Source organism: Argiope bruennichi, chromosome 1, assembly GCF_947563725.1.
Source record: "Argiope bruennichi chromosome 1, qqArgBrue1.1, whole genome shotgun sequence".
Classification (NCBI taxonomy): domain Eukaryota; kingdom Metazoa; phylum Arthropoda; class Arachnida; order Araneae; family Araneidae; genus Argiope; species Argiope bruennichi.
The window spans coordinates 129927288-130038729 of NC_079151.1; the positions used below are offsets into that span (position 1 = coordinate 129927288).

Sequence of the window (111442 nt, forward strand, 5' to 3'; positions counted from 1 at the left end):
TACGCACACTTACATGAGAAACATCTAGTTCATTTCAGATTCCGTCTACTGTTATGCGTATATTCTCAAGATTGTATTCATTCACGCGAGCAGCGAATTCAGGATTTGTCGCGGTTGATGGTCTCCTTTCGTGGTCAACATCAATCAACATCTGTACGTCCGTTCACAAACATGTTGCACCACTTCGGGATAGCTTATCATGATACTGCATTTTCACCATACACTTCATGCAACTGCCAATAAATTTCTGTGAGTTGAATCTCTTCGCCCACAAAAAACGAATCACCGCACTCATTTCCAATTTGAACGCCACTTGCAGCCGTCAGGACATGTTTACAACTGTTTACCAAAAAAATCTACAGTTGCCTCGTGTAAGCCGCTAAGAAATATTATAAAGAAAAAGGTCCGAAGTGTTGCCACGCAGTTTTATCAAAATAGCCTTTGTCCGAAAATTTTTACAATGTAGTAAATCAACTAACTTTCTGACTGACCTATGTACTTGGATTCGGTGACATAAATGTGTTTCCATTGTCAAATGCTTGTGCTTTAAGTGCATCTCGTGCACAAGTAAATTGTCACCTGAAAGTTATACAGTACATGCCAAATCGGCATAAGTGACTCTAAAAAAACAATAAAACTACATATTCTGTTTTGTACTGCCTCCTGTACAAAGTAAACAAATAAGAAAAGTTGTAATCGCCAAATAACTCGACTTTCAGCGAATCTCCACGTTTCAGATTTCCTTGTTCGAAAAACACAATTTTGAAATTATCTGTTTGTATATGAACAAGATAACTCAAAAGCTTTTCGAACTAAATGGAAGAAATTTGATGATCTTAACGCCAAATTCGTAAATTTATATCCAATATCAAAACTTTATATACAATCCATTGACAAAGGGAACGTCTTACTGTAGATCTTAAAGTAGATCTAAAAGCGATAACAACAAAACGCTAAGTGTTAGATAAATAATATTTGATACCAGTTTAGAATCTAAAATGTAAATATGTATTATAAAATTCTTAATTATCTATGATATGTACACATTTTTAAACAAATGCTTTTACGAATCGTCTGTCCGTCTATCTATATATTCATATGTTTGCAAAAAGGATAACTCAACTCAGTAAACTGAAATTTGATACAAGATTTTGGGACTGAATTTGTAGTTCTGTGCAAAACCTTATCATCAATAGTTTGATAAAACACCGTTAGAAAACATGCTAGGCTTTCTTCACAATATTGCAAAAAAGAAATGCTTATGTGCGGGACATAGAAAATTAAAAAACTGAGCGGCCATTCAAGGCCATCACGGCCTTGCTCAAGGTCCACAATTCTTCTGAGGCAGGATAGTTCCAACAAATTATTCTCAATATTTTTTTTTGACGAACTATTTTATTTCATGCCACCCCAAATCCGAAAAGCACATTTTTGGAGTTACGTCTATCATTAAGATAACACAAAAGCATTTTGAGATAAACAGATGAAATTTCGTAGATGGATTTTAGATGAAATTTGTATATTTCCATTAAATTTCTAACGAAATCCATTTAGAGGAAGTCTTTATGTCTGATAGTCCCAGTAAAAGTGGGGGCAGCGGTGGCCTGGCGATAAGGTCTCGGCTTCGGAACTGGAGGGTTTCAAGTTCGAGACCTGATTCCACTGAAGAACCGTCGTGTAAGGGGGTCAGTTGCACGTTAAATCCGTCATGACCAAACGTCCTCCCGCTGGTGTGGTGCGGTGTGGAGAGGGGGGTGCCAGCTCAAGTGTCGTCCTCGTCATCTGACCGCGGTTCAAAATGACGAGGTCGGTCCCAAAATAGCCCTAGTGTTGCTTCAAACGGGACGTTAATATAACTAAACTAAAACCCAGTAAAAGTGAATATAATAACAAGAAAATGTAAAACGTCAGATTGATAAAATTTGGTATGCAGTTTTAGCAGACAAAATGTAAATCCGTATCGAATTTGGAGCCAAATCTGTCAAAACATTGAACATTTATTGATCTGTCCTTTTGCCTGCATGTAAACACGTAATTCAAAAATATAACAATTTTGTCAAAGAAATTTGGTGAGATTATTAGCATTTAAAATATGGATTCTTATTAGGTTTTCAACTAAATCTGCCAGAGGTCTGACCATTTGTCAGGCTGTATTTTCGCTTGCATCTAAAAGCAATACCTCAAAAACACAATATACTTCTGAGAATATTATGAAATTTAAATTATATACATTCCTTTGGGTTTGCGGAATCATATGCGGTGAAATATTATAGACACTTCAACTTTTAAATGATGAAACCTTTTCAATCTTCTCTGACCAGATCTAACCGAGTTATGAAAATATGAATGTTACTAATTTAGGGTAATCAATAATATCATAATTTTACATTGATCAGACTTCGAAAATTCTGGGTGTGCTGATTGGCGTATTTTCTTTGAGACGGTCAGTGACATATTGTGGTTTAAAGTCGGGCATTTTTACAAGATAGTAATATTCAAATATATATAACTCAGTCAGTTTTAGTCGGAATAGAATTTTTTTAAATGTTAAGTAAAATATAAAATCCATTATAAATATTGTATAAAAATATAATATCTGTATAAAAGTATAAAATTCATTCATCAGAATATTATTATATTACATCATTATTATATCATTCATAAATCATTGGAACATTTATTGACTCAAACTGCATAAAATAAAATGCTTTATTTAGACTATTTTTTTCCTAAGATGTATATGCCTAATACTAACTTTTTTTACAAATTAAGCATTGGTGCCTGGATAGAATGGATTATTTCGTATAAATATAAACTATATTTGCCTTAAAAACTACATAATTATTAAATTAATGAATTTTTTTAAAAAAAATTCAAGGACACTTTATCTTGCATTTATTTTTCTAGAATATACCATGTTTAATGTTTATTTCATTATTTACAAATACTTGTTCAAAACTGTACTTTTGTAGGTTAAATTAAAATATACAAATTAATTTAATATTATTAAATATTATTAAGTTAACTTGATGTTTATTATGATATATAATTAAATTAATTTAATATTTAAATTCGAGCCCTTTTCAACTTTGCGGCAACACATAGATAAAAACTAATTTTATCGTGCATGCGTAATGCATGCGTGCAGATTAAATTTTATTTTTATTTTGAGTAAAATAAAATGATGGAAACCATTAATATTTTTAAAAAATAATTAAAAATAGAAACTTAATTTATATGTAAAACAATGATATTATTGAAAAGTTATTTTTTTGAATTTTGAGATGATGGAAAAATCATTTTTGTGCTGTTATATTTTCGAATGTTATCGCAGCACTTTGCTTAATTTTTAATTAATTAATATCCTAATTAAAATTTCAAAAAATCACTTCGTTATGTTCATTTTTACTCTTCAAAGTAAATATGGATCAAGTTTGGTAGTTTTAGATCAATCGATCTCCCCTGCAGAGAGCCAACATACGCAAACAAGCATTCATCACTATTATAAGTGAAGATTAAATATGAATTTCAATTAATTTTAAAATTAACATTATTTTAAAATCATTCAAATGTATTGGCTGATTCATAAAAATTAGAATTTATTTTTAAAACATCAACTTGCATTATTGTTTTTAAAAGAGCACACTTAATGTATTTTAATTAAACATGTAACAACAAAAAATTAAATTCCGAGATTTTCATTGCGTGAATTAATACTTTCTAGTTTCACGTGAGTTTTTTACTGAACTTCTTTTCCCATTTCAACCAAATTTGTAGTTTCTTCCGTTCTGTTAAGCATTGCATGATAACTGGACCATTTTTTGAGTTCGAAATGCGAGAAATAGTGCATATCCAAGCTGGTCAATGTGGTAATCAAATTGGAGCAAAGGTAATTAATACTATTTTTTTTTTATCTTCCTGTTCTTTTGTGAATGAATTCCACAAAATTTCAGACACTGGAATGGTATTATGCTGGACGCTGCTCATGAATTAGCTCTAATTTGTGATACAAGAAAATTGTGCATAAAATTTACATTAAGTTCAGGTGACTTTGTGCCTTTTATATATATATATATATATCTTTGGACTATTTGAATCTATAGAATTAATTTCATTTTAGTTTAAATTTTTCATTGTTTAAAAATAATATAGTTGGATCATAGTTTAGATTACCCCCAAGTTTGTCACCAATATGGTAACCAAAACAAAAAAGCGGATACATTTTCTCAGCAACTCTACTGCTAATTCGTTTACTATTTTTTTTTTTTTTCGCTTGTAGAGTTGTATGTCTACGACGACAAATTTGTAAAGGAATGAAAATTAAAAATAATCGACAAGTAATCATCAGTTCAAGAATTTAATTAAATGTGCATTACAAATGAAAGTGCTATTATTGCTAATAAAGCATTCTAGTGTTACTTTTAAAATGAGCTACGATCAGATAATATTTATGCTTTTACAATTATCAAGTTAACTCAGCACTACTTGTCATTGCTAACAACCTTGGCGAGATAAGAGATACATTAAATTAGAGCTTTACTTAAACCTTTTCGTTTGAGCTAGAAATAAAGATTTTTCATTTCATCAAATATGTTACTAGGTATTTCATTTCATTCCAAATGTATATTGTTATATGAGATCTAAAATACCATAGACATTTTAAGCAAATATTTTACAAAGTTATTTAGTTGTCACATATTTGAAAAATTAGGCGTATTTAGACTATGTATCTTCTGAAAATGAATTTTTGAAATATATCTATTATTTTTTCTTATTTTTCTGTTTCAGTTATTTCTGGCCAAAAGTTTTGTTTTAGCTTGTTTATTAATGAAGAAGACTTAAATCTGTGTATGCGTATTAATTAAGCAAATATTTTCATTGATTTTGCACAAGATATTTTTTATTTTCTTATATATGAGATATATAAAGAAATAGTATTATAATATCTAATAAATATAACTTTTAATTTTAGATTAATCTTCATGTTTTAGATCTCTCTGTATCCGAAAAAATATTTGGTTCTAGTGCAGATTTGGGTGGTTCTTGGATTGGCGACAAATTTCAGCGATGAAGCAATACATCTGGTTTCCATAATGAGTTAGCGACCGAAATTCCCCTTGGCGCCGATATTGGCGTCAAAAAAATCGCCAAAAGACCAAGGAGCACCCAATTGTAAACTTTCACCAAATATTTTTATAATTATATTTATTAATCTGTTTGTTAGCCTATAAACATGATAAAAACGTTACAAACCATATGGATGAAATTCAGTACGCGATCTTTATATCAAAACTATAATTATGGGGATAGTGAATTCATCTTAAGGGATTCATGTGCAAGGGAACATGATAAACAATTTAAAATACAATAAGTTAAATGGATAAAATTTAACAAAACCATTCACATAATGTCCATTCACGAAAGTTAAATGATTTAGGGGCAAGTTTTCGCAAAACGTAGCCTGATAATTTTTATTGCAACCCTAAAAATCGTATTCTACCACATCTTGTAGCCATCCAAACTGTAGTAGCTACCATATCTTATAGCCATTTTGGAGAGTTTTAGGAAGAATGACACGATTCTGCCACGATTGGCGAGAAAAAACTAAAATTTAGTGTATGGTTTTATTCCTAGAATTGTCGATAAGTATCAAATTTTGGAATAAGGCATCCAAAGGTTGTTTGTTTATCTGTTTTACTACATTCAACTGAATATGCTAGTTCATAGACAAAGTACAAACGCAAACGCTGAATAGATGAAGTTTACCACATGGTTTTATCTTCAAAATTTACAGTACAGTATGAGATTCTCACTGATCTCAATAAAATCATGTAAAATATGTAAAAGCACGAGTAATATCAATCATCAATAATTGAGTGATCACATTTAAGGACTATAACTTTTTAAAAAAATCCTCGAATTCGGAGATGGTATCGTGAAATATAGTTTAACTAAAGTTACAGGTACGTATCAAATTTAAAACTCATTTCAGACAGAAGATATTAGAAATGGATATTCAGTTTTTAGTCAGACATAAGAATTTTGTCTTTTTACCTAAGCTGATTTGTTTTGGAAAGGGGGGCGGGGCAATTTTTGGTCCAATATAATTTTAACAATTCTTTTTAATCGAACCTCTAAAAATACTACAGGAATGGATTTTCCTGTAGTCAGTCAAGATAGTAGATTTTTGGCGAGTTTCGGGATGGTTGGCATAATTTTATAGTTCTTTACGAGAAATCGAACACTAATATTAAATTTTTCTCGGTTGGCTTTCTTACACCACAAAAAAAATTAGCAAAACGTACTCTTGTTATATTTTCATGATCATTCATATTTTAATTTTATTTTTATGATAATTCATAAAATTGAAATCGAACATAGAAACATATGAAAATATTTATAAAATGTGTAGTGAAAGAAAAAACATCTTAAGTACTAATTGCATACTAGTAATTCATGGCAAGCTAACACGCTAATATAACTTAATATATACGCTAATAACTGGCTCTTTTATAACTTACGTTCATATGGTTGGTACTAAATCTTGCCAATTACAAGCAGGTAATACAAAAATATTTGATGAAGTTACTTGTGCATTAACGGCATGCATTTGACGAACTCCAGGATTAACTAATGTCATCGGTGAGCTTTAATATTAACCACATGCTTTGGTCAGCATTAGTTAGGAAACAGCGTACTAACGTGCAAACTTTGGCATTTTTTTTAAAGATTAATTATAGGATTGGAGTATTTTACACAAATACCTAAAATTTATTCCAAATTAGGAGTATAACATTCAAAAAGACATCTAAAATTTCTTCTGCATGTGCAATTTGAATTGTGTTTATAATAGCAATGTCTATATATCTAAAATAATTTGTATAGCCAACAATCATGTCTTCCAGTCTTATGCACTATGTCGATTTTGACAATTTTTATTTTATATGAAAACTTTTGATATGCAACGATTGTCGCCATCTCCTCGTCGCTTTTCGTTAATGAGAGATATCACAAAATAAAACTTTCAGAAACGGAATTCATTTCGTCAATTTGTGAATATTACGAAGCAGAATAAATACCCTGTGTTTACTGCATATCCTTGAAATATCAGTTCACCTATGTATGCTTTTTAATCCAGGATATATAATCATAGAAAAAAAAAACAGTACAAAAAATTTAGTTGATTAACTAATTTAATTCTTTGCACAAGAAATGTCTCCTCTGAGGCACCATTCGAACTGGGCCATTATTTTGATCTTTTATTATTTATTAAAAAAAAAAAAAAAAAAAAAAAACTTAGGTTGTTAAAAATACTTACCAAGTGGCTTGAAGTTCAAGATTTATTTTTCGAGGCAATTTAACTTAAAACAATTATATACATTCATTTTTTGGAGCATTAAACAAGTCCTTGTATTAGATGAATAATTATGCATCGAATGACATTTCTGAGCAAAGAGTTAAGCAAGTAAAAACAGAGCAAGCAAAGAGTTAAGCAAGTTAAGAGTTAAAACATGACCAGTATTACTGGCAAGCAATCAGAACTGGTTAATATATTATTGATTAAATATAAAGCTTTTCATTTCTCATCAAAAAAGAAGCTGCATTTAAAACTCAAAAATCATTCGAAATTACACCGTTTTGCTGGATGCAAATATTCGTGGCAATTTCAAAACATAATATTCGGCATTAAAGTAAGGAATGCATCCTTTTAAGTTAAAGGATATCACTGTGAACTACATCACGTAAATTGTTATTAAATTAAAGACTTATTAATTGACGGTGAAAGAGCCAAATCTCGCCAAATGTAGCCCCAAAACCAAATTGGCATTGCAACCCGATGAACGCGCTTCTAACTTACGAGAAGAAAACAGGCTGTTTATTCAAAGTTCACGGGAGGAGAATTGTATTTTTTTAGGAAATTTCATTTTGATCGATTGTTTGTTTGTTTCTGTTTCCGCTAATCGCCAATATTTCATTGTTAATTAATAAGTATCAGAATTATATCACCGTAAACATATAAAAAAATGTTTTTGTATGCAGTTTTGGAAAGTCATTTCAGATGAACATGGCATCGACCCAACCGGAACTTCGATGGAGATTCCGATCTTCAGTTGGAAAGAATAAATGCCTACTACAATGAGGCAACTGGTAATCATAATTTATTTTTCTAATAAATATAGGGTAAGAAGCAACTTTTTCGTCAGCACTGTACTAGTCATCGACAAGGTAAAAGACTGGAGTCAAATGTTGCCAAACATTATTTTGACATTAAATATTGGCATTGGCGAGTTATCTCTAATGTTGCGCTAACAGAGAATACCATCTTTTTGATTTTGTAATATTTTACTTCATAAGATCTTTTCAATTTAATATTTTTAAATACTTATTATTAAAAACGAATTCTGTACTTTTTATTGTAAAATATTTCAATGAAAACTCTGAAATGTCCTTGACATTTCAACAGATATTTCAGAACAGAAGTAGAGTAAATCTTTTAGGGAAAATAAAGTCACTAAAAGCTATTACAATTAGTCACACGAGATAAACGTGGAAACAATCTAAGTAGTTTAAGAAAGAAGCTAAAATAAATCAATATTATATATACATATATATTGCTTTTCGATCATTTTAACACACAATGAAAAAAATTGGAATCCACACGAGATTTGAGTTACTAAGTTATATATTTCTCTAAAACAGAATAAAAAAGTCTTTTCTGACGGCTTGTTTAAAAAAAAATAATAATAAATGCTCTCTTATAAATTTTAGAGATTCAGTAGGTATATTAAATTTTTATAATATTATTCGATATTAAATTTAGTATGCATTGTAAGACATCGCAGGAAGCAAATTCATGATATGTTGTCCATTAAAACCGACCACTTGCTTAGTAGAATTTATAATTCCTTAAAGTGAATAAATGAAATACACATTGAATTATCGTTTAACATTATTTCCTAAAAAAATATGTTTCAAAGATAAATACTTTTTCTTTAATTTTCAGGAGGCAAATATGTCCCCCTAATGAATATTCAAAAATCGCAATGAGTAACGAACATAAAAAATGGTAAGTAGCCTTTTCACAAAATTTGTAGAGTTCTATTTAATTTTAGACGGAAACTAAGGAAAATCTGTTTGTTCTAAGTGCATATGAACTCAGTAACTTAAAAACCTGAAATAGTTAGATGAACAAAATTTATCATATAGCTTTATCAGGTTGAGGTAAAAAAAAAATTATGCAATTTTTTAAATTTTATTTTCGTATGATAAATATATACGAAAACAGCAAAGCTAATGAAGATAGTAATCTCCGTTCAAATCTATAATCATCAGCCAACGTTTTGGAGACTTTTCAAGAACTGTGGTATGCGCGAATCCAGCAAAAGAGATTGATCTCCTTTATGGCTTCCTCTTTTGAATTATGGATGGCGACATCAAGATGCAGCTTCAGATATGAATAGATGTCCGAAAGGGCCATGTGTGGATTGTATGGTGGATGTTAAATCAAATCCCACTCCAACTTATAGAGCGTCCAGATATGCGGCTGGGCATTATCTTGATGAAAGATAACTATTTTCCTTTTGAACTCGTTTTTTCGTTTTATGCGAATGGCATCGCGAATTTTGATTACCATGTTGCTATAAATTGCAATACTGATCGTTTATTCGCAGTTCATGTACTCTTTGTAGATACGTCTGCGACAATCCCACTAGATACCGTCTAGCACCTTCTAGTTATTTCGGGCTCTTGCAATCGATCCTGCTGATTCCCTCCTTAAGTGCTGACTAAAGGGAGGGGGCTTTACGATTTGTTTTTTTTTGTAGTAAATCCATTCTTTATCGCATGCCACAATTCTGTACATAATTTTCTTTTTTCTTTAATTTCTGAGCAAAGACAAATAAACTGCTTTTCTCTTGTGCGCATGTCTTTTGCAGCCAAATCGTGAGGCATACAAATTAAGAACTTAAGCGTTAGATTTATGCTTTTCAGAGAGTTGACTATTGTCACTTGACAAACGTCAAGTCTTAATGCAATAATTCGTGGTGAAAAATTTATGTTTGATCAATGGAATTTCAATTTTAATTGCTCACAATCAACTTCAATAGGCGACCAGAACGTACTTCATCTTCAATGTCGATATTTTTAACTTTAAAACTTTTGTGTCATAAGAAACAGTGCTGATGCCTAAATTTTCTCACATTTTTTGATGATATACAGTCGTGCTGAATTTGTTATGGAACTCGTAGTACATAATCGTTCTGATCTGTTGAAGCGATAGCTCCATTTTAAACACTTTTTTTGACGCAAAAAATAATAAATTTTTAACAAACAAATTACATAGTCTTGTAATTCCCGTTTTCAGCTTTCGAACTATATAATTTGAATGCTAAATAAGGTATTCTAATTACTCCAATGTTGACCTTCTTAATAATTTTTTAAATATACAAAGATGAGAATTCATATTAAATTTCCCAAACTTTTCAAAAATTTTAAATTATTTCCTTAAATTGCATTCCAAAAATATTTCTACGAGTTGCACGCAATTTTAAATATGAATTTCTCTTTTAATTACCCTAATACTCCATAAATGCTTTATATTTATATAAAAATAAAAAAAAGCTTGATATCTATTAATTAATGAAACAACAGTTCATATGCTAGCTTCACAAATCAAAAAGCTACTATCAATATTTGGCTAAGTTTGCTAGGAATTTATTTTATTTCAGGTATCTGATGCTGTAGTCGAGCCTTATAACGTCACTCTTTCTGTGCATCAGTTGGTAGAAAATACAGATGAAACTTTTTGCATTGACAACGAAGCTCTTTATGACATCTACTTTAAGACTGACAACTCCAACTTACGGTGACCTGAATCATTTGATCTCGGCCACTATGTCTGGAGTAGCAACATCCCTCCGATTTCCTGGACAGCTGAATGCTGATTTACGGAACTTGGCAGTTAACATGGTTCCATTTCCACGGTTACACTTTTTCATCACAGGATTTACACCCCTGACGTCTAGAGGAAATCAAAAGTACCGAGCACTGACTGTTCCAGAACTTACGCAGCAAATGTTTGATGCCAAAAATATGATGGCCGCTTGTGATCCAAGGCATGGAAGATATTTGACGGCTGCAGCTGTCTTTCGCAGTCGTATGAGTATGAAAGAAGTGGATGAGCAGATGCTAAACAAGAATAGCAGCTACTTTGTGGAGTGGATTCCCAATAATGTAAAGACTGCCGTCTGCGATATCCCGCCAAGAGGTCTGAAGATGTCCTCCACATTCATCGGGAACAATACGGCCATAAAGGAATTGTTTAAGAGGATTTCGGAACAGTTTACAGGTGTGAAACATATTTCATTCTTTTCCACGTTTACTTTGAAAAACTCAAGTATTTCCGATGAATAAAATGTCCATTTCTAAACACGGAATTTCTGTCGGGTGCCATATAAGAAGTAAATGCAATTAAGTATAAGAATTATGTTTTCCAGATCTATTACTACTTTTAGAGGATTAAGATGCATTGCGATATGGATTTTTTAAATGCTAATGAATAGAAATAATGCATAATGTTTCGAATCTAAGAAAAAAAGATTATACCAGTTCGTTATTGTTTTGAAGAACAATTGAAGCACATCAAATTTTCTTTTGAAAATATATTTACTTTGTAGCCTACTAATATAAAGCTGATCTGATTTTAAAATATTTTTTAAGATTCTTTGTTCGCATGCTTCATACAGGCAAAAGAATAATCAAACTCGCCTATATTATAGCAGTTTCAAAATGTTTCCAAATTCTGTAGCTTGATGGGGAAGTTTAGAATTGAATTACAATTTTATTTCATCCTCAAAATCTGCATAGAAAATTCTTATGATGCTAACATTCTATCTGTATTATGAGAGATGCAGGAATACGCAGAAATCAAAGCATTCGCCGTAACTTGGTTTTTGTGCAATTAAATACCTGCTAATTGAAAAGTAGAGAGTCTTCTTAAGTTCCGTTTTCATCGTCTGATCTCAATTCTAGATTTCAAGCAGTTTTCCCTAATGGTATGTAACAAATATTCAAAACGAATATAAGAAAAAAACATTGATGGTCTTTTCAAATATTAGAGTTTAATGTTACAATCTAATTACTCCATTTTTAATGGTAATAAACAGTATAAAAAGTGGGTTCTTTTTTCGGTTAAAGCGAACATTCATAATTACTACCACGCCATCCCATTTTCATATCCATTTAGACGAGCAATTCAAGAGCGTTTCACGCCCGCTTCGCTTCAATCTTGGTGAACGCTTTGCAAGCGCACAACACAAATCACCTCCCACTATGCCTAGGCCTACGTTTCATGAATGCCTATTCCAAATAGAAATTCGGACGGTTTGGATATCTGGCCTTTTACTCCACACCCTGCTAAATGGTTAACAGCAGTTCTGACAGGTTTTTCGCTTTGACGATCGATTCTGGAGAATTACCACTCCCACTGCAGGACGCAGTATGATGATGAATGTGCGGTCATGGATATATAACAGTGTTCTCCAAGCATAAAACTAAATTTTTATTTTAGAGTGGCAGTTGCCAAAATTGGCATCGTGTTTATCAAGTACAGCTGTGCAAAACATATGTTTAGATACGCAATTTTTTTGAAGTTTCCGCATCTAGTGTTCATTTTAATTGCTGTTGTATCAACAATAACATGTTTAAAATTGAAATATACTTTAATTTACTTTCACTTATAAGTATTATGCCCCAAAAATTCTTGCAACATCTAATCAAAAGATGAATGCGAATGATTTAAAATTAATTCTAGAAATTCGACATCGGGATTTTCATGAATCTCCAGTTTCATAATGCTTCCTTGATGCATCTCCAATTGTTCTCAGGACATTAAAATGCCTTTCAAAATATAATTAAAAAAATAAAATACGGACTTATTTTGTTTATTTGTTTAGAAATTAAATTTCTGCATCATTCTGTAAAGCGAACATAAGTATCCCTTAATTTATAGAAAAAAGAGAATCTACTCCAATCTATATTCATTTCTATAATTTTGCCCTTAATCAGTTATTTATATGCAAATATGATTAAAGATTAAATTGATACTATAAGTTAATTGATTGTTAATCAACAGATAGGGATCACACGTAAAACATTATTGCGAAATTCGTAACTTCCTTTCCAGCCATGTTTCGGCGGAAGGCTTTCTTGCATTGGTACACTGGCGAAGGCATGGACGAAATGGAGTTCACCGAAGCCGAGTCAACATGAACGACCTCGTATCCGAATATCAACAATATCAAGAGGCGACAGCAGAAGAAGGCAAATTCGAGGAAGAGGAAGCTGCCTAGATTTTCATTTAGAAATAAATAATCTCATCATCTTTGATGCTATAATTTAGCAAATGAAACTTTTCAATTGGGGATATTCAGACGTGTTATTAACGCGTGTTTCTTTTATAATCGAAAATGTAACTTATTTGATTGTCTAAATTTAACATTAATCTACATCCATGAGAATGTTAGATTTCTATATAACATATTTGTTACTAAAATGGAAACATATTTATGTTAGTTACATAAACGATTGTATTTAAGTTCTTTTAAAAGAATAAAATATATTTCCTTCAATTCTTATCATTATGACTCTTATAATGTGATAGAAATTTGCTAATACAGTAAACAGATATAAAAAAATATATATATAAGTTTTGTAAAACTCATAAAAAATGAAATCAATACTACGCAACGCTTGATAACACTACTTTTCAGATTAATTAAATTGAAATTTCGTTTAACTGATGTTTTTCCCTCATATATTTTTTAAAGATTTTAAAATACGATTAAGCAAGATATAATAATACTAATGCTTTGTTAATTCGTTTTCTTTAAAACGAACATGCAAATGCAGTAAACAACGTCATCTGTCGACAACCTTTGAAACATTTGATTTTTAACTTTTTAAATAAATAAGCCAATGGTCTCATTCTTCTATTGATATTTGTTAAGGAGTTATTTAATTTTAAAATCAGAATGTCTTTTGTGGTACATTCTGTATAACATGTAAAAATTACTCAAATTAATCCAAGTGATATGCTTAAAAAATATATCGAATTTTTTAACTTTTTAATTTCTTAGATCAAACGAATAAATAACCAGAAGAAGCCGAGCAATTTATTACTTTTTCAGAAACGAGGCAAACAAAGAGAATGTATTACAATCATAAAAATCTAACCTCGAAATTTTGGATGAATCTTCCCATTTCAGAACGACGTTTCTGAGTTCAACCGAATCGTTTTTGAAATCACGTCAGTCTATCTGCCAGTAAGATAACTCAAAATGCAAAAAGTTAGATAATTGACATTTCGCAAGTATAGTCTTTACGTCAAAATTGTAGAATTCTTAAAAATATATCCCATTAACCTATAATCATAATATATAAATATTTTTTAAAATCATGTTTGTCAATTATTTTTTGTCTCAAGTAATTGACTGGAACATTCTACTTGAATTATTCGCCATTCTTACAACTTTCCTCTCAGCGAATTCAAATTAAATAAAATTTTTAATGAGTTCTAAGCAGACCTAGCATTAAAAAAAAAAATTATGCGCCGTTTTTATTATTTTAAAATTTGAATTTTAAATTTAAATGTAAATTATTAATTTACAACTGCTACATATAATAACATAGCTGTAAAGGGAAATTGAAAGATGCATATTTTTAAAAATTCGTAGAAAAATTCAAGGTATGTTTGAAAAATTTGCCCCTGTCTTCTTTAAATGCATGTAACCAAAATCATGGAATAAAATAGGGCTCGATATTTTTTCAAATTAAGCATTAAAATTTCATTTGCATTGTATTAAATATAATTTCTAAAACAAAAAAGTAATGATTCAGCTAATTACTCATATTATTGCATACATTTTACAATATTTCTGAAGTAATCATTTTTTTTTTTTAATTCTGACCCTAACCCAGAAGATACAGATTCATTTTGCCCACAGATAAAAGAACATTTTAAATCTTCCATTTAAATCCTTCCATCCTATTTTTAAGTGTTAGAATTATCGAATTTGGAAGAGAATGCAACTATGCGAGTTTTCGAAAGAACATAGACTAGAAAACTAGGAGATCCAAATCTCTAGTTAGAAACTACTTCTCATAACAAATTAAGGTTTTGTCTAACTTTATATAATTTTTTTTAACATTTAATATTAATTTTAGAAATGATAATATGCACATAAAGAATTTAATATAATTGCAACACATGCGTAAATGAAATAAAATATTTTTAAAAATTTAGAAAAATATTAATAGAAAAAACTAGTATCACTAAAAAGATGATAATTTAAATTTCAAAACAATATAAAATTGATTTATGTATAATAACATGCTCTGAAAAGTTTGTGATCATATGTATAAATTTCACACAATCAATCAACTTTAGATACATCTTGCTATTCATTAGGTGAAAAAACCGAACACATTTTGAAAGATGCAATGTTCCAATTTCAGAAGATGAGAATTTGATAAGCTCAATTTGGAATTTTAGCATAAATACTTTGCTATACCAAGTGGACATTGCAGCATTTTGTACTACACAGAAACATATTTTGAAATTCATAACTGAACTTGTTTAGAGAAATGCTCAGTTTTTGACAGGAAATTCTTTTTATCGCTTTTAAATTTTTCTCATTAATAAAAAAAAAAAAAAAAAAAAAAAATTGAATGTCACAAGAATTAGATATTATTCAGGATTTCCTCAATATCATTACATCAAACATTTTTCTTTTTTCTGAATAGACATTGAGACATTTGCAAATATCATTTTTTGATTAATTAAAAATAAAATTCATTCTAATTATTGAAATAATTTTTAGCGTCAAAAATGAAAATATAAATATTGTCAGCCTAGTTTTACAATTTTTTAAAATGAAATCACCAAATTATTATATATATTAAAAAATCAGTTCATTTTTCTGCTCTCCTGCAGGCTATTTGGCCTAAAGTGCTCATAGTAATTATAGTTTTGATTTCAGGCACAAGGGGGAAAAAAATTCTTTGCTATGGACCTCAGGAATGAGATTTAAAAAATCCAATCAATTGATTGGTCTTATTTGGAACCTATTATCTTCATTCTCATAAAAAACAGAGTGAAGTAATTAGGTAGATTACTGACTACCTAATGTAACGGTTCTCATGGCATGAATTGAGGAAAATTTCTGCAGATCTCCATTGATCAGGGTCCCTAAAATTCAAAACCATCCTTTGTTCTACAGTTATTTATACACAGAGAAGTATATATATTTTATATATAATGCTATGTCAATATTATCTTAACAAGATAATACAGTAATTTTGATTAGATTTTAACTGGCTTGGAATATGTTACAAGAAATGTTAAAACCTCAGACGAATTTACAGACTGGCCATTTAACTCAAAAAGAATGTAAATGGTGAAGGGTTGGGAATTTTTATTTAATTTAACTTCTTTACCCCGATTTAACTAACCCCTTTACCAACTTAATTAACCCCATTTTAACTTCTTTAAAATTGAAAATAGAAAAATGAATCATAATATCCAAATTCATATCCCATTAAAAAATAACCTTTGTATTTAAAGGTGTTTTTTTTTTATACCAGTAATTGTTTAGAAGTTAAGGAGCCAAAAAGTGATTTTCACACCCCCACCCCCCCTTTTAATATTTTTAACATCAGCAATTTATATTGCAGGTTTTGAAAAGAAAAATGAAATAAAACCTCCGCTTTTATTCCATTTCCATATTTTAAAATTGCTTAATTTCACATGCACTTAAGATTAAAAAGCTAATTAATTGCCAAAGATATCACATTAAGCTATTGACTATGTTGGTCAATGTCATGTGGTTGAGCCTGTCATGACAAGCAATTCATATTTAAGTACTGAAGTATATATATATTTTTAAAAATTAATGATACTTTTTATGCCAATGCCCTTTTATGCTAATTTACAGCTATAACTGAAATATTTAAAAGCCAACAAATAAAATATTTTTTTTTTTAAAGTAGATGAAATGAGAAATCAAACAATGAATTCCTACTTTTTATCATAAAACAGTATTCTTGGCATTTAATTGAAAGAATAATTGTAAACAATTAAACAAGTTAATTTCTCCAAGTATATTTAAAATGCAAAGATGAACTTTTAGTTCTTTCCTCTTATTTTTGCACTTGCTTAAAAACTTCAAAGATTTTCAATAAAATAAACTTTATAATAAGTTTATATTTGAATATAATTTTTATAATTGATACTTCAATATTTTGCAACAAATTCGTTATCTATGGTTACTTCAATTTGTAATATTTTCTTATTTGTGTCTATAGATTAAAAAAAATTTGAAAACTATAACTTAAGATAATAAGAAATCTACCTTTGCCTTCCAGCTTATCAAGAACTTTTTAAAAATTCAGTTTACACAGGCTAAATAATGTTTGCACCAAAATTAAATTTGAAAAAGCCAAAGAATTTATATTTTCATAAATCTGAAAATACCAATTTCATAAACTAAAAATTCTCAACATATCCAAACCACTATCATCCACTAATATATCTGTTTTCTTTGATAAATAATAAAAATCATTGCCACACAAACTGAATTATGAAACTGTAAAAATATTTATTTAAAATAATAAAAGTCTCAATAGAAGCATTCATGGACATTACAAAAATTTAAATTCTGAAAGTTCAAAGTTATAAGTTAGGTACGATAAATGAACAACAAGGATTATGTTTTATGATAAAATATCATACATGGAGATGCAGTAATACTTAAGTAATTGTAATATGGAAAAGTTTCTGAGTTTTCATCAATAATAACAGATAAAACAACACTATCATCAAAGAGCAACCATTTCGCCAAAGCAGTAGTCCTACTAAAATTAGAAATTTCTTCGGTTGAGCAACAATTTTCTGGTTCAAATGGGAACTGATTTGCAGGTTTCACCTTCGGCCTCATTGGTTTTTGATCACTATCTTCCTGTACATCCTCTTGAGATACATCCTTGATGAAAGAAACATAATGGCCTCCCTCAGTAGAGCGTCCAATGTGCAGGACTATAGCAAACAATTTGTAATTTTGGTCAGGACAACAAAACACCTCAGAATTATCAGATGTTTTTAATGTCATTGGAATCATTACTTTAACTGTCGACTTTTCTGCACTACTGATCTCTCTGCAAAAATAAATAAATAAAAATAAACTATCAATACATTGCATGGATTTTTAAAATTAATATCTGCTTACTTTTCCTTTAAGAGTCTATATTTAAAAAATAACCCACATTATTTAGATTAATTGGGATCAGATAGAAAACAGTTAATTGAATCTATTGATGATTGATGGGAAAGATGCAATTTGCTTATAACATATTAATTTAATTGTTAAAAAGAACTAGTTTACTTCAATTAGATACCCCACCCCTTTCAAGTAATCCAGTGATAACTGTGACAGTCAAGAATAAAGATAACTGGGAGTTCTCTTTACTATTACAAGTATACAGCATATCCAACACGCCACAAGAAAGATAGTGAACTTAGAAATTTTTAGAGCTTTACTATTTCAATCATTTTTTTAGTCTAGAAGTTGGTTTGAAAACTTAAATTGCAAATTAATTGTAATTTAAAACTGATAATTGAAATTTGTAATTTGATTACAAAGAATGTTTTCCAATGACTCAAAATTCTTATAATTGACAAAAAAAAAGTATGAGTTATTAACAAATGTTAAGTTTATCATACAGCTTTTAATCATTTATCCAAGAATTGTTATCCACTCAACCTCTCATTAAATTCATCAAAAACAACAAATGCATAATAGCAAACTTGATTTTAAAGTTATGAACATTAAATTATTTATTGCAATCTAAAATAATTCTTTAAATAATTCTCTTAATAATATTAAAATTAGATGTTAACTATATTCAGAAAGAGAAATAAATTTTTCTAGTAACAACAGATCTTATAAAATTTATTTATGGCTTGAAAAACCAAATGTCATTAAAAAAAAACTATGTAGTAATTTTCATGAGCTTCTGTTGAAAAATACAGCTCTGTGTATATCTTTGAATCAGAAACATAAGAGACCAATTTTTTACAATCATTCATAAAATAACTAATAATTTCAACTTTGTCACAATTTTTCTATATCTGGTCATGAAATAACAGCTAATATTTTGATGATCTTTATGAAGTATCTGATGAATTAGACGGCAAAATTTGACGATTGCAGATTTAGCAATCAAATGGCTTTCTATAATATAATAGTTACATTTTTTAAAATTCATCTCGCAAATTTTCAAATGAACTAAAACACAAAGATTGTGGGGCCAAATGAAAGCTCTTGTATAATCTAGTCCTTTCCTTACAAATATCTCTTGCAGGAATAAACATGTTATCCTGTTAACTGCAAAAAAAAAATATCAATATTTACTATTTTTTAGTAAAAAGGTTTGGTTTGGTTTAGTTATATTAACGTCCCGTTTGAAGCAACACTTGGGCTATTTTGGGACGGACCTCGTCATTTTGAACCGCGGTCAGATGACGAGGACGACACCTTAGCTGGCACCCCCCTCTCCACATCACACCAGCGGGATTTAGTAAAGAGGAATGATTCCAATATCTCTCCCTGCAACAGACACACGCAATCTCACAATCTGAGCAATTAGTGATTAATTACAATTAAAAGCTGTAGGCTACAATCCATTTTTTTAAATAAGCATATAATCACATCAGAAATGCCATTATTTTATGAATGCCATTTCAGTGTTTCAATCCTTCGCATTTATCTCAACGCACAAGACAAATATTTTACTTTCCCCAAACAATTTATTTAAACAAAAATTTGGATTTATATTTCCAGTTAAACTGAGAATACATCAATGATGAAAGAAGGGGGACAATAGAGTTCAATTCATTAATATTTAATTAATCCTTTTTTTTTTTTTTTTTTTTTTTGCAACCTCTCTATTTCACACTGTTTCTCTTTTCATTAAATGCACTCTTCTGTTTGAGGTTAAAAAAAAGTCAGTGATTAATTGATAGAGCCATGACATAAATAGAACAAAATACAACTACAACAACAAAAAGATAACATCTCTTTTTTGTGCTTACTGGCATACTTTTTAGTCAAATTTATAATTTTAAAATAATATATCAACAGGAAATTTCATATAAAAAAGCCAGTAGTTTATAAAAATAAACTATAATAACAGAAAAATGTATAAAATTCATTTTTTTATTAGAAATCATTCTGAATAAGGAGCAATTCAAAAAATTTCCAATTCCATATATATTGCTTTTACATGTAAAGAAAACAATAATTTCATTTTTCAAAAGGATCCAATACACAAATTTATATTTAAGAAAATTTAAAATTAATTATTACTTAGCCCTTGACCAACTGAAGTGAAGTAAAAGTATAGGAGGTGGATTTATAACTTCAGAACTCATTCTTGCTTCGTTATGATGCTGACAGTCTTCACAGAAATATTTGTTTTCACCACACAGAATTGTTGTTTGAGATAAGCAGTCACACAAATCAACAGTATCTGCAAAAATATTTGAAATATTTTTTAAAGATGAAAAATATTTAAAATGATATTAAAAAATTTTTTTAATATGGAGTAAAATATTCAAACTAAATAATGAAACAGAACTCTAAAATCTCTTTTCTCTCTGAAATACAGCTAAAAGCATTTACAGAGAGTAAAAAAGATAAGCAATATAAGTGCACATAAAAAGGTATTATCTTAAACATTTGTCTTTATAACGGCATCAAATCCATTCAAATTGTTCCTGAATTTTAGCAATTTCCTATACTGAATTTCATTGCTATAATAAAATGCAACTCATTTCTATTGTTTCATCAAATATTTAATAGCATGAATTTCTTCCACTGATGAAAGCTACGGAGGAAAGCTTTTGCTTTTTAACTGCACAGATTAGATATGGATCAGAAAGTGGCAATACATTACTTAAAATCACAATGTGCAATTTGAAACAGATTATCCAACAATTAAATTTTTTTGGCACTCTGATCTCATGGAACACAATTCCATTAGGAAGTTTTGTATACATCATAAAAAAGTGTACGGCTATCTTAATAACATAGCACTTTTATCTAACACAAACTGAACTTAAAAATACTTTGTTAATGGAATCAAATATTAAATCATGCATAATATATTTAAATGAAATTAAGTACAACTAATACTCTCAGCAAACCAGCTAATCACTAAAGGTAGATAGTTTTAAATTTTTTTAAAAAATAATGAGTTTAATAAATTTTACGTAATATTTTGTGATTTAACAAAAATGCATTTACACTATTTTCTTCAAGCAATATATTTTATAATGAATTCTTTATGACTTAAAAAAATAAGGAAGAGGATGAAATTATAATAAGCACTAATAATACATACCCAGAATTAAATCATTCTAAGTCTGCTTGAAAAACATTTCAGTTTACATTTTTTATATATATATAATAATTTTTAAAGTTTTTTTCATGGCACCTATTTAAACTTCAATCTGAATGTATTATTTCTTAATAAAAAATATTCTGTAATATTTTTAAAAATATTATTTTTATTTTAAAATTTTAATTTTTTAAAGTTTATTTAATTTTTTTTTCTGTACATGCTAAGTTTATCTGGTTATGCACTGAAATATAATCAATATAAATTTTTAAGTAAATAGTTAATAATTCTATTTTAAAAAGTACTCCTTTAAAAAAATTGTGAAGTAAGCAATTTTTGTTATTACTTAAAATGCACTACATAACCATAAAGTTTTTAAAAACTTTAAATTATGATTTGAAGAATTTAAAATTAAATTAATAACAATTATGCAATGAAGTTATAAAAGTTATGTGATATAAATATAATGATGATAGATTGAAATTTTGACAACTTTAATTCTATGGCTAAGAAAGCAGGGAAACTGTGTATGTGGAATAAAAATAGAATAAAATGTGGAATAAAAATAGAATTCTATGTCCTCTTTATCTCTTAAATATATATATAAACCTTTATTGATTTCTACAAAAGATCACAATTTCTCAAAGTATTTTTAATCATGCATAGAAAATAACAAAAATCAACAATCTAGAGATCATTACAACAATATCTTGAGAGAAAAAAATCTTACAAAATGGATTCCTTTCCTGCGATTGGAAAAAAAGAGTGTGATGATGGTACTTTCATAGGCAAAAAGAGGTTAAAATGAAATATACTGATAAAAAAACATGAGCTATAAAAAGATTAAGAGGAAAATAAAATCACTCTAAAATTAGCTGCAGTCAAGAGATGATTTTTTTTCCTAGAGATACCTACAGTATACTTATTCACATGAACATGTATTAAACTATCCAATTATCAATACCATAAAATTGCAGAATCTATTTTTTTAACAGTAACTTGGATAAACCAAGCAGCCAATTTGAATGAATGAATACCTCTTCAACAAACAAAAAGAAATAAGACAGTATAAAAGCTGAAATAATAAATATTGACATTATATCAATAAATAAGTAATTTACATCTAAAAGAACATATTCCAGCTCTTCAACTATTACAGCAAAAATTATACAAGTTTACCATTGTTTTTTTTTTTTTAACTTATAATCTATATCTCTCAATAGTCCAAATAGTATAGATACTCTATAGTATCATTATTCCTAGAACACGCAGTAGATGGTGGCTGGCTTTTGAATTTATGCAAATGAATGCATTTGCTGACAGGAAGAAAAGTATAAATCAGAGAGCAATTTAGGGACAAATAATATAGTTGCTCATACTTTCATTTCTTTTAGCAAATGCACTCATCAGCAAGAAGTCAAAGGTCAGGGATCTTCAACAGAGAATCAGGATATGCATACAATACTAACAAAATTAATTTTATTTATCAGTTATTTTTCAATGTTATTTGTAAAAAATTTAAAGTATCAATTGGAAACAACTATTATCTTAAAAATACTCATAAATTAATTAATATACAAATAAAATTATCATTTTCACAAAAATGGTCTTAATGAATACATGACTGAAACAGCCCAATAAAATTAAAATGATAAGCAACTGACATAGTTGAAAGCAAATAACATCCTAGTTTAAATGAAGAAAATTGTGATTACTATTTCAAAGTTGTTATATATATATATATATATATATATATATATATATATATATATATATATATATATATATATATATATATATATATATATATATATATATATATATCAATGCAGGGAAATTATTTTTTCTTTGAACTTTTATTTCTAGAAAGCCAGTAAATGATGTGAATGGTTATGTTATTAAAATGGAAGCATCACATAAAATTACTCACTGCAAATTAATGCAATTATAAGATTAGTAGATTGCACGCATGAAAATTATTCATATATGATATGTTAGTCTATTGGATATGCATAATAAAAACTTAATATAAATTCTATAATAAAATATTCATTAACTATAATAATACTGTATAAAAATACCAAAATATATATCAGATGTTTATTAAGAAAAGATCAATTGTTGTAATTAAATAGAAATAGTAATTTCAATTGTGCTTCTAACTAAAAGCAAAAAAGGACTGAAGTATAAATGCTTCACAATATACAGGAAGCGAACTGCATATTTATAGACAAAGAAAAACCAAATTATAATTATAATAATAATAAGTAACTTTTAATTAAATTTTAAATTAAAATTAATGAATTAATTTTTCTTTAATTACAAACAGTTACCACTAAAATTCTTCAACATGTACACACCAACATAATTCTAAATAGCTCCCCCAATTTTTGGAAAATTATAAATAACATTGTTATTTGCAATAGAGATACAAAAAGAATGTCACAAATATAAAAAAAATAACATTTTACATGTTAATTTAAATTTTGAAACAGGATGAAATCTACATTTATCAACTGGTTGTTTACAGAAGACTCATTTAATGTGAATGAAACATTACAAAAATATAGAAATTTCTGATACTAATGGAATGTCTGCAAATGGAAAAAAGGAAATGCTTTACAGAACAAAAATTCTTTTTAAATAAAGAAATGGAATTTTTGTTCTATAAAGCATGCTCATATTCCAGTGTCCAATATTTGTTCTATAAGAAACAAAAAAACTCACATAATTTCTTAAACATAATATAATATGCATCAAAATAAACAAAACATAATTTCACATAAAAAAACTGAGATGCAAACATTGAACTAATTGGGAATGAATCCACTTTATTTGGGGAAACAAATCCAAACACTGTTTTTAAAAAACTTTTTTTTTCTTATTATTTTTTAAATCAAACTTTTAAATAAGGTTCTTTATATCTGTAGTTTACTTGTCAATTTCAGTACAACTTTCAGTTTCTGATTTTATTTTCTTTCTTTCCTTTACGGATAACAATCAGCATCTATGTGATTCCACTTTTTCATGCATATTGCAAATCCTTATGTTGGTGTTTGTTCTCTTCTTCACACTATTTATTCATATAGAACTTTAGAGTTTAGTCCTTCCAAATTAAACTAAAATTGAAAATCAAAATATGCCTAAACAATTAGAAACATACCTGAATCTCTTGGTTCAGAGTCAGGATCTGAATCATCTGCAAAAAAAAAAAATTCAATATAATCTATATAACATAGAATCATAAGTTATTATTTAAATGTAATAGTTAAATTTCTAATAAACTTGTATTTTAAAATGCAGCAAGTTCTAAAGTTGTACATGGTAATATATTTTAATTAAAAATATACCTATTATAAAGATATAGTAGATTCTCAGTAATATGGCACTGTACCAATCTGAGCCCTCTTATAGTCTAATGTTTTCAATAAAATCAATGAAAAACATTAAAGTGAAATTCATTATATGTTGAAATCTGTAAACTTAAGGTGATGAACAATAAATGAAATCGATTATATACTAATGCCAGTAAACCGAAGGTAACATAAACAATAGGTTAGTACTCTTATTTTGAGTTATATTTTGCAATATTTATTATAAATTAAACAAGTTTTTGCAAAGTTTCATAAATTTTATCTAAGAGCACATGTTTTTTGCAATTAAAAATTATTATTATTTTTTAATGAATTGGATTCTGCCAAATTATTTAAAAGTCTACAGCATATTTGAATTCTAAAATTGCAACTAAGGTAAAATAATATTAAATCCACAATAATATTTGAAACTTACCTTCATTATCAACTGTCTCAGGAATATTTAATTCTAAATTAGCAAAACTTTCTTCACGTTCAAGTCTTTTCTCACATTCTAAACACTGAACAACATGACGAATTCTACCTTCGAAACCTAAATTTAAATTTTCAAACACAGAGTAGTCTAAGGAAACAATTTTAGGTCTGCGACGCTTTGAAGTTGAAGTCTGATTTTTTAACTCCTGACCTGCAGAAGTATCATAGTTAGTTGTTGTCTCTTTTTTTAAATCGGGTTTAGGACTGGATACACTTTTAATATCAGATTTGCTATTGGAATCTGGAATAGGACTGGATTCTTTAATAAATAAGTCAACTGCTTCTTTCTTAATATAGTTCTTTAAACTTTGGCATGCTGTAGAAAAAGCAGCTATGGTAGTAAGTAAAAGTTCATGGGCATCGTGCTGTTCACCTTCTTCAAATAAAAGTGAAACTTCCCTGCAAGAATTTTTTTCTTTTAAAAATCACAACAGTGAAACATTAATATAGAAAATTAACAAAAATAATATACACAATCAAGTATTTAAGCATTTCAAGACAGCACTCAATTCATAATAAAAACTATGCAACATTTATCTAAAAAAAATTTAAAATATAGAATTGAAGAATAAGGATAGCTGAATATATACAGTAGACTCCCGATTATCCGCGGGTGGGTTATCCGTGCTGCCACACTATGTTTTTTTTTTTTTTTGCTTCCAAACAAAGAGAAAATGCTTCCAAAGAAAGAAGCAAACACAAATGACTGATTTCTTCAAAAAGATGTATCTTTACAGTTATGCTTTTGTAATTACATAATACATTACAGTATTAAAACAGTACATATGTATTAATTTTTCTGTGTATCCTTGACGCCTCTCGTAAGTATAAAGCACTTTTCTGTTTTCATTAACAAAATGCATTTTAGGTTAGTTTTGAGTGATATACTAAAATATTAAGCGTTAGTTAAACATTTCCTGCTGTTTATTTTACGTTTTATTGTACATAGAATGATTTTTCAAAGTTGGAATGACTGTTTTCTCTTTTGCTATACTCGTTTTTAGCTTTTTTCGGATTAACCATGAGTTTTGTTACCCGCGGCGGCCGCACCACCCAATTCCGCGGATAATCGGGAGTGTACTGTACAAATCAAGTTATGTGTAAAAATGATAATTAGCCCCAGTTACAATGAATTTTCAAATTAAATTAACTTGCTGAAAACAGTAGCTCCAGGCTGAGTATAAATCAAAATACTTTAATATTTAACTGCTTATATATGTACTTTATAAATAAAAATTTCTTTTATTAATTAATTTTCTAATTGTGCTTCAAAGAACTGAAAATGGTTAAGATATGTTAAAAATTACAATAGTATGGCACATGATGTAAATATATATATCATACATAATTCACTTTTTTTGCACCAAAATGTATAAAGATTTGAAATCAAAGTATTAATTCTACTACATTATCAATAAAAGATCTATATTAGAGAATTAACAATATACTCAATTTGAAACAGCTTGATTAATCTAAAAAGTGACAAAACAGTTTCAAACTAAAAAACATTAATCAAAGATAATTTCCTGAAAAGGAATCTAAACAGAAGGACAAAAATAAAATTTAATGTGCAGTTTTATGCTCATGACCTTGTAATAGATATAAATTATTTGTGACAATATTTTCAAGCAAATACAACAATTATAAATTTAAATGCAGTGCATATTCCTTCTTTTATTTAATATTTTAATAATAATGCCTAAATATAAATTATACAAAAATATTTTTTAATAATTTTTTTAATTACTATAATTTTTTCATCATCATATCCTTATTCATACTGATCCCATTTGGTATTCATCCAATCAAAAGCTATTTAAAAAGTACATGACATTTTTATCTTATAAATTCATTAGCCAGCATTTTGTATTTTCTCATAATTTGATATTTTGCAGATAATGATCACATTTGAACTGATGATGATGCACTTTACATTACTTTTTTTTACTTTCTTGTATATGAAGTATATAAAAAGTATTACAATAGTCTAAAAAGAGATTCAACAAGAGTTTGATGAATATCGAGATTTCAGACCACCTGATATCGAAAACACATTTTTGACATTATGCCTGTCTGTGAACACAATTCCTCAAAAAAGATTCATAATTTGAACATTTCTTTCAAATTTGTAATGAAATTTATTCCAAGGAAGTCTGTCTATTGGCTGTTAAATTATAAATGAACTTAAAATGTAAAGAGCGAGATTAAAATTTAATGCATAAATTTAGCATCGAAAAATGTAGATTCTTAGCCAATTTTAAATCAATGGATTTACTGACTGTCGGTTTGCACTTTTGCATGCACGTAAATGTAATTACTTAAATCAATGAAATTCATAATGTGATCTTATGACAACAATTGAAATGTTGTGTCAAATTTTAATTACAATCAGCTGGGGAGAAAAAAAGCACATTCAAAATACATTTTTGCATGAGATTCATAAAAATGTTAGATTAACATCAAAGATCTATATTTTATTACTATTGTTCACCAATACCATGTAATGCACTTACAGCTTTATCCAAGTTTACAATTTTTTGATTGGAGGCAGAGTGAAAGATAAGACCTGTATTAGAGAGAAATTTATGTGAAAAAGTTTAGAGGAGAACACTGCTGCTGATTAAAAACTACTTTTGTGTGTTACATTTCATCCATATAACAACTATTTTAAAAATGGCACTTTATTTCAATTTAAAATAAATCCCGGAAAAATTTGTTTTTAGTAGTTTAAATTGTAATGTTCTGCTTTGTAGCATATAAATGCTATCATAAAGATCTTTCATCATAGTAATTTAGATAAGATTTCCATCAAACGAATATTTAGTAATCAACAGGAGCATTTAAACAAGCAAATTTAATAATAATAAATATTAGGATTGTAAGAAAATGTTTATTATAATATAAATAAGCAATATTACTTAAAAGAGTACTTTTACTATGTAAGGGATTTTACCTCAAACTATCGATGACTAACTTGACAGGTTTCAGTAAAAAAGTGGAATAATCTTTTTCGGTGTTAATTTTCATCAAAGCTTCTTTCCTTTTCATTGCTATATATAACTACAAGAAAATAAGAAAATAAAAATCATTGTGGAAACAGCTAAAAATCCTTTATACATAGTTAAACATCACATCCAAATATCTTTAAAATAAAGAAATAGAATTTTATAAAAATGAAATCATTTTTAAATAGAAGTTGCAACTGATGCAAGTTTATTAATTTATTTATTCCCTCATCTCAAAATACAGACAATTTTAATCCCTTAAACCTTATGCCCACTCCCCTCTCTCTCCAATGTAAGGAATATTTATATTTGATTTTATTCCAGATTATCTTGTTCAGTAATATAATGCTTTTGTAAATTTGATTATCTTGCTTGATTAGGGATGTTATTTTGTTCTCAGTTTTGCAAAAGTAGATGATGAAATGGGAATGAAGGCTTCAATACCATGTAAAATGTTCATCTAAATATTTTCACATTTAGGTGAATATTTGAATTTTCCTTTTGCATGAAGGATCATCTCAAATGACAAATACAAAAGCAATATCATTCATATGACTTTAGTCTATTTCAGCTTAAATTAAACACTATTTATATTACAGATACATAGATCAACAGGATATATATGTAATATAAGAAATGTTACATAAACATTTAAAAAAATGGTTTTATTTAGGTATATATTACCAACTTCTTTCTATAAAAAATGCAAAACCTTTTTGTTTCAAGTACTTAGAAGTACTTGAGATTTATAAATTCCCAAAACAGCTTTTTTTATTGCCTCGTAACTTTAAATTCTGAACATAGCATGAATTTAACTTTGATTTGATGATGCAAAAAAATTAAAAACATTGATTTAGTAAAGGATGAGGAATAAAAACTAAGTTACTTTGTCAATCCAAAAAAAAAAAAAAAATTGTTACACATATATAATAATTGGAATCAAAGTTGTACAGGTGACCATACTTAAAAAGGAGAAGGGGAGGGGAAATAGGACAATGATTCAAATTATACAGTACAGTGGAACTTTGCTTAATGAGTATTGTTTGTTTCTGAATTGTATTCATAATGTGAAGAAGCAACAATATAAGGTAGGATAATGCATTCTATTTTTTAAAATAATAATAATAATACTCAAATTAATTAGTAATAATGTAATTTATTATTTATAATCCATGTTTTTTTAAAAAGAAAATTATCAATAGAGTTGGGCTTTGCTTCAAAATTTGGCAAAAATGAGACACCATTATTATTAAATGACCTCATAGCATGCATACATACTACTGCATTAGAGTGATGTTTCTCAATATAAGACACATTAATTTCTATGCTGTTAGCATCTCCTTTATTTTATTGGAAACTTGTTATTTTCTCTTCTCTTACATAAATTGCCTCTTCAGATTTTTGATGCAACACAGAATGGAGATCTATAAATTCTTCAGTAACGCTGGGTAAGTTTTTTACCAACTCAACTAAGTCATCATTATCTCTCCCAAAATCTTGGCCAGAGACACAATCTCATTGATTAAGGTCCCACAAGCATTAGCTCAAACCTCTTAGGGCCATGTTCAACAATGGTATTGAGCCAAAGTCATCTGCCATGCACATAAAAGGGTTATCTTCAAATAGGCATCTGACATAGTCTGATATCTAAGATCCTCATCAGAAAAAGATGGCTCTTTATGAATCAATTCTTTACTTTTTATTTTGAAGCTAATCACTTGTTTTAAGAGGTACTCATTAAGAAAAGTTTGACTGAATTAATTTTTGGGTAATTAAAACTCATTAATTTTATTAAAAATTATTAACCATATTAAAAAATAATGCATTATTAACCTTATTAAAAATAATGCATTATTATCCATATTAAAAAATTAATGTACAAACCAGATGCAATTGTTTGAAGAAGATTAGTTCTTTTGTTTCAACATCTTCAGTGCAGATCTGTAAAACAATTTCAATGAAATCCCAATTTTATCAGAAAACATATTTATTACAAGCTAAAATATTTCATACAAAAAACTTAAAACTTTTTATTCAGACAAAAGTAATTTTTTTAAGTGTAATAACTTAAATATATTCAAGAATGCGTAGTACTAACTGGATATAAATTTTTTTATAATTTCACAAATATTTTCTTTCTTATCAAGGTATTTATTGTGTCAATAATATTACATTTTGGTTATAAGTTGCAGTCCTACTAATGTCCATTAATAAACAATGTATTTTGACAGCATATTTCTCCTATTTATGCCCGAAATTTCTTGATGATATGAAATGCATCTGGATAATAACTGTACATTACTAAAATATAAAATATTTCAATACTTTTTTAACATCATTTTCGAAAAAAATGTAAATAAACTAAAGTGAAAATTCCTCAAAGAAAAACAGAATGAAAACCATTATTCTTTTTGTCAAATTCCATCTTATAAAATAACTGCAATATTTAAACATACAATATAACTACAGCTTAACAGAAACATAAACATTACAGAATAATAATTTTTTAATCAATTCAAATTCTTTTAGATATTTTTAAAAAAAACATCTATGCAGGAATAAAGATGCCAAAAGCAATACAAATTTTGGCACTGTTTGACTGGCAGTATTATTTACAAGCAATCAGTAATAGTTACATGCAGGTAATTTCTGAAATTTTAAGTTAAATTGATACTATTTGAGAAACAATGTAAAATTTTCTCACAGAGAAGTAGAAATCTCTATTCCACTTATATAATGCCAAAGGAAAGTAAAATCTTTATAACAGAAATATAATTTTATTATGTAATTGTATTTATAAAGCCACTTTTTTTCCAGCAATATAAATGCATGAAGGTTAAAAATCTTTCAGTTCATGAATTCTAACAATCAATGCACATTGACAAATATAACAATTGCAAAATTTAGGCAACTAACTGCAAACGTAATAAACCGATTAACATGATATATTTGGGAATTAATCCCTGTTTGCAATAAAAATGTCCTTTTTAAGGATTAAATGCTGCTCTGTCATTATACAACTGAACTAAACTACAGGTGATTATCAAAATAATGGAAACTCTTTAGATTTATAAAGAATCCTTTATTAGTTTGGCGTAGAACAGTCTTTAGCATGCAATACAGCTTAGATTTGCCTAGGAATTGATTGCTGCAGTTGTTCGCTTTTTAGACATTACAATCTGCTTCAATACACGTCGGTCGCATTCACTGAGCTTCTATTTCCACCCACTATTTTGCTCTGCCAAGTTTAACTTGCCATGCTGTGTGTATGCTGTCAAGACTTTAGACACTGTACCTCTAGAAATGACTGAAAGTTGGGATGTTTCAGTCACACTTGCTCCAGCTAGATGGGCTCCTACAATTTGATCTCTGAAAATCTGAGAGGTCTGACATTTTACGCTTTTGAAAAAAATCCAGGATTTATAGAACTTTAATTAAGCTTACACATACTTTAGAAAAACTGGTGACTATTATTATATTTTAATGCTTACGAAGTGTATTAAAAAATATCACTTTTATTCACAGGTGTTTCCATTATTTTGATAACCACTAGTATTTAAGTAAACAAATTTCATTTGGCAGAAGACATTTTATAAACAGATGACTTTTAAATACAAAAACAAATTTCTATAGATAAATTCGATTTAGCAAAGAATAAATAAAATAAAATACTCTACTTCAGTTAGATTTACAGTATTAAAAAAAAAAAAAAAAATGTAGCTATCATTACATGAATGTGAGCAAGTATGAAAATAAGCAAGAATAGAATTTCACTCATAAGCAACTTGACTTACCTTTTAGACATTCAATTAATTTTCATTAAGTTTCAATGGATGAATTATTTGGATGCATGGTGCTTAATTCTTGAATTACAAGCTTTGAAACTGTAATACTGATCAATATTCAAAGTTCTAATGATTTGAAAGTGGGGAAACTGAATAATATTGTAAGCAAATGTATCAAGAGGGTATAATATTGCATACAAAAGTAGTGTTATTGCAAGAAAATATTTTTTACAAAATTGCACAATAATCAATATTTTTTAATGTGCATACTAAATTGCTTAAAAATGGTACAGACATTTAGAAGTTTAATACTTTAAGTAAATTAATTAAGTAGAAATAAAAATAGAAAAATGTAACAGCAAATAAATGAAATTGATAGTTATAAAAATATGCTTACCTTAGACAAATGATGATGTATTAGTAATAAGGAATGAAGTGAATTTAAAAAATCAGGAGTAAACCTTAAAACTTGTAAAATGCTATTTACAAAACAAGTATTTCCACAATTAGGCAAGCCTAATGTCCACACTTTGACTTGATTTTCTTCTTCAGTATCATGAGATGAGGCAGACTTTAATTCTAAAGAAGATATGCAGTTTGGTGATGTATTTTCATCCTGAGTTAAGTCAATCATTTCAACACTTGATTTATCAACACTCCCTCGTTGTTGTTTTTGTAATTCATTCTTAGCTTCAGTGCTATCATCTTCTTTATAGCAAGGCTTATGCAATAACTGAGTAGTTCTTCTAAGAGAAAGCCTACTTCGCTTAGGAGGTAGAGGTCCATTTAAATGAGGCAGATTTGACAAATCTGATGCAAAAACTGATTGATTCACTTCAGCTTTTGCCATCTAAATAACAACGACAAAATATAATTTATGATAAACTCAAGAGCAAAATATTGAAACTATAAAAATGTAACAAGGAAACAGTTTCAATTAACTGCATGTAAAAATTAAAATTTCAGACTAAAATAAAATTTTATCAGTATATTAAAAAATAAATATATGTATAAAAGAATAAACATACAATTTTCTAAAATTATATGAATATACTCCATTTTCACACTATTGTTATTATTGGAAATTTGATTCTACCTGTGCTTTATCAAAATATAAAGTCTGCAATACAAGATAAAAATTCTCCCAATAAAAAAATAAAAAAATGTATCTATTCCAATTTTTTTTCACAATAATTTCAATGTATCACAGGTGAAAATATTTTTTCATAAAGTTTATGAATTTTATGTACAATATATAAAAAATATTAGTCAAGAAGAATTAAAAATATTTTTACAATCTCAAATTTTTTAAGATCAATATATTATAAATTCAACATTAACCAATATAATAAACACTTTAATACATTTCTAAATTATCAGTATATTGAATTTATTATAAATATTTCAGATAATTTATACACAAATCCAAATATTAATTATAAAAATTCATTTTACTTATAAAATATTGTACATAAAATAATTTATTTTGTGTCAAAAGTTAAATTATAAATTTATTTAATAAAAAAATATTTAACTGAATATAATTATGATATTATAAAAACAATAGAATATTTATACAGTTTAAAAAGTGACAGAAAAATCAATTATGCAATATTAAAATTTTTAAAAAAATGTAAAACATATTAAATAAAAATAACAGTCAAAAATTTCCAAGATTCTCAAAACATGAACTTTTATAAATGAAATTAATTTTTAGCAATTTAAAATATTTTCAAAAATGAGTTTTAAATTTGCCATAACATAATAATAATAATTTTAAAAAAATCAAGAATTTTGCTTAACTTTCTCTAAACAATAAAACTGATGAATAAGATAATTAAGGTTAGATAATAATGTTTAAACTCAGCCTGGCCTTTTTTTCAAAAATTTTGAATTTATACAATATTTTGAATTACAAGGCAAGAGAGCATGTAATTTTAATGTGTAAAAATTGTATGCTTTTTTTGTTGCAAAATAACAGTTTTATATTCTATAGTATACATTTAAACTGGATTTTCAAAATGAAGCAATTGTGGATAATATTTTATATGATACTGATTAATATACATTCTGTATAATTTGACATAAATCTTTAAGAACATAAATGTTTAAAAAAATAGAAATGTAGAAAACAGAGAAGGGATGTATACTAATCTTAAATGGAATTTTTAAAAAATATCTAAATATTATGGTTTTGGTAGAGGAAAAGGAATCCTCAGTATTAAATGCACTCGCAAAATACTATAATTTGACAGGTCAGCATTTTCTAGAGAGATATATGATGAAGTTTAACTCAAGCATGGACTTTCAAACAATTAAGAAAATCAATGCTGAATGAATAAAAACGTGAACAACTAGAAAAAGGGGGGGGGGGGAAATTAACTCTGTCTATATTTATATGTTGCAATTCAAACAGGATCATCTCAACACTGCAATATTAATTATATTTTAAAATATAAATCAAAAGAAATATAAAATTAATTTCTGAGCATTATTAAAATAAAATTGGATTTCTTTTGTGTTTATTGCAAATTCAAGCAATAATCACAAAACATAAAAGACGAAAATAAACAAAGCAAGTAAACAATCTATAAATTTATCTGGTAACATACCATTTGATCTAATTTTAAATTTAAAAAAGACATATTCATAAAATATCAAAAAAATTAATTAAATTGACTATCTTTGCTAATTTTAAGAATAATATCAATAATACATTTTTTTTTCAATCGTTGTGAGCAAATTCACAACAAAAATAGTTTCCGATTTTAATATTGATTATGCATCAGAGTATGTTTAAAAATGCAATTCACTGTTATATATATGTATATAGCATGAACTAAGTCTTCTATCTGAATTAGATAACCCTTGCTCAATAAACGGGACAAAACAATGTCAATTTTGACAAAATATTCAGTAATTATAATAATTTATAAAAGAAAATATATATAGGAGGCCAAATTAAAACAAATAAGTAAAAATAACACTCACTTTTCATCAAACAACCTTCTGTCAACTATCTTCAAATTTAATAGCGCAAAAAATCATTTCTGTTGAACACGATACATCACTCAATAAATAGAGTAACTACTTTAGGAATAATTTTAAACATTCCATGATTAAAATAACAATCAGAAGACATTAAAAATACTTCAATTTTAATTGATTCAAAATCAATTAGCAACGGCCCATATGAATTTAAAACAGCGCGCGCAGATAAAATATATTGACTCAGAATCTAAATTTTTTTGCTAGAGTCCAGCCAGCCGTTTCTTCCCTCCGTCCCTACAAGCACGCACACACAAAAATAAATAGGAGTTAAAGTTGTAGTGAACTGCAGTGGGGGAGGGAACAATCAATTTAAATTTATTTTTTCTCCAGATTTTGTTGATAATGGATAGAAGTTATTATATTTAATTCATTTTAATATTTGACTGCGAGTTCTTTCAGAAAAAATGTAACACTTGAAATGATGACTCTACTGTATCATAGATTACTATAATATGAAGGTGTGCCTTAAATGCCCACAAACATTTCTTGAAGAAATCATGCTTGTATAAATATAGTGAAAGTGCTTATGCTATTTTCGAAACAAAAATTTTTTGTAGTTCTTTCATTTTCGTAAAGGCATAAATACAATGAAACGCTTATTGCGTAAAATCATTTAAGAGAGAAAAATATAAAAATATTTAGTATAACTTCCAAATATTAATTTATGAAAAAATATTAATAATTTTCTTTACAAAAAATACGTGATATGAATATTAGTTTTTTATTATTTTCTCATTGTTCTTTTATTCAGTTTCGTTTAAGATACTTTCTGCATAAACAAAGGTGTTCATAAATTAGTCGCATTTGGGCAAAATTTATTTACACTTCTATTTATTCTTCCTTCTTGAATTAATCCGTTTGATAGCAGAATAAGGTCTAATTTAAGTCGATATTTTTCAGAATTACAAATTCGCTCATTCTCATCGTTCCATTACATCTTTTTCAGAGTAACTTATCTATCACGATTAATTCCCTTATTTCTCTTTTTACAAAAGCCTTCCATAGAAACTACTGACTCGGTAATTCAAAAACTACGGCATTATGTACTAATGTGCAAATCAAGTTTGCACAGATGTCTCATTAAATTCAACACCTAACAACTTTTAAATAATGCAAAGAATGATATTACGTTTTAAAAGAATTGGTTACTGCGACCTAATTTTAACGAGATTTCAACAGCGTTTTTCGTCATCAGACAGACAATAAGAATTTTTTTAAAATGGATTATTCTCGAAAATTAGTGGGAATGTTAACTCTAAAACTTTGGCACTTACTCCCTATGAAAAGGCATTTAGAGAGGTTCACAATTTTCAGCTAATTGGTTTTAAATTCACTATCCTCCCCAGAGCATAAAAACTGTGGACCTTCAATACAGCCTTGCTCCGATTTTTATTTTCAGGACGCCGTAAATCAGCTTTTTATGTTTGTCAGTTTTGTGAAGAAAATCAAATATGCATTGTGAACGTTTCTTTTCTACTAATTGAAGTGAAGATTGGTCCAGAGTAACAATTATAGTATCAGGATCTATGTACCTAATTTTAGCTATATAAATTATTACCACCTCTACATACATGCAAGTACCAAATTTTGTAGTTATTGTGCACATTTGCACTTGATCGATAGTCAAACTTCTTGGGAATTGTTTAAAAAAAAAAACTCGACAGATATAGCTTATTTTATATTTCGTATACGAGAAAAAAATAAATTTTCGTATCAATTATGAATACAGAAAACAACTGATGTGCTGTTTGTTCAATGCTTGTATGTATTAGTTCACTTTCAAGAATACTAGTTTGATGTATGTGTGAGTAGAAGATGACAGATTCTAAATAGAATTATATATATATATATTCAAAATTGTATATATATTTCAATTTCTATAGCCGAATTCTTGCTTCAATTCTGAAAAGCCCTAAACAGAACGCTTTATTCAGTCTAAGAGCGGAATTAATGCCTTTTCGAAAAGAATTGAGAAATAATCACGGCAAAGGGCAACAGAATTCAAATTATGGTGGACCACTAATTCAGTGTGAATCTTGCACTAAAAATAGTCAAACAAAATAAAGAAACAAATATACGTAATTTAATAAAGAGTGAAATCAGAATAGATTAATTTTCCTGACATAAAATACAAAAATATTCTTCACAAATTCTTTTATTCCTCCCCCCCCCCCTTTTTTTTTCTTTATAACTTGCAACTAGGATTAATATTCCATGTGAAAAAAGATTACAAAAATTCTTGTAATGGGAAAACTTCGAAATTTTAAGAGATAAATATATAAGAATAAATGTATGAAAATTATTTTTATATTAAACATTAACTGGTTTCTTTTTAATTAAATTCACTTCATACTTAAAGTGACATAATTTGCATATGTCTAGTAACTGATTATTTTATCAATAGTTTCCTCTCAGTAATTTTCTCAGTCTTTATAAAAACAATTCGTAATTAAAAAATATCACTTAAGAATATTTTTATACAAGTGCTCTTAAAAATCAATTAATTTTGATTTCATTTTCCTTTATTAATTACTGTCTGCTTTATTTGATTCCTTGTTATCTGAAATTTCTTGTGAAATTATTTACTAGTGTGAATATAAAAATATTTACAATAACTTTACTCATCTGATTTTTACTTTCCCTATATGTATGTAATATACGCAAAAGAAAAGTACTCCAATAAAAAAAAATTGAACTCGAGATTTTGACGAATCTCCCCTTTTCAGATCCAACTACAAGCACATTTTTTCGAATTATAACTCAATAAGTTAAATTCGCTTTGATTTAACTGAAAATTAGACAGAATCTTTAGACAAAATTTGTAAATTTCTGTCATATTTTGAACACAATCTCTACAAAGAAAAAATTTCTGCCTCCCGAGTACACAGCAACTTCAAAGTTCAAAGAATTAAGTAGATAAAATTTTGGACACAATTTTAGCACCTAAAATGTCTTGCAAATTTTTATTCATTTTGAATTAAATCTGCCAAAGGGTTGCCTCTCTGTTGAAATATACTTCAATGTTTACAATAACTCAAAAATGCAATGACTCAGATAAACGGAATTTTTTATATGATCTTATTAAAATTGTCCTTATGCATCAAATTTTGTTTTCTGTTGATCAGAGAAAAAGCTTTAGAATGCATATGTGATTTTCTTTAACATACTATAAAGCCTTAAATATTGATGTATAGCACTCTGGAAACAAAAATCTAAGCACTTCATTGAAAATCTTCACATCTTCTTTGTCCAAGTAAGGATATTCATATCCTCATCCTTACATTGAGTAAGGATATTCATATCCTTACTCAGGATATCTTTATTAAAAAAGAATAGAGGAAGTATTAAGAAAGAGGAGGATATCTAAGAAATTTACTAGAAAATTTCATGGAAATCACTTCTACTAGTTTTTATTGAAAATGGATGGAGCATTTAAGGATTGGAATGCAGTTTTAAAAGTGTATCAATTCAAGCTTTTTATATTTTGAGTTCTAGTTTTTTTTTTAATTCCAAATCAGAATTGTATTTTGCATTTGAACATTTTATAAGGCATTACTTGGGAAATCATTTGTAGTGATTTGATTTGAAGCGTTAGGAAATAAACGTTCATAGATGGCGCCAGGCAACTAGTGCAAGTGTAATTTAAAGAGTGATGTCATTCGAATGTTGGCTCTTGGAGAAGGAGTTACTGAGCAGAGTAACTAGAACGAATCTACAATAAATTTGTTGTTAAGTTTTCTATTTGCCTATTTATTCAAAGCACTCACGAACCAGCCACAACATCATTAGAGAGCAGAATTTTATGTCATGTAAAACTTTATGTACTGGCAAAATATACACAAATTTGAATGCTTATACAATTGCCAATTGTTAAAAAGCAGATAACTGGTAATTTAGTTTTTTTTTTTTAAATTTTTTAAATATGAAAGAATTGTTCTCACTTTAGAAAACTTTCAGTTAAATAATGAAATATTCTTTCTTTCAATATACATATATATCATATTACCGTATTCCAGAGAAGTTGAGCATTTTTCCAAATGATTTTGTTAATTCAATTTAATTGAAATCATGCAACATTCCATTTCAGAAATTTTTATATGTAAAGTTTTTAGTATTAAATAATTTGATTAATTCATTTTTAGTATAAAATAATATTAAGCATGATTCAATAAGATGACACTGGCATATTTGTAATTTTTTTCAAAAAAAAAAAAAAAAAAATACTTACCAAAGCCACTATAAATACATTTTTTACAATACAAATTTACTTTTAATTAATACTCTATATTCAAATATTGATTAAAAAAAAGAAGAAAGTTGCTATACAATGAATTAAATTGGAATTCATCCAAAAATGGAAAAGTAACAAATTCTCTAATGGGCAATAAAATTTATTTTTAGAGTAATTTTTTTAAATTGAAAAGCAGGCATAAAATTCTGATAATGTAAAAATGATAAAAACTAATAGATGCCCATTATCTTTACTTCTTTTTAAATGTTGAACATTTGTTTCATTTTTGAGAAAATTTTAATTAAAAAGTGGTATAAAAATTTTAAAAAATACATATTTAATGGAAATGCATATGAAATATATACTTTTTTATTTACCAAATATTTATTACTGCTAGATTTTTATTAGTTGCTAATTTTATTAATACATAGTTATTATTTTATTTATTAACTTTTTTATTTAACAAATATCATTTTGCATGTTAGGTTTTATTAAAATGCTACATAGAAAAAATATTTTAAAAATAATACAAAAAGAACCAGATACTTCTAAGATGCCTTTGTTTTCTGTTAAAGAAATAACTAATGAGTAAAAAAAAATGATTAAAAAGGACCAAAAAATAATTATAATAAAAAAGAATATTTATTGGTCAACCACATAGTATCTCTATGCGTCAGAAATAGCAAATGATATCAACAAAACAGATTTGAACATGAAATAATAAAAAAAGATACTATAAAAATTCACATGAAGTCATAAAGTCTTAAATGTGATATGATTTAAAATTTATGTACAATAAAATGTATTTGTATTTTATACTCTTATAAATTAACACAAAACATTACAATATTCTCGATTTGCAGAGTATGAGCCAACATAACAAAGCCACAGATGCACTAGCAAATGTTATAACTCATTTACAGGATTCAGCAACAGAATGCATCTGTCTTTAGAATCATCTAAAATTTAAAAGAAATCAGTATCAGTAAATGGTAATAAGTAATACATAATACAGAAAAGAATTAAAATATTATAAGACCATTAATTACAGATATTAATTCAATAAAAATTTAAGATAAGAATACACACACATGTAGTTTATAGAATTTACAAAGTGGTTATGATGGTAAAACAATAGAATAAACGAAATTTGTTATTTTGAAAGTAGAAGAAAATAGAGAAACTGCATAATAGAAAAAAAATTTAATTATTTTATCATCTAATATGATCTTTATCTAACAGCAATTTAAGTTCAGTACTAAAGCAATCTTTCCATGAGAAACCAATAGCTCTCATTCACTCTCTTAATGGAGCTATTAAAGTTATTAGTATTTTAATAAAAAAAAACAACACTAATAACAGTTTGTTAGTTTCTGTACAGTTAAAAGATGGAGATGATGTAATATAAAATCTCTTTTCCAAGTTGATTTTTAATTGTATTCTAATAAGTATAATAGAATTCTAATGTTTATACTATTTATTTGTTTTTTTAAATCGAGGCATCAATTGATATTTATTACAGCCAATTTATATCATACAGATATTTATTAATTGCCAATGATGAAGATAATTACATAACCATTGTATCGAAAGTTCAAGAGCACAAGAGAATCAAGTCATGTAAATATAAAGTTTTGAAAAAATTTATTTAATTACAGAGGAGAGTTTTTACTATACTAAAAACTCTGTTTTTATTACTATTATTCTAAAAATGCTAGAATAATAATTAAAAAAAAACATCAATATATCCTTTAAACTCAAAAGGGTTTCCGACTTGATTCCCTTGCACACCACATAATCATTATCAAGAAACTCTGTTGAAGAATTTCATTCACAGGGATAATCAGATATCTAGAGGTTGTTATGAAAAAGCATAATCATACCAATATCAACTATTTTTGATTAATTGTATGGAGTAGCAAATATTCATGACAATTGCATATCTAAAATGAAAATATTTTCCTCTAGCCGTAAATGGTTTAGTTATCTTAATGATTGCATTTAAACATATGATAACTTCATAGAATATTTATAGGTCTGAGAAAACCTAAGAACTGTATCATCTATGAGTGAACACTACTACATTGGAAGATATTATTTAATATAACTATGAATATAAAGAGAACAATACTTCTTTCTAATAGTATCAAAATACAGACTTCACAAAATACCTACAGATAATTACTTGTTTATGCATATTTGTAATGAAAGTAAATGGAAGACACATTTTCTTCCAATATTATGATTCTTAATTATCATATCACCACAATTTATTTGTTATCAAACTGTCATAAATCAGCATACCTGCTTCTTTTTAGTCCTGAAAATGTGTGGAAAAAATAAAAGATAGTTTGAAGGATTACCCATTCTATACAAAATGACTGATAAGATTGATTACAAGTGTCTATCACATTTATTTCTCTGTGCAATGGATAATCACCACAGATTAATATTCAAATACAAATGAATTACTGTTTTAATTTAACCCATTGACTGGTGACTACCCAGGATTTGAATTTCTTTAAATAGACAATGCTTGAACATACAAACAACAACTTGTTATATTTAAAGTTGGTTCTTGGGTAAATATAAAAAATTAATACAAAGCTTTTTTTCTTTTACCAATCTTTGACCCCTGTGCACGACTTTTCATCAATAATTTTAACTCTCAACACATAAAATCAAAATTTTTTGTCTTTGATGCATTAAGTGAAATGTCAAATTAGATAAAAGTTATTTAAGTTTGTGAAAATTTACTTTAGGGAGTTGATGCACAGGGAAATTGGTTGATCAAAATTTTAGTTCTTACTGAAGTCCTTACCAAATAAAACAATTAAGTAATTAAAATATTTATAATCATTTTTTTAATATATTACTTCTGCATAGCAAAAGTCTAATAATAAAAGATTTTCTAATAATAAAATCTCTTTTCTAATCTCTTTTTCTAATAATAAAAGATTTTTTTTTTGTCATTTATGATATACACAGAAAAAATGAAAAAAAAAAAAATGCTTTGACACAATTTAGGTTTTAAAAATACAAAAAGAAATATTTAAAGTCAAAAATTAAAATATAACTTACTGAGATAGAGAATGTCAAGGACAAATAAAGTTTGATGTGGTATATTTATCACAACCTAAAAGAGAGATAAATATTCCTATAAAAATTTCAAGCAGTTGCACAATTTTGTAGGAACTTAGAAAAGATTATATAGATATTTCAATAGTTTACTTTAGGATACAATTGTAAAATAATAACTGAATAGCAAATATTGAGAAATTTATACATTTAGACAGAAGATTACAAATATATTTGAACAATATCTGAAACATCTAACCAATTAAATAAAATTTACTAGGAAATTAAATTTTTCGCATACATATTATAGCAAATAATTTTACAAAAAAACTGAACACAGTTCACACTTTAACTACATGAATCAGAGCTAAAATTAAATTGGGTATAATCTATCAATACACAGATTTATTCCTGATTAGAACATGCAGATTTATCACATGCATACACTTACAAAGAACATAGTTTAAAATATTCTAAACTTCAAATCTGATAGTTCAATAAAACTTTTGGTCTACAAGATAATTAAAGCAATGTTTCAATAACTAATTTGGCATCTCAAGTATTGCCTAATTTAATTTCTTTTTTATTAAAAACTTTCAGAGGCAGGTTTGCATTTTCTTTGTAACTATCAGCAAAGATAGCAGATTTTCCTGCCCCCTCTTTCTATTAGGCATTTCAGAATTATGAATATGAATTTTAAAAATGTATTTCAACTATGTAAATTACATGTTCTGCAACTCATTAAATGATCAATGTTTTCCATTGATGTGATGAACTTTTTGCTCATTACATAACACATTTTTAATTTAAATTAACTACATGATATTTTGAAGAGGGTCAGTACTGCTACCTTACCAGCTTAATCCAGGTGAACTGTTAAAAAAAATGTTCAAAGTAAAAAGCGATTCATGCTACAACTTGAAACCACATTGTAAGTTTAACGAGTTATTGCTCATTATGCTATTTTCAACCCATACTAATCACATGACTTTTAAGAGCAGATGTGCAGTAAGTACATCTATACATATTGAAGAAGAAAAAATACATAATGCAATTTTTTACAACTGATTATTTATTCATGAGAGGTTTTGAATATGTTGAAAGATAATTGAATTATGTTGTTTAATATTTGATTTTAGTACTTCTTCACAAGATTATTCCTGTGTTCAGCTTTTTTATCTTTCTATTCTTGAAACAATTTATCAATATTAGAATGGATTTAAAAAGTTTGCCTGAATAATCTTGTATTTATAACGGGTAATACTATTTTTAGAATCCCTGCTTAGCTGCTGGTAAATGAGAAATTTGTAATTTCAATTTCATTATGCATAAATATTATTTTGTAAGCCTAAAATTTTAGCAAACTATACAGAAAATACTATCGTAAATAAAGTGTAAAAAGTTATCAAGCATTTAATGTTAATTTTTTTTTAATTCAAGCTAAAAATCATTTATAAATAAATAAAGCAGTCTTTACATAATATTCTGTATTCTTTTATTACATAACAATATTATTTAATACCTAGTATTATTTGCTGGCATAATATTCTGATTTTCTTTTTTAGAACAAAAACACTTTACCATGTGACTAATTATATAAATTTCAAATAATTCCTAACTAATAATTAAGAAAGAAAATTTTGTAATTTATAAAAAGATTAATCGAATATCATTAAAAATCAAGTTAATATATAACATTAAATATAATGGAATGATTTTTCTTCACTAAATTTTCTAAAGATTTTTTAAATTATTAATCCATATCCATTAATTAAAAATATTAGACAAGTTCTTGAATGCAGTGCTCATATAGACCTCATTTTTCGATTTTCTTGATGCATAATATTTCAATTACTTACACATTTAAAAATAAAATGTAAAACAAATTCTGTGCTGATTTTGCATTATATGAAGATAAATATAAAATTTAGGGAAAGAAAAACAAACAAACAAAAAAACCAACCTCATCAGTAACGAAAAAACTTGCAGTTGTGCCAGTTCGTATTTGTATTTCTTGTATACTCTTTAGACGGATATCAAATAACACAGATAATTTTGCAGTTAAGTAGGACACACTCAGCTCATGCACATAAACAGCTCTGTACACTATAAAACAAAATTATATATCACATCTTTAAATCAAGATTATCTACTTTTTTCTAAGACAGAATTTTCATTTCAAAAACACATATTTTTAAGAAGACACTACTTTAATTAAAAATTTATTAATGAAGAACTATGCTGATATTATTTAATATCTAATATGAATTTATATAAAAAAAACTACATCATATAAAAATAGATTTCAATTTCAATTATTGTTCAGTAAATTTTCAAAGTTAGAGTTTTAAATTTTTTTATAATATCGTATCTAGAAAAATGAAAGGATACATTCCTTTTAAAGCAATAATTTCTTCTTATTTCATTCTAAGAAATTTTGAAGTTAGTTGGAGAAATCATAAAACAAATAAATATCTATCACATGCAAGCATGTACATAGACACAACTGCTTAATAATAAGCATTTAAAAGAATCTATTATAGATTTTCGTTGAAAAAGGAAATAAATTTTGCTAACTCTTAATTACCATGGGATTGATTCCTTTTCTTTTGGAGGGGAGGGGGAAGAAGAGAATAAATTAGAATTTCTTATTGAGAAAGTCATCAACTTAATTTTTTTTTATCCTTTAAAATTACAGGAAAACATTAACTAAAAAATTTTCAGATTCGTTCAAAGTGCATGACAATTTTAAAATTGTGAAGATTTGTTTTTTGATTTAAGTTAAGAATAAAGCGTCTCCCAATTATCAATATGAAAGTGATACATAAATTAACATTTTCATGTCATTATAATAAATAATTTATAATTAATAAATTATTTTCTTTTTAAACTTTCACCATCGCAATCTAGTAATTTTAATTCTCTCATAAAAATAAAATGAGAAAATCAGTACACATAATATTGATTTAAAATTTTATTCTTCTAAATTATTGTTTTGAAGGTATAAATATAATTAGAGAGTTTTAAAATAAGTATATATTTAAAGTGGCAAATACATAAACATATATTAATTAATAATTCTATAAAAATAAAAAAATAAAAATTCTGATTTGTTTGTCTTTGAATTAGATTTTTACTTTAATTAAATACATAGCCAATGTATTAAATTTCTTATGGCCTAAATGTTACAATGTTATTTCAGATATACACATAACAGATGCTAATTTCTAATAAGTTAATATTAAAACCAAATCAACATTTATCATACACATAACATGACAACTATTTTTACCAAACAGGATAAAATTTGTTTCAGTATTTGAGAAAGAACACAGAAGTTTCAGCATTCCTGAATAACATTATATTAATTTTATATCTGAAATACAATGTTTTCCTAATAAGAAGTAGACTAATATTAACAATGAAAATAAAAAAGAAAATAGATATAACAAACCCTCTTAACAAATTAACTAAAGTGACAAATTGATTTTTTTTTTTTCAAATATTTCATTTACAGGTATGAATGTTTAATTTTTTTTTCCTTTCCACAAAATTTTTTAAAATGAAAGAAATGAAACATGAAAAATAAAACTGATGGTTGCAAGTTTCTATCTTATCATCACAACTTCTCTAAACTTTTGTTTCATCATTGGGGGGGGGGGGGGATTTATGAACTGAAAATGGAATGGAAGGAAGTGCTCAATTCTAAATAATATTTTAGAATTGAAATAGCATTATTGAAATGAACATTGACATTTCTCACATTCATTCATAGTGTTTCAAAATTCATTTTTAAAAAATGTACTCAGCAATTGTTTTAAAATGAAAAAAAAAAAAAAATCTTAAAACTATAAAGCAATTGAGTTATAAGAGTAAAATGTATAATTAAATAATAAGAAAAAATTCAAACCTTTTTCATTAGGATATCTTGCATAGATAACCTTCTTGGGCATTATTGGCCTAAAAAAAAATCAAATAAATTTCAATGTCTTCTCTTTTTAAAAAAAGTACAATAAAAATATGACTGAGATTCAGTATTTCATCAAATAAATCACATTAGTTGAGAAAGTCTCACAAAAAATAAATCTATATTCTTTTAAATTATGAAAAGTAGTATCTCAAACGTAGAAAATGTAAATTCACTTTATATTCCAACACTAAAACTATTCTAAGATATATTTTTTCATAACAACTATATTAATAAAAGCAATCTATTCAATAAATAATATGAAAATAGACACTTTTAATTTATTTTCATATAATAGATGAATGAATTTATGGTTACATATGGAATATTTGCATTAAATTAAACAATTTTTTAAAATTGTATAGAAGAAAAAGGCTCAACATCAAAGCATATAAGAGGACATTTTTATTTCATTTTAAAACCTGTTAAAAAACCTATTGTTAAAGCATAATTTCAAATCGCTTCATCACGAATACAAAACCTAATTAAAAGCTAAGACATTATTCAAATAGAAAAGTAAATAAAAACACCTATGCCTTGTTAATATACAATTTTCTAATATTGTTATGAAAAAATTAAAACAATCAAAATATTTTAATTAACTTGCATAGACTTAACTACCATGAAATACAATTCCATTTCTGTTGTCATTTCAAAAGATAGGATTTGCACATAAGCATTACAGATAGAAATCAGGTGCTACTAGAAAAGACAAGAAATCAGACAACACAGTAGTTCCTGATTTGAATAAAATGTATTTAAAGAAGCAAATTTTAAAAGAATAATATAATACAGGTATTTGCATTTTAATTTTAAAGGCCCTCAAACGAATGAACAAATAATGAAATATCTTTAAATTAATACCTGAAAAGTTTTTTTTAAAACCTGTGTATTAGTTAAAAATTGGAAAAAAGATAATTAGATTTTATTCTGTTCAATAATAATTTTTTTTCAAATTATAGATATGTAGCTCAAATTTTTAAAAAAATGAGAAATAATAAAATTTTCAATTAGATAATTATATAAAAATATATGTCAATTTTGGTTCAGGTAATGTCTATTCCTCGCCCCCAATAAATAATAAGTTTTTTTTACTCACCTGTTTTGTAATGTATTAAATAACCTCAGACCATCTGTAAGACCACAAATTTTTATACAATCATCTTGACTCAGTCGTAGCATGTCTATTCCTAAAACCAACGGCAAACCCCATAAAAAATTAAGCACACTAAGAGATAAAACATTTTCTTCTCTTCATTATATAAATATAGAATAAATTTAAAAAACAAAATCAATTATTTATTATCTAGGATTATGATATTAATAATACTATAAAAGTAAATAAAATATCAATAATAATCAAATCATAAGAATTCAAAGTTATAAACTATCAATATTATTTTTATACTACATATATAATTTTTCATTTTCAGTAAGATAGTTATTTGAGTCTCACAAAATTATTTTCAAAAACTTTGGAACTGATAAATTTATATTAAAATGAAATGTTTTTTTATTACATTAAAATACCCGTTTTTTCCACAAATACTTAAAACTGCATAAATTTATTTAAATTCAGCTTATAGTAAATAAATAAAAAAAGTTTTCAATAAAAAAATTAATTTAAAGTATGAATCAATCTATAATTACCTTGATAATGTTGAAAAGTTTCAACAAAATCTGAAAACATGTTTCGTTTTAACCAATTGGAAGTTGCCGTTGCAGATGAATTAATAGTTAATAAATCTGGGTCCTAAAAATTTCAATAAAATTGTCATTGAAATAAAAACAAGATATTATTAATATAAATTTAAGGAAAATATTTCTCAAAAGTATCAGAAGCTTACTAACCTGTTTGGTTAGCATTTGTGCAGATTGAGCTAAAAGATCATTTTCCTATTAAAAATATAAAAATATATAAAGTAAAAATAAAAACACAAAAGGGATATTTGAGCTAATTATTTGTTTAATGTATTAAAGAATTAAACAAATGTATTAAAGCATTAAAGAATAAAACAAAGAATACATATCAATATGAATGATAAATACTCTTCCCTATATACTTTTAATAATGCAACATGAAGGAGAACATAATAAGATGAGTCGAAGATTAAAAGGTATTATATTATATTATATGTGGTTATCATTTATACCAGCAATATTAATTACATTATTTTCCCCTGAATTTTATGCACTCTAAATAATCTATAATTTATATAATTTTTTTTTTTTTTTTGTTACAACATAAAAATTCTTAGCCTTTTATGAATTATATAATATCATTAGCATAGAATGTTAATTATCTGTTGGTTTCATGTTTCAATATTTGCTTAAAAGCAGCACTAAGCAATTTCTTGTAAAATAAAAAAAAACAATTAAACTCAAATAACTATTTTGATTATTTATTATTGCAAGTGCATCAAATTAGCATAGTTACGAATAAAAAAAAGTCTATAAAAGCCATAAAAAAAGTCTAAAATTTAAGAGGAAAAAATATTATGAATACTTAAAACAATGTCTAGTTCAATGGATAATGAACCATGTTTATGTTTTTTAACAATTTATTCTAAAAATCAACTTAAATATATTAAAAGATGACAGTGATTAATTATGATCAGATTTTTCTATTACTAGAAGTACTTGTCTAGATGTGCACATCATAAAATAGGATTTATCTCAAAAATAATTGCTATATATTGCATTTATACTATATTTACATATAGCTACATATACATTACATATGATTACCCTATTTTACTTGGATTCTTATAGAAAAAAAAAAATGTTTAGTTAAGCGAGCATTTTGCATTAAGAACAAGATTTGGGAACAAATTATGCTCATTAAGCAAAATTCCACTGAAGTGTAATATTAACTGCGAATAGTGCAGCCAACATTAATAACTCCAATATATAATTCAAGACTAAAAGGGAAAAAAAAAAAAAAAAAAAAAAAAAGGTACAATATTCCATGTTCATGTTTAAGAATTTTTATATTTCTGGAATAAATCATAAAATGCTATGGTAAATAAAGAGGTTTTTCTTTTTTTCTTCTTTTAACTAATATTTAATTTTCCTTTACTTATTTTTGAAAAAGTAAATTTCACCAATTTTTTTCTTTGGTTTTCTTTTTAACACCAGAACTCTTATATAAAATGTTTCCATAAAAAGCAGGACAGTTTAAAGTTCAATCGTACTTTGAAAAATGAGATATTTGCAATATTTGTGAATTCACAATTTCATTCAATAGTTATTAATATATTATTTGAACTCTAAAATTAATTTTTTCTTTGTTTGTAAAAGGAAGAATAAAATAAAATTTTCATTTATGAAGCACTAAATTTCCTTTAAATACCATTTCTTAAATTTAAAGAACAAACAGATTACACCAAAAATTAAATCTTTACCAAGCAGAAAAGCCTACATTGTTTTGAGTATGATTTAAAAAGTCATGGGAAAGAGACAGATAAGATGGAAACTATAACAATTTAGACAATTTTTTTAAAAATATTTTTATAGTCATCAATTAAATATTTAAGCAATGAATGATTTAAAAAATTCACACCATTATTCATACAACACTATGAGAACTAAATCATTATATTATAGGACACTTAGATATATATTATATTATAGATCACCTTTTTCACTGAAATATCAGGACACATTTCCAAGTTGTCACTGGAAGGTGATTTTTCTACAGAATGGCTGGACAGATCTGAATGATCAATGGAATCACTTTTGGATATTTCAGATTTAGAACTCTGTCTAGAAAGAAAGAAAAATAATTAAAAAAAACTTATTATCATTAATTTTTGGAATATTTCCTTTAAATTCTCTCTATATATATTTAAGAAACATCACAGCAAATTTGTTTTAGAAATAATGAAGCTGAACACTCAGCTGTCAGGATAATACTCTTGAAAACTAACAATTATTAATAAATAATTAAAATAGTAAATATTTATCAGATAATAAAGAAAAATGTTGTAATAAATTTTATAAAAATTTTAAAAAATGCATAATAATATGCTACAAGAACTTTCTATCTGTTCTCCAATACCCTAGAGAGAAAACACCATTTTTATGTTTATATATAGTAAGCATGTAGTCAAAGCAGATATCATGCAAAATCTTTGTGAATTTGGTAAGCACTGTATGGCTGCAATAAGATATAAGGATTTTGCAACTTGCAAACCAAGTCTTCTGAAACTATGATCATTCACAAAGGGTTCCTGACCTATGAAGTGAAAACAGTCCACTGACAGAAAGATCATTCAGATCTAAACCATTTGGAGCATATATGTACAGTCTAGAGTGGTACATTTGAGACAGAGGAACCTGGCTTTCTTTCTAAATCTCAGAACCAATCAGAATCAAGGAAATAGAGCTTGCTAGTACATCTATTGCATTGTTTTCAATATGAAATAACATTTTGAGATCCATAAAGCTGAGCCACACCTGCCATGAAATATTTTTTGCATTGTATGATAGCATAACTTTTGTTTCAAATCTTCTTCTGTTGCTACTTTTGCACATGCCAATATGTATACTAATAATATATAGTTGTGAACTTTAAATATTAGATCAATATGTAATATCCAAAACTGCAAAATATGATTATTTGTTCAAGATATAATTAATGAAAGATTAATTTTTTCAAAAAAAAAAATGATATAAGTACTGAATATACACTCTATGTAATGAATAAGATAAATATTATAACATTACTTACAAGAATGAATTATGAGGTATTTTAATATCTGGAGAGGAGAGTTTAGATGAAAAACTTGAACTTGGCTTAGAGCAGGTCAAAGAAGGTGAGGAAGGAACAACAGATGATGGTGAAACAGTAACATATAATGAATCAGCTGCACACTACAAAAAAAGTGAAATGAAACACAAAATATTTAAGTAAACAAATGTATGTACTAACGGTTCTGAATTCTTACATTAAAAAAAAATCAACACATTAAATTTTTAAAAATACTGTTACCAGAATTTTAAATAATTAAGAATAGAATAACACTGTAATTTACTACAAAAGGAAACATGACACTAGAATTGTAAGAAGCTATAAAATAAGATATATTCAGAAGTTTTGTAAAAATAAATCTATTAAACAGCATTGAAATATGAAATAATTTAAGACAAGCTTTTAAAGAAAATTTAATTAGATTTAAATTCATTCAGTTATATATAAAACATGCGAGATTAAAGAAATTATTCTAACACAACAAGAGTTTACTTACTTCTGAAAATACAGTACAGTCATACGAAGTTTTGTATTTTTCCTAAAACAGAACAAGAAATGCATTATAAGAATTTACAGCTGTCTAGCTTAAATCAAATACTTCTGAGGAAGAAATGGATCTGAGTAAGAAAATCATGTTCCTGAAGCAATAATGCAAACAAAAGGCCTTGCTTTTATTGAAAAAGAAGGTCAAGGCAATGAGAAGGTTGACCAAGAACATAATAGTCAAAGTTATGTTATTATTAAAATAAAAATAGTTTAAATTTTGAAAAACTGAAATCGTTTTACACAATCTATATATTTAGCTGCATTAAAAAAAAAGCTGAACATTTATTGGTAATAAATTTTAAGAAACTTATTTCCAATATAAAAATATAAATGCCTTTTAATAACAAATAACTAAAAAAAAATATTAATTTTTTTTTTAATGAGAATAAAAATATTAAATAAAGATTTCCAATTTTTTTTTAAATATTACTTTAGTTTTTAATCTATATCTTAAGGAGGCTTTTCTTTTGATTCCAATTTCAAATTTCTCAAAATTTATGTGATTTCACAAATAATGAATATATATATATACACACACACACACACACACACACACACACACACACAAAAGATACAAAGAAAAATGCCATGGATTCTGCATTGTTTCAAAGGTATTAAATTATATATTTTTGTCCAATAATTTCAGAAACAATGTTGAATATGTATTTGAGAATTTCATTTTATAACATTAGATGAAAAATATTATATTATATAATGAATGTTCTGTATAATGATACAGATTCAAAACCTGTATAGAAAAAAAAAAAAAAAAAATACCTGTTCTGACTGAGGCCTTTTGCTCATCTTTTCTCTGTCTGTTTTATGTTTTCTGTCAGCTCCTTTTGGCTGAAAAAAAAATTACAATAAACATCAAGAGACCCTTTTAAATTTTAATGGAAGAAAAAGAACAAGTTAAAAAGACAAAACTTTCCATTGATTGATTGCAATTACTTTTTAAATCATTATTCACTTATTTATTTTAAGAAAATCTTTTTAACATTGATGAATTTTCTATTATTACACATAAAAATGAAATTACACTATGAAACTGAATCTAAAACATAAATTTTTAATACAAATTCTAGGAGTTTTTCAATTAGTCAATTAAATATAAAAATTTAAATATTTAGATTTATGATTTGAAATTTTAAATATCAAAATATACCTTAAAAACTTTGACTTGGCAGGATGCAACATGTAATCGTTGAGTATAATTTTCATTATCAGAAAACGTTTCTATTTGTATTCTAAATGGAGCTCCTTTTTCACCACCATGTTTCTTGGGAGTGAATTCTGTACTGATGCAGTTTAGCTATGGAATAGATAATCATGTTCTGTTTAAATAATGCTTAAAAAAATCAACTAGATTTTTTAAGAGAATGAAAAGTGCTTGTATAATTAACATACAAATCTTCTATTAAACATTCATATATAAATTAGTAAAAACAGAGAAATACACAATTCTACCAACCAATACTGCAGAGCTGCTTAAATATAACAATTAAAAATACCTTTCATATATCCTCTATTTATTATTAATGATGTTTTTAATATTCTTACTCTTGTTTGTTTTACTTCTTTTTTATATTATGATAATTGAAGGAAAAATATAGTACAATTGTCTTCAAAATCCAGAAAATGTCTTCAAAATTGCTATATTTATAATAAAATTTAAAAAAAAATTAAAATTAAATACTTGGAAAAGTATGACATTCTGTTTATGATGATACAAAATACCATTAGATTCAGTTAAACAGTTCTGAATGCGATCATAATGTATTTAAAAGCAATCAAGATATGAGAGCTGCATTTAATTTTATAAAAGAAATTCTATTTAGTAAAATATTCTGAATAATAAAAATAAAACTCTATTTTTAAATAAAAAAATTCATCCCATTTTCTTTTTTTATATCAAATGCATGATAATATATTATGTACAGTCTTAAAAATGAAGCAAAGGGGAAGAAGATCCTACAGTCCTTCTTAAAACTAATTTAAATAATTATTAATTGTTGCAATATTTTTTCAGCAGTATTTATGAATGAAAAATACAGCATTAGAAAGAGATTTAAACATTTTGAAGTACAATATTCAAACATTCAATAAATAATATGTTCTAAATAAGAAACTAATATTAAATGCAGTGCAAAAATTATGTTAAATACAAAGAAATTTCATTGCTTTCAAATTCACAGTATCACATCTTATTAAAGCAATGGATTAAAAGTAATTATTTTTTCCATATTTACCTTAATAAAAACACCAGACTCTGCAGTTGGATCCCACAAAAATTCACATATATGAATATTGTTAGGATCATGTTTTACATCATACAGTCCATAAGAAAAGGGAATATCTGCAAAGAAATTATAGAGAAAAATAAGTTTTAAAGATGCATTTCATTTTTAGCATTCAATTATGAAATAATAATACTTAGTAATTTGAATAAAAATATAGAGCAGAAATAACTAATATATTCATCATAAATCTATAAAATATTTAAACCATTAAAATCATAAAATGTAAAAATTTGAATCATTATTGTAGGAAGGAATTGTAATATCTTTTCAATAGCCCTGAACATATTAGTGAAAGTCCAAGAAAATTTTATACAATCGAAATATTGTTTATATATAAACATATAATGAAATATTGTGTCATGCATAAAAATATAAAACAAAAAAAATAGCAAATTTTATCAGTGCAATCATGCCTAGATTAATGAGCCCATCACATAACAAATAAATAACATAATGAAGGGGGGGGGGAACCTATAAAAAAATTAATTTTAACAAGAGAAGCTTCACAGAACAAGTGATGAGAAGATACTGTGGTATCACATGCAGGATGGCCTGTATCTTAGGATCAGCTTACGTTGAGAGCTTGTTTGCAGAGAATTTTTCTTTCTGGATTGGAAACATTGGACAGATAGCATTGTTGAATACAACTCCGAGGAGTTTGAGCTTTAAGCTTTAGTTAACATGATGGTGTCTTCTGGCCAAGATTATGTGAGTAGAGATAGACAACAATGACATCAATACCTAGTAGAAGAATACAGCCAGAACTACCAAACTGCTTATGGAATTGCATTCTATGTCACAGTACAAAGTTGCAAATGAGATTTGGATAAAAGAGAAGAAAATAATAGTCTCAGCAGAGGGAACCTTCCAGGGAAATAAAGCAGATGCTGAAAGCATGGGAAATTATGGCATTGTACAATGAAGAATAATACTCTAATCAGGGCAACAACTAAGAGTGCTAGAAATTTATTTAATAATAAAGATGTGTCTCATTTTTGCCAGGTTTTGAAGTTTAACCAAATATCTTTAAACAACTTTTTTGTTAAAAAAAAAAAAACATTCACTATAAATAATAAATTACATTATTATAAATTTGAGTATTTTTTTCAGAATGCAATGCATTATCCTATTTCATATAAATTTCAATGGAAAAAAAAAATTGTTTTTCTTAGTCAGTCTTTCCCATTATGAGTAAGATCCCGAAACAAATTATGCTCATTCAACAAGATTAACCTGTATATATAATCATCACAACAATTTGTAACACTAGAGGAGAGTAAAAATATGCATACTGTTTTGATCTGTATCATTATCAGATATGAAATTAAAACTTCTGTTTTAACCTAAAGCAAGAGATACAGTTTTTTGTTGATTTTTTGTCAATGTTTAAATTGACTGTTTCGATAAATTGAGGTCTGCAGTTTTTATTATTTAATATTTATGTAGACAAGGACTAAAGATCATTATTAAAATTTTCTTTCAACATTTTTTTTTTTTAATTATTTTGCATTCAGTGCTGCATTTTATTATAATTATTATTTTTTAGTGAATTGCTATTTGTTGTTATTGTTAGTGATCAATTTTTATTTGAAAGTTGTGAACGTTATGGAAAATAAAGATACCATTGTAAGGAAACCCAATGTTATTATATATTTACACCTAAAGAGTAGTGAAACTAGCATATATATCATTTTTAAGCAATTTGCTAATGCATATTTTATAAAAAAAATAATTAATTAGAATGTAATAATCACATCTGATATTTTAAAGACAATAACCTGTTTAGATGGCCGCATTTCCTATCAACAATATAAAAAGTATAAGTTATTAATCCTTAACTTATGCTAAAAAATTAAAATGTATAATATACAAAACATATTAAACCTTAATTTATGTTTTGCCTTACATAACTTCTCAAGGAATTAACTATTTTAGTTTCTCGACGCTTAAAATTAATGACAGTGTTTTTCTCTAGAAATAATATATTCTCCTGAATTATAATATTCTTATAGATTGTGGCAGACAAATAGTTAAGTCATTATTTAATAAATTAAAATTCATCCATAAACATGCTATTTGTTTCAGTTTTTATTTTTACATATATTTAAATACACAGAATAAAAAATAATCCAAATATTAACAGAAATGGCAAAAAATTTTACACCTCTGGTAATAAAACCTTATGCAAACTTCATCAAAATAGTAAAGATAAGCTCAGAGTTGCCACTTAAATCTGGAAAAAAAAAATTCTGTGTTTTCCCTGTACTTACATTCAAGATATGAGGAAATGCAAAAACAGCATTCACATGTTAGTTATAATGCAATATGATTTTAAGGAGTGGAAAAAGTAAGGAAAGAAAACAATAATTTAACATTATTTAGAATAACAATATATTAAAAGAATTTTGATATTTACATTAAAAAACACACACAATTTCTCTTTATTTATTATGTAGATTTTAACAAGACAAAATTTATATATTAAATGGGTAGAATATATTCCCTCACATGAACTTCAATAGCAAGTTACACAAAATAAAGAACATGGGTGAAATAAAACACAAAACATTTTTGTTATCATGATACAAATCATTTAATGATTACTTTTTGCCAATTCATGCATTTGGATCCCAATTTCTGCAGATTTTTCATCTATCAACTTCCTGGAGCTAATCCTTGACAAATAAAGTACAACATTTTTGTATGGCCTAAAGTGCATTTTTTAGCTATTTCAATTTCAGAACATATGTGAAAATATTGCCAATATATCATTGAATGCATTGAAAGATGAATGTGATGTAACAAGTTTTAATGCTCGTAAAAATTCAGCTTTAAACGATTATTCTTGAACTAAAAAGTTCGAAATTGGCTTATTTTTGGACATGACATATCACCTTCTCCTTCATTCCCTTTAGATACAAAGTATAATATTAATCATAACTTTTTTTTAACTGAAATGCAATTTTGTTTCCATTTTTTAGCATGACTAATAAGTGCCTGTTTTCCCATATTACTTAGGCTTATTATTTTTTTACAAAGCAAGTGAGTTATTTTCTTGCAAACAGATTTTGCGGGACTTCTTGAACCTTTTAACAAAATCAGGATATATATTTTTTAGCTGTCTAATTCATATTAAATACAGAGTTTGAGCAGTTCATTGTTTAAAAATAATTATCTAATCTACTGAGAATAAGTTCACAATTTCTCAAATGATAAATCAACCATTCAATAAACTCGCATGTGGGTCACTAAATACCACTGGAATGCAACCACAGCTGGAGTGTTGCTATTCCCGAAAGAGAAATGTTTTCTAACTTTTCACACAGTTACAGAAGTCTTGTGCTTGATCATTAGCTGCAATTCAGGAATCTCATGGAAAAAGAATAACTATCTCACAAATTAAAATTGGACTGATCTATACAGAAAACAGTGAGAGAAAGTCGAAAAGGCACAAGTTTCGTTTACACAAACGTGAATGGTACTGTTTGTTTTTGGAAGCAATGACTACAATCTTTTATTCTTGCAATCTTTAGAGAAACTGCATTTTTTAGAAGTGAAAAAAAGTAACTAAGAAACTTAAAAATCCTTGTATTTTTCCTGTTTTTATAAAAATTTTGAAATTTTCCTGTTTTTTTAGATGATTTTTTTAAATGCCTGAGTTTTCCCAGTTTTCTCAGTGGCACAGTAATTCTGTAGGCTTCTCTGTAGAGGATCTCATTAAACATTTAAGCTTGATTCAAGGTTTGGTGTAATGGCCGTCTAGTTTATTGTATGTTGTAGTCATTGCATTCATAAACAGATAAGAAAACAAAATTCTAAAAATGTTTTTGCAGGTTTGGTGTAATCTAATATATGGATATTTATGTAAACTTTGAGATCAAATTTTTTTATGCTTCCATGTAATACAAATATGTTTTCCCCTATGATATAAACCTTTTTTATAAATATTTCTTAAAATGACTGCAGAACATAATGTTTCTAACAAATTTTACAGCTCATGAAATATATCAAATTTAAAAAAGGATTATAAGGAAATATTTCTAAGTTTCATTTTGCATTATAAAACAGTTCAGATCATAACAAACATATATTATTTGCACTAAAAACCAATGTTGGAAGCAGTTTATGTATTAAAATGTAAGCATTAAGATAATCATTACCTTTTTTAATATTTACAAAATGAAGAACACTGACATAAAACTCTATAAAAAATAAAAATTTGTAATTATACAAAGATTTATCAATGTCTGTTAATTTAATACCCAAATAAAAAATTTGTTGGCTAGAAATTTAAGCTCCAGGTAACAGAAACGTGCTTCCTCAGAAATTTTCAATATAATAAAACATTTCAAAACATTCAATTGACAAACATTTCAAAGACTTTTATAAAAATAATTATTAATATCAATTATCCTTCTATAATTTCTATTTTTAATGAAAAATTTGAAATACTCAAGAAAGTAACAGCAATCACAAACAGCTTTTAAAAACAAATTTCAAAATTTCATTCATTTCGCTTATGAAGCAACTGCAAAGAGCTTTCCAAAAGTATTATATTGAAGTGAAAAAAATATTATAATCTTAAATTTAAATTTAAGAAACTTTACATATTTGAATGTAAGATACTAATGAATAAAAATTTTAAGTACCAATTTCAAGAATTCGTTCTCCAACTCTTTGTTTCTGCCATTGAGCAATTTGTTCTTTTTCAGAATATTGTAGTCTTCTTTCTTGGAAACCCACACGAATAATACTCTAGAAAATATATATAATTTTAAGAGATTTTTTTTTTCAAAATTACTACTAAGGATATATGAACACCATATTTTGAATATAGTATATACTTTCTCTTGCGTAAAACTTTCAATTAATCAATAAATGAGTGAACTTAATAAATTAATTTAATTGCCTTTGGGTGATTTTATAACCTATGGATAGAACAAAATTTTCAAAGCAATGAAATGTAATTCCAAAAACATCTAATATAAAGATTTAATAACTCCAACTATAATAATTAGTAGTATTATTATAGTTGGTTGTACAGAGCAGAATTTTCAAAATAATCAAATATAATTTCAAAAACATACTTATGTACTCTAAAGATTTAATAACACTTTTTAAAAATATCTATCAATTTTCAAATTCTCTATTGAAGATATTCAAACTCATAGAGTATATATTTTACTTTTACCAATTGTAATACATTAACAATTAAATAACCTCACAAATGATTTCAAATGTGATCAAATTAATACTATTTGTTAGAACATTTACACTTATTTTTCATTAAAAAGTAAAAACACTTTTGACTTTAAGTCACTATTGCTCAGTTTAATATTGAAACTAACTACCCATATACATTTTTGTAATGAGGAGATATTATAGTATTTTTGCATTCATTGTTGGAACAAGATTACATTCATTTTTTATATAATCATGCTAAAAATCTTTCACTATTAGCATTGCCGTAAGTGAGGATTCAGAAAGAAAGCATTTTCGGCATTTTTCCTACATTTAAAAAAAAAAAAAAACTTTATATATTTTCACTTAATTTCTCAAGCAATTACAGGAATTCCATAGCTGTTTGAGCATATGCAATAGACTAACACATTATCTCTGGCATTTTATTATTATTATTATTGCTGGTAGCAATAAACATGATATCTTTGATGGGTTTTTTTTTTGATAATTGCAAGCATATGGTTAATAGACAAATACCTTATTCTTTATTTATTATTAATCTTTCTTTACTGCATAGCATCTTTTTCTCCAAGTCACGCAATATAAATATCCAAAGTTATCTCAAAAAGATGAATAGAATTTTGTATATTATTAGACAACTTTACCTTCAAAAGTTTGCCTCTCATTTCTGTAAGATCTCCCAATTTCTTCAACTTGATTTCATATGATTGTCCTGTAGAAGCAAATAATTCAAACTATAGATATGAAGCACAATTCACAAAAATAAATAATTTTAATAGAAAAATTTAATTTGATAAAATATTGAAAAAACTGTACTTCTTACCAAATAAATGAATAATTAAATATTAATTAATTAATTAAGTAATAATTAGTAGTAGCAGTAAGTTAACATAAATAATATTTTCCATGTAACAATAAGTAAAGTAAAGAATTAATAAATAACTATAAACTTTTTATACACTTTAATCTGATAATTCTTTGAAATTAAAATCCAATATCAATAATTATGTAGTATTAAACAAACCTTGATTTAAGTATGTCATTGTTTCTTCATTTACTTTTGTAGCTATCGATGTTGCTGCACCTAAAACATACTGAAAACCAGTATTTTTTAAGTTCGGAGATAAGTCTCTAATTATAAAGGGAGGTGAAGGTTCAGAGATCTGTAACATCTGGCTTAACATACTTGGACTTAACACAGAAACTGCTGAGACAGTTGGCGAGCCAGTCGTTCTGAGATCAGGTACAGAAGAACTATGACGACACCTAAAATAATATTTTTAAAAAAATTTGTCACTTCCTTGTTTGATTTAAGTTTTTTGATATTTTCTAAAATCATTACATGAAAATCTATTTTTTTTTTAAATATGATATTTGATTTAACTTTTAAGCTGAGAAGTTAATAGAATTTTTCCATCTCTTAAAACAAGAATTTTCTTTTAATTAAGAAATAAAATAATTCTCCTTCCTTCTTTTAAGTGACAGTAAGATGAAAATTAATCACTTAAACAAGCTGTGAAATTGTCCTTTTTATCTACCCTCATACATAAAATTCATCATATATAATTGAATAGGATAGGGCATCAAACTATCTGATGCACGATCAAAAAGGACATTAGTTTGATTGGATTAGCAAAATTCTAATCAGCTTTTTATTTGGTACAGTAATGGCATAAATCCTGAATTCAGTGAAAAAAACTTTTCCAGTAAACAAAATTAGTACCACTCATAAGAGAAAAGTAACTAAATACAAATAAGTTTTCAGAAAATTAATACTGAGTAAGGAAACAATCATCAGCAAATAAATTCACTTGTTTCAGGAAAAAGGATGAAAAAAAATCTTATATCAGCATCAAGATTTTATTCATTCAGGAATATCATCAAGAGAGAATGCCATTGAATACCATCATGATGGCATTGTATCATTTATAAATGAAGAAATGAAATAGCAACTAAAAAAGAGAAATAATGTAACAAATTTAAAATTTCAATTGGCTATGAATGCATTTTTTAAACTTCTCTATTTAACCTGATCATTATGTTTTTATTTTTTTTACTACCAATTTTCATTTTTTTTTTTTTTGTGTGTGTGTGTGTGTGTCTATGAATTAACACAATATCATTAAGAATAAAAATATCTTATCAAGAATAAGTCTTCTTGTTTGATTAACAGTTAAAAATGACATAATCCCAACACCAAATCAAGAGAGAACAAATTCATTTTCTGCGACCATGCTTTCTAAATCTGTTATTTTTATTTTCCCTCTCCTCCCTCTGCATGCTTAAGAGATGCTATTATAATTCTTGGCCAGAATAGACTCTAAATCTAGCAAATATATAGTTATTGTTTTATTTTTTTGTCTAGACATTGGTAAAAGAGTCTTTCCATTTGGATGCAACCTCAGAATACAAACACAATTATTTGAAGTTTTAGCTTGAGTGCTAAAATATCGTATGTAATAATAATAGCCATTACTTATATTCTCTTGATTCAATAAGAATCTTTATAACATATAAAAAAAAGTAGCATAAGAATTTAATATTTTTTTTGTTTTAACCAGATTTATTATGAAGTTATGCATATAAAAAAAAGAAACTTAAAATCGTAACAGAGCGCAGGCATTTTTTATAAATAAATAATATTAAGTAAAAAAAATCTATATGCGAATTCCATGAATATTTTCTTACAAATAGATCTCTTTTCATTTCTTATGATCACAAATGCGAAATATTTAAGCTGATTTCTTTAAAACTTTGTGTCTTTTTTACATTTAAATTCTATTTCGATAACACACAGGAAAAATAAAAGAATTTACTTGATCAATATGCTATTTTAATAATACATTTTGGAATTATAAGTTATGGGAAACTGATATCATATTTTTTAACTATAGTACAGAAGATATGCAATAAGACTTAAATTGGCAAACATTTCAATAAAAAATTAAAAGAAATATATAGTATTATTAAGGGGACAAACTCTTACTCTTCTCAAGGGGACTACTATTACTTATTATTACTCTTATTTAAGGGGAAAAATAAATAAACAAATTAAGAAACTATAGAAGTATAGAACTACTAAAGAAACTATAGAAGAATTTCAAACAATAGATACAATCCGAGCTTTGAATAATGCATATTTGAACAAAATATGCATTATTCAAATTAGAACATGCCAGAATCAATAATTTCTTAAAGCATCCTTTTTCCTTTATATAGCTGCAGAAAAAATAGAAATAGAAATAATCCAAAACTATTTTTAAATAAACAGAGAAAAGAAAAACACTAATTTTAGAATAATATTACTGCCAATGATTTAAAAAAATATATAAACCTTTGTTCCATGAACAAGCTCAATGTGCACAAAGCATAAAAATTTGACATTAAATCTTAAATTTGATTTACAATAATATTATTTAAATTTTCAGAAGGGAATTTTAAATGATCATTCTAAACACACACACAAAGAGAAAAATTATCTTTAAATATAATTTACATTTATATATTCATAGGTTATACTAATGGTATCTTCAACTGATTTGATTTAATTGCATTCATTAAGAAATCTAATTATATAATTTTGCAAGCAATATTACAATGCATATAAATTGATATTCTTTTTTTTTTTTTTTTTTTTTTCCTATGGAGAGGGAGTGAAAGAAGGCAATAATACTATACAGGACTGCTATACAAATGTAAAGATTCCTAAAATTTCACCAAGTGAACAATACTTTTAACATACCTAGAGCTTTGAGAGCTATCACTATTTTCTTTATCTTCAGTACTAGTACAAAAACGTTTAATGGCACTTGAAGTATCTTCCTCGGCACTCAAAGCAAGACGAGTTTTCTTAGCCTGAGTGGAATACATGTTTCTTATTGGCTCTACAGGAGGAAATGGACTCTCTCTTGAAGAAGTATCACTGGAAAAATAATTTATAGCTAAGTTTCAAAAACTATAAAGCAGCTATTGTTTGAAAAGGAATAGAAAGTTATATTAAATTTTAAATTAAGGTTTTTTTTTTTTTTTTTTTTTTTTTTTGTAAACTGAGAGTTGTAACTTCAAGTACAGCCATGCAAAACAAAACTGAGATCATACGGCCTTCTTTCAAATTCTCCAATTTTCATTTGCAAACAGTATAAAGCTAAATGATGTCAACAAATTTTGTTGGAATAAGAATTTTTAAGCATTAATGATTTTGATAACTAATTATTTAATACTTCATTTAAAAATGTATTTCTCAGAATTGGGTTGTAATCAGTTTTATGAAAATGGGGTAACAAAACTCTAATTTATGAAAACTACTTTAGATCAATTTATTTTTGCATTGTCTCTATTTGCTATACTGCAGATTCATCCTCTTTTGCAGAATGACAGGGAAAAAGAAATATAAGAAAAAAGTATATATAATAATATATGTTTAAGTAAGTCTCAATAATGCTTATTATGAACCTATGTATAAAATATTTTATAAAGACTTTATGTTAAAAATATTTACTTACATAAATAAATATAAACTTTATAAATTCGCAAAATGCCAAGAAAAAAATTAAATTAAATAATGAAATGCTTTTTATCACAAATTATTCAGCAGCTGATATAAAATATATGCTGTTACAAATGAAAAAGGGAATTTCATATTGATTTTTCGAATTACAGTTATAAGGTTGCATTTAGTTTCTACTTTAAAATAAAAATATACTTTAAAAAAAAGGGTCATTTACCCATTTTCATGAGATCCAGTATAATCACCATTAGACACACTCTGGATCAAAGAATGTAGTGGTGCACTATAATAATAATAAATAGATAAATAATAATTAATGTGTCTTAAGAAACATGAACGAAAAGCACAAATAAAATGAGATTATAATCTTTATAATCTTATCTTATACAAGTTATAATCTTGTCTGCTTTATTGCTTAATCAAAAAGAAACAAACAAACAAAAAACCCAGAAAAAACTAAAATTAATTTTTAAAAAACTGTTACTATATCTTTATAACCCCCCCACCCACCCTTTTTTTGTGACTGAACAGTATAACAATCTTATAGAATAAACTGAAAGAAAAAGTTGATTTTGTTTTTCAACTTGACAGTTACTCATTTACAAAATTAATGAGTGTAAAGAGGAAATTTTGTATACTATGAAATTATAATAACCAAAAAGTAATTGATTGAACCAAAAGTGATTGATAAAAGTAAAAGTAATGATTGTAATCTGTTAAAAAAGTATACAATATCTATGAAAGTAAAAATATACACATTATCATAAATTCAAAGAAAAAATTATCAAAACAAATTACCTCATGTCATAATTTTCAGTTCCAAGTTCAATACCTAAACATGACAAGCTACCTTCAAAATCAGCAGCCAGAGCTACATCAATAGCATCTCCTGTCCAAGGTTGATTAGTAGACATAGCTTACTAAATAATTCAAATTCTGTGAAATAAAATAACATGATTAATGTTATATATATATATATATATATATATAAATTTTGAACAATATAATTAAAATATACAAAAAAAAAATCAAAAGATATTTATTTTTTAAGAAACATTTGGCCTACCAACTTTTTATCGAACTCTTTAGCTTTATAACATACTTTATATAACGATGGTAAATTTGATGCAAATAAAGAATCTATACAAATATCTTCTAATTCATATATCTTAACCAAAATGAAAAAAGTATAAATCATTTAAAGAAAATAAATGTCATAGTATGTTTAGATTAATTGTTTATGGTATTATTTGGAGCATCAAATTTAAAAATCTGTTTACAAATAAATCAGTCATAATGATTTAAGAAAGGGGGAAAAAAGGGTTGCAATAAAATAACTTGATTCTGTGATGCAAAATTATGTTTAGATATCAAATGCTCAATATGTACAAATTCATGAAAATTGCCCCCCCCCCCCATTTTTCATTTCAAATTGTGTGCATTATTAAAAGTTATACAAAATAGAGAAAGGACCCCAAATTCCTGACTTATTTAAAAAGAATATAACTAATGCATTTCAAACATTTTGAAAAAAAAAAAAAAAAAAACCATTTGCTATTATTAATTGGCCAATTATCTAGATCACGATTCTGTAAAAGAAAGAACTTATGCCAACATAAGAGTGTTAACATTAGAGTTTCCACTGAAAATGAAAAGAACCAGAATCCCCTGTATTTCAGGTATAAAAATACAGGGACTTTTTTAGTAAGAAAATATATATATATATTAATTAATATCGATAACACAGTTTAGCATTTATGTATCCCTAAAATGTTAAGTTCACTGTAACTTTTCTCCTTTTAATTTAGTTTACTTACTTTTCCATTTTTTTTTTTTTCTTTTCAATTCAATTAACTAAAAGATATTTATATGCATAAAAGAAAAAACTTCATACATCACAGTCTGATTTATAAATTTAATTCTGATATGGAGAGAGTTCATATATTGATGAAATCTTTAGTCGCTATTGTCATAATTTTTGTAATAAATAATGGTAGAGGAATTTGCTCATGCACTAAATATGGTCATTGTTATTGAATAGTTATTACACAGTAAAATATAGAAACGATAAACAATTCATATGTATTTATGTCAAGAAGTTACAATCTATCAAGCATATCTCTATAAGCATATTTATTAAGCATTTTATAAGCATATTTATGCAATTCAATATAACCATAATATGATTTAAGGTTAAAAAAACTGAGAATTTTTGGATGACTTTCATAATTTAGTTGCTGACTGTGCAGATGAAATTCAACTGCCAGCAATATCAATATCTTTCTGAATCTTAAAAGTATTAAAATGATTTTTTATATAAATTCCCCTTTATATCTGGATTTAATAAGAAAAAAAAAACCTTCATTTTCATATGCATAGTTAAAGTATATTAACTACAAATATTCTATTTTAATGATAAGGTGTCACATATTCAACAACTTTCAAATGATTTGGGAAAAGCTTTGTATGTGGTAGAAAAAAAATCATGAAATATTTACATTTTAAAAAAAAGAGATCTTTTATATTGTTCCAAATATATGCACTACTTTTACAAAAATGTCTATAAACAATGTACAGTGCAAACAAAATCAATAATGAAGTTTTCAAATCATTATTATTTCCTGTGATACAAGATGATCCAAAATGAGTTTCTTCTTTAAGAATTTCCCCAAAAACATGCTTTACGATCATTTGCTTTTCTGTACTGTGTCTTTTGCTAAATCATTTCCTTATTTTGAAAATACCATGTACACCCATTTTGTCAATATATTTAAACAATATTTTCTCCATATAATCTAAGTACTTATGTTTTTGAAAATTTTCTACTCCATTTTATTATTTCAATTAATCTAAAACCCCAAATTTTTTTCATTAAAACCTTCAACTTCTATAGGGAAAGTCCTTTTAAGCTGTGATCGGGCCATAGGATAACATCATCATAATCTTAATTACCTCCATAATTTCTCATAATGATTTTGACCTTCTAAATATTTTTATAAAAAGACACTCTTTTTCCTTTGTTACAAAAATTTGTTTTCTGTTTTTTCCAAGCAATGAAATGTAATTAATGTTAATATAAATTTTCAAGAACATTTCAATGACCTCCAAAAAAAAAAAAAAAAAAAAAATTTTTTGTGGCTCTATACATTAAAATAAAATTCAATGACACCTGAGAAACCTGCTATAATCATTTATTATTTCTTATCTTTTTCATAAGTATTAATTACGCATAGCTTTCATAATGGCAAAAAAACTAAGAAAGCAAGTAAAAAGGGGGAAAAAAATCTAAAACAAAAATTTGAAACATAATATAAAACTTCAAACAGTGTTTAGAATTATCCGCTTGCATACCCAATCAGTAAATCATTGTGGCATTGCTGAAATTATATTCTGATTAATTTTCTATAAATCATTTAGGTAAGATAATAATTAAGAGAGTTCTTATATAAAGTATATTAAAAGTGTAAAAAAAATTGATGATAGAATATTTGAGTGCAATGTTACAGTTAAATAAACTGCTAATGTAAAGAACTCAAATTCCCAGTTAAAATGATCACCAATCTGTAGATCTTCATATAATATTTAATTCAATATTTGGAAAATCATTAATTTAAAAAAATATATATGTTTAGCAACATTTGGCTATTTTCTCAATCAATGAAATGTTGCCATTTGAAGACATGAGAACACTTGGCTATATACAGTTTCAATAAAGAGATAAACATGCGAATAAAGAAGTTGGAATTAAATATATATAAAGAAAAACAGTAGTAACAAAGTCTTCTTTTAAAGTCATAGTAAATGAAGGAAGAAAGGGTTTCATTATGTATAAACTTCATAGGGGAAAAAAAATAATTACAATCTTATGGTGATAGTTCATAATATAATTTATAAAAGTACAAAGGAAAAAATTTGCCTTTTTTAAAAGAAAATTACCTTTATTATTGGCATTATGCTTTTACGTAATACTCAACCAAAAATATTCTTCAATATCGATTTTTTTAAAAAATTCTTACAAACAGAAAAGCATTTTATGAAAATTTAATAAATAATAGTTCATTTGCATTGTCATTAAACAGAGTTGCAAAACTATTTTAATCAATGTGTCATATAAAAGTCTTCTTATATAGATTTCTAACAACTCAACAGAGCTTTTAATGTAAAAAGTGTCAAGATAATTGTGTAAATAATACCATATCCTTTTTTTCCATACCTGCGGAAGTTAAATGTAACTAGTTTAATTATATTAGTAAAGGATGAGAAGATATATCACAATACAATCAGTTTTAACTAGATTACTTGAAATAAATAAGCATGCATATAAATATCCAGATAGATCTTATAATGATACATCTTGCATATCTTAATAAATATAATGTTACATCATTCTGAAATTTTTATGGCTATAAAATCAAAAAGTATAATTTTTAACAACAACTAGAAAACATTTCACCAGTACACCATGGAAAATGAATTTATTATGTTTATTTGAATATTAAATAAATCGAAAACATAAATAAGAAAAATTCTAAAGAATAAATAAAAATAAAGGTCTAAGAATAAACAAAAATATATTTAATAAAATATATAGATATTAAGAAATGTTAATATTATAAAGATTTTTTGTAAGTATGTCATTTTCAAAGGTTATATGAAATAATTGTGGTTTTACTGTACACTCCTATTTTTTTTTTTTTTTTCAAATAAAAGAATAATATATATATATTGTAATATTGCTTACAATTAATTACCTTTGAATCATATGCATATTTTAAAAGACTGATTTAAACTATACTTTTTTTTTCTTTAATGTAAGATCATTCTTTACTGTATACAGGATAAAAATCTTGGGTTATCAAATCAAAAATCTGTAATTATTAATAGACTTGAGTTCAAGGACTTCATTTGAACAGTTCAAGAAAAATTAGAACTCTTTCCTTCTAAATAATCTTTTAGAATTCTGTTTCAGATTAAAAAGGCAATGTTTTTAACCTACTGGAAATTTTGCTTTAAAACATAATCAACATACAAAAATATTTTTGTGAAATAAGAATTTTTATATAGGTCAAATTTTCAATGGTGCATTGGAAATTACTTCATTAATGGCTGTATCAAATGAAAATACAATACAAATAGGAAAATATAAACAAACAAAAAAAATTTGTGCGTAATATTTTTTGCTTTATATAGTATAAAACTTTACATTGAAAAGAAGGAAAAGATTAAGCAATATCACCAAAAAATGTACATAAGAAATATTATAAGAAAATTAAATGAAATACAATTTGGGGTTACGCAATTCTAAGTGTCAATAATCTAAAACAAAATTTCTTTCGTCAAAATTTAATAAATAAGTATATGAATATGCATACCTTTTTTTTTTATATCCAAACTTTGACCATCAGTCAAAAAATAAATAAGAATTGAATATTTTTAATTTTCTCATTACCTACGAAATGAGATTTCATCTAGTTGGTTCAAATTTTTAAAACAAAAATTATATCTTACATATTCTTTTAATGACAAATTATAAAAATAAATACTTATCGAAAGAAAATAACAAGATTTGTTTATTTATTCTCTTTTTTCCCACGAAATAAATAAAATAAAATAAACCACAAATCCATGAGCTAAAAACACCAACAAACAGCGCGTCACCAAAAAATATAAAGTTCAGAAAAACAAAATTTTTTTATTGAAATTCATAAATTAATAATAAGTATAAAATATATACAATCGAAAAAATAAATTATTCAAATAAAAGTATTCACTTTAATCACCAACTAAATTCTTTTCTTATATTATATCAAACTCTTAAAACTACATCTTTTTTATACAGTGATCTAGTAATTTTTATTGAATATTAAAATTAGAAATTATAAATTTAATCTGAAAATAATGAAGGCTAATGCGCAGTTATATGAGCCGAAATAATAATACAAGAATTTCGCTTTTCAGACATTACTCGAAACTGTACCCATCAAGTTTTGGAGAACAGTGTTCAAGGGAATGAAATGGCAACATTTATTTGAATCGTGTATCTTGTAACGAGTGTGTGTCGAAAATGGCGGATAAAGAAGATTCCGGGGAACCAACAATAGCCCAAGACTTGGTAGTAACCAAGTATAAAATGGCAGGCGAGATGGTTACTCGTAAGTAGTATTGCCGTTTGATCATGCAATCGAAATAGAGATCATAAAAAAAGTTTGAGATCTTGAAAAGCTCTGATGCCGGCGTATCACTTTTCGTAGAGAGCCATGTGCTTTTATCAAACATATGATTGTTTGTAAATCGTGAATATGTTATTAAAATAAATTTCTTGGGGGGGAAATGACATTAATTATTGTAAATATCTTTTCTTGATCGCCGTAACTTCTTTAGTCATAAAAATATTACTTTTTGTTACTTTCAAAAAACACATTTTCAAGGGATTATTCTTCATTTTTCATAAAATTTCTCCTTTTTAAAAACTGCAATTTCATTTGCAAAATTCGTTGTAAATTATGTGAGAACTGATCACATCACATAATTGATGTATTGATTTGCACTCTATTGACCCCAATATTCAAGGTTATGATGTAGTTATGAACTTCTTTACAAAGAAAAATCAAAGTGATAAAACATGGGTTTTTTTATTATTTATTTTTAGTTTGAACAATAAAATTATATGAAAACTGAGAAATTATATTTTCTTAAGATTTGCATTTTTATTATTAGTAAAAAATGAACTGTAAATTAAATAAGTTCTTATTTTAAGATCAAAATTGAAGTTTGCATAATAATATCTGTAGATATCTATGCAAATCCATACTTGATTATTGTATTTAAGTTTGTTACAGATCTTTAATAAGATATCAATTTTTATCATTCTAATTTAATAATCCGGCTAAAATCTTATAGATGTCTGTTTAGTTTACAGGGATTTGATTGTGGTTGTTTTCCTTTTAGCTGAACATTTTAAATAGTGTGAATTAGTTAGCTTTGATTAATATTTGTAGTATATAAATTGCACATATAAATATAATTTTGAAAACTTCACATGTGTATCTAAGTAAATCTCTTAGTATGCATAAAACATTCCTTAGAACAAGCACAGTTGTTACGCCTGAAATTGAAAATACTAACCATTCATTTTGGAGAGCTAAATCATATGTTCTCTCTCTAGGAAAATTTGTGGATTGTTGAGTTAATATTAAGAATTAAATTAACTTCTAGTGCTTCGTTATTTTAATCCTCTGTTATTTGCAATACCATATAAATATGCATGCCAGAGCTTAAAGCAAGCTTAATCAATTCTGCTTTAATCTCTTTTCATTGCATTACAATATGAATTTTTCTTTACAGAATATCTGCTTAATATTCTCAGTAGAACTAATGAAAATATTGGATAAGTTTTGCATCATTCTATTAAAGGATTATAAATCACATGAAAATTAAAAGTTGACAGAAGCTACTGTTTTTATTCTTTTATGCAATTATAATAATGGTATTTTTAAACAGTAACTGTATTATTTCAGTATGAAATCACAAGATTATAAATGGTTAGTTAAATATATTGATTTATTTTCTCAGGAGTATTGAATCAACTAATAGAAAAATGCAAACCTGGTGCAAGTGTTATTTCTATTTGTGAAGCTGGGGACCAAATGTTGTTAGAAGAAACTGGTAAAGTGTTCAAAAAAGAAAAAGAAATGAAGAAAGGTATGTAAATATTTATTTATTTAACATAGCACTCATTAAAGGACATCATTTATCATTTAATTTTATACTATTTTTGGGTTATAGCTATTAATCCAGTTTTAATTGAAACATACAGATAATAGCAAGTTTTTTTTTCTTCTTGTCTTTGTTTTATTTTAAAAGGTTAGTTATAGAATGATATTAAATATAGATATTGCATTAAATTTTTTGAAGCAAATTAGTGCATAAATATTATTATCAAAGCAGGGTGTGTGTGTTTTTTCCAGAGAATTTTGTATTTATTTTTTAAAAAATATGACTGTCTTTTTTTGTTAATATGCTTGAGCAGAAATCTGTCTAAATTAGTAAATTTTTTTACTATCAAGAATGGATTTTTAGAATTTGGCATATTGTTAAGTATTTCCTTTCCTTAGAAATTCTATTGGAGTTTTAAATTTTTACTCTGCTACTAGTTTGATTCTGCACTAAATTGCTGCATTTAAAACAAATATACATATTTTTAATCTACATTTTGTATTAAAATATATGAACAAAATTTTTGCTTTTATTTATGTGCTATTTTGGCTCTTATAAATAGTAGTGTTTACTAATGAATTATATTTAGTAATTTTTGGTAGTTTGTTATAGGAACATTTAAAAAAATTTCAATAGTGATGAAACTTAGTATCTTGAAACATGTAAGGATGACAGATATTTTGGTCAAGTTTGATGTTATTATTTGAAAAATATATGTCATTAATATTGTTATCATTTATTTTTAATGAATAAAGTTTTGAAAACTTTATTTGTCATAAATCTAGTTCAAACAATTAAAAAATATTGTAAATGGAAGAGAAATCATATATTAATTAAAAATATTTTTAGTTTTAGAAGCTGATTTTTTTTCCTTTGATTTAATTAATGGTATAATTTATTGTTAAACATGAGGTGACTTGTTTAACTTCATTTTTTCCCCCAACTGTATACCTAATGAAATCAAGTTCCTGAACTAAATTATTTAGTGATAGCATTGAGGTGAAAAAATATAAATATTCAAAATGATAGATTATAGGATCTATCATTTTGAGTATTATAAAAATATAAATACTCCAAATGATAGATTATAGGATTTTTTATATGATCCCTTAATTGCCAATTAATGCACAATTCTGGACATTTAATGCACAGCCGATGCATTAATTGTCCAGAATATATATATATGTGTGTGTGTGTGTGTGTGTAATAATATTTTTAAATCTTAATTTGATCCAGATTAATTTCCAAAGCTTTATCTTAATTTAGCCCATCATAATTTCATTCTCTTATTTTCTGATCCAATTCCAATTTCTACTTAATTAATTCAAGAGACGCTTTGTGAAAATCCTTGCATTTGCACTTTCACACGTTCCCCGTGAAAGGATAGAAAAATGTCCAGTGAGCACATTCTTTTCAAAAGATCCCTGTGTTTCCCTTACTTCTGATTGACATGCATCAGGAATCCCTATCAGAATCTTAATAATCAGAATTAGCACTGTAAAAAAAATATTTTCCCTATCAATATCTCATGTTATATAAGATGAGGGGTAATTTATTTCTCTCGGCTTCCTCACTACTGCTCTTGTAACACGCTGTGGCGAACGTGCCTTCTCTGCGCCTTCTAGTAAATAAATCGTGCCTGCCTCCCGGGAGAGAATATATTGAACTTAAAAATGCCTTCTTCACTTCAATGCTTGCCTTCTGCTTTCAGAAAATGAAACACTTATATATATGTGTATGTAATGATATTTTAACTCTAATTTCAATTTAATTAATTTTCAAGATTTTATCTTAATTTAGCCCATAGTAACTTCATTCTAAAATATTCTCTTATTTTGTGATCCAATTCCACTGTCTCTACTTAATTAATTCAAGAGAAGTTTTGTTAAACTGCTGAATCAGCTAAAACTAACTTTCCCACACTGCACATGAAGAGATAAATTACCGCTGATCAGGCAAATTCTTTTTTAAAATCTCCCTGTGTTTCTCCTACCTTGTCCACGCGTATAACGAAAATTCCTATTGAAATCTCATAATACATTAGCACTGTAAAGAAATATTTTCCCTATCAAAATCATAGGTTATATGAGACCAGGGATAAAATGTCCAAGGGCTTTTTCCTCATTCCTTTTCTGTGTGCTTATCGCTTGTACATATGCTTGCTTCTTCAAAATGAAATAAAATGACGTCACGAAATTGAAAGTATCTTCACTGTCTTCAAACTGCATCATGCTTCACAACAAATAATGTTATATATATATAATATGCACTCTTCCGAACTACGGCAATGTTCCTGAATAGTGAAATCACTAATCATAGCTGTAGTTATAACTTGCATTTCTATTTTGATAAGCCATGCTTCATGTTCTGCTTTCATTCTCTTTCTATTAATCTTGAATAATAACATATTTTTATTATGAACATATCTGGAAATATACAGCGAATTAAATGAGTATTTACTGTCAATTTTGGTAATAAAAACATCAGAATATGATATCAATCAAATTATGATCAGATCTTATGTCAGATTCTGATAGTAATTATTCTGTTACTCTAAAATTTAAATTTTGTACTGTTTTTTGGTAAAAGTAGATTAATTTAGATGCAAATCATGTTTCTAGTTTTCCTTCAATACTGCACATCCCTTTAGATACCTGTGCAAAATTTGTGGTACAAGAAAAAGAATCTTGTAACATTTCTTCAGTGGTTAAAGGGTTAAATTAAATGCATTTATGTCAGAAAAATATTGTATCTTTTGTAGAGTCAATAAGGAGACCCAATACTAAAATAGTTATATTAATGGGTTGATTTTATTTCATATTGTGGAGTATTGTTCAATTAAGTACTCCCCTACTGTACACGGGCTTATTTAAACTTAAAAAAAGGGGTAAGTTCCTATTAGTGATTGAGTGCACTATGTCTTATCTTTCTTTTCTTAAATATATTGTTTAACTTTCTCTTTTTATCATATTGAGATTTTTATTATTTTCAAAAATTCTTTTGACTATATTTATTACCTTAATATTTTATATTTTCAAATTGATTAAAATTCATATATTTTGTTTCAGGAATTGCATTCCCTACATGTGTATCTGTAAACAATTGTATTTGTCATTTTTCACCTTTAAAAAGTGAGGCAGACTATATTTTAAAGGATGGTGATATGGTGAAATTGTAAGTAATAATATCATTACTATATTTATAAGAAATTATAGCTTATTTAGATTATATTCTTTCCATTCTGATAAAAACACATATTTTGTAATTATAAAATTATCTTGCAGCTCTTATTTAAAAATTGTACTTTTTGCTTTTCTTATACAAAGATCTCGTCTCTCATAGACACTGTATATGTGTGTGTGTGTGTGTTTGTAATTTCATTTATGTTCTGATTTATTTGTAATTGCAATAAATCTGTGATATTTTTCCATACTTTTGAAGTGGAGTTATAATCATTTCTTTTGTATGCTTATTTTATGACCGGCAGTAGTTGACTGTTGTAATATCTGTTTAATATGAAGTTTTGTGAACAGCCACATCTAGTAAGTCTTAAAGTGGCTACAAATTATCTTTTATGGTTTTAGGGATTTGGGCGCTCATATTGATGGATTTGTTGCTGTTGTTGCACATACAGTAGTTGTTGGAGCATCTAAGGTGAATATCATCCAAATTGGATTCTTAATTATTTAAATGTGTTGAAACCATTTAAACATGTTTGGAACTGCTTATTTTACAGGATAATAAGGTCACTGGTAGAAAAGCTGATGTTATTCATGCCGCTTACTATGCTGCTGAATCTGCTTTACGTCTTGTTAAGCCTGCAGGAGATGTAAGTATATAAGTGCTGGTATTTCTGAAGATACTCATTAAAAAATTGTTTTAATATTCCTTTAAATTTTTTTAAAGAAATGTGATCTTTGGTACAAGTGTAAAATTTACTACAAATTTTTATTTTTTTAAAAATGTTTTGCCTTTAAAGTATTTAAGCATATTGTAACAAGTTATTTCTGTCATTACTATTGTATTCAAATTACTATTATGGTCAAAGCATTTGTAATTATTTTATGTTGTGCTCAAGTTAATTATTCTCTTTATTTTTGAACTATTTAACTCTCTTTTATTTTTAAAACTCTATGTCATTATTTTTTTGTTTTCAGAATAATACTGTGACTGAAACAATTCAGAAGATGGCTGAGTCCTTCAAATGCAAACCCGTTGAAGGTTAGTGTTTATAAATCTTTGTTATTGCAGAAATGTTATTTATGTGTGTTTTGATAAATTTTAAGTACAGATTATAGCCAGAAGCAGTGATTGTATTTATAGGATTAGAAAGACAATTCCCAGTCACTGTATTGACATTTTTGTTTTATGTTCTAAACTTTAAATTGCATTTTTTATTATGTGAGTAATATGAACTGATCTAAGTGAATCAGCCTTCCAAAAAAGTACAGCTGTAGTAAAAAGTAAGGTTTCTTTTATATGTTTTGTGATTGTTTAGATATAGATATGACATGTTTTTTTAATATTCTGTTATTAATCGTTAGTTATGAAAATGAATATCATATTCTGGTTTAAAATTAGGAAATGCCTTATTATTTTGATAAACATTAAAACTCTTTAGTGTTAAAGTCTTCATTATTTGTCATTATTCTTAATGAAGGGATGTTCATTGACAAGTTTTTTCAAAAATTTAAGAATGTGAAGAAAGAATTGTATTATATTTTCTGAAACATTTGTTTAGATATCTTCATAGCCAGAGTACAACTTCTCATGCGATAGTTATCTATATTATTTCAGAAAATATAGGAAATGCATTGCTCTATACTTGTTTATATCAAATTATTGAAAACCACCTAAGTAATATATTATAATATTTTATATAAAATTTTTGGTCCCATTTTAGTTTTTAATAATAATTATTATATCTTGACATCATTTTTTTTCTCCCAAATTCACTACCATGTCATTCTCAAGAATTAAATTTAATTATTTGATAATAAGGCTCTGAAAATATTAAAATATTATGTTCTCAAGAACATACAGATATACAGAATTTTCGTTTTTCTGACATGAATTAAATCAAATTAAGTAAAAAGTATCTTAGAAGTTTAAATTATTTTGAATCAATGTATGATTGAAAAAGGTAATTTAGCAAAGTTAAAATGTATATAAAAATAAATATCAAGTACCATATTTTGTATACATTCCTTAAGACATTTGAAAAGCTTGCAATATATGTTTTCTGGATAAGTACTTAAAATATATTATAATTATTACAGTTTTACTTTAAATTTTCAGGAATGCTCTCACATCAACTGAAACAATTTAGGATAGATGGAGAAAAATCCATTATTCAAAATCCTACAGAAGCTCAGAGGTATGGGGAAAAAAAATCTTTCTTACTTTTTTTTTTTTTTTTTTTTTTTTTTTTTTTCATGATTAAAGATTTATTTAGATATTCATATATTTGTTTAATATTATAGGAAAGAGCATGAAAAATGTGAATTTGAAGTTCATGAAGTGTACGCTATTGATGTTCTTATTAGTACTGGTGAAGGAAAGGTAAATTATTTTTTGCCCTTACTACAATCTCCAGCTCTGATTTAAAAAAAAAAAATGTAAAAGAATATATATATATATATTTTTACCTCTCAAGGGAAGAGAAATGGATACAAGGACTACAGTTTTCAAAAAAACTGATGAAGTGTATCAACTCAAAATGAAGGCATCTAGGGGTAAGAGAATGCTACATATGATTTCTTTCTTTCTTTAAAAAATTTTTTATTATTTTTATTTTGCTTATAAATAATTTTAATTCTAATGAAATTAAGACTTATTTATTTAGTTATTTTGCTAGAAATAAATTAAATTTCTGATGTTTTTGTAGCTTTTTTCAGTGAAGTAGACAAAAAATTTGGAAATATGCCCTTTACACTAAGGTAAGATGTACTTTAATTTCTGCATATTTTTATTTTTAGATACTTATTTATAAAATGTTTGCACATCATGTTTCTTCATCAATAAATGTCAGGTTTAAAATATTTTATAAGAAAATTCATATTTATTGTGATAATTGAATTTAGCCTTATCTTTTGAAAATAACCTTATCAGTATGAGAAAAACAAATGTGCTTGAACTTCTGATAACAGTGAGTTACATTTTAAAGAATTCTTGAGAGAGAAAAAAAAATATTGCAACTCGTCTGGGGAAAGGATGGCACATATATAATTGATCTTTGTAAAATTTGATTCCTTATTTGTAATTACCACTTCATTTATTTAATTATGAAAAACAAAAATGTTGCAGTTTTCTTTAAATTGTGTTTGAGGTTATACTTCTGCATGAGAAACACGTGAAATTATAAATTCATATGAATCATATTCTGCGTTTGCAAATGTAAGAGAACTATATTGTTAATTCCTTTATAGTTTTTTTTCACAGAAATATTTATTAATTTATATTTTTAATTGAAATATTTCCATATTATTCTCAAATTATTATTATTATTATTATTGTTGTTAAATAAATTTTGTCATTAACCCTGCTTCAATAGCATTCTAAAAATAAAATAGTTTTTGAAAAAGAGATTTTTTAAAATAACTTTGATTAATTTTGCTGATAGTCTTTATGAAAGATTCTATTTGTTAAATGATCACATATCTCATATTGAATAAGTTTTACTGTTCTTTTTAGGTCTTTTGAAGATGAGAAAAAGGCTCGAATGGGAGTTGTTGAATGTGTTAATCATAAGCTGGTAGAACCCTTCACTGTATTATATGAAAAAGAAGGCATGTTTTCTTAATGATATATTCACATAAATTTTCATTTTGGTTTTAAAAATTTGGAGAGTTTTTTGATTTATAAAAATTATTTTTATTGTTATTTATTTACAGGAGAATTCGTTGCACAATTTAAGTTTACTGTATTGCTCATGCCATCAGGGTCTCATAAAATTACATCTGGCCCAATAGATTTAGATATATATGAAACAACACATGAGATTGAAGATGACTCACTCAAAGTAAGTATGCTATACACTTTACTGGTGATGAAGTATTTGTTGTACATTTCCTTCAAGTCCTGTTACATTCTTCCTTGTTGTGAGGAAAGATGTCATAAAATTTTAAAAACTTTCTGGCAGTGATTTATTATTTTTAGAATTCTTATTTAAAAAATTGTTATCTTTTTTCCATTTGTTTATAAAAATCTAATTTATTTGGTTGATTGAATTGAAAATATTAAGTAAACTATTTTGTGAAAAAACAGCTTCTAAATTTTTATATTGTTTCTTTTTATCTCCTGTCACTTAATAGATAAATTGTGAAATTGCTGTATCAGCAGTATATTGATCAAGCAAGGCCATTTCAAAAATCTAAAAATTTTATAAGTAGTTAATTAACCTTTTTTTAGTAGCTAGCAAACCTTAAATATTACAACTAATATGATTGTTGCTGTTCATTGGGACATTTCTTCATTTTCTTGTGGGCCTAAAGAGTTACTCTTGAAATTAAACAGGTCATTATAATTTATAGAAAATGTATTCCCTCTGTACCAAATTCATGGTAATCATATATGGTTTTTTAAAAAGAAATTTAACTGTTAAAACTTAGTTATTTTTTTTTTAACAGAAGATATGTTATATTTTGAATGCTAGTTGTATTTTTTGATATTGTTATAGAGTGTTTATATATATTTCAAGTATCATTTACTAATTGCAATTATATATTTCTCTTAATTTTAGAGTCTTCTAAATCGATCCGTAGCACCTAAATCTCAGAAAAAGAAGAAAAAGCGAGCAGAAAAGGCAATTGCAAATTCTATTGAAAAGAATGAAAAAGTTACAGAAAAACCTGCTGTTGTAGAAACTGTAAAAGTACAAGAATGAAATGGTAATTTTTAACGGTTGTAAGAAAGAATTCTGCAATTCTTTTGATTTTTTTTTTTTTAATTTAAGTTTTGAACTATAAATTCTTGCTATTACTATAAGATTTTAAATGAATGTCACAAGTAATTTTTTGCCACTATGGCATTTAATGGTTTCCAATTAAAAATATATATTTGGAAATTATATATTTTTTAAAATAATTATATATTTTTATTGTTAATTTCTTAAAAATTATCTGTATTTTAAATTGGCGTAGTTTCAAATATTTCCATTCCTGTTCAAATTATTGCCTTTTAAAAATTACTTGATATTGACGTTTACATATTGACTTTAAATATATATATATATTGTTTTTCTTTAGAAATTCTCCCTCAATGTAATTTGATCCACAAGTTCTATTTCTTTTTCTAAAGTGAAGTTCATTCATATGTACAGAGAAAAGTGTTTTTATGCTTGAATTTAAGAAAGAATCGTTGCACTTGGTTGCATTTTGCCACATTTTAATATAGTAAATCTTATGTACTTCTTTGAAGTGCAAATTGCATGTTATAATATGTTAGGGGAGGGAGAATTCCTGGTTGTTAAAATAAAACTGTCAGTTGCACTTGAATTTTAATATACTAAATGCAATAATATTTTGTCTTAAATTGAAGTTACTTTTAGAAAATTTACATCTGACCATTTGTCAGAAGTTTACTTATTTTAATCAATTTAATTTGTTATATATATAAGAATTTTTTTATTAATTAATTTTTATCTAGTTTTAATTTCTTTTAAACTATTCATTGGACATCCTAATTCTAATAGTTGTAAGAAAGTTATAAATTCTTATTGTATAATGTGGAAAGGCCTGTCATTGTAGAATTCAGGTGTGTGAGACTTTATTTAGATGTAGTTATATAATTAAAAATAAATCTCAATACTACAATTTTTGAAAATTATTGTGTAAGTAATCTTATGCAACATTTTACACACCAGTTTTATTTTAAAAATTGTTGTTTATTAATATATAATTAATAGTTTCATCTAATTTATTTTTTTCTGGTGTTAATACTGAAATCTAGAGTCATAAAGTGGCTATTATTTTCTTATTACATTATTTTTGCATTCATTTTTGTTATATTAAATATATCTAAAGAAATTGATTAATGTAATATAAAATTAATGTTATTAAAATTTGAAAACGGAATACTATCCATATCAAACTTTATCAAAAAGTCCTATATATCACATTATTTGGATAACCATTGGCTCTAAAGTACGAAATTTGACATGGAAGTATTTCTTGACTGAAAAGTGTAGTTACTAAGAAAGGACTTTACAAAATTTTACATTGTAAAGTAATCAAAGTAGAGTATACCACTGCACAGAAATTTATTTATAATTTTAAATGTTAATGTTTTAAATGTTTTTCCCTCTCTCTCTCCCTTCATTTGGTAAATTTTTAAGATGTAACTGTTACTTATATGATGCAGTGATGTTAATCCTCTGGGTACATTTAACGTATCAGAACGTTCCATATTTGTATAATTTTTTCTTTAAATTTTAGTTATCTCAATATCATGTGATATATATTCTGAATAATAGGAAATAAACGAATTCTTGTGTAAAAGCTACTGCTTTTACATGTTCAAAAAATTGAATGCTCTTCAAATACAAAAGTTTTTTCAAATGAATGTGTAGACATAAGGTTGAAAAATTTTTATTGTTCACCTGTTATTATTGCTGTTGTGTCCTTAAAATTATTTAAATAAAGACTTTTGAACCAAATCTAAAACATTATCATGCTAGAAAGTTTTGAACTAGAGGTTCAAATCACTTAAAATATTTTTATGTTTGGTTCTTATTTTGTTTTTGTGTATTGTATTCTTTCATATGCTTAGCATTTTTTCTTTCTTTTGCAGGACAAATAGGACAAACTGAGGGATAAGGGAAAAGGAGCCCGAGCTTGTTCAAAGTTCCTGGACTGAAGGATGGCACCAACATTCATAAACTTGTGCTAGTTCTTGTACAGAAGCAATTTCTACTTGCATAACTTTCATATCTAGTTATGACATATTTCAATTCATGACTTGCCTGGATGGTATTTTTATATTGGTTTTAAAATGTATCATATGACTCATGTGTATCATTATGATTATCCAAAGAAAAAAATACTTTTTAAAAATTGATTATTTTTTTTTTTTTTTTTTTGTCTTTCTAAAAGAAGCTTATTTTTGTTCAAAAGTAGTTTCTGTCTTTCTTCATTTGTAAGGAAGAGCAAATTCATAATTTTGTTGGTGCCAACTCTACTAGGAGCAATGTTGTGTGTGTAATAAAATCCCTTTTTTCCAATTGTCTCATTCTTTCAAGTACTAATTTTCATAACACAAAATAAACATGAAATTATTTTAGCTTTTAAAGAATGCAAATTTTCAACTAAAATTTATGTGCAATTTTAAAATTTTAGTGTTTATAAAAAAAATTCTTTTAAATCAGTTTTAATGCTTTTAAGTATTTATTTTTGAGCAATTTTTTTCATTATCTTTTTAATCCATTGAACCACAAGGTGCATAGACTCATGAAAAGTGTTTCATTTTCAGAAATGGTCCATAATTTTCTCGTAAAGGCGAAGAAAGCTTTTCATTTTGTTGAATATGATAATTCGAAATCAGGGCTGTAAAAGCTTTTTTACTAGATGTAACAAAAAAGAAAACCAACGAAAGAGAAGAATTCAGAGAAGTATTCCTGGGTTCCAGCACATATTAAGATAACAATTAATGAATTTTTTAAACCTTTCTTTTCTCTTGCCATTTATCAAAATATTGGAATAATTATCTGGAAGGGGCAACACGGAATGTGTACTACGCCATATTTATCATTTCAATTTTTAATGTTTTAGATGGTGAAGAATTTATTTAAGTTATGACTGGTGAGTTTATATTTTAATTTTTATGTGTTGTTAAAGAACAACATGCAATATGGTCCAATCAACAGAAAATATGAAATTAGTAGGATGAATTTGATGTGCCAAAATGATATATCGAACATGGGAAAAGCTGCTTTAAAAATGTTAACATATTCAATATCATCTTTCTTGTTAATATGTCGTTTTTAAGCAATCGCTTGAACGACCTACTGCAGATATTTAATTGTACTATACTGAATTGTAATTAGTTGTGGTATGTAATTACGTTGGTCAATTGCTTAAAATCTTGTATGATAAAATTTTAACTTAAAGCTTTAAATTCTTTTTTTTAATGTCCCCATCCATTTGAACATTTTATTTGTTGGACTAATCTTACCAAATTTGTTTTAAAACTTTTATAGAAATTTTTCCCGCAATGAAATCTTTTTTTATATATGTTACGGCCAATTCGCCTTTTGGCCACCGTTGCTTAAAGGCCAATGTCCGATCTTTTCCAGATTTCGAGCTTTGGCCGGCCAATTCGCGAAGTGGCTTGGGACGATCGGCCAAAGTAGGAAGAAAGAAATCAAAAGCAGAGTGCTTTACACACTGTTAAAAATGAAGTATTTCAAAATTAGTACTACAATTAAGTTCAATTGTTTCAGAAACGAATTCAAATGTAAGTGACACCTCTGAGTTAAAAATAAGCTTGTAATATATAAAAATATGATCTAGTATTATTCTGTTTTCATATTAAAGCCACAATAGAAATTATTCAGTGAACGTATATGCTATAACAACGTGATAGCGTGAAGATTAGATTTGCGCCCGTCAAAATAAACGAATTATATCTTGAGCAAAGGCGTGTCGTATCGTGTATGAATACAAAGGCAAATTGAGTACCCAATTTGTCAATTACCTTTAAAGGTGATCCTTAGTCTTTTTCTGCTCCATAGACCTAATGTTAAAGATCCCAGATCACATTGTCTCCCGAAATGCCGCTTCAAAAATTATGAAATTTTTTGCAAAGGCAAATAGCAAATATAAGGGCTAATTAAAATAAATATGAAGGAAAAATAGTTTTGCTGTTTATTTTATAAAAATAAAAATATTTCACCTACAACATGTCTTTGTTTATATTTTATACATAAATGTCATTATATCTATTTCAATTTACTCTTAATATTGTTTTTTTCCCTTGTAAAAAAGTTCGTATTTTATGAATCGATATTTCGGAAGAGAATGTAATCTGGAAAATTTAGCATTAGGTCTGTGGGGCAGAAAAAGACTGGTGATCACCCTTAAAACATTTCTCGGAATTCACCGCTCTTGTGCGAGTTAGCATTGGGCTGCAGATTGAACGGACTGTGTTCGAATCCCTCTGGGTCCAACCATGTCAGTCGAGATTTTTTTGCAAATTTAGATTTGCATAATTTCTGCAGATTTTGAAAAACATACCCATTTTCGAATCCTTGTACGTATTCAAAATGTGAGTGCATGCATTTCTGAAATTTAAGTCTATTGTACTCGGAACTATTATAAAAACATGAAGTATTCAAGAATGAGTACATTTTATTTATTTTTGAGTATTCTGTTTAATGTACCGCCTACCGGTCAATGTACCATTATCACATCGGGCTTTGGCCAAGGATTCCCAGCCACTTCGCGAAATGACTAGCCAAAGTAGAATAATTGCAAGTACTTCGGACTTTGGCCAAAACGCGAACTGGCCGAACTTCGGACTTGGCCGTAACATATATAAAGTCTTTTTCTTAGCGATATCTAGCATAAAGCCATTGAAGTTAAGAGCATGAAATTTGGAAAGTTATTGTTTGGGCATTAGAGGCACACTAAGAACGGATTTCTCAAACTTTTATTTCAAAGTTTAATTTAAAAATAGAATTTTAATGCGTTTTCATCATAACATCAAAGCATATCATCGCAGAAAAATTATTTAAAAATTTTTTAAAGTAGTTCATTGAATAAAATTCTTCATTTCATGAGTTTTATTAAATTTTAAACCAATGAGAAATTATCAAGGTTATACAATATACTTCAAGAAATGCTTTTTAATTCAATTGCCAGTTTTACTTTCTCTTATACAAAATTTAAAGGAAGTATTGTCACCGCCAAAATTCCGAACGTGAGATTTTGACGAATCGCCATATTTCAAACCTCTTTGAATTCGAAAATCTCATTTTCAGACAATATCTATCTGTGACAAAGATAACGAAAAAACAACTTGAGCTAGACGGATGAAATTTGGTATACTGTCTTCACACCAAACTTATAGATTTCGATCAAAATTTTAGCGACATCTGTTGAGAGGAAATCAGCTTGTTTGCCCGATTGTTCGAATATAAGTTAGCATGATAACTACAAAACGAAGAGAGCTAGATAGTTAAAATTTGGTACACAGATTTTATATCTATTGTATAAACATCTGTCAGTTTTTCAGCTAAATCCAACAAGGGTTTCCCGCATATATGTCTTCTTTTTCAGAAAATGTAAACACGATAGCTCAAAAGTGTAGTGTAAAATATAATTTCTTAATATATCAAATTTCGTATGCAATTTTGTGACTATAAGTGTAGTTTTGAGTCAAATTTGCTTTTAATCAATTGGGAAGAAGGCATCTAAAACTCAAAGTCGCTTTTCGGATACTTTTAACAGCATGCCAGAGATTATTCCCAAAACACACGATAGAATCAGTAAAAATGCTCATTCACTTTAAAGAGACGATAAGACAAATTCTTTTTAATCTGATCATTTGTGGTGCTATTATTTCCTATTAAAAATGATTTTTAAAACTTATTTAGAACATAGTATTGTTCTATCATCCATTTCATAGCGGTTTTAACAGTCGTATGATGATAGCCATAGGAATGCTTTAGTTCTTAGCTTTACAAGATTGCAAATAAAATTGCTTAATAGAATGAGTGAGTGCAGAGAGAAATTTACTCTTTCCATGGCAGCCATGTTGGATCTTAATTGTTGTTGCTTATATAAAAAAAATTTGTGGTCATGCTGAGCTTCTTCATTTTAAGAAATGTTGAAAAAGCTCACAGATCTTTATTCTTAATCTTATAAAATGTGACTTATTTTTTTATATTAATAGTTTTCATTTTTGTGATCATTTTTATGCTTTTGTCAAATCTAAAAATGCATAATTTTACAATAGAAGATGTGCAAATATAGAAATAAATATTAAAATTTAAAGAATAACCATTTAAAATTAATTTTTAAGAATTTTTTTCTGGAAACTAGCATCATAAAACTGAAAGAAAAGAAAAATACTACGCTTAGAAAATGCCCAGTTCATATATGCATACTTATACGAAGGTTCTTAATTTTGGGGGCTAAGGTGCTTAAAAGTACTTAATTTCTGTAGCAGTTTCTCACTACGCACCCTGAACCAGAGAGACTTCTTTTCTCAGAATCTTTAGGTATTCATTTTGCTTGAACTAAAGGATTTAGTTTGATTTGATGGAAAAATAGATGCTTCATAAGAATTTAAAAAGAAAAAAAAATATATACAATTGGAAATATGTTCTTTGATGAGTGGAAATGGCATTATATGATTCAAAAATTTTTATTCATTTGAAAATGCTTTGATTAGTAGAATACTTTTAGTTGTACTAAAAAGTGCAATCCCTCCAGATTTTTTACTAGTTACTGAAGTTCCATTAGTACCATTGTTGGTGTCCAATTGACAATCAATATTTTTCTCTTTATGAAATCAAATTAACTGATTATGTCATCACAGGTAATGCAGGGGTGTTTGTGCTCCGGGGAAACCCCGGAATTCCGGGGATTTTGAACTTCGATACCCGGAAATTCCGGGGATCGTCTTTCAAAAGGAAGTAGGAATAATAATGAATTATTTATTTTGATCTGGGTAATTTTGTTTGCTTTGAAAGCAGAAAAACGCAAGGTCAGTGTGTGTGGTGAAAACTTTTCCTTTCTTTCTCCAAAGGCAGTGATAATGCGTGAAAAGGGGGGAAAAATCTTCTTTTTTGTTCTTTCCTTATTGCGCGTTATGACTCATTCCCCCGGTTCTCGGACATTCTCTTCTGGATTCTTTTTGGCAAGTAGGCGCGGCAGAAAAAAAAGGGAGAGACTTCGTTCGACTAGATGTGCGATCACGTGACTCTGGGTTCAAAGGTCTTATCTCTCCTGGCGTGGCGCCAATAAGTAGAGAAGGGGGATTTTTCGCCGTATTTGCTATTTGTCATTGATCGCTTCGCAACTTTTTTTTTTTCTCCGCTGTGTAAAATTTTCGTTTCATTTATTGATGCACGTGTAAATTTTTCGTTTCGCTTATTGAAATATTTTTTTTATTTATGTACGCAAGAGAATTTCACTTTGAAATTTCAGCATATGAAACAGAAATTACCCCTTAAAAATTCATATCTAATTAGTTTTACAGCATTAGATCCAGAGCTAAGAGGTAAAACCAGTACAATATTAGCTTTTGAAAAATTATCATCTTTTATGTCCCATATTTTTAGTGATAATGAAAAGTCAAAAGTAGAAGCTGAAATAAGGTTACACCAGAGTGATATTGATATCACCAAAGAAATGCTCTACACATCTGATGAAAGTGGGAATCAAGTCAAGTGTACAATTGATAAATATTGGTCTTAAGTTTTTAATTTAAAAGATGATTTCACAAATGATTATAAGTATCCTACATTGGCTAAATTGGTCAAAGCCTGCCTTAGCTGCTTCCATGGCCCATTAGTGGAAAGTGCATTCAACTTAATGGACACACTTGTCACTGACTATAGAACCTCTCTTAAGATTGATTCCCTAGATGCAGTGCAGACTATTAAATATGATTTAATGGCTTCTAAAGAAACCTCATGTGAAAAATATGGCTCAAAAAATCCAATGACTGATCCAATTCACAAAGATCTCTTACTGAATATGAACAGAAGTTGGAAAACATATCAAGTGGACTTAAAAACATGTATTTCAGATGAGTCACCTATAAAAGTCTCTGAAAAACCTTCTACATTAGCAGAAAAGCAAACTGCTTCTACCTCTGCATGTGCAGTTCTCGAGGAAATTTCTTCAACTGTAAATGAGAAAAATAAAAGTCAACCTTCCTGCAATTATGAAGTTCACCACAAAATAAAGACAAGCCCACAAACATCAGAAAATAAAAAAAAGCAGCAGAAATTAGATAATTTTTTTAAAAGAATTAATTCATGTAATTTAAAATATTTGCATAAAATGTAGTAGTTTATATGTTTGAAAGTTTATGGTTATTAATTTTGCAAAAAAAGTAATTCATTGAACTTTTATAATTAGGTCATTCAATACTTCATAATTGTAATTTTTCATTTCTCCCCCCCCCCCCTTCTCGAAACTCCAAAATGCCGGTAGGAAGTCCGTAAAAGTTTCAGGGGATTTTTTGGGGTCCCACAAACACCTCTGGTAATGCAAATGGCTAATTTTTTCTCTTAATCTTGGTGACGATGTACCTAGAAGAAAAGTCAGACAGCGGTATTCTAGAGATCTTGTGTGGGGGAGGTAGCAGGCAAGTTGCAAGACCTTTCATTTCATAGTTTAATATTTTCAAATACTGCTAAATTGGAAGAAAATTTCTTTACCACTTGGGCACATTAAGAACTGCAAATTTTTACTTTAAATTTCATTAAAATGTAAATAAGTTTGAAGAGTAATTCGTTTTTATTGCAAATGAAATTTATAGCTAATCATGTTGAGTTCTCTCAGGATAGGTTTTTACTTGAAAAAAAACTTTTAATTCAGAAACTGAAGGGGGCGGTATCATAAAATTAGAGCGGTATCAGCAGCTGCATGCACTTAGAAAAAGAAATCAATATAGGATCGTTTTGGATTCATTCTGGATCGTTTAGAATTCATTTTAAAGAACTTTTTTTTCACTGGCAATAAAATTTCTGCCGAACTGGAAGAAATTTCATGAAACTAACGGACTCACCAAACTTTCTCGCAATAAAGATTTTTCTTTTTTTGATGCGTTTTCCCCAACCGATTGAAACCAAAATTTTATACAAAACTACACTTGTAGTCAAATCCCGTGCCAAATTTGATATATTTATGTCCTTGAGTTTTTTGAGTTATCGCATTTACATGCTTCTGAAAGTACAGACCGACAGACCTTTAATCCCTTATAGATTTGACTCGAAATTTAATAAGTGTATATATTATACATGTTTTGTAATTACTTTCTTTCTTTGTTTGTAATTACTTTGTTATACATGTTTTGTAATTACTGAGTTAACTTATGATCGAACAACCGGATTGACAGATTTTATCTGAATTGATATTTCTCAAAATTTGGTTAAAAAAATCTACAAATTTAGTGTTAAGACTATATACCAAATTTCACTATCTAGCTGAAACCGTTATTGAGTTATTTTTGTCACAGAACAGGCGGACAGATATACATTTTCCAAAAATATGTTTTTCGAACTCAGTTAAATCTAAAGCGAAAAAAATCGTCAAAATATCGAGTAAGATTTTTTTTTTTTTAGTCTACTACGATAATATATTTATTTTTCTTACACGAGAAAGTAAAAAAGACGTTTTTTAATGAAGCTATACATAATATTCATTTAATGAATAATTTTCTTAAATGTTTTTGAATTTAAGTGCTATTTGCTAATTTTTGAACATTTTGAAAATAATATAAAGTAAGTTATGCGCAAAATTCATTCTCTTTAAATTATTTGTTTGCTTTAACTACTTAATTACTTTTGTTCTTAAATGTCATTCTTTTTATTTTTGTGACATGACTGAAAATTATAGCTTTCTTCTGGATTTACACTCGCACAATTTTAGATAACTTATTAATATTATTAGGTCTATGATTGTTAAGCGATCTTTTCGAAAATCTAAATAAGCGGAAATAAAGAGGGGGGGGGGCTTCAGGTGATTTAACAGAAAAAAATTAACCAGCGGAAATATTGATAAAGGTATTAACCCTTCTCTCATCGCATAAAAACGAGAGACATCTGACAAGGCCGTGAATACCAAAAGTGCTCAAATTTTTATTTTCAGCCTCCCGAACATGAGTATTTTGTGCTTTGTATTACAAGGGAAGAAAACCAAGCATGCTTTTAGATAGCCTTTTCCCTAACTGACTGAAATCGAAAATTGACCGACACCTACAATTTTAGAATCATAATCACTTCATTTTAGTCATACTTTTGAATAATCATGTTTATGTGCATACAAAAGTACAAACCAACAAATGGGTAATCCATGTTTGTTTTTACTCAAAATTTGAAGCTATATACACTTTAAATGTTAAATCTGTTTGCCAAATTGTATCTATCTAGCTTTTACTGTAGGTAATGCAGCTATCGTTCTCACTGCACTCGGGCAGATAACACACTTTCTGCTTTCGTTTCTAAATTTAAGAGAAACCTACATATTTATTGTAAACAATACATACCAAATTTCATCCATTTAATTCAAGGCGTTTCTGAGTTAATGTATTTGCAGATAGAAAAATATGAAGTAAAAAAAATGCATTTTTCGAACTCGAGAAAGTCATTGAGATTTCAAAAAATATTGAAATCATTTTTTTTTTTTTTTTTTTTGACGATTATGTTTTCTGATTCTGATATCTTTACGTATTGTACACTTTGAATACGAAAAAGTAACCAGGGGACTGGTCACATGAATGCACTTGCGTATTATTAAAAGCATGTCACTGGTGAACGGTAGCTACGAAAGAGAATAATAGTGTACGATCTTTGGGGATTAATCATGGGATGTTGTTAATGTACAAGTATCGGAAAACCAAATTTATACTTTTAATGCACTTCTTCATATCGAGTAAAATCAAAATTTGACTCAGAACTACAATTGTAATTAGAAAAAGATCACAAATAAAATTTCCTGTATTTTAGTGCCGCCATATTTAAGTTACCACACTTACACGCTTGCGAAAACACAGACAACTCTTTGACACACACACACACACACACACACACACACACACACACACACACACACACACACACACACACACACACACACACACACACACACACACACACACACACACACACACACACACATATATATATATATATATATAAATTGTGACATATCTACATTTTTGACGTTAATGTATGTGCCAAATTTTATCCATCTAGCTCTTTTCGTTTTGAAGTTACCGTGCTGACTTCTGTTCGAATAGCCGGGCAAATATATTTCATACGAATGGATTTCTTTCAAAATTTGGAAGAAATCTGCAACGTAGTGCAAATACTATATACCAAATTTCATCAGTCTTCCTCAAAGATTTTTTGAGTTTTCATGTTTACAGACAGATGGACTGATAGATATAATACTAAAATGTATTTTTCGAACCCGAGGAGGTTTGAAACATAGAAATATGTTAAATTTTTTTTTTTTTTTTTTTTTTTTTTTTTTTTTTTTTTGACGATTGCAATATTTTTTCTTTGTAAATTTCGTATATGAAAAAGCAAAATAATAATAATAATAATAATGAGCTAATATCATTTAACCTTTCTCATAACTAATCAACCATATTTATTAGAAATTAAATTAATTAAATTTGAAATTATGATCCCAATGTTTTTACAGTATTTTCAAATGACAGAATAGAAATATTATATCATTATTATTTAATCAATTTATTTAGAATACTGCTTGTTGTCAGATTATAATTTAAAATATAAACAAATAAGTATTGAAAAAAATTGCTTTAAACCGAATGGTTTTAATATATATATATATATATATATATATATATATATATATATATATATATATATATATATATATATATATATATATATATATATATATATATAATTCATTCTGGCAAAAACATTCCCCCAAAAATTTTTCAATTATTTCTGCAATTAGGAAGCTGGTTATAAAAAATAAAAACCATTTTTTTCTCTACTTATTATTAAGATTAATTCAATAGCAAATTATTTTGTTTATGAATAATAGAATTTTTATGATTGCATTTATTTAGGTCTATATTCATTTTTAATAGTTTTGCCAATCTACAATCCAGGAACATCTTTATTATACACACTCTTTAAGTTTAGAATTTTCACATTATGAAATTTCTGCTAACAGTTTCTTCGATACATTTAATTGTTAATTATTTTATATTTATCGCAAAATACGAATTCTCGATTTTTTCAACAACTACTACTCTTAGAAACTAGAGTTTTTGCCTCATGAAGAGTGTGTTGAAACTTAGGAAAATTGCAACAAGCATTGATAGATGGCGACACGGTGCAATAAATCAGAATTTTCCACCTGCGTTATTATTTAAAAAATTATATTTGTTATATTTTGCTTTAAAATAGAAATTGATAATTAAAAAAAATAAGTTTAAAGATTTGGCAATAAAAATATGAGCTGAAAGATATATTATTTTATAAATAAACAAAGTTAATCAATTTTATTTATCTTTTTCATGAAAATTATTCACATTTTCGGACGGATAAATTCAATAAAATATTTTAATGCTTTGGCTCATTATGAATTCATTATAATTTATTTAAATATTGAATATTAAATTGTCTTTTTAATTTCCCGTAGTTATACATAAATTCTTTTTGTGTTAGTCAGTATTGGCGTTCTATATAAAAATAATATCATATTAAATTATAAGATTTTATTGTTACCAAATGTAAATACATTTTTATTGTAACTAGTATTTTATAGTAAGTAGACAGTAACTTCAATTAATAAAAAAGAAAGGAAGAAAAATACCAATAAGTTAGATGAAATCCTCTAATAACTATAAGTTTGATTATATTTAATATTTAATATTTTCTAGGCAAAAAATTTTACAAATCTGTTGTGTTAATTTTATCTTATTATATTATTATTAAACTACTATTTTTAAAAGATTGGAAAAATCTATATTCATATACAAAATGATTTGAAGTTCTTAAAGCTTTAAAGAAGAAAAATGCCCTTTTTAGAGTAGAATGAAACTAAAAAAAAATTGTTAATAAACTTTAAAAAAAAGAAAAAGAAAATGATTGCATTGATTAAAACGCTGGTTAATTTTCTGGAATACTCTATCTAAAAATAATGAAGAAACAATAAATAACGAAGGAAAACATAAGCCGCCCCTGGTGGGACTTGAACCCACAGTCTTTGGCTCCGGAGGCCAACGCCTTATCCATTAGGCCACAGGAGCACAGTCACCTTGAAAGTCATTTTGGTAGTGTTTATAAATATCTTTCTACGTTTTGTTGATTTAAAGAGTTTTGAATTATGTAAATAATATTTTTTCTGACCCTCCTTTTTTTTTCTTTAATTTTTAATGTTGCCACCATAAAACAAAAAAGAGAAGACACGTTCAATAGCTGAAAGCAAAGAAATAATTAGACTTCTTTTTTAATTAAATAAAATTATTGATGAGCCAAAAAAATCTTCCAAAAAATTTGATTGATCGCAATAAATGATGTTTGTGTGAGAAAAAAACAACATGTATATGAAAACTGCACATATGAGTACACAATTTTTCCTCTTACAAAGTATGAAAATTCTTAACAAACGGAGAATAACAGCAAACACTGAAAACAGTGGGAATAAATAAAATTATTAATGTTCTTTATTGGAAAAGAATGAAAAAATATTTAATATCTTTCAAATCTTTTCAGCACAGTCAAAGTATTTGAGCCGTTTATTTTGAAAATGGGGAAGTCCATTTTTTGTTATTGCGAGATATCTAAAGGTTTTGCATTTCAATAAATTTTAAAATATTGGTTAAGTATTAATAGATATATTTTTGTATTTTGTGGTACCAGATAATGTAAGTTTATAATCCAATAGTGTTTACAGTGTTGACTAAAAAAAATAAGAGTTTTATTATAACTAAATGGATTTGCCTCACTTTCAAAATTAATGAATTATTGTAAACGTTTATTTAACTGGAAAATATTTCAGTTGCATTAGCCGTTTTTTTAATAATAAAAATAAAATACTATTCAATTTCTTATAAATATTTAATCATCTGATAAAAAGTGAAACAAAACAAAAAATATTCTTGTAAAAAATATAACACAACAAAAAACAATTCAATTTTATTAAGAATTTCAATGAAATTATACATTTTCAGTTTATACCCAGGTATAGTTAAATTGAATTTTATTCAGGATTTAACATTTCGAAATGTTTATGATGAACGGGAGGTATATATAGTAATAAATCTATCTTGTCCTTGCAATTTTCAGATGTGTTAAATCTTTTTTTTTTTTTTTTTTTTTCATGCATAAAAGATAATTTTATATTTCTGAAATTACTTGGTTCTTCCTCGTTGTGGTGACAAATCGATAATTTTATACTCAGCATCTCGTTCTATCGAAGTTTTGTAGAACATTTTGTATGGTGCATCCTTTGTAAATCAGATCCAGCATGTAGTTAATCAATTCACGGTTTCTCCATCGGTATTTTTTCTTTATTTTTAAAACCGCTTTCTACAGAGCTTTGGTTGAAAATAAATTTCCGCGTTTCATTTCATGTACTAAAAATTTATTATGTTTTCGACTATCTCGTATTATTTTATACTAGCCGCCTTTGGCGACCAGCCGGTTCGCCAATCTTAATGCTCGTTTAAATTTTAATAATTAAATATTTTACGCAATTCCTACTTTAATAGATTCTTCATCAAAATATTTAGAAACTTCTAATTTTGATAGTCATACAATTCACTCATAATATTATAAAGGCCTTCAGTCATAACGTAATATTATCTCTCTAATTTTCTGTTAGCTCCCGTAGAATTTATGCTTTAAATTAAAGTGGAAATGATTAATCTGCAATTAATATAATAATATTTTTTACTGAAACAAAGCATTTTTTTATAATATGATTAATAATAACAGAGTCACTGAGCGTTTAAACTTTATGGGCACTAAAGAATATCTTTCTTAATTTATGTAATATCTCAAGAATTTGTCAACAAAATTTTCTCAGATTCATCATGAACAGATCGATTCATTAACAATGTTTGATTTTAAATGCATCAAACACTAAGAAAATAAAATGAATCATTTAAAATAATCGGTCGAAAACAGGTTTAAAAATCTACTTAAAAAACGATGTACTTAAAACTATAAGCATATACAAAAAAGTATATAACTAACATAAATACAATTTATTTACAAAAGCATGAAATTAACCTAAAAATAATTTAAATCATTGAAAACAGGTTAAAAAAAAACTACTTAAAAAACGATGTACTTAAAACTATAAGCATATACAAAAAATATATAACTAACATAAATACAATTTAATTACAAAAGCATGCAACTAACCTAAAAATAATTTAAATCAAGAATCATCCGTTGGTAATATTGTCAACAATCAGAACACAATAAGCATGCGTGAATTTTCAACGACAGTTACGGTAACGCAAATGCGTAAATTTTTCTACGTCAATTGGGGTAACGCTATGCAGATTAGAAATTTTTAATTTCTTTTATTCTGTGTTATTTTAATTCAAAAGTACTTCTGAATGAATCTGAAAGATCGATTCATTAACAAAGTTTAATTTTAAATGCATCAAACATTAAGAAAATAAACAGAATCCTTTGAAATAATCTGCCGAAAATTTCTTAAGCCTTTCCTCTTTAGCGTGGGGGAAAAAAACTGAAGCCTTACTCATTTGGCGGTGGGAAAATGAAAAGATTTTTTTGGCGGGAAAATTAGTTTTCAATTAATAATTAAAATTCTAATTAAAAATTCAAAAACAAAAAGGGACCCCAGGTGCACATTCTCGACCTCTAAGGTATACATGTACCAAATTTGGTAGCTGTAGGTCAAATTGTCTTTTCTGTAGAGTGCCAACACATAGACACATTGAGCTTTATATAAGTACTAGCCGCCTTTGGCGACCAGCCGGTTCGCCAGTATTACCGCTCGTTACAATTTTTAAATAAATATTTTAAGTAACTTGTTTCTTAATAGCTTTTCAAACAAAACATTTTTAATCTTCAAATTTTGATAGTCATACCAAACTTATACTGTTGTTTAGATCGTTTCGTTCTATATATATTTTCCTAATTTGTAGTCATTTCCGGTAAAATTTCATCTTTTATTTAAAATGGAAATGCTGAAATTGCAATTAATATAAAGATATTTTTTGATGAAACCAAGCGTTTTATTTTATTTATTTATTATTATTATTATTAAATATGAGTACTGCAAACAGAATCGCTCGATATTTAAGTCTTATGTGAACTACAAAATATTTTTCATAATTTATGTAATAGCTCAAAGAATAATTCAGCAAAAATTTCTCAGATTCAGCATAAAATTCAGTTTTTAGTTTTGCTTTCAAAAGGATTGAAATGAAATCAATAAAAATATTTTGTTCCGGCCTATAAATATATTTCAAAAATTATGAAGTCTAAATTTAATGCAGTAAGGTATCATATTCTGAGAAATATTCTTGACACACCAAATTTTAAATAAATGAATGAATGTTTCTATTTTCCACGATCAACTAAGACTGATTTATGAATGTTAAAAATTTAGAAAAACTCAAAATTTTTATAATCTTAGGCCAATTAATCTTGAGAAACCTGCGTGCTGATTGGCGTATTTTCTTTGAAACGATCGATGGAAAATCTAAAATTATCCTTTTTTATTGAATAGTGATATTCAAATTTTCATAAATCAGTCCGTTTAAGTGATTGATTTAGTTGATTGGAAATTAACTCTTTTTATTTAAAATATTAGTGTTTCAAGAACATTTTGTTAAATGTGATTTACACAGCAGAAGCTTTATGTAAAATCAAAAATTCGTTATTTATTAGAGCATTTATTGAATCAAGTTACATAAAATATAATCATTTTCCATTTAGACCATTTTAGCAGATCTGTGTCTATTACTAAAGGTTTACAAATTAGCAGTGTGGCCCTGATTTGAATGGATATCCTGTTCATATTAAACAAAACTTACCTAAGGGGTCCGACTACGTTAAAAACACTGGTTTTAGACCACATTGGCGAATTCTTCTTTTATTACTATTTCTTGTAGTTCAGGCTTTCCTCTTTCCAAAATAGTATTTTCTAGGAAAAGGAAGGTCTGATCTATCATCCAGGATCATTTAAAACAATTTTTTAGCTAAAATATTTTTTTAACTTCAATTTTCTTAAACTTTAATTTTTATAAAAATTTTCCACCGTTAACATGATATCTCAAAAACTAATAGAGGTATTTACATAAAAATTTCAGCGTGTGTTTTAAATACTGTGGGCAATGAAATGAACCAAAAGTTTTATTGTTGGTGAAATACTTTTTTATTTATAAGTGTTTTTAGAAAAATTAAGTTGTAAATTTATGGAAAAAATGTATATATACGTACATTTTTACACATAATTTCTTTGAACTCAAAATGTTTCTTAGATTTTGGTTCACTTCATTCATCATTATATTCTATAACTTGTGTACAAAGAAAAATAGGAATGCTGCATTACAATTTTGTGTAGAGTGTTAACCGTTTAGGTTAAATTTCATTAAAATTTACTACAAATTTTCCTATTTCTCAAAATATATTATATTTCCAAATAATTTTTTTGTATATATAGTGTTTATAATTGACAATACATCTAAAAACCATAAATAGTTTTTAAAAAATCCAATTTTTCAAAAATATTGCTTCGAACGTAGTCGGCTACCTTAAAATAGAACTGATTTATTGGATTAATAATAAAGATAGCGTAAAAGATCATAAAATAATTTTTCTTGAATTTATTTTTTAGAAAAAATAATATTTCATATTTGGTTCATTTCCTACAGACACGTGCCGAAAATTATATTTTTGCAGATTTCATTTCCCAAAAGATTTAATTTATTTTTAATTGAAGCTTTAATCAATGTGATGACAACACTTTGAAAAAAGCTAATTTTTTCCCATGAATGCGAAACGTGCTCGTGCAGCTTAAATTTTATTTTTATTTTGTACGAAAAAATTGTTGAAAAATATAGTTAAAATATTTATTTAAAAATTCATTAAAAATAGAAATTTAATTTTAAGGTTAAAACTTGGTATCATTTAAAAGATAAATTTTTGATCTTTAACTTGATGTAAAAATCTTTTTTGTGCGGTAATATTTTCGGAAGTTATAGCAGAAACACGCCAAAATTTCGCTTAATTTTTAAATAAATAAAATTCTAATTAAAAATTCGAAAAAATAACCCTCAGGTGCACATTTCCGGCCTCCAAGGTATACACGTGCCAAATTTGGTAGCTGTAGGTTGAATGGTCTGGCCTGTAGAGCGCAGACACACACACACACATTGAGCTTTATTATAAGTATAGATATAGATATAGAAGATAGATCCTAGGGAATCCTAGGGAATATACAAGGAACTGGTTTTCCGGATTGCCGTTTCTACCACTCCAAAATCACGATCGTTCGGTAAAAATGCATGTCCTGACAATAAAAATTTGCGATCAATGATATTTATTTCATTGTCACTAGACTAAACAATCGGTGTTGGAAGTAAATATATTATTATCGAAACACAAAATTAACATATAAATTTTGTTTATGAAATGCTGTATAACCACCGATTTTCAGTATCAAAGATAGATAGAAACACCCTAGATTTCAGACATGATGTCAAACGCCACATTTGCTTCACCATACAGCAACTGGGGCTAAATTTTGCCGTAATATATATATCCTTAAAATCAAAGATATATCAAGATTGACAAGAATCTGAACAAGACAAATTTAATCTGAAAAGAAAAAAAACGTTACTGCCGAGTAGCAAATGTTTTGATTTAATACTATTTTGAGTTGAAAGCATTGTAAGAAAAATTTAACGTATCTTAATAGAGTAAGGGATTTATTCTTAAAAAAAAATTGTGAAAAATCCAAGTTTGAGTGCTGTTAAAATTTTTACCGAGTTTAGCAAAACATTTTCTACTATAATTTCACCTGAAACTGTTCGGCAAGTGCTTAGATCAGCTGGATTTCATAGATGTTCAATTTAAAAAAAAAATTTTTTTTAGTGCATAAAGTAGAAAACTGCGGAAAACTATGCGACACTATCGAAATCGATGATAAATAAGCTTGAAATATTGAAATCATATCTTATTTGCAGATCACATCTTATTGTATTATTTTTGATTCTAACAGGCATATAATAACAGTATTGAGAATTAAAAATAAGGAACTTAATTCAAAGAACTTGGTTGAAACAATAAAGCATGTAGGGGAAAATGTTCTTATTAAGGGATGCATATCAATATCAAGAATGATAATTTTATATTTATTAACGGAATAATGAACCATTCTTATTATTTAAATATTTTTTAAATTATAAACTCAAAATTTGGGTATTGGAAACAACTTTTTTTTTTTTAAATCAGGTAAACGATCCTAAGCATACCACTTTCAATGTCTGTTTCTGGTGTTTCTATATTTGTCGATAAAATCTGAAAACACTACCTCAGTTTCCGGATTTAAACCAGAAGAACATTGAAGAGAACTGGAAATTGAAGTGCGAAAACACAACATTAAAATAAAAACCAAAATAAAAAAAAAAATGACAGAAGAATGCAGCGGCATTGATGCAGGGAGAACAACAACAAAATTAGTACGCTCTATATCTAGAAGTTAAAAAGCTATTTGAATGCTTCAGGATATCCTACTAAATTCAAACTGACCAAAATATCACAATATCTATACTGCTAATAAAGATAAGTTTGTATATGTATGTGTGTGTGTTGGTTCTCTAGAGGTCAGATCGTTTGACCTACAATTACCAAATTTGGCACAAATATACCTTGGATGATGGGAATGTGCACCTCGGAGCGATTTATTTTGAAATTTTAATTAGAATTTTAGTTAGTTAAAAATTAAACGAAATTATGGGGTTTCTTATTTTACCGTGATAACTTCCGAAAATGTAACAGTACAAAAATAATTTTTACGTCATCTTAAAATTTAAAAATTTAAAATTACAAATCGTTTTAAAACATTTCTTTTAGTTTTCTGACAACAGGCTTTCGTATGTATTCTTGATCTTCAACAATATATATCTGCTTTCGCAATCACGCCGTTTTTTTTATATATATATAATAAGGCTTGATTGCGAAAGCAGAAAGGCCGATTCCAGTTATCATCAAATTCACCAATCTTTCTCTTTCCTCTAACATTAATGTTTTGTTGGAAAAAAGAGAAAAATGACATGAGTCTAAAAAAAATAACAAATAAAAAAATCTTTTCTCTTAAGGTAAAAAGCCGAACTGAAAGCGTAATCTACTTGTGAACGAAAGAACCGGGCGATTGACTTGCAAGAGCTAAAAATAATTATTAGTTCGAAGAATATCCATGCTCTCTTTGTAAGATGGATCTAATAACTAATTGGTTTTATTAGTTGGCTAGCCTATCGGATCTTTTCATTTCCCCAGCAAAACTAAAGAAGAAAAGAAAAAAAAAAAAAAACTTTTGTGTGTTAACGAACCCAGCAATTGCAGATTTCTTGAATGGGAAAAGATAGTTGATTTTTTTTTTTCCTCCGACATATTGATGGTTGGGTTCAGTTCAATTCAGTTATATTAACGTCTTATTTTAAAGCAACACTAGAGTTATTTAGGAACCGCGGTCAGATGATGAGGTTGTCACCTGAACTAGCACCCTCATCTCTGAACTTCTTCACCACACCAGTGGGGGGAAGTTTGACCCGATGGATTTAATGTGCATCAGACCAGCTTACACCATGCTTCTTCTGTGGAATCGGATCTCGAACCTAAAATCCTCCGGCTCCGAAGCCTAGTCCTTTGTTGGTGGTTACGACCATGTGAGAGACATTTGAAGGATATTTTGTTCACATCTCCGTTAACTTCAACATCCAATCTGAGGGAATAGAAACTCACTGTTTCGCTATTTTGTTAGCATGGCCAATATTCCTTCTCAGAGGTTTCAGCAACCTGTGAGCGCATGGCTAGAACACTGTCTGCTCTGTTATAAGAGCCAGATGTGGTTAGACCCAATTGGCATTGCAGAGCAAGATATTCCTATTATTTTAATTCACCACTCCTTTATAACATGTTTAAGAACTTTATTAAACAAAAGTTAAACATAAAATTTCTAACTGTTAGCCTATTGTCTCAATACCTTTTCTGAAAAATATGGGGGAGGGGACACTTTTCTTTCCTTCCTATTATTTACCTATCCCAACATACATATTTATTGTGAACTTTGGACAAACTACCCATTGTGGACCAATTATTGAGCTTGAACAAAATCTCCATTCTGACTCCGAGTAGAGTGTCAAAAAACGCTCATGAGCGTTCTGTGCTTCGTACTGTAGGAATTGAAAAGGAATTGAAAATCAAGTATGCAGTTCGGTACCTTTTTTTCGCCGATTAAAATCAAAATTTGATGCAAACCTACAATTTAATATCAATATTACATTCCAAATTTGATTTATATAAGTCATTGCTTCTTCATTTATTGTGTTTACACCACTCCAATAAGCAGACCAATATACAGTTACATTTTTAATCATTCATTTAACTTTATATTTAATTAAAAATGTGGTACCGATTTACATTTTAAATGATTTTAAATGACAGAATTGTAAAACACATTTCATTTATCTAACTATGTCATTTCTGTTTTCTTGTATGCAAAATATATAAAGAAGAAGTAAATGATGGTCACAAAGTTATTCTTCTTTGATTACAAAAAAAAAAAAAGGGGGGGGGGAAGAAAAAAAGAAAAAGGAAGTTGACCTATTATAATTTGACGTTTTATAGTTTTGATATATTATAAAGACGTTACAAAAATTTTAATAGAGCCACCTACGTTAGTAAATTTCAATGTGAACTACATTGGTAGTTCGAAGAATATCAAAACAGTATTCCATTTATTGCCAAGTGTTTGTCCAACAGTTCGGCTGTCACACTAGACACAGCATCTGTGATCCTAATTTTAGGGCCATTAATATCTTCCACCGACATTGCAAAATACTTTATCCTTTATGTAATATCAGAATTGACATTGAATAGTATTGGCCGATTTGAACTCCTGGAACCATATTGAACTTTTTACTTTATTGATATCATTTTGATAATAATCGAGTGTAAAAATTTTTCAGTAGATTTTTTCATTAGCTGTGATGATTATTAGACTAAACAAAAATTAAGAATATGACAATTCCATGGTAAAAGCTTCTATTATATTCAATTTTATTATTTTTGTAATCAGGAAAATACCTTATAAAAACACTGTATGCTAAAAAATTCGAATATAAGATTTTGAAGTATTTCCACTTTTCAGATTTTTCTGAGTCCGAAACATACATTTTTGAAACCACACCTGTATGTATGTAAACATAATAACTATCACGATTCACGTCCCTTGGGTTGCGAGTTCGAACCCCGCTGGCCGAAGTCTCTCCGTGTGTGTGGTGGCTGGCGTGCGTATGAATTTGTCGTGGTCACAAAGTCCTCCATGTTGAGAGTATTATCATTGGGGGTATTGGATCAGGGGTGAAAGTTCTCTGATTCAGGTCTAAATTACGATCTGTGGATGAGTGAATGAAATGCATGAATGAAGTCCGTCCCGTAAAAAGGGTCGTGACGTGTGTGTAGCTAAGTCGTATTCTTGGCCCTAGATGGCACTACTGAAAAAACAAGAGACGCATCCTTGGCTTAAAATCACTGACTGAGTGAGCTTGTTTATGACAAGTGACATTAGAAACAACAACAATTAATAACTATAGAGCTAGACGGAATTCAGTTTGGTTCAAAGAATTTACACCAATTTTAAGGCTTCTGTCAAATATTGAAAGGAACACATTCAGAGACAGTCTGTCAAATCTGGCATCCAAGTACAAATGATCATAATAACTACAAAGGGAAAAGAGCTGGATGGATAACATTTGGTGTACAGATTTAGAATTTAAGTGTAAATCTATACCAAATTTTCTACCAAATCTGTCCGTGGTTTGTTCGCCTTTCGGTCTGTATTTTCACATGCACATAAACACGATAACGGAAAAACTGAAATTAGGGACATGATCTTGTGATTGCAATTTTTGTTCTAATTTTGATTTCACTCGATCGGGACAAAAAAGCGGGAAAAAAGGCTCCATATTCAGTTTTCTGATATTTATGAATTAACCGTATCTTAGAGATTAATTGTTAAAAATATCTCCAAAAATGGGTCCTATCAGGATAAAAAACACTCCCGCTGGTTATTTACCCTGATCGTAGACATATAGCTGTAATTCCAAAAGTGACCTTTTCACATTCAGGAAGATGTAGAATGTGGAGATTCGTCTAAAACTCGAAGTCAGTTTTTTGACGTTTGCAATACTTTCTCTTTTATAATATGTATACACAAAAGTAAATGTGGATTGAATACAGAGCAATGAAAAAGTTTTTTTAACTATAACTATTGTAAAACAAGAAAGATTAAAAATATTCAGGCTGTTTCAATGAATGGTAGTGAATAAAAATCTACGATTTAATTTTGGAATGTAATTAGAGTTTTAAAAATCGCATTGTATTACATTGGTTAGGAGTACTGTTAGAATCCCTGAAGGCAGCTTTTCTTAGTAAAATCATTGCGGTGTGAAGATTCTACAAAATATTGCGTAACGCAGTAACCGCAGTGCTGTTTCCAAAGATCATTGAACTTCGAGATACCATATTTAGCGCCTGGGAAGGGAAATCGAACGAACCCTTTAAAGTTATTTATCCATTCACTGTCAGCTGTGCATTTCAAGTTTAAAATAATAATCAAATTAAACTTAAAAGAATGTTCTGAAACCTTAAAAAATTAAAATAGAGCAAATTTCGAAATATATTGTAATTCAGAAAATTTCTTTAGACTTTTCTTTTTAAACAACTTTTATTTAACTTGACTAGTTTCAAGTTTATAAAGATGGATTTTGTTGTCGATTTTTCACTCACTTTCTGACTTTCTAGAGGTTTGATATTTCACTTGAGTATTTATTTACACTCAAAATACAATTTTAATATTATCAAGAATATAATTTTTATTTAATCATTAACCTTTAAATGCTCTAAGCTTTAAATTTGATACCGGACTTTTAAATAGAATTGCACACTTGAAATTGGTTTGTTTTTAACATTTGGCTGTGTGTATGTTACCATTGCATAATTTCCTTTGAACCAAAGTTTGAAAAAGAAACGTCAATCATCTAAATTGTTCAAATAATATAACAGTTTATTTTCCCGCCGTATTGAACGCGGGATATATTTTTAGAGAAAGTTTACCGAAATAAATCTTTGCCGCATTTCATTTTTCTGAAAAATAAAAATACTTTTGAAGTAGGTGAGTATTTTATTTTTACTATAATATAACTATTTTTAGCAAGGAGCTGCTTTGCTTTAGGAATTGATACGTGTTTTTTTTTTTTAAATAAATGTATATAAAATGTATTGTGATTTTTTTTCCTTCTTTTTCCCTTTATCTGATTACTGTAATGAACCCATTGATTTTTTTAAAAATTTAATTTGGAAAATCAGGCTTTTAAGGGTTAATCAAATGAAATTTTGATTTTTCTACCTGTTAATGAATTTTAGTAATAATAATCTCAAAATTAATAAAATAAAATAATTAAAATAAAGATTTATTTTATTAAATTATATTCTAACAAAAGTATGTTTTAAAAACCTGTTTTTAACTAAATTTTATTATTTCTGCTACATAAAACGTGATTATCAACAATGTTGTCCTTATTGATTGATTTTACAATCTAAGCTCAAACCTCAGAATCTTGTACGCAGTGGTTTTTTTTTTTTTTTTTTTAAGGACTATTATTTAATAAATCAAATCCCTGAAGATTAATTTTCAATATAAATGAATAAAAAAAATAATAAAATTTTAACTTTCTTAGCTTCTTATTCATTATTTCTAGGAATATAAATTTCTTGCCATTGTGAGTACAAAAGAATCCTTTTAAGTATTGAATGTGCTTTAGACAACTTCCTTTTATGAAAACTATATTTCATTGAATACGACTGACGCTTTTTTTCAAATAACCATGTCTCATTGTAATTTTGATGTACAACGAGACGCTATTCGATATATTATTGTCTGTACATCTTTAATAGTTTCTAAAATCTGTCATCAAATGTGAAATATTTAATTCAATTGTAACCATGGGACGAAATTTTTTTTTCTTGTTAGTTATTTATGGTTCCAAAACAAAATAACTCTTCCTATACTTTTTAAATTTAACAATTTGTTTAGAACAGCGTGGTTAAACGGATTCTAACGATATTAAATCTAACAGTTTAACTACATAATACCACATCGGAACATAATGCCCTTAAGTTATCAAAATAAATCTGCTATGAAATTGCAGATATCTTCCGTAATAAGCCTTTATATTATTTTTAGATCTTTAATGATAATCATTGAAAGTGGTCTTCCCAAAACTTTCTCGCATACACTCCAATAAATTTTCCATCCCCCTTCTTCCGCATAAATTTGGTTAAGGTCACGAATAACTAACATAACATTAGCGAATGATGTTTATGAAATATAAATAGTTGGCGTGAATCTAGCACTTTTACTGAATCGACCGTGTCATTCTTGGCGAGTTATTTGGCGATTCATCTCTGACGTTCAAAATTTGATAGAAATCTACAAATTTGAATCTCGAGATTGATTTTTTTTGAGGATTTCAATACTTCCTCTACATTTTGTATGGTAGAAAGTAAAAAAGAGTGATTCAAATATTTAGTCGTTAATAAAAATGCTATTTTTAAAATAAGAGAAATATTCAAAATTGGGGTTTACATATACAACAGACTAATTCTAATGTTCTACGCATCTAACCTTCATTTTCATATTGCCCCTTAGCCTATAATTTTCTTTTTTCTAAATTGGGAAGCCGATATCTTATTTATCTTCCTTTTTCTAAGTTGTTTTATAGATTTTGATTTCTTTTTTAAAGTTTAGTATTATTATATTATCTTGGTTCTATACCTTATAGTGAATTGGTTCTATACCTTGTAGTGAATTGGTTCTATACCTTGTAGTGAATTGGTTCTATACCTTGTAGTGAATTGGTTCTATACCTTGTAGTGAATTGGTTCTATACGTTGTAGTGAATTGGTTCTATACCTTGTAGTGAATTGGTTCTATACCTTGTAGTGAATTGGTTCTATACCTTGTAGTGAATTGGTTCTATACCTTGTAGTGAATTGGTTCTATACCTTGTAGTGAATTGGTTCTATACCTTGTATGCATAAGTCATATATACCTATCATAAATCATATCAGATATCTGTAAACTACAGGCTCCGTCGAGGCTGTGTGTGACGTAATTGCAGCGCCGCTCATCATCCGGGTATGCTTCTAAAAAAGTTATTCTCTCTTCTTCTCTTCGGAACTCTCTCGCACACTGCCTCGGTGAAGCTCGTAGTAAAAATCAAATGTTTCATTTCTTTAGTTAAAATGTAAATAAAATTATTTTTTTAAACGTCCCAATAATTGGAGTAATAACAAATACAGCAACCCTAATTACGACAACCTATATGCTTTATCTCGTTTCTGTGCTATATTATATATTAGTTGTTTCTTGGTTCTATATTATATGGGTACAATATTTTTGTTGTAATATATTATGTTTTATATTGTCTTTATATCATACTTTGCAAATATTATTTCTGTTCTTTTATATTTATTATGTCCTTTTATGCCTGTTGTATTCGTTATTATCTCTTCTTTTATGTATATCATGTTCTCATGTTCTCTATTTATTTACATTTTTTTTTTTTTTTTTTTTGCTTATATCCATTCTTCACTGTATATATTGTAATTCTATCTTTTTTTTCTGATATTTTCTACACGTCGATTCATACCAGTTTTACAACCTTTATGTAAGCTAAGTCGGTGTGGGAGAAAAGAAAATTCCGTCGCATCATTTGTGAAAGCTAAAATTTTCAATCGCAATGTTTAGTTCACAAAACAAAATGATTGTGTCTGTCTCCCTTCAACTTTTTCCGCATATTTCGAAATAAATGAATACTCTTTTTTTTTTCAAGAATTGATGATATTTTATGCCAGAAGCAGTATAAAAATATTTCTTGCAGATGATTGATTTTGTTCAAAATTTGGCACAAATTTACAGTTTTGGTGTAGACAACTGATGCCAAATTTTATCTATCTACCGCATTGCTCTCTTCAGTTAACGTTTTTATATAAATATATATTTCTCCATTTAAGGACATATAAAAAGCTTCGATCGAATATCGAATACATATATCGAAATGTAAGAGAAAATTCACTCTTACCTAACTTTCCGGGAACTTCTAAATCAGACGAATCGAGGTATTCCAACATGAATTAGATCACATAAACATCGAAATTATTAATCCAAGAATTTTCATTTTAATCATCTCTTTATTAGCTGGACGAGGACACAGGCACAGATAATTATTTACAACTATTTCCTTTTACGTGCACGAATTCTTCATACAGCATACAACCATTATTGGTTTCGTTCTTACTAGGGATGACGAATATTTTCAGAGCGGTTATTACGTAACCAATATCAAAAAGTCACAAATACTAGTGATCAATACTTTTCAAAGAGGGGTGTGATTCAAATCCTTCATACGATCTTATTGATGATATTTCGATTACAAGTTTTGGATCACGATAGAAACTAACAATCGATACGATATCACTGAAATTTGCCGGAGCGGTGACGATACGATCTGTCCAATGGAAGTTCTCGAAAGAAATCTGTGATTGGATTGAAAAGTGAACGGACCGGTTATTGGAATTATCGTATCGTATCATTGAATTGCATATCACGGAAATTTATCGGAGCGGTGATTTCACCGGAAAGTGCGAGGCTTCACTGGAAAGTGCGAAGTCACCGCTCAACTTTACGGGAGTGGCCGATATTCGTATTTGATGATGCGCTATTCCATACAGATCATTTTTAATTGCTCGTGACAAGATTGACTTTAATTACATGTACTCTGTTTACTGCTGGCGCCATCTATTGGTAGAATATAGGGCTAAAGTAAACATTTTAAAGAAATGACATATATTTTTAACTCATCTTTTCCAGAAAATGGTTCACTCTAATAAATAAATTAAATAAATAGTTTTGAGAAAAAAAATAAAATTTAAGAAGTAAGCTGAAACAGATAAATTAATTCAATCACACGTTAATTAAATTAGTAAATCAAGTATTAATTACAATTAATAAATTTTGTATGTAATATTAAGTAATAAATTTTAATTATTAATATGATTGAAATAACAGATATTTGGAACGCATATTTAAAAATAACAATAGCAATATTATTTGTTATTCAAAAAAGCGTGGATTATGCATCTCTAGTTCTTACGCACTTCATCAACCAAAACTGAAACTTACATCTGTTACTGGGGATCGTGGGATTTTTCTGACGTAACCAACGTACATGCTCTAAAGGGTTACATCATATTATGGTTAGGCCAGGAATTCCAACAATATCAAACAGGTAGATAGCATAATTCATCATTCAACGGATTTTCTCAAAATTTCATAAGCATTCATCACGAATAGAGACCCGATAATGAATCTCATCCATTTTCTTAAAAAAAATTCTTTTGTTTTCATATCCATACCGACACAAATAAATGTCAAAATATTGCTTTTCTGATTAATTCAACGATTTTTCTCTATAAGCAGGTCAAAGTTTTTTTAAATCTCTCTTCAGCTTCTATTAATAACTAATAAAGGAGGTCGGGATAGCCTGGTTGGTAGAGCGTCGGATTCGCGTCCCTTAGGTTGCGAGTTCGAACCCCGCCGGCCAAAGATTTCCCGCGTGCTTGGTGGCTGACGCGCGTTAAATCTGTCGTGGTCACAAAGTCCTCCATGTCGAGAGTAATACCACTGGGGGTACTGGATCCGGGGTGACCGTTCTCTGATTCAGGTCTAAATTACGATCTGTGGTTGAGTGAATGAAATGCGTGAATGAAGTCCACCCCATAAAAAAAGGTTGTAACGGACGTGTGTGTAGCTAAGTCGTACTCTTGGCCCTAGATGGCGCTACTATTGAAACAAGAGGCGTTCCGCTTGAGGCTTAAATATCGGCTGTCCTCGACAGCGGGCTTGTCCATGGGAAGTGCCATTAGAAACAACAACAACAACTAATAAAGGAGAATATGTATATGTGTCTAGGAGCTCTAAAAGACAAACGGTTTGAGTAAGAGCTACGAATTTTGGTACAAATATGATTTGGAGAATAAGAATGTACATCGTGGAATAATTTTTTCGAAATTTTAATTAAAATTAAACACTTTGACGTTTTCCACGATAATTCCTGAAGATAGTCAAACAGAAACCTTATTTTTATACCTTTTTTAAAAAAATTGTTTTTTTAATGATACCAATGTAATTAATTCCCTTGCAAATATTTCTTGAGTTTTCAATATTTTTTAGGCAAAATATACAACAATAATTTTTTGTTGTTGCCATGAAATGCATATCGTTTTCACTGTTACATCATATATATGATTACGTGATTTACTTCCACTGTTAAAAACTAAAGAAAAACTCTGCTTATTACGTGAGGAATCAGGAATCAAAATACATCACCGCAAAAGAAAATAAGTGATTTGAAGGCAGATTACCTGAACAGTTATACTTTCATATTATTATGATGTTATAGTATTTTACTCCAACGGGGAGGCTCCTCTACACAATAAATGAAACAAGGATGGGACTATTAAAATAACACGCCTTTAATATCTATAATAATTTGGAGCTTAAAAATATTTTGTTGACAGAACCATGAATATTGAATAATGTCCAAAATATTTCACTGAATTTTAATAAAATCAATACTCTAAGCCAAGAGTGGCGAACCTTTAAGGATCAACGTGCCATTTTTTCTAAAGCAATTTTTAATGAGGTATGGAGGTGCCATTCAAATAATTTTGACTTATGATTATTGGAAAGGTAATAAAACTAAATACTAACAACTGAAAACTTTTATTTACTACGATTAAATACATTTTGCACTGTATAGTAGTAAATGTTTTAGTTATACGTGTAATTCAAATTAAAGTAACATTAGTGTGACTTCTGTTGTTGCAGATTAGATGACAAATATATAAGGATTGTAAGATGTCACTTTTAGCAGATGCATGCTGAATTGGAGTCATCTGCCAAACGGTTTCTAAGCGAATCTTTAATGCTATTCATCTCTGAAAATAATGACTCGCAGGCATAGGTAGACGAAAATATACTTAAAATAGCATGAGCCAGTTTCTTCAAGCAGTTAAATGTTGGAATCAAATTCCATTTTTCCAAAATTTCGTTACTGGCATTTTTACTTATATTGCTTGTTAATCTTTCTGTTTCAATCCATTCCAACTTTTTCCTTGTTTCAATACATTTTTGAATCCATACTGAACTAGACTGGAAATCAATCGGTTGCCTTTTAAAGTGTTCCAACCAATTTCAATTTCCAACAAATTGAATTAGGACAAGTTAGGTTTATCAAACGAAATTACATCAAGGTACATAATAAATGTGAGTGTTTCCGATAATTCTTTGAACTGAAAAAATCTCGCTGAAAATTCCTTGAAGAATCAATTACGAAAATAAATTCTTTAAAAAATTTTTCTTTGTCTGGTTTTTCATGTACATCTAAATCTTTGATATTTTTTTTTCAAGTTCGAGAAGTACTTGTAGGTTTTTTTTTTTTTAATAATATTATTTCTGAAAACATGTAGTTTAGCGTCAAAAGCACGAATGAGATCCATCATGGCGATAATTGTTTTATTTGTACCTTGAAGTTTTATGTTCAATTCATTGAAATGTTGGTAAAATGCTGTAAAAAACATCCATTTTGATAGCCAACTATCAATTTTGATAACACCAATAACCGTGGGTATTGCATTTTCCCATCATTTTGCAGAAACAGTCCGATTTCTTTCAAGCAGTCAACAAATCTTTCAAGTATGTTTCCGCGGCTCAACCAGCGAACATTATTATACTATTAAGCCATTATACACCGAATTGATTTCATAAAACAAAGCACTAAACTTTCACTTATTTAAAGCCTGCGACTATATGAGGTTGACTATTTTTGTAACTAACGCCATTACATTATCAAGAGATGTTAAACCACTCTTAGCACACAAGGCTTATTTGTGAATAAAGCAATGAATTTAAGAATCGAATGTCCTGTGTCTGTTTGAAATAAACAAATCAAGGATTTTTTTTACCCACTTTATTTAGAGCACCATCAATTACTGAAACAATTCTTTTCAAATCAATTTCTTTCTCAGCAAGCGAATTTTTAACAGTCGTACAAATATCTGGGTCCTTTGTAGTTGTTAGCAATAATGTTATCATAATTAATTCTTCCTTAATGAACTTTAATACACAATATCAAGCAAAAACTGCTAAATGCGTGGATTTAGTGACGTCAGTACTTTCGTCAAAAATAGCGATATAAAAGATTCTTTCTTTTATTGCCTTTCTAGGTAGAGGAATATCATTGATGCGTTGAATTATCTTATCTTTATTATCAAAATCATCAAAAAGTGAGGACGCTGATGCTAACCAGGCTTTTTTTCAAAAACTCTTCCTCTTGAAAAGGTTTTGTATGCCGAGAGATGACATTTCCAGCCGAGTAACTTGCCGCGCTCGTATGACAATTTTTGCTAACATATTTAATCATAGACGAATACTTCATGGGGAACTTTGTTATTTTGAACTAAAATGCAAACCGTTTTGATTGGCGGCGTGCCCAAAATATTGTATCACGTGCATCAATGACACGCATGCCACTGGTTCGCCATCCCTGCTCTAAGCGAACTGAAAAAAGACAGCATTTCATGCAAGTAAAAAACATGAAGGCATATTTCTATCTTCATTAATAATTTTTTTTTCAACCTAGGCACCAAACTTTACTTCCAAAAAATTTTCTATATATGATGTTTAAAAAAAGCTTAAAAAGATTTAAACATTTAGTTCAAACATCTTAACACACGATTTTAGACTTGTTTTGTATTTTCTTTCTTTTTTTATTACATTTAAATTTAATTATATAGCAGCAATAGCGTGCAAAAATGAATTTAATAATAATGCGCGTGTGTAAATCCAGTAACTAAAATAAAGAAAAACAGTATTGTAAAATGTATACAAAAATGTTTTTAAAAATTTACTAAAATCAAGGAAAAGACTAGTGCAATTAAAAAAAT

At 27.2% G+C, this 111442-nt stretch overlaps 3 protein-coding genes, 1 non-coding gene and 1 pseudogene across 5 annotated transcripts; 2 read left to right on the forward strand and 3 right to left on the reverse strand.

Annotated features, from left to right (window-relative positions):
* The first annotated feature begins 9003 nt into the window (after nt 1-9003).
* LOC129963501 (tubulin beta chain-like) lies at nt 9004-13475 on the forward strand (annotated as a pseudogene).
* A 4184-nt stretch (nt 13476-17659) lies between these two features.
* LOC129963494 (ubiquitin carboxyl-terminal hydrolase 1-like) lies at nt 17660-35405 on the reverse strand. Its single transcript, XM_056077916.1, has 8 exons — nt 35083-35405; nt 32489-32941; nt 30191-30247; nt 28255-28361; nt 25243-25700; nt 24617-24652; nt 20421-20583; nt 17660-18210 (listed from the first exon to the last, which is right to left on the reverse strand). Exons 2-8 carry the CDS (start codon nt 32939-32941, stop codon nt 17763-17765), a joined length of 1722 nt encoding a protein of 573 aa, XP_055933891.1. The 5' UTR covers nt 35083-35405; the 3' UTR covers nt 17660-17762.
* Nucleotides 35406-40026: 4621 nt separating this feature from the next.
* On the reverse strand, nt 40027-69349 carry LOC129977239 (transcription factor CP2-like). Of its 2 annotated transcripts, XM_056090545.1 has the most exons (20): nt 69009-69031; nt 64525-64662; nt 63944-64009; nt 62962-63141; nt 60244-60485; nt 59864-59931; nt 58667-58772; nt 53967-54073; nt 52883-53029; nt 52495-52563; nt 51668-51709; nt 51151-51293; nt 50057-50183; nt 48270-48314; nt 48069-48171; nt 47518-47608; nt 46362-46411; nt 44415-44557; nt 42455-42509; nt 40027-40332 (listed from the first exon to the last, which is right to left on the reverse strand). In XM_056090545.1, exons 2-20 carry the CDS (start codon nt 64638-64640, stop codon nt 40280-40282), a joined length of 1953 nt encoding a protein of 650 aa, XP_055946520.1. In that variant the 5' UTR covers nt 64641-64662; nt 69009-69031; the 3' UTR covers nt 40027-40279. The 2 variants fall into 2 exon arrangements, with proteins under 2 accessions (XP_055946520.1, XP_055946521.1); XM_056090546.1 differs by lacking the exons at nt 62962-63141; nt 69009-69031 and adding an exon at nt 69099-69349.
* A 335-nt stretch (nt 69350-69684) lies between these two features.
* On the forward strand, nt 69685-81661 carry LOC129969198 (proliferation-associated protein 2G4-like). Its single transcript, XM_056083645.1, has 14 exons — nt 69685-69878; nt 71299-71427; nt 74511-74616; nt 75027-75096; nt 75179-75271; nt 75600-75663; nt 76741-76819; nt 76926-77004; nt 77099-77177; nt 77330-77381; nt 78136-78230; nt 78336-78463; nt 79184-79331; nt 81232-81661. The coding sequence occupies exons 1-13, from the start codon at nt 69791-69793 to the stop codon at nt 79325-79327; spliced, it is 1206 nt and encodes a 401-aa protein (XP_055939620.1). The 5' UTR covers nt 69685-69790; the 3' UTR covers nt 79328-79331; nt 81232-81661.
* A 10678-nt stretch (nt 81662-92339) lies between these two features.
* On the reverse strand, nt 92340-92412 carry Trnar-ccg (transfer RNA arginine (anticodon CCG)). Its single transcript has one exon. It is a non-coding gene; the product is annotated as a tRNA-Arg (tRNA).
* Nucleotides 92413-111442: the final 19030 nt, after the last annotated feature.

Excerpts from the sequence above, each read along its gene's own strand:
- LOC129969198 (XM_056083645.1), top strand. The coding sequence starts at position 69,791 with ATGGCGGATAAAGAAGATTCCGGGGAACCAACAATAGCCCAAGACTTG. Across the intron at positions 69,879-71,298 it reads GGCAGGCGAGATGGTTACTC|GAGTATTGAATCAACTAATA; the intron begins GTAAGTAGTATT and ends TTATTTTCTCAG. Across the intron at positions 75,664-76,740 it reads CAAATGCAAACCCGTTGAAG|GAATGCTCTCACATCAACTG; the intron begins GTTAGTGTTTAT and ends TTAAATTTTCAG.
- LOC129977239 (XM_056090545.1), bottom strand. The coding sequence starts at position 64,640 with ATGTCTACTAATCAACCTTGGACAGGAGATGCTATTGATGTAGCTCTG. Across the intron at positions 54,074-58,666 it reads AGAACGAATTCTTGAAATTG|ATATTCCCTTTTCTTATGGA; the intron begins GTACTTAAAATT and ends ATTTCTTTGCAG. Across the intron at positions 46,412-47,517 it reads TTTAATACATTACAAAACAG|GCCAATAATGCCCAAGAAGG; the intron begins GTGAGTAAAAAA and ends ATTTTTTTTTAG.
- LOC129963494 (XM_056077916.1), bottom strand. The coding sequence starts at position 32,941 with ATGGCAAAAGCTGAAGTGAATCAATCAGTTTTTGCATCAGATTTGTCA. Across the intron at positions 28,362-30,190 it reads TCTTCAAACAATTGCATCTG|TTATATATAGCAATGAAAAG; the intron begins GTTTGTACATTA and ends ATTTTCTTGTAG. Across the intron at positions 20,584-24,616 it reads CTCTGAACCAAGAGATTCAG|ATACTGTTGATTTGTGTGAC; the intron begins GTATGTTTCTAA and ends ATATTTTTGCAG.